Below are 121,896 nucleotides of genomic sequence, written 5' to 3' on the forward strand. Positions count from 1 at the left end.
GTTACTTCTATAGAAAATGTTGTTAAAATTTTATTTCTATAGAAAATTTTATCAAAATTTTATTTCTATAGAAAATTTTGTCAAAATTTTATTTCTATAGAAACTTTTGTCAAAATTTTTTTCTATTGAAAATTTTTTTAAAATTTTATTTCTATAGAAAATGAAGTCAAAATTTCATTTTTAAAGAAAATTTAGTCAAAATTTTATTTTTAAAGAAAATTATGTCCAAATTTTATTACTACAGAAAATTTAGTCAAAATTTTATTTCTATAGAAAATTTAGACAAATTTAGTCAAAATTTTATTATTAAAGAAAATGTTGTCCAAATTTTATTACTACTGAAAATTTAGTCAAAATTTTATTTCTATAGAAAATTTAGTCAAAATTTCATTTTTAAAGAAAATTAAGTCAAAATTTTATTTTTGAAAAAAATGTTGTCCAAATTTTATTTCTATAGAAAATTTTGTCAAAATTTTATTTCTATAGAAAATTTTGTCAAAATTTTATATCTGTAGAAATTTTTTTTTTTTATAAAAAATTTTGTCAAAATTTTATTTCCATAGAAAATTAAGTTAAATTTTATTTCTGTAGATTTTTTTTTCAAAAGTTTATTTCTATAGGAAATTTTGTCAAATTTTTATTGATTAAACATTTTATTGAAAGGAATAGTTTTAATTTTTTTTTAATTTTAATTGAAAAGGAATATTTAGCAAAATCTATCAAACACTAAAAAATCTACCATTTTTGGTAGATTTGTACCAATTGTGGCAATCGTGCCTTGTGTGTCTAAATGTAATTTGGCAATTTTCTAATGAAACATGTTGAAAATCTTAAAAAAATATTATTAATCAAAAATTACAAAAAATGTTATGTTTTAAATGGAGAGTTTTTGATATTTCTTCTTTTTGTAATTTAAATTATTTGTCTTTCTTGTTTTTCCCACGTCTGGCCACCTTTACAATTCAGCATACGCCCATGTGTGCCTACGTGTAATTTGGCATATTTGCCAATCATTAAGAATTCAGAACTTTCGAATATTAAAAACAAAAAATCTAAGAATTATTATTTACAACACAGTTCAAAGTCTGAAAAAAAAGAGGCCGCAGAAAAAGCTTTAAAGCATAAATGTGCAAAATATACAAAGAGAACAGAATTTTTTGGTAGCCCAAAAACAAAACAATAATGACTTAACACATTTTTTTCGATGAAAAACAAAAACATTAAGACCTTGTTGTAGGTTACATGTGTAACTTTGATCTTAACTCCCCAAGCCTCTCCCTTGCCATGGCACCATCTCATACCGGTCCCCACACCTTAATAATTAACTTAGTTACATTCAAGGTCATTGCTCGAGGGAATAATAAAAAATATGGCGAATATAGTTTTCTATACAAGCTCAACGAATAGCCAAAAATTGCGATATTTTCATGTGCTATAATATTCGGCTATTTTCGTATTTTTGTTTTTCGTTTTTTTACTCTTGTGAAATGATGTTGTTGATGTGTCGTCATCATCATTGCCTCATTGTTTTTGTTATTGTAAAGTTCTATACTCAATTATGTATGTTGTGTTTTTGTAATAGGGCCGCGATCTCTCTAGGTTCGTGTAAATGTAACAGACAAGCGAAAAAAGCTTAGAATTCTCATGAATATTCGAACGTGGGGTAGTCACATTAGAATTCCGATATTTTGGCTATCGAAGAGTACGAATTTGTAGTACATGCGAATGTATGAGTAAGAGAGTTTACGTCTACGTGATGCTTGTAAACGGTGATTGTTGTTGTAACCGGGTGTTTATACCAATTTGTTCGTTGTTTTTTTTTTTTTTTGGCTAGCATTTGTAATGAAGTAAATTCAGCGTTGTTGTTTTCCGGCTTATTTTGCGATCATGGCAAAATTCTGTAAGGGAAAACACCTACAACAACAACAAGGGAATCATTTAATATTCTATGGCGTTCTAACAAAAAAGTTGTGCAAAGTTAAAAAAAACCGCACAACCATGTGTTTTCTAGGAACTTTGTTTGATAAAGATTTGTTTTTGTGTTTTTTTTTTTGTAAAAATATTGTTTTTTTTTTTTGAGTGGGCCCTCAGTTGTACGGTTTTTTCGGTGATGTAAAGAAATGCTTACTAGCGGAAGAATTATTTAAACGAAATTTGCGCAAACGAGATTGTGAAAATTTTCAATAATGAAAAATAATAGAAAACGTAAAAAACATACAAAACGAAAAACATTTGTATAAAGACTTTGTTTTTTAATTAAAATAGATATTAAAATACGTCAAAAAATTACATTAAAAACAATTTTCCAAAGTTAATTTAAATCAAGAACGAACATACATACTACCATCTATATATGTGTCAAAGTGTTACAAATTATTATAAATTTTTCATAAAAGTGATTTTTTAAATATGGAAAACACGTGCTTGGTCTTTCATTTAAGACGTTAATAAATTTTGTGTGAGTTTATTACAAAAAAAAAATAATATTCTATTTTCAAAATTTAAAAATTAAATTAAAACAATTTCAAAAATTATTCTGTTTTCGAAAATATTAATAGAAAACGTAAAAAATATACAAATAAAAATAAACGAAAATTATTTGTTTAAAGAATTTAATTAAAAATTAAAATGGGTATAAAATACCCCAACGACTAGAAAATTAAATTAAAAACAACTGTTCAAATAAAGTTAATTTAAATCAAGAACAAAAATACTTACATCAATATTTATGTGTCAAGGTGCGAAAAATATTATAAATTTTTCATAAAAATTATTTTTTAAATATGGAAAACACATGCTTGGCCTTTAATTTAAGACGTAAATAAATTTGTGTCAGTTTATTATAAAAAAAATAATATTATATTTTCAAAATTTAAAATTAAAAATTAAATTAAAATATTTTCAAAAATTATTCTGTTTTCGAAAAAATTAATAGAAAACCTAAAAAATATACAAATAAAAATAACCGAAAAACATTTGTTTAAAGAATTTAATTAAAAATTAAAATGAATATTAAAATACGTCAACGACCAGAAAATTTAATTAAGAACAATTGTTCAAATAAAGTTAATTTAAATCAAGAACAAAAATACTAACATCAATATTTATGTGTCAAGGTGCGAAAAATATTATAAATTTTTCATAAAAATTATTTTTTAAATATGGAAAACACGTGTTTGAAAGCCTCAATTTATGAAGTAAATAAATGTGTGTGAGTTTATTATAAAAATAAATTAATAGTATATTTTATTAAAAATTTAAAAATTAAATTAAAACAATTTCAAAAATTATTCTGTTTTCAATAAAAAAAAATTAATAGAAAACGTAAAAAATATACAAATAAAAATATAAGAAAATTTTTTCGTGGAGAATGTAAATTAAAATTAAAATGGACAATAAATTATGGCAAGAATTAGAAAATTTAATTCAAATAAAATTTATTTGAATCAAGACAGAACATTTTCAAAAATTATTCTGTTTTCAATAAAAAAAAAAAACTTAATAGAAAATGTAAAAAATATACAAATAAAAATATAAGAAAATTATTTCGTAAAGAACTTAATTTAAAATTAAAATGGACATTAAATTATGACAAGAATTATAAAATGTAATTAAATAAAATTTATTTAAATCGAGAAGTAATAAATACATTGCAAAAAATCATTAAAAATATTAATATCACTTTTCATGTGCCAAAGTGCGAAAAATATTTAACTTTATACTCTTAAATATTTCGTAAAAATATTTTTTGTAAAAATATTAACATCACTAGTCATGTGTCATAGTGCGAAAAATATTTAACATTATATTCTTAAATACTTCACTAAAGTATTTTTTAATTGGGAAACCACGTGTTTTAAGTCCTTGTTGGTTAAAAAATATTTGACATATATTTTTATTAAATATTTAATAAAAAAAAATTTAAATATGGGAGCACGTGTTTTAAGCCCTGAATTTTTTAAGTAAATAAATTTGTGTGAGTTAATATAAAAAATAATATTCAATTTTCAAAATTTTAAAATTAAACTCAAACCATTGCAAAAATATTGTGGAGTTAAAAAATTCGTGTTCACGAAAATTTTATCTCATTTAAGTCTTTTCAAATTACATTACATCAAATAAAGCTTATAATAACACTCAAAAGATAAAGAGAAATATATTTAAATACAATTAATTGGTACAATTAATATTTGTGATTGATTTTTGTTCTAATTACAAAGAAATAGTTGAAGAAATTTCAAAAATTTGCAGTTAAAAAATGTAGAAAATTCAATATATATAAATAAATCTTGCCGATGGCAAGGTATCTTAAAACTTCTTAACACCGTCTTCTAAATTGTAAGTTAATCCATACGTGGTATATATTAGAAAAAAAGGTAAATATAGGTATATTATTAAACAAAAAAAGGACGATTAAATACGTATATAATTCAGTTTGACAAAAATTTCTATATAAATAAAATTTTGACAAAATTTTCTATAGAAATAAAATTTGGACAAAATTTTCTATAGAAATAAAATTTGGACACAATTTTCTATAGAAATAACAATTTTAACAACATTTTCTATAAAAATAAAATTTTGACAAAATTTTCTATAGAAATAAAATTTTGACAAATTTTCTATAAAAATAAAATTTTGACAAATTTTCTATAGAAACAAAATTTTGATAAAATCTTCTACAGAAATAAAATTTTGACAAAATTTTCTATAGAAATAAAATTTTGAAAAAAAAATTTATAGATATAAAATCTTCATAAAATTTTATATAGAAATAAAATTTTGACAAAAAAAATTTATAGAAATAAAATCTTCATAAAATTTTCTATAGAAATAAAATGTTGAAAAAAAAATTCTATAGAAATAAAATTTTGACAAAATTTTCAATAGAAATAAAATTTTGACAAAATTTTCTATAGAAATAAACATTTTAACAACATTTTCTTTAGAAATAAAATTTTGACAAAATTTTCTATAAAAATAAAATTTCGACAAAATTTTCTATAGATATAAAATTTTGACAAAATTTTCTATAGAAATAAAATTTTGACAAAATTTTCTATAGAAAAAAATATTTTAACAACATTTTCTTTAGAAATAAAATTTTGACAAAATTTTCTATAAAAATACAATTTCGACAAAATTTTCTATAGAAATAAAATTTTGACAAAATTTTCTATAGAAATAAAATTTTGACAAAATTTCCTATAGGAATAAAATTTTTGAAAAAAATGTATAGTAATAAAATTTTGACAAAATTTTCTATAGAAATAAAATTTTGACAAAATTTCGTATAGAAATAAAATTTTGAAAAAAAATGTATAGAAATAAAATTTTCATTCGTTTTGTTTTGTTATTGTTGGTTTTGTTCTTTAACCATTGTTGTTGTTTTTGATTTCAGCTTAAAACCCTACATTGAATAAACTACAAGTGTAGCTTAACCAACAGCGGAAAAGAATGTTTGTCAAATTTATTTGGGCAAAGCCCTATAGACTGCAAGATGGTTGGATGGACGCATATTTCGGAATTACCACATTCCTCATCAGCATCCTCTACTTGCAGCAAAATTATCAACCAATTATCAGAATAAATTCAGGCAGTTCATTAAAGCTAACAATGAACCACACTTGAACCTTCCGAAAAAATTTTGATAAAATTGTCCATAGAAATAAAATTTTGTCAAAATTTTCTATAGAAATAAAAATTTTGACAAAATTTTCTATAGAAATAAAATTTTGTTGTTGTTTTTTTATTTCAGCTTAAAACCATACATTGACTAAACTACAAGAGTAGCTTAACCAACAGAGGAAAAGAATGTTTGTCAAATTTATTTGGGCAAAGCCCTATAGACTGCAAGATGGTTGGATGGACGCACGTTTCGGAATTACCACATTCCTCATCAGCATCCTCTACTTGCAGCAAAACTATCAACCAATTATCAGAATAAATTCAGGCAGTTTATTAAACCCAACAAAAACCACACTTGAACCCTCCGAAAAAAGGTTTTACATTGATAGCCGGCTTACGCCGAAATAAATTCGAAACAAACATATCTCTTTTCCTATGCAAACCCAGCCATGTGAATTCAAATCGATGATTTGACAGTGGCATAGGAAAAGAGATATGTTTGTTTTGAATTTATTTCCGCATAAGCCTCAAAAACAGCTACCCAGCAAAAAAGCGTCGCCAAAAAAGTAATGAAAATGTTCTTTTTGGATCCGGAAATGGTGCAAAATTGACGCAGAAGCGATGAATTTAACATGGACTTGTCATAGGACGGAAGTTCTCCATTTCAACAGCCGTTGCACTGAATTTGCATCAATTCTTAAGGTGTGATGCGAATCCAGTGATTTGGATGTGAATAAAGAAATTTTGTGATATTTTGACGAATAAATAATTTTTAAAATTTTTTATGATTTTTAATGCATTATAACGCCTGTCTGGAACGTTTGGCATCAAATATTTTCAAAATTTCGCAATTTTTCTAGAAAAGATTTAGCATTTTTCGGCAAAATTTAAATAATTTGCACTATTTTATTAATTTTTAATCTGTTTTTAACCCATTTGAAACAATAAAATTTTAAATTTCCCATTAAAAATATGGAAAAATCGAGTTATAAAAAATGGACTCAAATTAACTTCGTGTGCAGTTAAAATAAAGAACATCTTTGGGAGGACATATTTGGAAGTGCTTTTAAAGTTGTGCCTTAAGAAGAACTTCCAAATTTATATGGGGGCTATACGTAAAAGTGGTCCAATATGGCCCATTTTCAATACCATTCGACCTATTTTACGTCAATAACAACTACTTATTTCAAGTTTCAAGTCGACAGCTTGTTTTGTTCGGAAGTTAGCGTGATTTCAACAGACGGACGGATATGCTTAGATCGACTCAGTTTTTCACCACGAGCCAGAATATATAAACTTTATGGGGCCTTAGAACAATATTTTGATGTGTTACAAACGGAATGGCAAAGTTAATATACCCCCATCCTATGGTGGAGGGTATAAAATGTAACTGAGAAACTCAAGTGATTTTCAATTCGACAAAATTTTACAAACCATTATAAAATTGAAATAAAATGAAAACATATTTAATGTCGCATTAATCAACCACAATTTGTGTTCTATCGAAATTTGGAAAATATAAACGAATGCCAAATTGCGTTTATAAGGCCACATGATTTTAAAGTAGAAATGATAGGCAACAGGATGATAAATGTGTCTTAGTAATCAAACCCAAACGTATTTTGGTGTTTTTTTTTTTAAATACCTCAGTATTCAAAATAACACAAACATTTCATTTATATTTAAATTTAATCAAATATTTCCAAAAAAAAGTCGCAAAGATTAATGGCTAGTAGAGACACAAAGGTGATGGAGATGTCGAGAATGATGTTTGCTGTCTAGCGTTGGGTAGTTTTTTTTTGGTAGAAACGATTGTGGTGAATGAGTATGAGGGTGAAAATACCAACAGTAGTTGAATAGCAATTTTTTTTCCTAAGAAAAGGAAAACCAAATCGATTTTTAAAGACGTCCGGAGAAATCACTCAAACATAGGGCATGCCAATACATTAACAATGCCAGACACATAAGGAAAAATAATTGCAACCCTTCTTTATGCTCTCATTAAAATTTTAGCGCACATATGCAATAACCCTTTGGAAAAACAACAATCACTACTGGTATTTTTGAATAATTTTAGCATAATATGCAGGCTCTATGCCACTACCTGACTGTGTCTTTAACTCCAAAGTATTCGATGTGAAATTGATTGACCACCATCAAATTTCGAGAAAAACCATTCGTCTTCGTTAGATAGGCAAATATTTTTCCATTTGAGATTTTTGTTTTTAATTAATGAACAACTACTTTGCATTATTTTTACAATGTTTGTATTTTTGTAACCCTTTTCCGATATCTAAATGCACGAAGATGGAGTATTAATTTTTCGAAGACAATGGCATAACTATTACTGACGGCAAAACAATCTACTTTCTGTAATAAAAAGTACACCCTCAAAAAACATCCCTTCTCCAACATATGTTCCAAACATATTTTGCAGGAAACACATATATTATTGAATATTGCCGAAACATTATTATATTTGTTTTATGTGAACATATTATATGTTTGGAAGCATTTTGAGCCCAAAAAAATTATATGCTTGGAAGAATTTTCTCCCCAAGAAGATTGTGCTCATTCCCTCACATAATTTTCACTTCCACGAAAGTTTTAGTTCTCGGCACCTTTTTCTGTAATACAAATAATGTTGAAGAATTTATTCAATTTTATAATTTTTTAAAATTTTACCTTTCGCCTGGACGGAGAATCGAACCGGGAACCATGCAATTTGTAAGCCAACACACTACCACTGGGCTACTTAGCTGTTATAGTCACCAATTATCGTTATAAGTTACATGTATATAGCATAGCTTGCAGCGCCCACGAGCCCATGCAAACATAACATTATTTAACAGAAACATACATTTGTTGGCCATGTGGAGCAGTGGTTAGCATACGTTCCGATTTATTTTAACGAACCAAGAAAAAAATTTTGCCCATAATGCCAAAATGATAAGCAAAACACATGTCCACACATACATAAAATGCTACTCTCAAGGCGAAAACACATGCAGTTTTTTTTTTCAAATGTCTATTCTCTTGGTTCCGAACGTCTATTCCCTTTACTCCGAATACTCATTCTAATATTCAAATTAAATAATATTTAGACTTAAGCATATCAAATTTTTGGCCTTATCATAAAACAGTTTTCCGAAACAACATACAAGCGGTTTCACAGAAATTGCTCTCTTTTCATTCTCTCGCTATGTTATGTTGATATCTTTCGTCAACCCTCCCGGTTTCCATCTCTATTTCTTTCTCTATACTCTCTCTCTCTCTCTCTCTTTGTCGCTCTCTGAATAAAATATCACAACATATATATGTTTACTCGAAAATTTTAAATGTTTACATGTTTACATTCACACACATTATTTTTATAAAACATTCATGTCCCAAACATAATATATTCTAACATATTAACATATGTGTCCCAAACATTTAGTGTTAGTTTAGGAACATTACATGTTTGCACTTAAATATATTGTGTTTAAAAATTGTGCCCGAAACACATTTTGTTTATATCGGAACATATGAAAAATATATTTTTTTAACAGTGTAGGAACTTTTATATTTATATTTTTATATTTATAGTAAATTTTCAACAACTACTTCGCATTATTTTTACAATGTTTGTACTTCGTAACTCTTTTACTATTTATAGTAAATTTTATTAGCAGTTTGCTATTTAAATTTAATAAATTGTCTAAATGTTTACTATTTACTAAAAATATACCATTTATAGTAAATTTTCTTATCAATTTACTATTTATAGTAAATTTTCTAAAAGTTTACTAGTTATAGTAAATTTTCTAAAAGTTTACTAGTTATAGTAAATTTTCTTAAAATGTTATATTTATAGTAAATTTTCTAAATGTTTGACACGCCAATTTCATGTAAATTTAAGTTTTTTACATAAAAAAGTCTGGCAGAAGCCTATGCACATATCATAAAATAATGTATCGAGTTCCCATTTACGGACAAACCTTTACTTTCAATTTTCAAAAAATCGGACAATAGGGAATCCTCTCCACGCCATCGCCCTACTCCAACCAGATATCGGAAAATCACGTACCCTATATTAAATTCACAAACTACACAACGGTCCCTATAAATGCAAAGTAAATCGGCAAAGTTTATTTCACGATTCCCCTTCCCCAACCAGATATCGAAAAATCATATACTAATTTAAAAATCATGTATTAATTTAATCACCTCTTCCCACAATCCCGGTAAATTTCAAGTAGATTCGGTGTTTGTCGATATTTTATCGGGGACATCACTTTCCCCGATAAAATATCGACAAACACCGAAGTGAATATTACTCTTAACCTTCCCTTAAAATTCCAAGAAAATCTAGAAACTTTCCTTCAAGTGTGGGACAAGGATAAAGTTCCCTCCCCTTCCAAATACCCAATGAACAGGAACACCATATTGATTTCATAACCTTCCCCCACGGCCTTTGTAAATTTCAAGAAAACTGGAGAATTTTAGTTTTTATACCCTCCACCATAGATAGGATGGGGGTATATTAACTTTGTCATTCCGTTTGTAACACATCGAACTATTGCTCTAAGACCCCACAAAGTATATATATTCTGGGTCGTGGTGAAATTCTGAGTCGATCTAAGCATGTCCGTCCGTCTGTCCGTCTGTCCGGCTGTCCGTCCGTCTGTGGAAATCACGCTAACTTCCGAACGAAACTAGCTATCGACTTGAAACTTGGCACAAGTAGTTGTTATTGATGTAGGTCGGATGGTATTGAAAATGGGCCATATCGGCCCACGTTTACGTATAGCCCCCATATAAACCGATCCCCAAATTTGGCTTGCGGAGCCTTCCGGAGCAGCAAAATTCATCCGATCCGGTTGAAATTTGGTACGTGGTCTAAGTATATGGTCTCTAACAACCATGCAAAAATTGGTCCATATCGGTCCATAATTATATATAGCCCCCATATAAACCGATCCCCAGATTTGACCTCCGGAGCCTCTTGGAGGGGCAAAATTCATCCGATCCGGTTGAAATTTGGTACCTGATGTTAGTATACGGTCTCTAATAACCATGCAAAAATTGGTCCATATCGGTCCATAAATATATATAGCTCCCATATAAACCGATCCCCAGATTTGACCTCCGGAGCCTCTTGGAGGAGCAAACTTCATCCTACCCGATTGAAATTTGGTACGTGGTGTTAGTATATGGTCTCTAACAACCATACAAAAACTGGTCCATATCGGTCCATAATTATATATAGCTCCCATATAAACCGATCCCCAGATTTGACCTCCAGAGCCTCTTGGAGGGGCAAAATTCATCCGATCCGTTTGAAATTGGGTACCTGATGTTAGTATACGGTCTCTAACAAGCATGCAAAAATTGGTCCATATCGGTCCATAATTATATATAGCTCCCATATAAACCGATCCCCAGATTTGAACTCTGGAGCCTCTTGGATGAGCAAAATTCTTCCGATCCAATTGAAATTTAGTGCGTGGTGTTAGTATATGGTCTCTAACAACCATGCAAAAATTGGTCCATATCGGTCCATAATTATATATAGCTCCCATATAAACCGATCCATAGATTTGACCTCCGGAGCCTCTTGGAGGAGCAAAAGTCATCCGATGCGGTTGAAATTTGGTACATTTCGTTAGTATATGGCCTCTAACAGCCATGTAAAAATTGTCAAATTTTATTACTATAGAAAGTTTTGTCAAAATTTCATTTCTATAGAAAGTTTTGTAAAAAGTTTATTTCTATAGCAATGTTTGTCAACATTTTATTTCCATAGAAAATTTTGTCAAAATTTTATTTCTATAGAAAATTTTGTAAAAAATTTATTTCTGTAGAAAATTTTGTCAACATTTTATTTCTATAGACAATTTTGTCAACATTTTATTTCTATAGAACATTTTGTCAACATTTTATTTCTATAGAAAATTTTGTCAACATTTTATTTCTATAGAAAGTTTTGTCAAAATTTTATTGCTATAGAAAATTTTGTCAACATTTTACTTCCATAGAAAATTTTGTCAACATTTTATTTCTATAGAAAATTTTGTCAAGTTTTTATTTCCATAGAAAATTTTGTCAAAATTTTATTTCTATAGAAAATTTTGTCAAACTGAATTATATACGTATTTAATCGGCCTTTTTTTTTTGTTTAATATATACCCCTTATGGACTAACTTACAATTTAGAAGACAGTGTTAAAAAGTTTTACGATACCTTGCCATCGGCAAGTGTTATCGCAACCCAAGTAATTCGATTGTGGATGACAGCCTTTAGTAGAAGTTCCTACGCAATCCATGGTGGAGGGTACATAAGATTCGGCCTGGCCGAACTTACGGCCGTATATACTTGTTTTTTTTTTTATTTCTATAGGAGGTTCCCTCCTATATATAATATTCAAGCAAATTATAAGCCCAATTTTCAAAAAGCACGACAAGGAGCGGCCCCTCTTGCCAACCAAATATCACAAAAACAGGTATCCAATATTAATTTCATAACCTCTCCCCACGTCCTCTGTAAATTTCAAGTAAATTGGAAAAGTTTGTTTCTCTATATATACCCGACCAAATATTAGAAAATCAGGCACCTGATATAAATTTCTCTGTAAATCTCAATTAAATCACAGAAGCTTAGTTTATTCACTGTACTTTACAAAAAGTCGCACAAAGGGGAGGTCCCCTCCGTGACCCAATATCGAAAAATAAAATAGCGGATCTTGGCCTAGATGCCAACCCCAACCTTCACTGACAATTTCAAGCAAATCGATTAACTTTGACCCAATTTTCAAAAAGTCGGACAAAGGAGAGGTTCCCCTTCGCGATCAGGTGTCAAAAAATGAGGTAAATGAATGTTTCAAGTAAATCGGTTCGGCCGTTTCCGGAACATACAAACAAACAAACATACTTTGAATTTTATATATAGATTTTCTAACACTTTACTATTTGTACCAAGCAAAAAAAATTGGAAGTTGTTCCACAAACATTTCTTTTAAAGCCCGTCCCAGGATCCCCCATCGAGTTTCTTCAACTTCCGATGCAGTCCTTTTGGACAAGTGCACAAACATTTCTTCTAAAGCGCATCTTGGGATGATTTGTTTCTACTTCCGATGCAGTCCTTTTGGACAAGTATTAGAAAGAACGCAATCAGGGTATTTTAAGTGCAAATTTTGGACAATTAAATTTAAAACAAGTAAGTAAAATCTAAAGTCGGGCGGGGCCGACTATATTATACCCTGTACCACTTTGTAGATCTAAATTTTCGATACCATATCACATCCGTCAAATGCGTACACCCTCAATAAAATCGTTTCTTTAACATATGTTCCAAACATATTTTGCAGGAAGCACATGTATTATTGGATACTGCCAAAGCATTAATATGTTTGTTTTATGTGAACATATTATATGTTTGGAAGCATTTGGAGCCCAAAAATATTATATGCTTGGAAGAATTTTTCCCAAAGACGATTTTGATCATTGCCTAACATACTCGTAATCTTCACTTCCACGAAATATTTTAGTTCTTGGCACCTTTTTCTGCAATACAAATAATGTTGAAGAAATTATTCACTTTTATAAATTTTTTAAATTTTACCTTTCGCCTGCACGGAGAATCGAACCGAGGACCATACAGTTTGTAAGCCAACACACTATCCACTGGACTACATAGCTGTTATAGTCACCAGTAGATAATTATCGTTATAAGTTACATTTATATAGCATAGTTTGCAGCGCCCACGAGCCCATGCAAACATAACATTATTTAACAGAAACATACATTTGTTTGCCACGTGGAGCAGTGGTTAGCATGTCTGCCTTGCATGCAAAGGGTCGTGGTTTCAATCCCTGCTCCGACCGAACACTTTTTTTTAATATACACATTTATATTTATACTATATTAAATTTCTATAATGAAACTTCGAAATGTGGGTTATTAAAAATTTATAGTCAGTAACAGTGCTTGATATAAACGAAATTGACTGATTTTTGGATAAAATATTATTTTTTTATTGCAAAATTAACAATTTTGTAATAAAAAACTGTTTTTGGTACAAAACTTTAAAATTTGGAAGGAAATCAAAAACTCTAACAAAAGAACGTGGAGTCGAGTATAAACATACATAAATAATTTTATAATATAAACATAAATTTATTTAGGCGTGACAAGTTTTTTACTAGCATTTAACACCATCGCTCTAGAATGCCTTTTATTTTTCTTTAATAATTCATTTTAAAGAAAATAAACTTTTTAAATTGTTTTAGCTGCAAAACTCGAACTTAATGCCCGCTTTTATATTTGAAGGTGTCCGTCAACTCTTCGTGGACTACTTATTAATAAAGAGGAACTAAACTTTGTTTTTATACATTTTACTGTGTAATTTTTCACTATTTCCTCCTTATTTAATTTTACTGTCCCAATTCTTAGGAATGTCCACAGTTTTCGGTTTTAGTCCCCACATTTTCCCTATTGTATTTTGCAAGAGTACCGTGGATTTTCTCAACCTTTCTTAGCTTTAAGTCTCCTGTCCAATATAACCCCAAGGTATTTTGCACACTCGCCAACGGGAATTTCGATACCACCTAAGAAAATAGGCTTGACCGTGGGAAAACTTTCACAAATTTCTGCAGAAACTCACAGCGAATGCTGTCAAACTAAATTAAAAAATGTTCAGGATTTCTTCTATTCAAAATTAGGTTTTATACAATAGGTTTACGACTTTTGCGACATACGTATTATACCGTCGCAAATGTATGTCGCAAAAGTCACAGTTTGTGACAGGCCAACCCTGCTCTTAAGGCGAAAACATATGCTGTTTGTTTTTCAAATGTCTATTCTCTTGGTTCCGAATGTCTATTCTCTTTATTCAAATTAAATAATATTTGGACTTAAGCATATCAAATTTTTGGCCTTATCATAAAACAGTTTTCCGAAACAACATACAAGCGGTTTCACAGAAATTGTTCTCTTTTGATTCTTTCGCTGTGTTATGTTGATATCTTTCGTCAACTCTCCCGGTTTCCATCTCTATTTCGCTTTGAATAAAATATCACAACATATGTATGATTAGTCGAAATTTGTAAATTTTTATATGTTTGCATGCACACATATGATTTTTATGAAACATTCATGCCCCAAACATAATATATTCTAACATATTAACATAGATGTCCCAAACATTTAGTGTTAGTTTAGGAACATTACATGTTTGCACTTAAATATATTGTGTTTTAAAATTGTGCCCGAAACACATTTTGTTTATATGGGAACATATGAAAAACATATTTTTCTAACAGTGTACTCATTTAATATTGGGGGTAAAAAATATACAGATATTAGACTTCAAATAAAAGCGTTATTTCATCATTTTCTTGCACACTTACAAGAGATGTTTATGATTCCTTTAAAACTCAAACAAAAATGGTTCTTATAAATCCAGTATCTGATATAGTCTTCATAGGTAAAATCTTTAAATTTATCTTCGGGAAGTGTGCTGTTTGAACTGCTCTGCTTGGGGGAATATCTATCATCAACCCTCCCCCCTGAAATTTCAAAGGAAACTATAATATTTGATTCATGATGGTGGGTATTTAAGATTCGGCCCGGCTGAACTTACTGCTGTATATACTTGTTTTTATTTATTTTTTATTTATTTATTTTCGAAATATTTATAGTGAATTTTAGAAATTAATAACCAACTCCTTTGCATTATTTTTACCATGTTTGTAGTTCGTAACTCTTATTATAAATTTTATTTATTTTAAATTTTATAAACATTTTGCTATTTATAATAAATTGTCTAAATTGTCTTAGCAATTTACTATTTATAGTAAATTTTCTTATCAATTTACTATGTATAGTAAATTTTCTAAAAATTTTCTATTTATAGTAAATTTTCTAAATGATCACAATGGAGTGAATAGTCTAAGTGAGCCTGAAAATAAATCAGACTGTCACTTTAACCTAAATGTTTTCAATACATAGTAAATTTTCAAAAATTTTTAAATATTTACCATTTACAGTAGATTTTCTTTACCACTTATATTAACTTTTCTGTAACGTTACTATTTATAGTAAAATTTCTAAAAATTTACCATTAATAGTAAATTTTCATATCAATTTACTATTTATAGTAAATTTTCATATCAATTTACTATTTATAGTAAATTTTCTAAAAATTTACTATTTATAGCAAATTTTCTAAAAATTTACTATCTATCTATCTTCTATATATAAAATTCAATCTATGTTTGTTTATTTGTTTGTTTGTTTGTATGTACCGAGTTGGCTCCGAAACGGCTGAACCGATTTACTTGAAACTTTCAGAGATCGTAGGGGGCGTTCATGTGGTGAAAATAGGGTACCTCATTTTTTGACACCTGGTCGCGGAGGGGGACCTCCCCTTTGTCGGACTTTTTGCAAATTGGACCAAAGTTGACCGATTTGGTTGAAATTTTCATTGAAGATTGGGGTTGGCATCTAGACAAAGATCCGCTACTTTTTATTTCGATATTTGGTGGCGGAGGGGGGCCTCTCCTTTGTTCGACTTTTTTCAAAGTACAGTGAAAAAACTAAAATTCTCTAAATTATCTGAGATTTACAGAGAACATGTGGTGAGGTTATGGAATTAATATGGGGTACCCGATGATTTCATATGTGGATGGGGAGGGGGACCTCCCCGATTTGCTTGAAATTTTCATTGAATGTTGGGGTTGGCATGTAGACAAAAATCCGCTACATTATTTTTCGATATTTGGTCGGGGAGGGGGACCACCCCTTTGCCCAATTTTGTTTTTTTTTACAGAAAACATGGGTTACGAAATTTATATCAGGTTCCTGATTTTTTTAATAAAAATAAAAGGGCATATGGAGACATCGGCTTCTCTTAAGTACATACAGAGAAACAATTAAACTTTACCGAGTTACTTGAAATTTACAGAGGACTGGGGACAGATCGTAACCTCTGTCAACCGTAATAGTTGATACCTGATTTTGTGATATTTGGACGGAAGAGAGGCCGCCCCTTTAGGCTTATAATTTGATTGACATTTTCTGGGACGTTTACAAAAGATACGCTTTTCGACATTTGGTCGGGGAGGAGGTCCTCCTCTAAAACTACAAAAAAAAATTTTCTTCAAAATTACAAAAGCAGTAGGGGAAGGTTATGAACGAAGAGGCAACCTTCCTTGCCCCACACTTGAAGGAAAGTTTCAAGAATTTTCAAGGAAGGTTAGGGGTGTCGATATTGTATCGGGGAAAGTGACGTCCCTTTAAAACAATAGAGCACAATTTAAACATCTCCGATCTACTTGAAATTTACAGGGACGTGGCAGGAGGTGATTAAATTTATACATAATTTTTAAATTAGTATATGATTTTTCGATATCTGGTTGGGGAAGGGGAAAATTGAAATAAACTTCATCGATTTACTTCGATAGAATTTATAGGGACCATTGAGTAGTTGCGAAATTAATATAGGGTACGTGATAGTCCGATATCAGGTCAGAGTGGAGCGAAGGTGGGGAGAGAGTTCCCTTTTGTCGGTTTTTTCTCTTAAATTAAAAGTGGAGGGTTGTCCGTAAATGGGAACTCGGTATATAATTTTATGATTTTTGCACAGGCTTCTTTCTTCCAGACTTCTTATTAGTAAAGAGAGGGTTCCCTTTTGCCCGTTTTTTTTTTTCTTAAGTTGAAAGTAGAGGGTTGTCCGTAAATGGGAACTCGGTACATAATTTTATGATTTATGCACAGGCTTCTGCCAGACTTCTTTTTAGTAAAGAACTTAAATTTACATGAAATTGGCAGCCAACGTAGAGGGTGCATCATTTTCCAACATTTTAGCAAATGTTAATGTGGTAAAATTTTTTACTACTTTTGCTTTTTCCGATTTATTGGATGGAAAACAGTAATTCTTTTTATGTTATTATAATATAGTGCTTAATTTTCAGATATGTTGAGGAGAAGGATACCCTTCCTTGACAAACCCCACTTAAAATTCACAAGAAATATAGAAGATTGTCCAACTACTTGAATACAGAACATTATTAAAAAAATTTGGTGGAAAGGGTACGCCCTGCCCTCTCCCGCCGTATTTGTACCTATAAACGAAAAATCAAGTAGTCCGATTTGTTTAAAAGAATTGAAATCTTTTCGAATTTGTTTTCAGCACGAAGGATATAGTTGACTAAGTTAATGCAAAATGTTCCTCCAAATACGCTTCGGAAGGCGCAGCGAAGCGGGCCGGGTTACGCTAGTTTAAAATAAATTTTCTATTTTTTTACTATTTATAGTAAACTATTTTAACTTAATAAAATTTCTAAATGTTTGCTATTATAGTAAATAGTACATTTTCTAAAAGTTTATTATTTAGAGTAAAATTTCTAAAAATTGACTATTTATAGTAAACATTCTTAGCTTAATAAACTTTCGAAATGTTTACTATTTATAGTAAATTTTTTAAATATTTAGGATTTATAGTAAATTTTCTTAAAAAATGTATTATCTATAGTAAGTTTTTTAAAATGTACTTTTATAACAAATTTACACAAATTAAATGTGCTATAAATTTACAATTTATACACAGAAAATAATTTCCGTAGTTAAACTAACGCTAAATTTAATTTATTTTTATTGGAAAAAATTTGATTTTCTTGTAGTTAAAATTTATTATTTTTATCGAAATTTTCCACAGCTTAATGAAATCTTACTTTTTTTAAGTATGTCTCAAAAATGTTATGAACTAAACGTGAGTATAAAGTTCAATGACCGTACACATAAGTTCAATATGAACTAAAGCAAAAGAAGATTTTCGTACGATTCCCAAAAATAGTAAGAATGAACTACTGTATGGTTAAAATGGTCATGATTTGGCGCCAATGATTTTCTTCTTTACTTTTAGTTAATTTTTTCTTCTATGAGATCATGTAATTTCGTGAACTGCAGTTAAAAAGTACAACAGGGCATTAAAATTTCCTGGTTAACGCTTTGTGGAAATCTCAAAATGTGGAGTAAAATTTAGTTCAATTTTCGTGGGAGGTAGTTCATTCTTCAAATAAAACAGTTCACTTTTTTTTCGGTGTAGTATTTACTAAAAATGTGTAATGTATAGTAAATTTTCTAAAAATTCACTATTTTTAGTTAATTTTCTACCAATTTACTATATATGCCAAATTTTCTTATAAATTTTCTATTTATAGTTAAGTTGCTAAAACTTAATATATGTAGTGAATTTGCTAAAAATATGCTATTTATAGTAAATTTTCCACAATTTTACTATTTATGGTAAGTTATCTAAAAAAAAAATCATTTCACAATTTTGTAGTAGATTTTCTAAATTTTCATTTCAGTTCATTGGTAAGCTATCACTAAAAGTATGACTGTTCAAAATTAACACCTTACAAAGGTGTCATGAAAAGAATATGCTTCCAATAGACAATATTCTATTTAATAACGATTGGTAAGGCTCTTGAAAATTGACAACAACAACAAATGCAGAACGTGTGCGGCCGACAATATGTGTAATAATCCTTTATCTTCTTTTACTACCAATGAATCCAGAGAAAATATTCCTAATGAGCAGTGTAATAAAAATAACAAAAACTCTTTTAAAGTAAGCCGTACATTTTTACCCAAACAAGTATCTCGGTAAGTGCAATGAGGCATAAAGGATAAAATTTCTTCATATTGAAACTGGACCTAGGGTTTTTGCATAAAAAAAAATGAACACATGCTAGAGTGTGTCCATTTTAGCAGGCATCGTCCCATATGGATCTTCTCCGTTTTATTGCTTCTGTATATTTAGGATCTTCATTAGAAACCGGTAGTCTTTGATGCTGTTTGTCCATTACCTGTTATAGCTGCTGATTTTTTTTTTTTGTTTTGGGTATTTTAGCCATTTAGACACGGTTTTCAGTTTGCTTCTCTCCGATGGCCGAAACAACTGCAATGTTTGCATGAGCTGTATGGATCTTTAGATGGATTGGAGTGTGGGTTTTTTTTTTCGTTCTCTCAGATTGTTTTTGGTTTTGATCTACTCAAGAATTGGTGAATTATTTTGTTTGGCACTTCGTATCACACTTGAGTGTTAATGAAAATGCTAAATCTGTTTTGTATTTGATTTAGTCGGCTTGGCCTGTAATGATCCTTAAACAATAGACAGCGGTTTCTTTGATGATTTGTCTAATTTTTTCTGCATTTTATTGTCCTTATGATCGATTTGCATTCAAAAAATTGGATTGATGTCTTTAAAATGCCGACCAATTTGTCGGTAGTGTTGTCAAATTATTATCCCAGGGAAAATAAAAGGCACCGAGGCAGTGAGTTTTACAAAAAAAAAATCGTTTGAGGAAAACAATTATTTCAATTCGCTCTTGAAGTTATTCATACGAAGGAAGACTCTAAATTGCCGTAGCTATCTCGACCATAGACCCTATATTATATAGATGGTTCATCCGTGTCAAACGATGTTTGACAGTTGCGAAGATTAAGAATAAACGAAGAAAATAAGAGCACGCTTACATTCTCTTTCGTTTTCCTTTTTGTAGTTTGCCAATTTTACACAAAATTAGAACCTTTATGATGCACCAGTGGATTTATAAATAAATTAATATATTAACAGTTCATATTTGAACAAAAACTTGTGACCAAAACCGCGAAAATACGAAATTTAATTTTGAGCAGCTTTGCTCTTGACGAACAACAGAAAAGTAAATGCACGAAAATTAATGTTTGAAACTGATTCTTTACGAAAAATCAAAACGAAATGTCAGAAAATTAATTTTTGGAACTGACACATTTTTTCCCCGAAGACAAGTGGATCATCTATATAACATAGGGTCTATGATCTCGACTAAAACTGGATCTCTCTCTCTCTCTCTCCCTCTCTGATAAAATTTTTACCAAAACACAACCAAACAAAAAATCTTATTTTGTAAAATTTTATTTCTATAGAAAATTTAGCCAGCATTTTATTTTCATAAAAAATTTTGCCTAATTTTTTTTGTCAAAATTTTGTCAAAATTTTATTTCTATAGAAAATTTTGTCAACATTTGATTTCTATAGAAAATTTTGTCAAAATTTCATTTCTATAGGAAATTCTGTCAAAATTTCATTTTTATAGGAAATTCTGTCAAAATTTCATTTTTATAGAAAATTTTGTCAAAATTTTGTTTCTATAGAAAATTTTATCAAAATTTTATTTCTATAAAAAATTTTGTCAAAATTTTATTTCTATATAAATTTTTGTCAAAATTTATTTCTACAGAAAATTTTGTCAAAATTTAATTCTATAGAAAATTTTGTCAACATTTTATTTCTATAGAAAATTTTGTCAAAATTTCATTTCTATAGGAAATTCTGTCAAAAATTCCATTTTTATAGGAAATTCTGTCAAAATTTCATTTTTATAGGAAATTTTGACAAACATTCATTTCTATAGAAAATTTTGTCAAAAATTTATTTCTATAGAAAATTTTGTCAAAAATTTATTTCTATAGAAAATTTTGTCAAAATTTTATTTCTATAGAAAATTTTGTCAAAATTTTATTTCTATAGAAAATTTTAAAATAATATCTCGACTAAAACTGGATCTCTATCTCTCTCCCTCGTTGAGCGAGGTAGAGCCACGGTCGTAATCGGCACATTAATTTTAAAAATCGTCAAAAAATCGAGAGTTTAAATAATATTATAAATATAGCTACAAATTCTGTATTTTTTTTAATTTGCTTAATGGTTATAAGATTGTAATGTCTGTATGTGTATTTTTTTACTGTATAATTCTATTATAATTAGTACATGTTTGTATTATGCATTCTCAGTATGTCATAACCGAAAAGTACTCGAGTGCCATACAGTAACTATATGAATATTCAAAATTTCGTCCGTCCCTTCGTCTGTCTATCCACCTGTGTTTTTTTACCGCTCAAAATCAATTCAGATATAGTTTCCATATATATGTATCGCCCGGCAATTTCTGTATCTGACAACTGTCAAATGTAGTCTCTATCCTTAACTATTTTGCTGGATTTTCGGGGTAAACAAATGAATTCCATTAAAAAAATGTTTAATGGAGCTAATGCCGATAAATCGGCCAAATTGGCAGCCCTACACGGATGAAAGAGACTGTTTTTCATATGTTTGGGTGTAAAAATTATATGTTTGAACTCAAATTTTTTAACACAATATTTTTAAGTTGTAAACTATTATGTTTGGGACATAAGCTGCTTGTAAATATAAAATGCTTGGATGCAAACATCTATTAATTTAGAAATAGCCTATAAACATATATGTGTTTAGAAAGAGAGTCCTAGAGTGTATGCTGCAAGTAAAATAATGGAAGTAACCAATTGGAGCCTTAAAAATATATCCACACAAAGTAAATTTCATTAAATTTTTTTCCACCAGTGTATGCCCTAAGGTGAAACATAATATGTTTGAACAATTCAAACAATATTTTGTTTGGAGCAATCCTGAAAATATATATCCTTGAAGCAAAATGTGTTTGGGGTATATGTTACAGAAGCCATTTTTTTTTAAGTTGTAGCCACGGTTGCCACTCGTGCTAAAAATACTCTACCAAAATTTTACCAAAAAACAACCAAACAACAAATTTTATTTTGCAGAATTTTATTTCAATAGAAAATTTTGTCAAAATTTCATTTCCATAGAAAATTTTTTCAATATTTTATTTCTATAGAAAATTTTGTCAAAATTTTATTTCTATAGAAAATTGTGTCAAAATTTATTTCTATAGAAAATTTTGTGAAAATTTTATTCCCATAGAAAATTTTCTAAGGATTTTGTTTCTATAGAAAATTTTATCAAAATTTTGTTTCAATAGAAAATCTTGGCAAAATTTTATTTCTATAGACAATTTTCTCAAAATTTAATTCCTATAAAAAAATTCTCCAAATTGTTTTTCTAACGAAAATCCTCCCACGTTTTATTTCTATAGAAAATTCTCAAAAATTTTTATTTCTATGGAAAATTTTCTCAAAATTTTATTCTATAGAAAATTTTAAATTATATTTTTATAGATTTTTTTCAAAATTTTATTTCCATAGAAAATTTTGTCAAAATTTTATTTCTAATTGAAAATTTTGTCAAAATTTTATTTCTATAGAAATAAAATGTTTGTAGAAGAATTTGTCAAAATTTTATTTCTATAGAAAATTTTGCCATATTTTATTTCTATAGACAATTTTGTCAAAATTCTATTTCTATAGAAAATTTTCTCAAATTGTATTTCTATAATTTTTCCAATTTTATATTTCTGTAGAAAATTTTGTCAAAATTTTATTTCTATAGAAAATTTAGTCAGATTTTTTTTTTTTCATAGAGAATTTTGCGAAAATTTTATTACTATAGAAAATTTTGTCGAAATTTTATTTCTATAGAAAATTTTGTCAAAAATTTATTTCTATAGAAAATTTTGTCAAAAATTTATTTCTATAGAAAATTTTGTCGAAACTTTATTTCTATAGAAAATTTTGTCAAAAATTTATTTCTATAGAAAATTTGGTCAAAATTTCATTTTTATAGGAAATTCTTTCAAAATTTCATTTTTTTCAAAATTTTATTTCTATAGACAATTTTGTCAAAATTTTATTTCTACTAAAAATTTTGTCAAAATATTATTTCTATAGAAATAAAATGTTCTGTAAAAGAATTTGTCAAAATTTTATTTCTATAGATAATTTCGTCAAATTTTTATTTTTATAGAAATAAAATTTTCTATAGAAAATTTTGTTAAAATATTATTTCTATAGAAATAAAATGTTTGTAGAAGAATTTTTCAAAATTTTATTTCTATAGAAAATTTTGCCAAATTTTATTTCTATAGACAATTTTGTTTTTTTTTTTTTTTATTTCTATAGAAAATTTTCTCAAATTGTATTTCTATAATTTTTCCAATTTTATATTTCTGTAGAAAATTTTGTCAAAATATTATTTCTATAGAAAATTTAGTCAGAATTTTATTTTCATAGAGAATTTTGCCAACATTTTATTACTATAGAAAATTTTGTCGAAATTTTAATTTCTTAGAAAATGTTGTCAAAAATTTATTTCTATAGAAAATTTTGTCAAAAATTTATTTCTATAGAAAATTTTGTCAAAATTTCATTTTTATAGGAAATTCTGTCAAAATTTCATTTTTTTTCAAATTTTTATTTCTATAGAAAATTTTGTCAAAACTTTATTTCTATAGAAAATGTTGTCAAAAATTTATTTCTATAGAAAATTTTGTCAAAAATTTATTTCTATAGAAAATTTCGTCAAAATTTCATTTTTATAGGAAATTCTGTCAAAATTTCATTTTTTTCAAAATTTTATTTCTATATATATATTTTTGTCAAAATTTTATTTCCATAGAAAATTTTGTCAAAATTTTATTTCTATAGGATTTTTTTCAAAATTTTACTTCTATAGAAAATTTTTTCAAAATTTTATTTCTATAGAAAATTTTGTCAAAATTTTATTTCTATAGAAAATTTTGTCAAAACTTCATTTCTATAAGAAATTCTGTCAAAATTTCATTTTTATAGGAAATTCTGTCAAAACTTCATTTTTATAGAAAATTTTGTCAAACTTTAATTTCTATAGGAAATTTTCGCAAGATTTCATTTCTATAGGAAATTTTGTAAAAATTTAATTTATTTTGTAAAAATTTCATTTCAAAATTTCATTTTTATATGAAATTCTGTCAAAATTTAATTTTTATGGGAAATTTTGTCAAAATTTTATTTCTATAGGAAATTTTCTAAAAATTTCATTTCTATAGGAAATTTTCTCAAATTTCATTTCTATAGGAAATTTTGTCAAAATTTCATTTCTATAGGAAATTTTGTCAAAATTTCATTTCTATAGAAAATTTGTGAAGTAGATATTCATTGGATAGGAATATTTTGCAAAATTTACCAAAATATATGCAATTTTACCAAACAGTAAAAAAATTTACTATTTTTGGTAGAATTCTACCAACGGTGGCACCCTTGCATAGGGCTCATCGTTCAAGATTAATCTGATTTTCTCATACGCGCAAAGGATTGAGGATTTTCCCCAAATTTTTCCATGAATGGGGACAACATTTGTGAATTGGGGAATTAGTGAGGAAATTCCCTAAGTCTCCCGAACTCTATCCTTCCACTGAAATTATGAGAACAATTAATGAAATTTTGAACATTTGTGAATTGGGGATTTAGTGAGGAATTTCCCTAAGTCTCACGAACTCTATCCTTCCACTGAAATTATGAAAACAATTAATGAAATTTTGAAGTTTTATTCGAATGTGGAGAAACTCTTTAAGTTATTCAAACGAAGAAATCCTCCCAATTACTGTGGCAAGATATTTCAACACTAATCCTGGTTCTCTCTCTCACTCTCTCTCCAAATATTTTGCAATGAATGGGACAACATTTTAGAGTTGCGGACTTGGGGAATTGGTGGAGAATTTCAAGAAAATTTGAGATTTTTCGAAATCTTTTTAGTATTACTAACAGCAAGTTTCTCAAATTCTCACGAACTCTAATTAAATTTTGAAGTTTTATTCAATTGATCTCCTACATCATCAATTAAGTGCTAATGGGAACATTTCTTTGGTCTTTTCATTTCTTCATATTCTTCATATATGCATGGTAACCATTATCGATATGTGTGAATTGTGCATAATGCCAACATTCAAATGCAAACATATGCGCCATTTAAAAAAACGAAATGAAAGGAAAACAAAATAAATTATCATCTTTTTCATATCTCCATGCTTTTTCTGGCACTCACTCACACAGCGCTACAATGCCATTGCAATGTTTGATTTGACGTTTTGGTGTTGCTGTTGTTGTTGTTGTTTCTCTTTCAGCGCATTATCGCCTCTTTGGCAATGACGTTTCTCTATGTGTGTGTGAGTGTTTGTGTGGAGCCAGTAGTCGTAATTCCACCAGCCGGTCGTCATTTTGGAAATTGTCCATATTTACAATTTGGGTGTGGGGGGGTACGAAAAACTAAAAATCAACTAAAAATGAAGCAAAATGTTCGACATCCATAAAACGCGCGTTGTCTACACATAGACGATTGCATGCACTATCATCGCATTGTCAGCAGAGCACATTATCACGCTGCTATTCATGCGTATTTGGTGTGTGCGTTTGTGTTTTTGTGAGTTCGCGCTTATGTGCCAGTATTGGTTGTGTGCTACTCACTCAAGCAACTTGCAGATATGCATTTCATTTAAAATAAAAGGCCCTATTGCAAAAAGGCCAACATTAAGGCCCTTTTCGTCATATGTTCCTAAAGCCAAATACATAAATAGAATATAGAGTATTCCGGACATTCACTAATTGGGTGAATGTCCGGGAACAAATCCTATAAAATACAAAGTTAATATCTATTTAAACCAGGGCTGTCACCCGGCACAAAAAATTAATCCCGAATCCCGGGATTTTTTATTTTGAATTTGATAGCAATTTGCAATTTCTTTTTAATTTACTCTTATGTTGGTTTGTTGTTGTTTTGTTAATAAAATTGAATTAAACTAAATTGGTTCAATATACAACAATTATTTGACGTTGTCGATTGTTATTACTTAAAATATTTAAATAATCTCGAAAATTTCGGGATCCCGAAAATAATCCCGGGATTGTATATTTTGAACTCCCGGGATTTATAAAAATCGATCCCGAATGACGAGCCCTAGTTTGGACAGATAAAATAAACAACGAGCAAAACGAATATGATCACCATGATATTACTTTTTCACGGAGAACATGGAACATTTTTATCGCAAAAAACAAATATTTTTTTCGCACAAAACATAAACATCCTTGCCAAAATCACATAAATAATTTCCTGAAAATAACATAGTTGTCATAAACATGGAAGATAATTGGAGAATATATTCCTTCTCTGGATTTTTTTGTCCCAAACATAAACATTGTTGACAACATCAGATACATAATTTCCGAGAAAATATAGTGGTTACTACAACCATTTCATATGTTCCCCGTGAAATAGTTATATTATGCTCTTAAATTACATTCATTCTCTTTGTACGGCTACAATTATTACAGAATTTATTATTTTCTTTTCATAAGGCCTTGATCGAAGGCCTCTTTCGATCGTCAACAACCTTCCATGCATAAATTGCATTCTAACGTTGTTGAGCTCATTTTTTTGGATCTTCGTTTTTCTACAGATTTTTTGGTTTTGTTTCCAACAAACATTTTCTGTATGCGTGTGTGGTGGACGGAGTGAGGACGGACGGCGGCGGCAGTATCTAATCATTAAATAAATTTAATCATAGTTTTGTAAATGCTTGTTGTTTTTGTATATTTGTTGCTTCTTTGGATTTTTTATGGTTGATTTTTCGTCTTCGCTCCATGCCATGCCATTGTTTTTGTTGTTGTTTTTTGTTAGTCGTTGTTGTCTTTTGTGCATTCGCTTGTGCAAAAGTGCAATGACCCGACACAATAAATTTACACAGTGTTGTATTTGTTACGAACACTTACACTCTACGTTTCGCTGCCACTATGATCGCATAGCCGTTCAAATTTTTTTTTTTTGCTTCGACTTTGCTTTCTTGATTTAGGTTGGGTCCGAACAATACTTCTCGTAGTTATACTGTTGTTTGTTTTTGTGGAAATGTGAAATGTTTATGGGCCTGTTGTTGTTTTTGTTAGTTTTTAGTGAAAAGGAGTGGGGGATAGCTTGTTGAGAGTGATATTGGCGTTTTTGCTTGACTATATTGTGACTTTCTTATAGATTCGTTACATTCATTGTAAATGTGCATTTTTTCCCCTCTCTCTCACTCTCTTTCTCGTCTTGAGAGTTTTTTATAATGGCTTTATTGTTTGATCATTATCAGACCGGGCAGCATCTTATCAAGTTTTGATTTCAAGTTGTTGTTGTTGTTGTTGTACCTGTTATTTTTTTGGGTCACTCATACACGAAAAACGCAACATTTTAACTATTCGAATTTCTAGGTCTATTGTTTGAAGGGAATTGATCCGTTTAGATATAGTGGACTCATATTACGCAGGCGATGTTATTATACTTTTGCAGGGGATGATTGTAACAGACCCTGTAGGAGGGCGGAAAGGGTCCTGAGGATGATATATGGCTGGGACCAGATTCGGAGAAGGCAGAATTATGCCAAATCACAAGATGGTCTCAAATTGGCCAATATATCGATCCAAGTTTTATGGGCAAAATTGCACCAGTGTCTAATAAAATAAAGTACTTAGAAGTAACCTTAGACAGTGCAGAAGATCGTTGGGCTCTCAATGGGGCTTAATCCAAAAGTGACGCACTGGATATATGTTATGAGAGCATAATAAGGCTAATCCTGAAATACGCTTCGATAGTCTGGTCCAATGGCATTGTTTTGGCATAACTGGGGCAGTGAAGAACGCGTCCATATTGGCCCTAATACCTATAGAGGTTTAGATCAAGAACGTAGCCAGGAGAATGGACGGACAGGAAACTTAATTGGAAGAGCCACATCAAAGAGAGGGCCGAAAAAGACTACAGATGTTGGTCACTGTGCAGAAGAGCGGTGGGCTCTAAATGAAGTATGTATCCAAAAGTGACGCAGGACTTAATTGGAAGATCCACATGAAATAGAGGGCTGAGAAAGACTACAGATGTTGATCACAGTGCAGAAGGTCTTAATCCAAAAGTGACGCACTGGATATATGAGAGGGTAGTAAGACCAATCCTGACATACGCTTCTATAGTCTGGTCCAACGGACTTGTTTTGGCATAACTGGGGCAGTGAAGAACGCTCCAACCACAGCCTTGGAGACCATATTGGACCTAATACCTATATAGGTTTAGATCAAGAACGTAGCCAGGAGAATGGACGGACAGGAAACTTAATTGGAATATCCACATCAAAGAGAGGGCTGAGAAAGATTACAGATGTTGGTCACTGTGCAGAAGAGCGATGGGCTCTAAATGGGGTCTGTATCCAAAAGTGACGTAGGAAACTTAATTGGAAGATCCACATCAAAGAGAGGACCGAAAAAGACTACAGATGTTGGTCACTGTGCAGAAGAGCGGTGGGCTCTCAATGGCGTCTTAATCCAAAAGTGACGCACTGGATATATGAGAGCGTAATAAGGACAATCCTGAAATACGTTTCGATAGTCTGGCCCAACGCACTTGTTTTGGCATAACTACGGCCATGAAGATCGCGTCAATCAGAGCTTTGGAGACTACACTGGACCTAAGACGTACAGAAGTTTAGATCAAAAGGACGGAAACACGAAACATTACGAACTACTGAAGGATAATAGGGGAGGCGTTGGGTGAAATTGCAGATGCCGCAACAATCCATGATCGTATAACTGAGATGGCCATAGCTGCCGAGTATGACATTCTGACGTCAGTAAGATGATCCTGGGAAAATGGGAGAACTTAACAGATACCAGAGGGAAATAACTGTTTCATCGATGGATCGAAAATGGGTGAAAGGACAGGCCTGGACGCATAGGACCCAGACACCAAGATCCTGTTCCGATTGCCGTTAGCTCAGCACAATCCTGCAAGCAACAGAGCGTGCCATAACGGATTATGTTAAATGGCTCGAAAATAATACGAGGCTACAAAAACTTTGAACGGCTTTAATGAGTTTCAATAAGATCGAACGTTGATTTTTAACCGAGGTGTCCTAAAAATGGCTAAGAAAGTGTTAAAAATTCAAGATCTCACCGATGGAAATTGGCGCTTTTTATATGAGATTCAATAGGAATTTTAAACGACCACAACTATGAAACCATTTCAGAGCAGTGATTTAGGAAATTCAAGTGTAACACGAGGGGTTTGTGCATTTCCTTGACAGTCGATGACCCAGCGATGCAATAGTCTGCATTGGATATCAACACCAAAAAATTATGAACGGTGTGCTCATTTCAAAACGATCCGTTCATGAAAGTAAATCAACACCCATGTGGTGTCAAACGGTGTCAATCTGACAACAACATGACATTGTCAAAACAACAACCAGCGTTCATGATCTGAAAACGCAATGGTTACGAATTTATAAAAAAAAGATAAAAAAAACCTCTACCATGACTCGAATCTGGATTGCCTGCACCAGTCGCCTTAGCGTATTGCACCGCCAACGGAGTTGCCATAGGTTCATCTAACCAATATTTTAAGACTTTACAAGACCAAAGGAAAACGAAAGCCGTTCATGAAATCATAAACGCCCGTAACATTCCGTTTTGATTTTTTGTGAACGATTCCGTTTCATTTTGTTACAACCCGTTCACGATTTTGGAACGTAATTTTTTTCTATTAGTGAAGGAACAGTAAACTGCATCTGGCTGAAGTGCTCCAAAAAAGGCGAAGACTTCCCCTCGGCCTGAAAGGTGATGATCACGATTTGCTGGCATTCACCGCTGATCGACTACCTAGAGAAGAGTAAAATGTTCACAGGACTATTGTATATTATTGAGCAGAATCGAAGTAGGATCGAAGAAAACGCCAATCGATTGCTGAAGTGTTAGCATCAGACCAAAACGATTGTCTCCGCCCCTTCTTAAATGTAGAGCTTACAAGCGTGCATTCTATCCAATATAATTCCAAAGTATTTTAGACTCATCATAGCGAATTTTAATGCCACGTTTGATGATGGACTTAAATGTGTGGAATCTTATGTTCCAGCAAACACTCTCATTAATATATAATCTTGGAAGCAAATTAGTAAGCAATCTTGCCTACTTTTATGTCCTTTGCATGTCCTTGTCCTATGGGGAAAGTTCTTCTCTACTACATTACCAAGAGCCAAATTGTAAGTATGGACAATATGCACGCTCACAAAAAATCGCTTCTGTAACATATACTCCCAAACATATTTTGCTTCAAGCATATACATTTTTGGGTATTGCCCAAACATTTATATGTTTGATCTCTTCCAATATATAATATGTTTGAAAGCATATTGGTATAAACAATATATGTTTGGGTAGTCTAAGTTCCAAACATTTTGTATTTTTGCATCCAAATTCAATAATGTTGTCTTCCAAAAAAACAATATGTTATTATGTGAACATATAATATGTTTGGAAGCATTTTGCACCCAAAAATATTATATGCTTAAAAAAAAATTCTCCCAAACAATATTGTGCTCAAAATTTTATTTATTTATTTATATATTTACAATCACAATGAATTATGAAAATAAACAGGTAATATAGGTGCTAACAACATAGGTTTTCGACCTGAATGCTCTGCTCAATTGTATATTCCCCCACATCTTTCTCACTTCCACGAGATTTTTTAGTTCTTAGCACCTTTTTCTGTAATACAAACATTGTAGAAGAAATTATTCAATTGTATGATTTTTTTTATTTTAATTTTACCTTTTGCCGGACGGGGATTCGAACAGCGGACCACACAGTTTGTAAGGATCAAAGAAGTAGCTGATCAATTGCCCAAGGAAAAATAAAATGTTAATTTTGTAATAACAAGCAACAACCACCAACTTAATTCAATATCGCTCCCTGTTAAATAGCGCTCCAAGCTACTAAACACATATATGTTTATAGGCTATTTCTAAATTAATATATGTTTGCATCCAAGCATATTATATTTACAAACATTTTATGTCCCAAACGTAATATGTTCTAACATATTAACATATATGTCCCAAACATGTTATGCTAGTTTATGAACATTATATGCTTGCACTCAAAAATATTGTGTTTAAAAATTTGTGTTCCAAACATATAATATTTATAGCCAAACATATGAAAAACAGTCTTTTTCATCCGTGTGTGACCAAACAGAGTAGTTTACTAAAAATAAAAAACAAATCTATTTGGTCGGCGGTAGTAGTGATAAGTTATTTTTCTTAATTCTCATACGGTATTGATGGGGGTATGTCATAAATGGTCTTGGTAAGCAATTTTTCCCATCAACTATTTACCCAGTTTTTGTTATTTCTCGCAAACTGCATGCTAAGGCACCTTCAAGATTAGTTTGCTAATGATAATTTTTGCTGGAATATTTTTCGTAAGCAAGGCTTTGAACATATTTTTTTATAGAGAGGCAAATTTTCGTAAATACCCTATCGTAAGACCTCCCTCACATTGTAACCATATGTCTTCGGGGGGGAAAAAGTTAAAATATCACGTGCCAATATAACAAAATCTGTTGCATTACAATCAACCACATGTGCTAAAATTCTAAATCTGGTTGCCAAATGTTTCCAAATTCCTTCGGAACAGGAAGGAAACAATCGACTTCATATTTCCAAATTTTCACTCCCGAAACAAAATTGCTACACATGAACGATTGTCGGAATAGTTGCTACCTGCTCATTCCATTCAAATATTGCCTCTTGACCAAAATGACCCTAACTTTCTTTCCCATTTTACTTTGGCATACGCAAAATCTTATTGTGGGCGATAATCTCGCATGTTAATCTCCCCCAAATAGATTTAGTGGTTGTGGTTGGCTTAAGATGATGACGTTTTCTTCTGGCATTTTGCAAAAAAAGAGATTTTAATCTGGGATTTTTTTCTTTCAAATGAGGACTTAACTTCAAACGCAAAGAGGATAATCATTAGTAGTTGCTTTGTAAGTAACTAATGAAGTTATTGTTCATATTTTCTATACACCAATGAAAATAATAATGACTTTATTAATGGCTCTGGGGGTTTTCATTATGGTTTTAGGGTCGTTATCTTAAGTCCAAATCCAAAAGTCAAAAAGTCAGGATTAGTTCGTGGATAATAATTTGTGTGCAAAAAGTTAAGCCAGTTGATTTTTAAGTACACCTAAGAGCTAAATCCAATTCAGAAAAACCAATTGACTTGAATTAAGGGAAATTCCCATTTCATACTAAGTAGGAAATGAGGAAGTACACGCAAAGTAAAAAAACGTTTGGAAAACGTGTACCGAAAACGTTTTTCTTTTGTTAGAGTTTTTTGAATTGCTTCGAAAATTTTAAACTTTTATCACCAAAAAAATTCGTTTGTTACAAAATTTTTATTTTTTCAATAAAAAAAGTTATTTTTGAAACAACAGCACAGTCCATTTCGTTTATATCAAACACTGTTCTTTTCTGACTTTAGGTCTTTAATAAGACACTTTTTACAGTTCAAAATTTAATATAGTACAATGTAATGTTGAACATTTTTTCGGAATCTTCTGAACATATCTGGAATATATGTAAAAAAAAAAAACAAAACAAAAAAAACTTTGGTCGAAGCAGGGATCGAACCCACGACCCTTGGCATGCAAGTCGGACGTAGCAACCACTGCTCCACGGTGCCAAACTAAATGTTTGTTTCTGTTAAATAAACTTTGTTTATTCGGCTCGTGGGCGCCGCAAGCTATGCTATATAAATATAACTTATATGGATAATTATCTATTGATGACCATAACAGGTACATAGCTCAGTGGTTAGTGTGTTGGCTTACAAAGTGCATGGTCCGCGGTTCGATTCTCCGTCCAGGCGAAAGGTAAAAAAATTTATAAAATCGTATAATTTCTTCTACATTGTTGGTATTACAGGAAAAGGTGTTAAGAACTAACAAACCTCGTGGATGTGAGAAAGATGTGAGGGAAAATGCAACTAGCAAGAAAACAAAATTTTTTTTGAGTTTGTCTTTATGAAATTGTTTTTACATCCTGGAAAAGAATAAACGTTTATCAAAAAAGTATATACTTTTCTTCCAAATACACTTCCTTACAGCGAAAAGCAAATGAGAAACGAACTTTGTTTGTCTAAAATTTCGTTTGGGAGGAAAGAATTATTTTTTTGCGTGTAATTTTCAATTTCCGGGCCCTATAGAACCAAATCGACGCTTTCGAAGTGAGCCCGTTATCAGTCTTATGAGATATGAGGCTCTATTCTATCTATTATCTACTTTCTAAGATGACCATGTATCATATTTTTTTACTTTAGCAAGACATAGCCTATTTCTGTCCATCTATTAAAAGTTAAACCCACCTTCAAACTTTAAATCATTTTTATTCTCCATTAACTGAACAACAAATCAGAAATCTTTTATCAATATCTAAAAATACTAAATTGCATTCTGTTCAATTAAAAAAAAAACATTTCTTATTTCAGATTTCATTCGTTGCATGTCGTCTCCTAATAAATGTTACACAATTCTACATAGATGAAGAGCATTGGCGATTTACACCCCTTTGAAGACAAGTAAGTGTGATTAGTTCTTTATTTAATTTAAACGAAAAACAAAAAAACAAAATGAAAACAATATTGTTTGTGCAATTGTAAACTTTTATTTGGATTTTAATGTTCTTCTAATATTTTTTTTCAACTGATTTGATAAGATTAGACTGGATGGGGACAGGGAGCTCATTATTTACATTGACTCAGTTTAATTTGGGACATTTTTGTACATTACGCGTATTGTAACATAATGAAAAGTGCATTTCATTATGTTACACACATCACTTGATGTAAAGACCACATGAAAGTGGGGTTGCCAGACTTGTCAAAATTTCCTATAGAAACAAATTTTTGACAACATTTTCTATAGATATAAAATTTGGGGAAAAAACTTGTAGAAATGGAGTTTTGATAAAATTTTCTATAGAAATAAAACTTTATTTATAAAATTTTTATATAGAGATGCAATATTTACAAAATAACATTTTTTGAAAATTTTCTATAGAAATGAAATTTTGACAAATTTATCTATTCCTATAGAAACGAAATTTTGACAAATTTTCCTATAGAAAAGCAATTTTGATAAAATTTCCTATAGAAATGAAATTTTGACAAAATTTCCTATAGAAACGAAATTTTGATAAAATTTCCTATAGAAACGAAATTTTGATAAACTTTCCTATAGAAATGACATTTTGACAAAATTTCCTATAGAAACGAAATTTTGACAAAAATTTCCTATAGAAATGAAATTTTGGTAAAACTTCCTATAGAAATGAAATTTTGGCAAAATTTCCTATAGAAATGAAATTTTGCGAAAATTCTTATCGAAATTAAATTTTGACAAAATTTCCTTTAGAAATGAAATTTAGACAAAAATTTTCTATAGAAATGAAATTTAGACAAAATTTTCTATAGGAATGAAATTTTGACATAAATTTCTATAGAAATGAATTTTTGACAAAACTTCCTATAAAAATGATTTTTTTTTTCGAAAATTTCCTACGAAATGAAATTTTGACAAAATTTCCTATAGACATGAAATTATGACAAAGTTTCCTACAAAAACGAAAATTTGGGAAAATTTCATACATAAATGAACTTTTAACAAAATTTTCGATAGAAATAAAATGTTTAGAAAATTTCGTATAGAAATGAAATTTTGAGAAAATTTCCTTTAGAAATGAAATTTTGACAAAATTTACTATAGAAATGAAACATTGACAAAATTTCTTATAGAAATGAAATTTTGGCAAAATTTCATATTGAAGTGAAATATTGACAACATTTCTAATTAAAATTGAATTTTTAAAAAATTCCTATACAAATGAAATTTTGAGAAAAGTTCCTACATAAATACAATTTTCTCAAAATTTCATACGAAATTTTAACAATATTTTCTATAGAAATTAAATTTTGACAAAATTTCTTATAGAAAGTGAAGTTTTGAAAAAAAAATCCTATAGAAATGAAGTTTTAACAAAAAATTCCTATACAAATGAACTTTTGACAAAATTTCCTATACAAATAAAGTTTTAACAAAATTTCCGATAAAAATGAAATTTTGACAAAATTCCCTATAGAGATTAAATTTGAACAAAATTGTCTATAGAAATGAATATTTGACAAAATTTCCTATAGAAGTGAGATTTTGACAATATTTTCTATAGACATGAAATTATGACAAAATTTCTTACAAAAACGAAAATTTGGGAAAATTTCATACATAAATGAAAGTTTAACAAAATTTTCGATAGAAATAAAATGTTTAGAAAATTTCCTATAGAAAGAAATTTTGAGAAAATTTCCTATAGAAATGAAATTTTGAGAACATTTCCTGTAGCAATGAATTTTTGTGAAAATTTCCTATAGAAATTAAATGTTGAGAAAATTTTCTATAGAAATGACATTTTGACAAAATTTCCTATAGGAACGAAATTTTGACAAAATTTCCTATAGGAACGAAATTTTGACAAAATTTCCTATAGGAACGAAATTTTGACATAAATTTCTATAGAAATGAATTTTTGACAAAACTTCCTATAAAAATGATTTTTTTTTTTCGAAAATTTCCTACGAAATGAAATTTTGACAAAATTTCCTATAGACATGAAATTATGACAAAGTTTCCTACAAAAACGAAAATTTGGGAAAATTTCATACATAAATGAACTTTTAACAAAATTTTCGATAGAAATAAAATGTTTAGAAAATTTCGTATAGAAATGAAATTTTGAGAAAATTTCCTTTAGAAATGAAATTTTGACAAAATTTACTATAGAAATGAAACATTGACAAAATTTCTTACAGAAATGAAATTTTGGAAAAATTTCATATTGAAGTGAAATATTGACAACATTTCTAATTAAAATTGAATTTTTAAAAAAATTCCTATACAAATGAAATTTTGAGAAAAGTTCCTACATAATGCAATTTTCTCAAAATTTCATACGAAATTTTAACAATATTTTCTATAGAAATTAAATTTTGACAAAATTTCTTATAGAAGTGAAGTTTTGAAAAAAAATCCTATAGAAATGAAGTTTTAACAAAAAATTCCTATACAAATGAACTTTTGACAAAATTTCCTATACAAATAAAGTTTTAACAAAATTTCCGATAAAAATGAAATTTTGACAAAATTCCCTATAGAGATTAAATTTGAACAAAATTGTCTATAGAAATGAATATTTGACAAAATTTCCTATAGAAGTGAGATTTTGACAATATTTTCTATAGACATGAAATAATGACAAAATTTCTTACAAAAACGAAAATTTGGGAAAATTTCATACATAAATGAAAGTTGAACAAAATTTTCGATAGAAATAAAATGTTTAGAAAATTTCCTATAGAAAGAAATTTTGAGAAAATTTCCTATAGAAATGAAATTTTGAGAACATTTCCTGTAGCAATGAATTTTTGTGAAAATTTCCTATAGAAATTAAATGTTGAAAAAATTTTCTATAGAAATGACATTTTGACAAAATTTCCTATAGGAACGAAATTTTGACAAAATTTCCTATAGGAACGAAATTTTGACAAAATTTCCTATAGAAATGAAATTTTGACAAACTTTCTTAAAGAAATGAAACTCGGACAAAATTCCCTACAGAAATGAAATTTTGCGAAAATTCTTATCGAAATTAAATTTTGACAAAATTTCCTTTAGAAATGAAATTTAGACAAAATTTTCTATAGAAATGAAATTTAGACAAAATTTTCTATAGGAATGAAATTTTGACATAAATTCCTATAGAAATGAATTTTTGACAAAACTTTTTATAAAAATGTTTTTTTTTTTATAAAATTTCCTACGAAATGAAATTTTGACAAATTTTCACATAGACATGAAATTATGACAAAAACGAAAATTTGGGAAAATTTCATACATAAATGAAATTTTAACAAAATTTTCGATAGAAATAAAATGTTTAGAAAATTTCGTATGGAAATGAAATTTTTAGAAAATTTTCTATAGAAATGTAATTTTGACAAAATTTACTATAGAAATGAAATATTGACAAAATTTCTTACAGAAATGAAATTTTGGCAAAATTCCACATTGAAGTGAAATATTGACAACATTTCTTATTAAAATTGAATTTTTAAAAAAATTTCTAAACAAATGAAATTTTGAGAAAAGTTCCTACATAAATGCAATTTTCTCAAAATTTCATATGAAATTTTAACAAAATTTTCTATAGAAATTAAATTTTGAAAAAATTTATTATAGAAGTGAAATTTTGAAAAAATTTCCTATAGAAAATAAGTTTCCACAAAATTTCCTATACAAATAAAGTTTTAACAAAATGTCCGATAAAAATGAAGGTTTGACAAAATTCCCTATAGAAATTAAATTTGAACAAAATTGTCTATAGAAATGAATATTTGACAAATTTTCATATAGACATGAAATTATGACAAAGTTTCCTACAAAAACGAAAATTTGGGAAAATTTCATACATAAATGAAAGTTTAACAAAATTTTCGATAGAAATAAAATGTTTAGAAAATTTTCTATGGAAATGAAATTTTGGGAAAATATAGAAATGAAATTTTGAGAAAATTTCCTATAGAAATAAAATTTTGAGAACATTTCCTGTAGAAATGAAATTTTCAGAAAATTTCCTATAGAAATTAAATGTTGAGAAAATTTTCTATTGAAATGTAATTTTGACAAAATTTACTATAGGAATGAAATATTGACAAAATTTCTTACAGAAATGAAATTTTGGCAAAATTTCATATTGAAGTGAAATATTATTGAATTTTTAAAAAATTTCCTATACAAATGAAATTCTGAGAAAAATTCCTACATAAATGTAATTTTCTCAAAATTTCATATGAAATTTTAACAAAATTTTCTATAGAAATGAAATTTTGGCAAAATTGAAGTTTTAAAAAATTTCCTATACAAATGAAATTTTGAGAAAAGTTCCTACATAAATGCAATATTCTCAAATTTTTATATGAAATTTTAACAAAATTTTCTATAAAAATTAAATTTCGACAAAATCTCTTATAGAAGTGAAATTTTGAAAAAATTTCCTATAGAAATGAAGTTTTAAAAAAAATTTCCTATACAAATGAACTTTTGACAAAATTTCCTACACTGTTAGAAAAATATGTTTTTCATATGTTCCGATATAAACAAAATGTGTTTCGGGCACAATTTTTAAACACAATATATTTAAGTGCAAACATGTAATGTTCCTAAACTAACACAAAATGTTTGGGACACATATGTTAATATGTTAGAATATATTATGTTTGGGGCATGAATGTTTCATAAAAGTAATATGCGTGAATGTAAACATATATAAATTTACAAATTTCGAGTAAACATATATATGTTGTGATACTTTATACAGAGAGCGACAGAGAGAGAGAGAGAGTTAGTATAGAGAAAGAAATAGAGATGGAAACCGGGAGGGTTGAATAAAAAGATATCAACATAACACAGCGAGAGAATGAAATGAGAACAATTTCTGTGAAACCGCTTGTATGTTGTTTCGGAAAACTGTTTTATAATATGGCCAAAAATTTGGTATGCTTAAGTCTAAATATTATTTAATTTGAATAGTAGATTGAGTATTCGGAATAAAGAGAATAGACATTCGGAACCAAGAAAATAGACATTTGAGAAAAAAACAGCATATTTGTATTACAGAAAAATATGCGAAGAACTCAAAAATTTCGTGGAAGTTAAAAATATGTGAGGGAATGAACACAATCTTCTTTGGGGAATTATTCCAAGCATATACTATTTTTGGACTCAAAATGCTTCCAAACATATAATATGCTCACATAAAACAAACATATTAATGTTTCGGCGGTATCCAATAATATATGTGCTTCCTGCAAAATATGTTTGGAACATATGTTAGAGAAGCGATTTTTTTTTGAGGGTGTATACAAATAAAGTTTTAACAAAATTTCCTATACAAATGAAATTTTGACAAAATTCTCTATAGAAATTAAATTTTAACAAAATTGTCTATAGAAATGAATATTTGACAAAATTTCCTATAGACATGAAATTATGACAAAATTTCCTACAAAAACCGAAAATTTGGGAAAATTCCATACATTAATGAAAGATTAACAAAATCTTCGATAGAAATAAAATGTTTAGAAATTTCCTATAGAAATGAAATTTTGGGAAAATTTCCTATAGAAATTAAATATTCCTATAGAAATGAAATTTTCAGAAAATTTCCTATAGGAATGAAATTTTCAGAAAATGTCCTATAGAAATTAAATGTTGAGAAATGTTTCTATAGAAATGTAATTTTGACAAAATTTACTATAGAAATTAAATATTGGCGAAATGTCTTATTGAAGTGAAATATTGACAACATTTCTCATAAAAATTGAATTTTTAAAAAATTTCCTATACAAATGAAATTTTGAGAAAAGTTCCTAAATAAATGTAATTTTCTCAAAATTACACGCTCACAAAAAATCGCTTCTGTAACATATACTCCCAAACATATTTTGCTTCAAGCATATACATTTTTGGGTATTGCCCAAACATTTATATGTTTGATCTCTTCCAATATATAATATGTTTGAAAGCATATTGGTATAAACAATATATGTTTGGGTAGTCTAAGTTCCAAACATTTTGTATTTTTGCATCCAAATTCAATAATGTTGTCTTCCAAAAAAACAATATGTTATTATGTGAACATATAATATGTTTGGAAGCATTTTGCACCCAAAAATATTATATGCTTAAAAAAAAATTCTCCCAAACAATATTGTGCTCAAAATTTTATTTATTTATTTATATATTTACAATCACAATGAATTATGAAAATAAACAGGTAATATAGGTGCTAACAACATAGGTTTTCGACCTGAATGCTCAAAATTTTGTTTCTGCCCAATTGTATATTCCCCCACATCTTCCTCACTTCCACGAGATTTTTTAGTTCTTAGCACCTTTTTCTGTAATACAAACATTGTAGAAGAAATTATTCAATTGTATGACGGGGATTCGAACAGCGGACCACACAGTTTGTAAGGATCAAAGAAGTAGCTGATCAATTGCCCAAGGAAAAATAAAATGTTAATTTTGTAATAACAAGCAACAACCACCAACTTAATTCAATATCGCTCCCTGTTAAATAGCGCTCCAAGCTACTAAACACATATATGTTTATAGGCTATTTCTAAATTAATATATGTTTGCATCCAAGCATATTATATTTACAAACATTTTATGTCCCAAACGTAATATGTTCTAACATATTAACATATATGTCCCAAACATGTTATGCTAGTTTATGAACATTATATGCTTGCACTCAAAAATATTGTGTTTAAAAATTTGTGTTCCAAACATATAATATTTATAGCCAAACATATGAAAAACAGTCTTTTTCATCCGTGTGTGACCAAACAGAGTAGTTTACTAAAAATAAAAAACAAATCTATTTGGTCGGCGGTAGTAGTGATAAGTTATTTTTCTTAATTCTCATACGGTATTGATGGGGGTATGTCATAAATGGTCTTGGTAAGCAATTTTTCCCATCAACTATTTACCCAGTTTTTGTTATTTCTCGCAAACTGCATGCTAAGGCACCTTCAAGATTAGTTTGCTAATGATAATTTTTGCTGGAATATTTTTCGTAAGCAAGGCTTTGAACATATTTTTTTTACAGAGAGGCAAATTTTCGTAAATACCATATCGTAAGATCTCTCTCAGATTGTAACCATATGTCTTCGGGGGAAAAAGTTAAAGTATCACGTGCCAATATAACAAAATCTGTTGCATTACTTTCAACCACATGTGCTAAAATTCTAAATCTGGTTGCCAAATGTTTCCAAATTCCTTCGGAACCGGAAGGAAACAATCGACTTCATATTTCCAAATTTTCACTCCCGAAACAAAATTGCTACAAATGAACGATTGTCGGAATAGTTGCTACCTGATCATTCCATTCAAATATTGCCTCTTGACCAAAATGACCCTAACTTTCTTTCCCATTTTACTTTGGCATACGCAAAATCTTATTGTGGGCGATAATCTCGCATGTTAATCTCCCCCAAATAGATTTAGTGGTTGTGGTTGGCTTAAGATGATGACGTTTTCTTCTGGCATTTTGCAAAAAAAGAGATTTTAATCTGGGATTTTTTTCTTTCAAATGAGGACTTAACTTCAAACGCAAAGAGGATAATCATTAGTAGTTGCTTTGTAAGTAACTAATGAAGTTATTGTTCATATTTTCTATACACCAATGAAAATAATAATGACTTTATTAATGGCTCTGGGGTTTTTCATTATGGTTTTAGGGTCGTTATCTTAAGTCCAAATCCAAAAGTCAAAAAGTCAGGATTAGTTCGTGGATAATAATTTGTGTGCAAAAAGTTAAGCCAGTTGATTTTTTAAGTACACCTAAGAGCTAAATCCAATTCAGAAAAACCAATTGACTTGAATTAAGGGAAATTCCCATTTCATACTAAGTAGGAAATGAGGAAGTAATTTTCAATTTCCGGGCCCTATAGAACCAAATCGATGCTTTCGAAGTGAGCCTGTTATCAGTCTTATGAGATATGAGGCTCTATTCTATCTATTATCTACTTTCTAAGATGACCATGTATCATATTTTTTTACTTTATCAAGACATAGCCTATTTCTACCCATCTATTAAAAGTTAAACCCACCTTGAAACTTTAAATCATTTTTATTCTCAATTAACTGAACAACAAATCAGAAATCTTTTATCAATATCTAAAAATACTAAATTGCATTCTGTTCAATTAAAAAAAAACATTTCTTATTTCAGATTTCATTCGTTGCATGTCGTCTCCTAATAAATGTGACACAATTCTACATAGATGAAGAGCATTGGCGATTTACACCCCTTTGAAGACAAGTAAGTGTGATTAGTTCTTTATTTAATTTAAACGAAAAACAAAAAAAAAAAAAACAAAATGAAAACAATATTGTTTGTGTAATTGTAAACTTTTATTTGGATTTTAATGTTCTTCTAATAATTTTTTTTTTTTCAACTGATTTGATAAGATTAGACTGGATGGGGACAGGGAGCTCATTATTTACATTGACTCAGTTTAATTTGGGACATTTTTGTACATTACGCGTATTGTAACATAATGAAAAGTGCATTTCATTATGTTACACACATCACTTGATGTAAAGTCCACATGAAAGTGGGGTTGCCAGACTTGTCAAAATTTCCTATAGAAATGAATTTTTGACAACATTTTCTATAGATATATAATTTGGGAAAAAAAACTTGTAGAAATGGAGTTTTGATAAAATTTTCTATAGAAATAAAACTTTATTTATAAAATTTTTATATAGAGATGCAATATTTACAAAATAACATTTTGAGAAAATTTTCTATAGAAATGAAATTTTGACAAATATATCTATAGAAATGGAATTTTGACAAAATTCCCTATAGAAACGAAATTTTGACAAATTTTCCAATAGAAAAGCAATTTTGATAAAATTTCCTATAGAAATGAAATTTTGACAAAAATTTCCTATAGAAACGAAATTTTGATAAAATTTCATATAGAAATGAAATTTTGACAAAATTTCCTATAGAAACGAAATTTTGACAAACTGTCCTATAGAAATGACATTTTGACAAAATTTCCTATAGAAACGAAATTTTGACAAAAATTTTCTATAGAAATGAAATTTTGGTAAAACTTCCTATAGAAATGAAATTTTGGCAAAATTTCCTATAGAAATGAAATTTTACGAAAATTCTTATCGAAATTAAATTTTGACAAAATTTCCTTTAGAAATGAAATTTAGACAAAAATTTTCTATAGGAATGAAATTTAGACAAAAATTTTCTATAGAAATGAAATTTAGACAAAATTTTCTATAGGAATGAAATTTTGACATAAATTTCTATAGAAAGGATTTTTTGACAAAACTTCCTATAAAAATGATTTTTTTTTTCGAAAATTTCCTACGAAATGAAATTTTGACAAAATTTCCTATAGACATGAAATTATGACAAAGTTTCCTACAAAAACGAAAATTTGGGAAAATTTCATACATAAATGAACTTTTAACAAAATTTTCGATAGAAATAAAATGTTTAGAAAATTTCGTATAGAAATTAAATTTTGAGAAAATTTCGTATAGAAATGAAATTTTGAGAAAATTTCCTTTAGAAATGAAATTTTGACAAAATTTACTATAGCAATGAAACATTGACAAAATTTCTTACAGAAATGAAATTTTGGCAAGATTTCATATTGAAGTGAAATATTGACAACATTTCTAATTAAAATTGAATTTTTAAAAAATTCCTATACAAATGAAATTTTGAGAAAAGTTCCTACATAAATGCAATTTTCTCAAAATTTCATACGAAATTTTAACAATATTTTCTATAGGAATTAAATTTTGACAAAATTTCTTATAGAAGTGAAGTTTTGAAAAAAAAAATCCTATAGAAATGAAGTTTTAACAAAAAATTCCTATACAAATGAACTTTTGACAAAATTTCCTATACAAATAAATTTTTAACAAAATTTCCGATAAAAATGAAATTTTGACAAAATTCCCTATAGAGATTAAATTTGAACAAAATTGTCTATAGAAATGAATATTTGACAAAATTTCCTATAGAAGTGAGATTTTGACAATATTTTCTATAGACATGAAATTATGACAAAATTTCTTACAAAAACGAAAATTTGGGAAAATTTCATACATAAATGAAAGTTTAACAAAATTTTCGATAGAAATAAAATGTTTAGAAAATTTCCTATAGAAAGAAATTTTGAGAAAATTTCCTATAGAAATGAAATTTTGAGAACATTTCCTGTAGCAATGAATTTTTGTGAAAATTTCCTATAGAAATTAAATGTTGAGAAAATTTTCTATAGAAATTAAATGTTGAGAAAATTTTTTATAGGAACGAAATTTTGACAAAATTTCCTATTGGAACGAAATTTTGACAAAATTTCCTATAGAAATGAAATTTTGAAAAACTTTCTTAAAGAAATGAAACTCGGACAAAATTCCCTACAGAAATGAAATTTTGCGAAAATTCTTATCGAAATTAAATTTTGACAAAATTTCCTTTAGAAATGAAATTTAGACAAAATTTTCTATAGAAATGAAATTTAGACAAAATTTTCTATAGGAATGAAATTTTGACATAAATTTCTATAGAAATGAATTTTTGACAAAACTTTTTATAAAAATGTTTTTTTTTTTTTAAGAAAATTTCCTACGAAATGAAATTTTGACAAATTTTCACATAGACATGAAATTATGAAATATGAAATTATGAAAATTTGGGAAAATTTCATATATAAATGAAATTTTAACAAAATTTTCGATAGAAATAAAATGTTTAGAAAATTTCGTATGGAAATGAAATTTTGAGAAAATTTCCTATAGAACTGAAATTTTGAGAAAATTTCCTATAGCAATGAAATTTTCAGAAAATTTCCTATAGAAATTAAATGAGAAAATTTTCTATAGAAATGTAATTTTGACAAAATTTACTATAGAAATGAAATATTGACAAAATTTCTTACAGAAATGAAATTTTGCAAAATTTCATATTGAAGTGAAATATTGACAACATTTCTTATAAAAATTGAATTTTTAAAAAAATCCTATACAAATGAAATTTTGAGAAAAGTTCCTACATAAATGCAATTTTCTCAAAATTTCATATGAAATTTTAACAAAATTTTCTATAGAAATTAAATTTTGACAAAATTTCTTATAGAAGTGAAGTTTTGAAAAAAATCCTATAGAAATGAAGTTTTAACAAAAAATTCCTATACAAATGAACTTTTGACAAAATTTCCTATACAAATAAATTTTTAACAAAATTTCCGATAAAAATGAAGTTTTGACAAAATTCCCTATAGAAATTAAATTTGAACAAAATTGTCTATAGAAATGAATATTTGACAAAATTTCCAATAAAAGTGAGATTTTGACAAAATTTCCTACAAAAACGAAAATTTGGGAAAATTTCATACATAATTAACAAAATTTTCGATAGAAATAAAATGTTTAGAAAATTTTCTATGGAAATGAAATTTTGGGAAAATTTCATATAGAAATTAAATTTTCTTATAGAAATGAAATTTTCAGAAAATTTCCTATAGAAATTAAATGTTGAGACATTTTTCTATAGAAATGTAATTTTGACAAAATTTACTATAGAAATTAAATATTGACAAAATTTCTTATTGAAGTGAAATATTGACAACATTTCTCATAAAAATCGAATTTTTAAAAAATTTCCTATACAAATGAAATTCTGAGAAAAATTCCTACATAAATGTAATTTTCTCAAAATTTCATATGAAATTTTAACAAAATTTTCTATAGAAATGAAATTTTGGCAAAATTTCATATTGAAGTGAAATATTGACAACATTTTTCATAAAAATTGAATTTTTAAAAAATTTCCTATACAAATGAAATTTTGAGAAAAGTTCCTACATAAATGCAATATTCTCAAATTTTTATATGAAATTTTAACAAAATTTTCTATAAAAATTAAATTTCGACAAAATCTCTTATGGAAGTGAAATTTTGAAAAAATTTTCTATAGAAATGAAGTTTAAAAAAAAAATTCCTATACAAATGAACTTTTGACAAAATTTCCTATACAAATAAAGTTTTAACAAAATTTCCTATAAAAATGAAATTTTGACAAAATTCCCTATAGAAATTAAATTTGAACAAAATTGTCTATAGAAATGAATATTTGACAAAATTTCCTATAAAAACGAAAATTTGGGAAAATTCCATACATAAATGAAAGTTTAACAAAATTTTCGATAGAAATAAAATGTTTAGAAAATTTCCTATAGAAATGAAATTTTGGGAAAATTTCCTATAGAAATTAAATTTTCCTATAGGAATGAAATTTTCAGAAAATATCCAATAGAAATTAAATGTTGAGAAAATTTTCTATAGAAATGTAATTTTGACAAAATTTACTATAGAAATTAAATATTGACAAAATTTCTTACTGAAGTGAAATATTGACAACATTTCTCATAAAAATTGAATTTTTAAAAAAATTCCTATACAAATGAAATTTTGAGAAAAGTTCCTAAATAAATGTAATTTTCTCAAAATTACATATGAAATTTTAACAAAATTTTTTTAAAATTTTACTAAATCTCCCATAAAAATTTCTTATCAAAATGAAATTTTGACAAAATTTCCTATATAAATAAAATTTTAACGAAATTTCCTATGGAAATGAAATTATGATAAAATTTCCTATGGAAAGGACATTTTGAGAAAAGTTCCTATAGAAATAAAATTTGGAGACAAATTTCCTATAGAAATGAAATTTTGACAAAAATTTCCAATAGAAATGAAATTCTGACAAAATTTGCTATAGAAATGAAACTCGAACAAAATTCCCTACAGAAATGAAATTTTGCGAAATTTCTTATCGAAATTAAATTTTGACAAAATTTCCTTTATAAATGAAATTTAGACAAAAATTTTCTATAGAAATGAAATTTTGAGAAAATTTCTTATAGAAATGAAATGTTGACAAAATTTCATATAGAAATGAAATTTAGATAAAATTTTCTATAGAAATGAAATATTGACAAAATTTCTTATAGAAATGAAATTTTGGCAAAATTTCATATTGAAGTGAAATATTGAGAAATGTTCTTAAAAAATTGAATTTTTAGAAAATTTCCTATAGAAATGAAATTTTGACAAAATTTCCTTCAGAAATGAAATGTTGAGAAAGTTTTTATAGAAATAAAATTTTGACAAAAATTCCTATAGGAATGTAATTTTGACAAAACTTCCTATAGAAATGCAATTTTGACAAAATTTCCTATGGAAATGAAACTCGGACAAAATTTCCTACTGAAATGAAATTTTGAGAAAATTTCCTATAGAAATGAAATTTTAAGAAAATTTCCTATAGAAATGAAATTTTAACAAAATTTCCTTTAGAAATGAAATTTTGGCAAAATTTCCTATAGAAATACAATTTTGACAGAATATTCTGTAAACCAGAAGACTTGGAACTACCCAAATTCCTTGATATCGAAATTTTCTGCCTGTGTCTCTGGCAAAGTGTAATCTCCTATTTCCCATCTTTCGAATATCTCCCACTTACAAAACTGGCCACCACTAGCAATTATTATCATTGGTTACATCCAACATTTATGGATTTATTGCCACCTTTTGCTTCACCATGGAAGACATACACATGAAATGAATGGCACAAAACGCACCGAAAATATGCGATGCACTCAATATGCTTTGCGATAAGCTATTCCAATGTTTATTTAAGACTTTATTCCACCTACCATAAGAGCACGAATGAGTGAGGAGCATGGAGTCGCACGTACCTATGTTATACCCAAAAACCGAACGCAATTTTTTTTAGCTGGGGAATTTGTTTTTCGGAAATTTATGGTGAAATGTTTGTGTAAAGATATGAAGTTCTGATTTTAGTTCTTCACGAGGAGAGAGGTTTGCATTTTTGGTGTATTTTGTTAATAACGATTCGTTACGAAAGAAAAGGTGAATGAACTGGCGATAAATGCATGTTTCGATGTTTTTTTCCTTTTTTTGGAATAACCGAATGGGCTCCAATGGCCATATTTTGACTAGGTGGCTTACGTGCCACCGCTTTCAGTGGGTGGGGGGAATGAGTTTTTTTCATTGCGTGTGCATTTTTGATTTTAATTTTTGGGATAATATCTTGAAGTTTTTCTGTTTTGTTGATTTAAATTTTTAGTACAACATTTGTTTACACAAAGAATTTTCACAAACAAATGGCAATTGGTAAAATATTTACAAATAAATTTCTTCATAGATTCAATAAGGTGAATAATACAGTTTCTATACTCACCTCTACACACTGAAAAAAAGTTGACCGAGTTCCAAAGGTAATGCCTTAAATTATTTTGCTATTGATTCCGCAAACATTTTACATTCGAATCTCCTAAACTCTAAGGACAAAACACCTTCAATAAAAAGTTTATAAACTTTTGGTCAAGTAAAAAATCTTCATATCAGAGAAATGCGCCTTTTATGCTACACAACAATCACATTCGAATTTTAAGGATATAAAGTCGTTGTACTTAAGACTATATTTTTTCTGTCTAGGGTGGTTTTATACTAATTTTGACATTCTGTTTGCAACGCATAGAAATATTGGTCTAAGACCCACATTTAGAATACTGTGTGGCTGGTATGTATTACAACCATCTTTTCTATAATTTCTAAACCGCTTGTCAGAGATCTGACAGATATATTCCAGTGACTCGTCATTTTATTGACTACAAGCTTTCAAAAGTATTCGTAATGGAACCACGGTTGCCACAGTTGTTGGAATTTTACCAAAAATGGTAGATTATTTGGTAGATTGGTAGAATTCCTGATGATTTGGTAGATTTTGCAAAATATCCCTTTCCAACTACAAGGTACTTCACAAATTTTTTATATCTTTATTTTTCTATAGAAATAAAGTTTTGAGAAAATTTTCTATAGAAATGAAATTTCGACAAAACTTTCTATAGAAATAAAATTTTTACAAAATGTTCTATAGAAATAAAATTTTGACAAAAAATTTCTATAGAAGTAAAATTTTGACAAAATTTTCAATAGAAGTAAAATTTTGAGAAAATTTTCCAAAGAAATAAAATTTTAACAAAATTTTCAAAAGAAATAAAACTTTGACAAAATTTTCTATAGAAGTAGGTTAGGTTAGGTGGCAGCCCGATGTATCAGGCTTACTTAGACTATTCAGTCCATTGTGATACCACATTGGTGAACTTATCTCTTATCACTGAGTGCTGCCCGATTCCATGTTAAGCTCAATGACAAGGGACCTACTTTTTATAGCCGAGTCCGAACGGCGTTCCACCTTGCAGTGAAACCACTTGGAGAAGCTTTGAAAAGGCGGGCATGCTAACCATAGCACCACGGTGGCTCCAACTAAAAGGTACTTCACAAATTTTTTATATCTTTATTTTCCTATAGAAATAAAATTTTGACAAAATTCTATAGAAAAAAAAAATTTTGACAAAATTTTCTATAGAAATGAAATTTTGACAAAATTTTCTATAGAAATAACATTTTGACAAAACTTTCTATAGAAGTAAAATTTTGACAAAGTTTTCTATAGCATTGAATTTTGACAAAATTTTCTATAGAAGTAGAATTTTGACAAAATTTTCTATAGAAACAAAATTTTGAGAAAATTTTCTATAGAAATAAAATTTTGAGGAAATTTTCTATAGAAATGAAATTTTGACAAAATTTTCTATAGAAATAAAATTTTGACAAAATTTTCTAAAGAAATAAAATGTTGACAAAATTTTCTATAATAATAGAATTTTGACAAAATTTTCTACAGAAATAAAATTTTGACAAAATTTTCTATAGAAGTAAAATTTTGACAAAATTTTCTATAAAAATACAATTTTGAGAAAATTTTCTAAAGAAATAAAATTTTGAGAAAAAAAATCTACAGAAATAAAATTTTGGCAAAATTTTCAATATAAATAAAATTTTGAGAAAGTTTTCAATAGAAATAAAATTTTGAGAAAATTTTCAATACAAAGAAAATTTTCTATAGAAATAAAATTTTGACAAAATTTTCTATAGAAGTAAAATTTTGACAAAGTTTTCTTTATAATTAAAATTATGACAAAGTTTCCTATAGAAATAAATTTTTTACAAAATTTTCTAAAGAAGTAAAATTTTGACAAAATTTTCTATAGAAATAAAATTTTGAGAAAATTTTCTATAGAACTAAATTTTTGAGAAAATTTTCTATAGAAATAAAATTTTGACAAAATTTTCTACAGAAATAAAATTTTGAAAAAATTTTCTATAGATATAAAATTTTGACAAATCATTCTATAAAACTAAAATTTTGACAAAACTTTCTATAGAACTAAAATTTTGACAAAATTTTCTATAGAAATAAAATTTTGACAAAATTTTCTACAGAAATAAAATTTTGACAAAATTTTCTATATAAATAAAATTTTGAGAAAGTTTTCAATAGAAATAAATTTTTGAGAAAATTTTCAATACAAATAAAATTTTGAGAAAATTTTCTATAAAAATACAATTTAAAAAAAAAATTCTATAGGAATAAAATGTTGACAAAATTTTTTATAGAAGTAAAATTTTGACAAAATTTTCTATATAAATAGAATTTTGACAAAATCTTCTATAGAAATAAAATGTTGATAAATTTTTCTGTAGAAATAAAATTTTGACAAAATTTTCAATAGAAATAAAATTTTGAGAAAATTTTCAATAGAAATAAAATTTTGACAAAATTTTGTACAGAAATAAAATTTTGACAAAATTTTCTATAGAAATAAAATTTTGACAAAATTTTCTATAGAAGTAGAACAATGACAAAATTTTCTATAGAAACAAAATTTAAGAAAATTTTCTATAGAAACATAATTGTGAGAAAATTTTCTATAGAAATACAATTTTGACAAAATTTTCTATACAAATAAAATTTTGACAAAAATTTCTATATAAATAAAATTTTGAGAAAGTTTTCAATAGAAATTAAATTTTGAAAAAATTTTCAATAGAAATAAAATTTTAAGAAAATTTTCTATAAAAATACAATTTTGACAAAATTTTCTATAGAAGTAAAATTTTGAGAAAATTCTCTATAAAAATAAAATTTTGACAAAGTTTTCTATAGAAATAAAATTTTGAAAAAATTCTCTATAGAAATAAAATTTTGACAACATTTTCTATAGAAATAGAATTTTGACAAAATTTTCTATAGAAATAGAATTTTGACAAAATCTTCTATAGAAATAAAATTTTGATAAAATTTTCTATAGAAATAAAATTTTGATAAAATTTTCAATATAAATAAAATTTTGAGAAAATTTTCAATAGAAATAAAATTTTGAGAAAATTTTCAAAATTTTCAGAAATAAAATTTTGAGAAAATTCTCTATAGAAATAAAATTTTGACAAAATTTTCTATAGAAATAGAATTTTGACAAAATTTTCTATAGAAATAGAATTTTGGCAAAATCTTCTATAGAAATAAAATTTTGATAAAATTTTCTATAGAAATAAAATGTTGATAAAATTTTCAATAGAAATAAAATTTTGAGAAAATTTTCAATAGAAATAAAATTTTGAGAAAATTTTCAATAGAAAAAAAATTGAGAAAATGTTCTATAGAAATAAAGTTTTGAGACATTTTTCTATAGAAGATTTTTTGTTTGGTAGGTTTTTGGTAGAATTTGCTCCAAATTTTGGAAGTTTATATTTGGCTCGAGTGGTAACCGTGTTTGTATGCACTAGAATTTTTTCTTTGCAACCATTCAGGAGATCCACATAGTTGTTTAAAAACAACTATAATATCAGAAGAATAAAGTGAGACTTGGGACCTTAATCCACAGCATAGAGGGTGTTACTAAAAAAAGGGGCGCAACATCATAAAAAGGTGTGACATAAATGTGAAAGTTAGCTTGTGATACCACAAGCGGCGAACTTCTCTCTTTTCAATAAGTGTTGCCCGATTCTACACCCAGAGAAGGAATATCATCATCATCTCCTACAGTAATATGTTATTTTTGGAGGGTGCAAATTTTGCCACTAAAGTTGTACAAGAGTTCCCACTATTACGGGTTTCGAAAGTATGCCACCTTTTATGAAAAACAATACGAGATAAATTAATTTTTAAGCAGTTTACGGGTTTCGAAAATATGCCACCTTTCATAAAAAAAAACAATACGAGCTAAATTAATTTTTAAGCAGTTTTTTCTAAAAAAATTGTGACATTTATTTTTCCAAATTAGATCTAAATTGACCTAACAACCATTTTATTTACACAGAAAAATAAGTAAATTATGTTATGGGAAAAATAAACTAAATTGTATTCCAAATTTTGAGATTAATTAAATTAAGGAAAATTTGTTTACATTTTTGGGTTTTTAACTACCATTTACGAGATGCATCCTTCTAGAAAAACAAAAATGAACTAAAAATAAAAAAAATCTTAGGTGCCAGATCATCGCCATTTTAAGCACGGTGCAGTTCATCCTTACTATTTTTGAGAATTGAACGAAAAGTTCTCCTGCTGCTGTTGGAATTGAACTTATTTGTATCTCATTAAAATTTTACTAGCATTTAATTCATAAAATTTCTGAGACATACTTGGAATAAAAAAAAATCGTTGGGCTGGGAAACATTTTTTACAAAATTTTAAAAATAAAATAATGCAAAAATATACTTTTTGCAATAAATATAAATTAATTTTAGCATAAGACTAACAACTGACTTTTTTCTGTGTACATTAGAGAATTTTCTAATTTATTAAAAATAGTGGCACAACATGATAAAAAGGTGGCAAAAAAGTGAAAAGCTTGAGAAAGTGGCAATTTCGCCACTACTATGGTCGGTTTTAACATTGAAAATAAGTTTGGAGAAAATAAAATTCGTCGATAATAAATGTTCTTCTATCTGATGTTTTCATTCGTCGATAATAAATGTTCTTCTATCTGATGTTTTCATTATGTCTAGTAATGGCTCATCCATTATGTGATTTTCCTTCATTTAGAAAAACTACAAACTATCGATAGTCCATTAAAGTTTGCCAAATCAATAGTATATATTTTCGATTGAATTAAGAACGCCAGTATAACAAAGGCACGTGTCCCTTATCATTAAGGTCAAGACAATAGTTTCGTCCGGTGAAAAGTTTAGTGACCTTATGATCATCTCACTCTGATCATACAAAGCAAATCCCAATTGTATACAATTGCAATTTATTTTTATCAAAATATTTGAATTGACATGCGTAAATGTAATTCTCAAACAACAACAACAACGAATAAAAGAAAACAAAAGAAATTTTCTGAAGCCAGAAGATTAGAAGCGCCAAATAAGAGATTAAATGATATTATGAGGGTCATAGGTTTCGATCACACAAGGGCAAATTATCACAAACAAAATTCTGCGGGGGTCAATCAACACCATGGGCAAATAACATCCAAGATAATTTAAAATGTGTGGAATTTTTCTTTTTTGCAATAAAACAAAAGATTTTTCCCCGAGACAAGCACACTTATTTTCGCCAAAAAAAAAGGAAACATTATTTAGGGTGGTTTTGTTTTTGGGAGAGAAAATAAAACTTAAGCATATGAGGGTACATTCTTAAAGTATTTTTGACACATAAATGCAATAGAAATACGTAAAATGTGTTTGGCATACTTTAAATCATTTCTGGGAAATTTTTTCATTCAAGGTCTTTGTTTGAAAATGATTTTATGATCATCATTTGTGAATATATTCAACCCTTTTTGGTTCAGTTTTTTGCATAGATTTTTCCCAATTTTTGCGCTTAAGTGCAAAAAACTGCACATACCTGTTTAACCCTTTGGACAACTATAAATATTTTTACCTGCTATTTTCATAACATTTAAATTTCCTTGGCATTCATAAAATTTTGAATTTCTTGGGATTTTGTTTAATAATGAGTTTTATACCTGATTCAAAAATAGAAAATTAGGAAATGGTTTTTGTAAATAACACTATATCAACATTGGCAAACTAACAATTTATCGTAATTTTCAAAAATTTTAGAACCAAAGCAGTGAAAGCAATCTAAATGGAAACAGAATCGAAGTCCCTGAATGAAGCCCTATGATTCATTAAATTACTACAATTTCCTATAGAAATAAAATTCTGACAAATTTTCTATAGAAATAAAATTTTGACAAAATTTTCTATAAAATTAAAATTTTGACAAAATTTTCTATAAAATTAAAATTCTGACAAAATTTTCTATAGAAATAAAATTTTGACAAAATTTTCTATAAAATTAAAATTTTGATAAAATTTTCTACAGTAATATAAAATTGGAAAATTTATAGAAATAAAATTTTGACAAAATTTTCTATAAAATTAAAATTTTGATAAAATTTTCTACAGTAATATAAAATTGGAAAATTTATAGAAATAAAATTTGAGAAAATTTTCTATAGAAATACAATTTTGACAAAATTTTCTATAGAAATACAATTTTGACAAAATTTTCTATAGAAATAAAATTTTGACAAAATTTTCTATGGAAGAATTTAGACAAAATCTATATATATAAAATTCAATCAATGTTTGTTTATTTGTTTGTTTGATTATTTGTTTGTATGTTCCGAGTTGGCTCCGAAACGGCTGAACCGATTTACTTGAAACTTTCAGAGATCGTAGGGGGCGTTCATGTGGTGAAAATAGGGTATCTCATTTTTTGACACCTGATCGCGGAGGGGAACTTCCCCTTTGTCGGTCTTTTTGAAAATTGGACCAAAGTTGACCTATTTGCTTGAAATTTTCATTGAAGGTTGAGGTTGGCATCTAGACAAAGATCCGCTACTTTATATTTCGATATTTGATGGCGGAGGGGGACCTCCTCTTGTTCGATTTTTTTTAAAGTACAGTGAAAAAACTAAACGTCTGTAAATTATCTGAGATTTACAAAGAACGTGCGATGAGGTTATGGAAATCATCAGGTAATTTCATGTGGACGGGGAGGGGGACCTCCCCCTTGCCCTACTTTTTGAAACTTGGAACAAAATTATGCGATTTGCTTGAAATTTTCAGTGAATGTTGGGGTTGGCATCTAGACAAAAATCCACTTCATTATTTTTCGATATTTGGTCGGGGAGGGGGACCACCCCTTTGGCCGACTTTTTTTTTTAAGTACAGTGAAAACAAAACTAATGAGGTTATGAAATTTATATCAGATGAGGTTATGAAATTTATATCAGGTTCCTGATTTTTTTAATATAAATAAAAGGGCATAGGGAGACATCCGCTTCTCTTGAGTACATACGGAGAAACAATTAAACTTTACCGAGTTACTTGAAATTTACAGAGGACTGGGGAGAGGTTACAATATTAATAGTTGATACCTGATTTTGTGATATTTGGACGGAAGAGAGGCCGCCCCTTTGGGCTTATAATTTGCTTGACATTTTCTGGGACGGTTACAACAGATACGCTACATCACTTTTCGATATTTGGTCGGGGAGGAGGTCCTCCTCTAAAACTGCAAAAAAAAAACAAAAATTCTTAAGTTTTCTTGAAATTTACAAAGGCAGTGGGGGAAGGTTATGAACGAAGAGGCAACCTTCCTTGCCCCACACTTGAAGGAAAGTTTCAAGAATTAGGTTAGGGATGCTATTCACTACGGTGTTTGTCGGTATTGTATCGGGGAAAGTGACGTCCCTTTAAAACAATAGAGCAAAATTTGAACATCTCTGATCTACTTGAAATTGACAGGGAACGTGGGAGGAGGTGATTAAATTTATACATGATTTTTAAATTAGTATATGATTTTTCGATATCTGGTTGGGGAAGGGGAAAACTGAAATAAGCTTTGTCGATTTACTTCGATAGAATTTATGGGAACCATTGAGTAGTTGTGAAATTAATATAGGGTACGCGATAGTCCGATATCAGGTCGGAGTGGAGCGAAGGTGGATTCCCTTTTGTCCGTTTTTATACCCTCCACCATAGGATGGGGGGTATATTAACTTTGTCATTCCGTTTGTAACACATCGAAATATTGCTCTAAGAACCCATAAAGTATATATATTCTGGGTCGTGGTGAAATTCTGAGTCGATCTGAGCATGTCCGTCCGTCCGTCCGTCCGTCTGTTGAAATCACGCTAACTTCCGAACGAAACAAGCTATCGACTTGAAACTTGGCACAAGTAGTTGTTATTGATGTAGGTCGGATGGTATTGCAAATGGGCCATATCGGTCCACTTTTACGTATAGCCCCCATATAAACGGACCCCCAAATTTGGCTTGCGAGGCCTCTAAGAGAAGCAAATTCCATCCGATCCGGCTGAAATTTGGTACATGGTGTTAGTATATGGTCTCTAAAAACCATGCAAAAATTGGTTCACATCGGTCCATAATTATATATAGCCCCCATATAAACCGATCCCCCGATTTGGCTTGCGAGGCCTCTAAGAGAAGCAAATTTCATCCGATCCGGCTGAAATTTGGTACATGGTGTTAGTCTATGGTCTCTAACAACCATGCAAAAATTGGTCCACATCGGTCCATAATTATATATAGCCCCCATATAAACCGATCCCCCGATTTGGCTTGCGAGGCCTCTAAGTGAAGCAAATTTCATCCGATCCGGCTGAAATTTGGTACATGGTGTTAGTATATGGTCTCTAACAACTATGCAAAAAGTGGTCCACATCGGTCAATAATTATATATAGCCTTCATATAAACCGATCCCCCGATTTGGCTTGCGAGGCCTCTAAGTGAAGCAAATTTCATCCGATCCGACTGGAATTTGGTACATGGTGTTAGTATATGGTCTCTAACAACCATGCAAAAATTAGTCCACATCGGTCCATAATTATATATAGCCCCCATATAAACCGATCCCCAGATTTGACCTCCGGAGCCCCTTGGAAGAGAAAAATTCATCCGATTCGGTTGAAATTTGGTATGTGATGTTAGTATATGGTATCCAACAACCATGCAGGAATTGGTTCATATCAGTCCATAATTATATATAGCACCCATATAAACCGATCCCCAGATTTGACCTCCGGTGCCTTTTGGAGAAGCAAAATTTATCCGATCTGGTTGAAATTTTGTACGTGTATAGTATATGATATTTAACAACCATGCCAAAAGTGGTCCATATCAGTCCATAATCACATATAGCCCCCATATAAACCGATCCCGAGATTTTGTTTTGGAGCCTCTTGGAGGAGCAAATTTCATCCGAGTCAGTTGAAATTTGGTACATTGTGCTAGTATATGGCCGTTAACAACCATGCCTAGCTAGGTCCATATCGGTTTATAGTTATATATAGCCCTCAGATCCATATCACTAATTGTATATAGCCCCCATATAAGCGACCCCCATATGTCAATTCTGGCTCCCTACGTACCGTGCAAAAGTCCATATCGATCCGTAATTATTTGAAGACTTACCTACACATTTTTTTTTGTCTAATGTATACCACGTATGGACTAACTCACAATTTAGAAAACGATTTAAGATACCACAACCCAAGTAATTCGATTGTGGATGACAGTCTTTCGTAGACGTTTCTACGCAATCCATGGTGGAGGGTACATAAGATTCGGCCTGGCCGAACTTACGGCCGTTTATACTTGTTTTAAATTGAAAGTAAAGGGTTGTCCGTAAGTGGGAAATCGATACATAATGTTATGATTTTTGCACAGGCTTCTGCCAGACTTCTTTTTAGTAAAGAACTTTAAATTACATGAAATTGGCAGCCAACGTAGAGGGTGCATCATTTTCCAACATTTTAGCAAATGTTAATGTGGTAAAATTTTTTAGTACTTTTGCTTTTTCCGATTTATTGGATGGTAAACAGTAATTCTTTGTATGTTATTATAATATAGTGCTTAATTTTCAGATATGTTGAGGAGAAGGATACCTTTCCTTCACAAAACACACTTAAAATTCACAAGAAATATAGAAGATTGTCGAACTACTTGAATACAGAACATTATTTTGGAGGCATTTTTTAAGACGAACCGTTTTACATATGCATATCCGCAGTATTTGTACCTATAAACGAAAAAGCAAGTAGTCCGACTTGTTTGAAAGAATTCAAATCTTTTCGAATTTAACTTTGTCAGCACGAAGGATATGGTTGACTAAGTTAACGCAAAATATTCCTATAAATACGCTTCGGAAGGCGCAACGAAGCGGGCCGGGTTACGCTAGTTTTCTATAGAAATAAAATTTTGACAAAATTTTCTATAGAAATAAAATTTTGACAAAATTTTCTAAAGAAATAACATTTTGACAAAATTTTCTATAAAAATAACATTTTGACAAAATTTTCCATAGAAATACAATTTTGACAAAATATTTCTATAGAAATAAAATTTTGAAATTTTCTACAGAAATGTAAAATTGGAAAAATTATAGAAATAAAATTTGAGAAAATTTTCTATAGAAATAAAATTTTGACAAAATTTTCTATAGAAATAAAAATTTGCAAAAATTTTCTATAAAAATATGCTATAGAAATAAAATTTTGACAAAATTTTCTATAGAAATAAAATTTTGACAAAATTTTCTATAGAAATAAAGATTTGACAAAATTTTCTAAAGAAATATAATTTAGCAAAAATTTTCTATAGAAATAAAATTTTGTCAAAATTTTCTATACAAATAAAATTTTGACAAATATTCTATAGAAATAAAATTTTGACAAACAAAATTTATTATCAAAATTAGCTTTTGACAAAATTTTCTATAGGTATAAAATTTTAACGAAATATTCTATAGAAATTAGAAGGTTTTTGGCAAATTATTCTTCAAATTTGGGTACATTTTTTTGGTTCGAGTGGCAACCGTGCACCATGCCCGACTAGCATATAAATCCATGCCAAATTTGTTGCAAATTTTCAGGGAAAAAAAACCAACTTGTAATTGGCCAATATTGTAAAAGCGAAGCTACTTGTTGGCTCATTCCACTCAAAATTTCTTTTGTGGATCGGAGAGCTCTTGCACTTTTTAGAACTTGAAATGAGTTTTGGTCCAAGCATCCGTTTTCGCGATATGCTTCCGCTCAAATTTTCTACCACTGCAGCGTGGATTTTGGTCAAATATGGTCTCTCTTTTCATATCATTTCTGGTGTTTCGTGTGTGAGTTTCGAGAGCCAGTCGCTTTGGTTGAGTTTACGTACTATAATTAATCACTCAACAAATTTAAAAAAAATCCTATGAAAATCAATAAAAATTCGCATCTACCATTTAACTGAAATTTAGTCTCCTCAAAAAACGCAATATTCTTTAGTTTCCGCGTATAGGTATAAATACGCTAAATTATTTTCAATTTGTTATTTTTGAATATACAACCCCTTACATTAAATTAAAATCACATACCTACCAACCATTTCCAACATCTGCTTCTTAGATTTTCTCCTTTTGTAATCTTAATTTTTATGTAAATTTTTCTTTAAGTAGAAAATTTATCGATTTCTTATGTTTTTGCATCCTTAGGATTAACCTCGGTATCAACATATTTGCATAATAATGCTAAATCTTGACATATCTCAGAATATTTGCATAAATTAAATGTACAGAGAATTTTTGCCTACAACCCTTTGCATGCATTTTGTATAATGTCCGGTTGTTAGAGAATCTTAGAATTCAATAGCAATTTTAAGGGTTGACAACTTTTGACATACATTTACATACCTGTTTACAATTTGTAGTTTTGTTAAAACAAAAAAGCACTAACAGGTTCATGTCATTATGTCATTACGATGGGGGAGAGAATGGTGATCGCAGACACCGAGATTTTATTTCATTTGCCGGACTATAATACAAAAAAATTAATAACGTTGATACTAGCATACGAGATGCCTTTCTCTGCACAGAAAAAAGTCTGTTGTAAAACTGAAGCTAAAATGAACTAATATTTATGCAAAAATTTTATTTTGTTTTAGTTTATTTTTAAAATTTTGTAAGAAATTTTCTCCAGCCCAACGATTTTTTTTTATTCCAAGTATGTCTCAAAAATTTTATGAACTAAATGGCAGTAAAATTTCAATGACATGCAAATTAGTTCAATTCTAACTAAAACAGAAGAAGTTTTTCATACACTTCTCAAAAATAGTAAGAATGAACTACAGCGTGGTTAAAAAGAGGAATTATCTGGCGCCTAAGATTTTTTCTTTATTTTTAGATCATTTTTGCTTTTCGAGAAAGAATCATTTCGAAAATTGGTAGATAAAAATCCAAAAATGTCGTAAATTTTTCGTTAACTTAAAGTACCTCAAAATTTGGAATACAATTTAGTTCAGATTTCGCACGAGATAGTTCATTTTTCCCATAATGTAGTTTACTTTTTTTCTGTGTGATACAAAGATTTTTTACTTGAGCAGAAGTCGATAAAAGAAAATATTTCATTCATAAAATTTAATTCCGTATGAAAGTATGTTTACTCTTCTACATTCAAAAAACTGTGAACCCACCACGAAAAAGATTTTGATTTTGAATTTGATTGATTTGATCAAGATGAGCGTCTTATTGATAAAATTTAGAAATTTTAAGAAATTCTGAACTATTTTGTGGTAGACACGAATTTAGTAAATCTTTATACTTCATTTGCGTCTAGTTTTTTTTTCCCCTTTTTAGTTCATTTAACTATCATACGCCAAAAATTATTAAAGTCCAGGAAACTTTCTCAAAACATAAAAATTCCATGAACTAAAATTGGCTTTACTTTACCATATAGGGTTCATCATTGAGTGTAGACACTTAATTTTCATATTTTAAAAAATTTCTTGTGGGGTGAAAATCCTTCGTTATATGCACTTTTGGCAACAAATTTAAAATGACATAAATTTTTCTGAGTTAAAACACAATAAAAACAAATAAAATAATAGGGATTCCAGGAAATATAAAATAATAAAAATTTTAAAAAATAGTTAAAAGTGTACCGGTCCATTTCTCGACTGACGTGGAATTTCTCATAAAATTTACGCTAGTTCCTTCGAAAAAGTAAAGAAAAAGTTTATTTTTTTAAATGTTTTTTTTTTTTTTTTTTTTTTAATTTTTCAACTGAAATAGCATTATGTTACATCTGAAAAATTAAAGCGAATTCAATGCATTAAATTCCTAAAAATACGACTTCCACCCTACGACAAGCACATGTAAAATTCATTGCTTCTTATCCAATTTTGCATCACTTCCGCTTCCATGAAGAGAGAACATTTTCATTGCATTTTGGGCTATATTCGGATATTTATCAAAGACTTTGATATTACTCGATAAAAAAATATGAAAAAAATTAATGAATAAAAAGTCGCAAAATGTAAACAAGCCAGGCCGAATCTTATGTACCCTCCACCATGGATTGCGTAGAAACTTCTACGAAAGACTGTCATCCACAATCGAATGACTTGGGTTGTGGTACCTTAAAACTTCTTAACATCGTTTTCTAAATTGTGAGTTAGTCCATACGTGGTAGAGAGCCAGAATTGAAATATGGGGGTCGCTTATATGGGGGCTATATACAATTATGAACTTTATATGGATCAATTTTTGTGTGATTGGGGATCGATTTATCTGAGGGCTATATATAACTATAGACCGTTATGGACCTAGTTAGGCATGGTTGTTAACGACCATATACTAGCACAATGTACCAAATTTCAACTCACTCGTATGAAATTTGCTCCTCCAAGAGGCTCCAAAACCAAATCTCGGGATCGGTTTATATGGGGCTATATATGATTATGGACTGATATGGATCACTTTTGGCATGGCTGTTAAATATCATATACTACCATCACGTACCAAATTTCAACCAGATCGGATAAATTTTGCTTCTCCAAAAGGCACCGGAGGTCACATCTGGGGATCGGTTTATATGGGGGCTATACATAATTATCGACCGATTTCGACCAATTTTTGCATGGGTGTTAGAGACGTATACTAACACCACGTTCCACATTTGAACCGGATCGGATAAATTTTGCTTCTCCAAAAGGCACTGGAGGTCACATCTGGGGATCGGTTTATATGGGGACTATATATAATTCTGGACCGATATCGACCAATTTTTGAATGGGTGTTTGAGGCCATATATTAACATCACATACCAAGTTTCAACTGAATCAGATGAATTTTGGTCTTCCAAGAAGCTCCGGAGGTCAAATCTGGTGATGGGTTTATATGGGGGTTATATATAATTATGGACCGATATGGACCATTTTTTGCATGGTTATTAGAGACCATATGCAAACACCACGCACCAAATTTCAACCGGATCGGATGAATTTTGCTCCTTCAAGAGGCTCCGGAGGTCAAATCTGGGGATCGGCTTATATGGGGGCTATATATAATTATGAACCGATATGGACCAGTTTTTGCACGGTTGTTAGAGACCATATACTAACACCACGTACCAAATTTCAACCGAATCGGATGAATTTTGCTCCTTCAAGAGGTTCCGGAGGTCAAATCTGGGGATCGGTTTATATGGGGGCTATATATAATTATGGACTGATATGGACGTATTTTTTCGTGGTTGTTAGAGACCATATACTATCTCCACGTACCAAATTTTGCATGGCCATTAGAGACCATATACTAACATCATGTACCAAATTTCAGCCGGATCGGATGAAATTTGTTTCTCTTAGAGGCTCTGCAAGCCAAATCGGGGGATCGGTTTATATGGGGGCTATATATAATTATGGACCGATGTGGACCATTTTTTGCATGGATGTTAGAGACCATATACTAACACCACGTTCCACATTTGAACAGGATCGGATGAATTTTGCTCCTCCAAGAGGCTATATATAATTATGGACCGATTTCGACCAATTTTTGCATGCGTGTTTGAGGCCATATAATAACACCACGTACCGAATCGGATGAATTTTGGTCGTCCAAGAGGCTCCGGAGGTCAAATCTGGTGATCGGTTTATATGGGGGCTATATATAATTATGGACCGATGTGGACCATTTTTTGCATGGTCAGTAGAGACCATATACTAACACCATGTACCAAATTTCAGCCGGATCGGATGAAATTTGCTTCTCTTAGAGGCTCCGCAAGCCAAATCGGGGGATCAGTTTATATGGGGGCTATATATAATTATGGACCGATGTGGACCATTTTTTGCATGGTTGTTAGAGATCATATACTGACACCATGTACCAAATTTCAGCAGAATCGGATGGAATTTGCTTCTCTTAGAGTCCCTGCAAACCAAATTTGGGGGTCCGTTTATATGGGGGTGTAGAAATCAATGCGTCGTGATGATTAAAAATCCCAACAAAATCGAGGATTTTGTCGCCAGAATGGTGCAACCTTTACCGCAACACGGGATATTTCGAAATGGTTGTTGTCGCCAGGTATTTTGCAAATTTAAATTGATATAACAACGGTTTTCGTCGGGGTCACCAATGTAGAAATCAATGCGTCGGGATGATTAAAAATCCCAAAAAGCAATAATTTTATTTTTTACCAATTATGAAAATCAATTGTCTTGAGAAAATCGTACATAAGTCTAAGGCTACTTAGTTAATCCTAAATGTATATAAAGTACAAACATATATCACTTGAAATGAAAAATAATCTATGACTACTAGATAATTTAAAACAAAACACAAAAGTAGGATTTGAAATAGTGTCGCCACAGGGGCTATACGTAAAAGTGGACCGATATGGCCCATTTGCAATACCATCTGACCTACATCAATAACAACTACTTGTGCCAAGTTTCGAAGTCGATAGCTTGTTTCGTTCGGAAGTTAGCGTGATTTCAACAGACGGACGGACGGACATTCTCAGATTGACTCAGAATTTCACCACGACCCAGAATATATATATACTTCATGGGGTCTTAGAGCAATATTTCCACGTGTTACAAACGGAATGACAAAGTTAATATACCCCCATCCTATGGTGGAGGGTATAATGAGAAAAGAGTATAAAGTACACCATTTTACTAAATTCAAAATTAGCATTAAAAAATTAAAATTTTTTTAAAAAATGGTAAATTTTACTTTAATTGTGTTCCAAATTACCTAAAATGAGTACATTTTAAAATTGTGACTTTCTTGAATTTCGTTTAGCGCTAACGTAATTTTAGCTATTTTTAATTTCAATTTCTTCTTTCAAAATATGAAATTTTCTAAAACAAGCAAAATATTGTTTTTTTTTTATTAAATTTCTTCCAATTTGACAATAACTATTTAGTTGTTTGAATCATGTTGAAATTATTAAAATATTTTAATTGAAATTGTTTAATATGAACCTGCAATTTCTTTCATGATGGGTTCCTTTTGTACACCATGCTAAAGAATTTCATGAATCAATGGAATTTTGCCGCTATATTAAAACCTGCAACGACCAATGCCAATAAAATCTACCTGCCTAAGATGTATATTCAAATCTGAGTCGAACTAACCATTTTTATTCAACTTAAGAATGAATAAAAATATGTTAATTAGATATAGGACTATTATCACGAAAAAAAACTACACGAGAAGAGATTTTAAAAACACACACATACCCAAAAGGCTAATAGAGAAAAACTATATAAATTGGTTAAGATTTTTTTTCCTTTTACCATTAAATAAAACCCAAATTCTATAGAGTCTAATCGAAAGTCTTTAAAATAAATCCTATACTAACCAAATACATGGGAGTAAAAGAGATAGAGCGCTATCAAGAACTACAAAAACTAATAGGCAACAAGGCTTAATAACCACGCATGTATGTTGTAAGAATTACGTACTTGCGTGTGTGTGTTTATTCTCATATGGTCACATATAAGCCTATGATGCTGAGGGTTCAATGCAATAGATGCATATAACCTGGCCTTAGAGAAAGAGAACGCAAAAGAGCAAGCGAATCTGTGTGATTCGTATTTCAGCAAAGAGGACATTTAGGAGATGCAAGCAAAGAGAGCATCATAAACTGTTATAAAAAGAATAGAAATCAATGAAAACTATCGATGAAAATCAATTGAATGTGATTGGATGGAATTTTCACAAGAGCGTTATCCTAAAGAAGAACAAGGATGCAATGTACTGTTGGAAAAGGAAAGAAATACAATTATTTGCAAATATTAAAAGAAATTGATTTTTAAACTAAAATTATTAAAAAATAATAATAATATAAAAATGAGATGATAGAAAAGGAAAAAAAATAAAATAGAAATAAAATATTAAAAATGATTTTATATAATTTTTTAAAATTAAAATAAATTTTAAACTTTAGTTATTTTAGTTTAAAATTTGTAAACTAAAATATCTTTAGCCTCTTCTTAATCTTTTCTTAGATAAACATTTTTTTATGTCATCCCTTCCAAAAAAAACCGTTACATATATTGTCATTTTACAAAATCGATCAATTTCTCGTAATTTACATAATTTTCTCCTGTTTGCCTTAAGACGATTCCTTTTGCAGGACCTGAAGGTCACGTCGTTTGGTTTTTGTGCAAATGCATTAAACGTTTATCCTTCTTATTTTGCTAAATTATGCAAATTAGATTTCAACTCATCATCAAAGTCGCCCTCTCTGTGGTCTTTGTAACCCCTTGCCAATCATTTCTTGCTCAGCTGCCTTATCAATTCTTAAGCTCGACGTTTTGTTTTTTATGCAAATTTTGTTTTTGTTTGTGTGAGGAAATTTATTGATTTTTCATTTCTTGTCTTAAAGATTTTTGCCTTAACACATTAAAATAATTTGCATAATAATGCAAATTCTTGACATATTTCCTCAATGCTATGCATAAATTAAAATTTATGTGGAAAATGAAATCGAATGTCAACCCTTTGCTTCAGCCGTTGGGCGCCAAATGTGTATGCAGTCCACCCTTCTCCTCGCAAAAGGTCATTTAGTTCGATCGTTGCAAATGATTGAAAAGGGAGCAGTTAATGATTATGCATAAATTTGCATAATAAACTATTTTCGGAATTTTTCTTGTGAACAGGTAGTAAGAGAGAAATTGAAAGGGTCTCTTGGAGTCGAAAACTTAAGGGAAGATCATGGAGCATAACTCTGATTTTCGTATGATATTTGAAATTAAAATTTTAAAGTCAAATACTGTTGTAAATGAACTTGAGCTAAATTATATCTAAATGAATTAGATAAAAATAAATTATGTTAAATTAAATTTCTTTAAGTTAAATTATTTTCTATTGATTAAACTTTAACTAAAACTGACATTTAATATGAATATGTATTAAAGTTTTTGAAATATTTTAATTTTATTAGATTTAAAGTAATTTAATATAATTTACAGGGTGGCTGATATGTAATGCAACAAAGTGAAGCTCAATAATTTTTTTTTTTAATTTTATTTTTTAATAGCAAAAATATAGGAAATATCTTGCCTATGATTATTTGACTCCCTAGACAATAGACCACCCCAGACAAATATCCCGAAAATAATTTATTTGATTTACTATCCCACAAACAATATCCACTTACTTTTCACTATTATTTCCTGGCAGGACTCCATTATAATTTTTTAAGTGAAGCATGAATGATTTTTAATTAATTTAATCTAAATGGAAGTAACTGAAATTTAATTTGAATATGTATCAAAATTTTTGAAATATTTTAATTTAATTAGATTTAAAGTAATTTAATATAACTTACAGGGTGGCTGATATGCAATGCAATTTTTATTATAATATTTTTTTTCTTAATTTTTCAAAAGCAAAACTGTCGGAATTATCTTGGCTGTGATTATTTGACTCCCTAAAAAATAATTTATCCCGAAATAATTTATTTAAACCCTTTGATTTACTATCCCACAAAGAATATCCACTTTTCACTATTATTTCCTGGCAAGACTCCATTATACTTTTTTTAAATGAAGCATGAATGATTTGAATTAATTTAATCTAAATGGAAGTAACTGAAATTCAATTTGAATATTTATCAAAATTTTTGAAATATTTTAATTTAATTAGATTTAAAGTAATTTAATATAACTTACGGTGTGGCTGATATGTAATGCAAGCGCAATATGTTTTTTTATTTATTTTTTTTTTTCAAAAGCAAAACTGTCGGATATACCTTGCCTATGATTATTTGACTCCCTATATAATAAAATACACCAGACAAATATCCCGAAAATAATTTATTTAAACCCTTTGATTTACTCTCCCACAAAGAATATCCACTTACTTTTCACTTTTATTTCCTGGCAGGACTCCATTACAATTTTTTTTTAAGTGAAGCATGAATGATTTTTAATTACGAAATTTCCAATTACATTTTCGAATTGTTCATTTACCAGGGCAATACAATTATAATACATACATCAGCCACCACCACCATACGACCATACACCACTTGCTGGCAAAAGAGACGCCACCACGGAAGCCATATTCCATAAGCCTACCATCCGCCCCAGTCAGGGCTAAAATAATGCCGCCAGAGACTAGTTCAATCCGTGGTTCTTTTTGGGTTGTGGTTTTTAATTATTAGTGTGAAATATAAGCGAACGCCTACTTTCCCAAAAAAATACATTCAATATTGGACAACAACCCGTTTGGTCCGGCATTGGTCATAGATGTTGATGCAGAAACCTTTTTTCTACCAATTTACCGACGAAATCCCACAAATAAAAAAATGGAAAAACACCAACAATGACTGACCAATTTCCTATAACAACAATAATTCGTTAGTTGTAGTTGTTATTGTTATTACTGCTGCTGTTTTTTTTTCTCCTTTTTTTGGTAATTTAACTAAAGCACCAACCAACACACAGCAACTATAGACACCAATTTCAATTGCATTTTTTCGCTTATCCTCCAGTTGGTTAGTGGCCTCTTGGTCTCATGCAGTGAACAAACAATACGGCCCAAAAACCACATTCAAATCGCCGTGTACCCTGCCATACCATAGCACTGCATTCAATCCATCGTTTGGCACAACTGGCCAACAATTAATCATGCGTACAAATTAAGGTCAAAATACCCACTCGTATCTAATACCCGAATATGAAAGAAGAAAAACTGGAAATATGTTGGAGAAAAGTGGTAGAAATCTTTCATTTTTTTTTTGTCTGATATACCAATATGGAACGATGGAAAGAGTTTGGCAAATCAAACGAAAACATATGGCTGATGCGAGAGAAAAATGTTAATGACCAATAACTACAAAGTTGGCGCCCAACGTGTGGTCAATGCCTTACGTTGGACATGTGTTGCTATAACTACCAAGTGGTTAAGATCTATCCATCATTAATATTCTATGGAAAAATAGAGAAATATATCAAACATTTTAATTTCGCCAAAATTTTGAGGGAGAGGACCTCCTCCGACTTTGCTTTGCTAAAAATTATAATTTCTCCAATTTATTGGAAATGTACAAATAAATTAAGAGTGACCACTCGTGCCAAGAATGATCTATCAAAATTTTAAGAAAAATTTACCAACATCTACCGAATTACAATTCATGCAAATTTTTATTTTGGTAGAAAAAGTTTATTTTTGTACAACATTTTTTTGCAAAATTTTAGTTTTATAGAAAATTTTTGCAACATTTTCTTTTTTTATGTAAAATGTTTTCAAAATATTTGAAAATTTGTATTTTAATAAAAAAATTTATTTCTATAGAAAATTTTTGAAAAATTTTAGTTTTATAGAAAAATTTTGCAAAATTTTCTTTTTTTATATAAAATGTTTTCAAAATATTTGAAAATTTGTATTTTAATAAAAAAAATTATTTTGCAAAATTTTATTTTTATAGAATTTTTGCAAAATTTTATTTCTATAAAAAATATTTGCACAACTTTATTGCTATAAAAAAAGATTTAGCAAAATTTTATTTTGGTAAAAAATGTTGTCAAAATTAATTCTATAGAAGATTTTGAGAAATTTGGTAAGCATTTAATTTCTAAAAAAAATGAAAATCTACCAAAATATCAAAAACTCTACCAATCTACCAAATAGTAAAAAATCTACCATTTTTGGTAGAATTCTACCAATTGTAGTAAAATTTAAAAAATTTTATTTTTATAAAAAAAAAATTATTTCTACATAAAATTTTTGTAAAATTTTATGTCTATAGAAAAATTTTACAAATTTTTGTTTCTATAGAAAATTTTTGTACAATTTTGTTACTATAGACAAATTTTGCAAAATTTTATTTGTAAAGAAAATTTTTTTCATATAGAAAATACCAAATAGTAAAAAATCTACCATTTTTGGTTGAATTCTACCAATTGTGGTAAAATTTGAAAAATTTTATTTTTATTAAAAAAATTATTTCTATAGAAAATTTTTGTAAAATTTTATGTCTATAGAAAATTTTTACACATTTTTGTTTCTATAGAAAATTTTTGTACAATTTTATTACTATAGACAAATTTTGCAAAATTTTATTTTTAAAGAAAATTTTATTTATATAGAAAATTTGTGGAAAATTTTATTTATATAGAAAATTTGTGGAAATTTTTATTTATATATAAAATTTGTGGAAATTTTTACTTGTTCACAAATTTTTTGCAAAATTTTATTTCTATAAAAAATATTTGCAAAACTTTATTTCTATAAAATAGTTTTAGCAAAATTTTATTTTGGTAAAAAATTTTGTCAAAATTATTTCTATAGAAGATTTTGACAAATTGTGTTTCTATAGGAAATTTGGTAAACATTTAATTTCTATAAAAAAAATTGAAAATCTAGCAAAATATCAAAAACTTTACCAATCTACCAAACAGTAAAAAATCTACCATTTTTGGTAGAATTCTACCAATTGTGGTAAAATTTGAAAAATTTTATTTTTATAAAAAAAAATTATTTCTATAGAAAATTTTTGTAAAATTTTATGTCTATAGAAAATTGTTACACATTTTTGTTTCTATAGACAAATTTTGCAAAATTTTATTTGTAATGAAAATTTGTGGAAAATTTTATTTATATAGAAAATTTGTGGAAAATTTTATTTATATAGAAAATTTGTGGAAATTTTTATTTGTTCAAAATTTTTTTTGCAAAATTTTATTTCTTTATTTTATTTATAAAAAAAAATATTTCTATAGAAAATTTTTGTAAAATTTTATATCTATAGAAAAATTTTACAAATTTTTGTTTCTATAGAAAATTTTTGTACAATTTTGTTACTATAGACAAATTTTGCAAAATTTTATTTGTAAAGAAAATTTTTGAAAAATTTTATTTATATAGAAAATACCAAACAGTAAAAAATCTACCATTTTTGGTAGAATTCTACGAATTGTTGTAAAATTTGAAAAAATTTATTTTTATAAAAAAAAAAATATTTCTATAGAAAATTTTTGTAAAATTTTATGTCTACAGAAAATTTTTCACACTTTTGTTTCTATAGAAAATTTTTGTACAATTTTATTACTATAGACAAATTTTGCAAAATTTTATTTCTAAAGAAAATTTTATTTATATAGAATATTTGTGGAAAATTTTATTTATATATAAAATTTGTGGAAATTTTTACTTGTTCACAAATTTTTTGCAAAATTTTATTTCTATAAAAAATATTTGCAAAACTTTATTTCTATAAAATAGTTTTAGCAAAATTTTATTTTGGTAACAAATTTTGTCAAAATTATTTCTATAGAAGATTTTGACAAATTGTGTTTCTATAGGAAATTTGGTAAACATTTAATTTCTATAAAAAAATTGAAAATCTAGCAAAATATCAAAAACTTTACCAATCTACCAAACAGTAAAAAATTTACCATTTTTGGTAGAACTCTACCAATTGTGGTAAAATTTGAAAAATTTTATTAAAAAAAAATTATTTCTATAGAAAATTTTTGTAAAATTTTATGTCTATAGAAAAATTTTACACATTTTTGTTTTTATAGAAAATTTTTGTACAATTTTGCAAAATTTTATTTGTAAAGAAAATTTGTGGAAAATTTTATTTATATAGAAAATTTGTGGAAAATTTTGTATATAGAAAATTTGTGGAAATTTTTATTTGTTCAGAAAATTTTTGCAAAATTTTATTTCTATAAAAAATATTTGTAATATTTTATTTTGGTAAAGAATGTTGTCAAAATTTTATTTCAATAGAAGATTTTGACAAATTGTGTTTCTATAGGAAATTTCGTAAACATTTAATTTCTATTAAAAAATTTAAATCTAGCAAAATATCAAAAAAATCTACCATTTTTGGTAGAATTCTACCAATTGTGGTAAAATTTTTAAAGTTTTATTTTTATAAAAAACAATTTATATCTATAGAAAATTTTTGTAAAATTTTATGTCTATAGAAAATTTTTACACATTTTTGCTTCTATAGAATATATTTGTTAAATTTTATTACTAATATACTATATATTACTATTTGCAAAATTTTATTTTAAAGAAAATTTTATTTATATAGAAAATTTGTGGAAATTTTTATTTGTTCAGAAAATGTTTGCAAAATTTTATTTCTATAAAAAATATTTGTAATATTTTATTTTGGTAAAATTATTTCTATAGAAGAATTTGACAAATTGTGTTTCTATAGGAAATTTGGTAAGCATTTAATTTCTAAAAAAAATATACAAATCTACCAAAATATCAAGAACTCTACCTAAAATCTACAGTAAAAAATCGACCATTTTTGGTAGAATTCTACCAATTGTGAAAAAAATGTAAAAAATTTAATTTTTTAAAAAAAAATTATTTCTATAGAAAATTTTTGTAAAATTTTATGTCTATAGAAAATTTTTACACATTTTTGTTTCTATAGAAAATTTTTGTACAATTTTATTACTATAGACAAATTTAGCAAAATTTTATTTATATAGAAAATTTTTGGAACATTTTATTTATATAGAAAATTTGTGGAAATGTTATTTCTATAAAAAATATTTGTAATATTTCTATAGAAAATTTTGTACTTCTATAGGAAATTTGATAAAAATTTAATTTCTATAAAAAAATTCAAAACCTACCAAAATATCAAGAACTCTACCAATCTACCAAACAGTAAAAAGTCTAACATTTTTGGTAGAATTCTACCAATTGTGGTAACCGTAGGAGTGACTGTATTTGACAAAAAACTGTATTTGAAAAAATTTCCTTAAATTAATTTTTTTTTTGTGTACCGCAGTTAAATAAACTAAAAAAGGCAAAAAAATTATACACTAATAAAGCACAACGATTTACTAAATTTCCCACAAAATAGTTCAGAATTTCCTAAAATTTTTACATTTTACCCATTTTGAACTTCATATGGCGATAAAGACAATTTTGCAATTTTGAACTCCAAATTTTTCCTTCAATCTACAAATTTTTTTTTAACAAAAAATATACAGTAGAATTCATTTATGGCGACCTCGGTTATAACGACCATCCGTATATAACGACGGATTTTCAAAGCAAGTTTGGTTATTAATAGTTTGTACATGCGCAAGCATTTGCTTAGAACGACTCCGGTTGTTGCGGCCATCTGCTTTTAACGACCAATTTGTACGTCTGCTTTGGAATGGACATTCGGTTATAACGACGATGTAAGTTCTGTGTACTAATTTTTATTTTTTTCATTCCATTTTTTTTCGTCAGCCAATACTAAATAAACATATACTGCGGGGAATCACAGAATTTCTTTTCGACTATCCCAAACGCAAATGACAAAGAAGAAATATTCAAACCAGTTTGGGATGAGTTCGAGTTCAAACCAGGACTGGGATGACTTCGTAAATGTCGATGACAACGTCGTGACATCAGAAGAGCCTTCATTGAGAGAAATAGTGGAGAACACAAAAGAAAATGATGAAACTCACAGCGATAATGATCCAGATGACGAAGATGAGCCAATCGAAATTCCAACTAGGACAAAAACTTTGAGTGCGGTGCACACATTAAAACAGTATTTACGATTTAGGGGGTTCTGATATATCAGAGAGTTTATATAGTTCAGCTGAAATTATTGAAAGTAAATTATTAAAAGAAATTCTTGTAAATAGAAAACAAACCGCAATTCTTAAAAAAAAAAAAAAAAAACTTTAAAATATTGTGTACACTTATTTGGATACAACGACGTTCGGTTATAACGACTTCTAATTTCGGTCCCTTGGTGGTCGCTATAACCGAATTCTACTCTATATCTAATAAATTTTCATAAACTTGTCGAAAAATATATACTTATTGAAGTGATATCGCCGTTTGTAATAAACTTTAGTTAAAATTTTTGTGAAGAAATTTATTGATTTTTCATTTCTTGTCTTAAAGATTTTTGCCTTAACACATTAAAATAATTTGCATAACAATGCAAATTCTTTACCTATTTCCTCAATGCTATGCATAAATTAAAAATTATGTCCAAAAAGAAATCGAATGTCAGCCCTTTACTTCAGCCGTTGGGCGCCAAATGTGTATGCAGTTCACCATTCTCTTCGCAAAAGGTCATTTAGTTCGATCGTTGCAAATGATTGAGAAGGGAGCAGTTAATGACTATGCATAAATTAATATAATAAAAATTGGTGGTTTATCGAAACTATTTTCGGAATTTCTTGTGAACAGGTAGCAAGGGAGAAAATTAAAGGGTATTTTGGAAACCCTAAAGGAAGATCGTGGAACAACTAAATTATATTAAATTAATTAAAATAAATTAAATTGAAATGACTGAAATTTACTTTGAACTTGTATTAATATTGTTTAAACATTTTAGATTAATTTAATTTAAAGTAATTTAATATAAATTACAGGGTGGCTGATTTGTAATATAACAAAATGAAGGGCATTTTTTTTCGTTTGTTTTAAATTTTATTATCCAAAGCAAAAATATCGGAATGAACATAACATTTTAGAATCATTCTAGATTAGTTGTAATTATGACCTTCAAAGGGCAGATAACATGCTGCACGAAAGTGGCTCTGCGGTAATTTGGCTCACTCTCGGTGATACCCCGTCTTGAGATAATCGACACTTTGATATGTTTTAGTGCTAACTTTATTCTCCAAAATGGCCCATGGGCAAAATTCCAATGTACTGCTGCCACTCATGCCAAAAATAATCTACCAACATTTGAAGAAAATTTTACCAAAAATCTACCAAATCAATAAGATCTTATTTTGAAGTTGTTGATCCAATTTATAGAAAATATTGTTAAAATTTTGTCAAAATTTGATTTCTATAGAAATTTTTTTCAAAAATTTTATTTCTATAGAAAATTTTGTCAAAATTTGATTTCTAGAGAAAATATTGTTAAATTTTATTTCTGTAGAAAATGTTGTCAAAATTTTATTTTTATAGCAAATTTTGTCAAAATCTGATATCTATAGAAAATGTTGTCAACATTTTATTTCTATAGAAAATGTTGCCAAAAATTTTTGTCAACATTTTATTTCTATAGAAAATATTTGTCAAAATTTTATTTCTATAGAAAATTTTGTCAAAATTATTTCTATATAGAAAATGTTGTCAAAATTTTATTTATGTAGAAAATTTTTGTCAAAAATTTTTTTTCTGTAGAAAATTTTGTCAAAATTTGATTTCTATAGAACATTTTTGGCAAAATTTATTTCTATTATAAATTCTTGCAAAATTTTATTTTTATAGAAAATTTTAGCAAAATTTATTTTTATAGAAAATTTTACCGAAATTTATTTATATAGAAAATTTTTGCAAAATTTATTTTTATAGAATTTTTTTGCATTTCTATAGAAAATTTAACCTCTTAATTGGAGAGGAACATTTTGCAAAATCTACCAAAAAATTTAGAATTCTACCAATCTACGAACCAGTAAAAAATCTACTATTTTTGGTAGAATTCTACCAACGTGATTGAGATCCGAAGATTTTGGTAGCCCTTGTGAGCTAGAGAAAAACGAAAAGACATTATCGATTTACTAAATTTCCCACAAAAGAATTCAAAATTTCCTAAAATGTGTAAAGTTTGCCACAAAATGCACCCATTTCGAACTTCGTGAGGCAATAGACATTTTTGCGATTTCAAACTCCAATTTTTTCCTTCAAACTACGAAATTTTCTTTAACAAGTGAAAAAAAAACAATTATGTCCAACAAATTTTCATAAATTTGTCGAAATTTGACGTGATAGGGCAATTTGTAATAAACTTTAGTTAAGATTTTCTAATATTACCTACATTAGGGGTCACTTTTTTTTAGTGTTGACCTTATACCACTTGAAGTATCGCAATGGTCTAAATGAGCCATAAAATAACATAACGGTATGTCTCTATACCTAAAAAATATTTTTCGTCTTCAATAACGAAATTAATCGATGCAATTAATTTTTAATTGAAATGTCTTCAATCACACAAATTATGGTATCAATCACCAGATTCGATTAAAAAAATTAGCTTATACAATTAATTTTGTGAATTTTGATTGAATATTTTTCTAAAATTCAGTTAAAATTACTTAAAAGAAAAACCCTACTCCTTTTTTTTTGGCAAAGGATGATAACTTAAAAAAATTCCAAGATAATTCAATTTGCCATCTAACCATCAAATGCATGGCATAAATTAAATATTCATCAAAATAGAGATTAAAGCCTAAAGGGAATTTCTAATAAAAAATACTGCCATGAATTTTAAAAACAACTGCAAACATCAAATGAAAAATAACCACCATAAACAATGGTAGATTAGGGAAGAGCAAGAGAGCGCTAGAGAATGAATACCAAACAACAAAAACTATCAACCATGAATAAATTATAATTTGCCTAATGAATCGACAATAACAATAAAAAAACAGCTATTATTACAGAATATAGTAATAAAACCATTTTGCACTTATAGAGCATTGGGGAAAACGCCATTCCATGAAATTTATTTCGGAAAACCATACAAAAAATATACGAAAAATATGGTCATACTCGTTTATGTATGACGGTCAGCATATACGCACACATGGATAAAGGGCGAAAAAACGCAATGAAAAATCACAGATACAAATTAACGAAGAAGCCGATTAAAAACGAAGAAGAAGAAACCCAATATACACTATAGTCGCCATCAGCTATACGACGACGGAAACCCTTTTTTAGCGTTACAATAAAAAAACCTGCATAAACCGGCTTTATGCTGAAAAAAAAATGATAGAAAAATGACTGTACAATAGGAAAAAAACTAACCAAAAAACAGCAACTACAAAATACATAGTGATAATAGACTCGCACACACACACACACCCAAACAGCTCACAAGCATTTCTAGCATTATTTTGAAGTATGCAGTGTTGCTTTTTTGTTTTTCTTGTTCATGTGATATAAATGTGTGTATAGAAAAAAACGCAATCGACAAATGCACAATGTGAACGCACTCTACGCAAATGTGGGTGCCCCCTTAGACGCAATAGCAAACAAAAACAACAACACCAACAATCATCATAATATCCAACAACGTTTTTTTTTAACATTCATACGCAATATGTGTCTATATTGTCTCTCTGGCTAAAGTGCACATTTCTTTCCTATCTCCTTCTCTCACTTATTTTCCAATAGGCTTTCTTTTTTCCTCTTTCTCTGTCACAATGGTTTGGCTAAAATCCTAAATAAAAAATCTTCATAAAAAAACAACACCACTCAACCCATCACAGCAAAAAAAAAAGACACGAGAAAGTATGAAGTAAAAAACTGCATCTTTATACGAATAAAACAATGCTCGATCATTGGCCCCTTAGGAGAGAAAGAGCACGTATTCACAAAACCTATCTCTGAATTTAGCATTGCATATTCCCCTCTATTAGCCATGGCGGCATATCTGTTATACTTAAGTATCACAGTTTATGGCAAATTGAGAGAGCTACCAGCCACAGAGAGTAGTAGATTGTGTTGGATTTTTTTAAAATTTTGCCTAATAATGAGAGCGTGTGTGCGTGTGTATATTGTTATTGTTGTAATGGGCATGCGTTTGCTGTGCAGTTTGAAACTCATACAGGCATATAACTTCCCCTAATTTTCCAATGTGGATTTTCTTCTTTGACGATAAAATAGAAATATGCGTTCTCACTAGACTTCGATGAGTTGGCTAGTGGTGTGTGCGTATTTTTTCTTCTTCTTCTTCTTCAACTGTGTGATAACCTTAGGGTTATTTGCTATTACTAATGTTCTTGGCAGATATTTCCCCTATTTTCTTGAGAGATGATTTTCCAAATCTATTTTTATGTGTGTGTGTGAGTGCCCACGAGAGTATCTCTCTATATGCTAAGAGTTTTTTTTGCTGCGTTTTCATGTTTATGATAGAGTTGGGCGCTGCGTAAATGAATGACTTTATGCATGCATTGGCAGTCAACATTTATTCCACTTCGAGCTCTCGAATCTGCAACAACGTTACGGTGTCGCAGTTTTTCACATACAACAAAAAAAAATTCACAATTTATCACAAACTTCTTGAAAAACTTAATATAAAAAATTTTGAAAATTCAAAGAAGTTAAAAAAAAAATTTTTGCAAAAGAACACAAAAACTAATCACAGTGATAAGTGCGATACTGGACTTCTACAAATCTACAACGTATAAAATTGGATTACCTGTTTACCCCCAAAAGAGGATTACCAAGTTAAAAACTAATACAAAAAAACAAGTGTTTTAAAAACAAACAAAACGAGAAGTGCAATATTTTGAAAAAAAAAAAAAAAACTAAAATCAAATAAGAAAAAAAACTACAAAATTATTTAAATAATTTCAAAACATTCCACACTCAGTTCCTAAATCCACAAACAATAATTTGGCTATTTCTCAATATTTTTTTTCGTATTATTTCGGCTAAACTGAGTTGTGTGTACAAAATTGTAATAAAATAGAAAAAGCTCAAAGAAATTTTTTTTATTGAAATCTCTAACAAAAAATAAAAGTTTGTTATGAGATTAAAAAATTAAAATAAAATAACTAAAAACAGGTAAGTTGAAAAAAATTAAAGATTTTTTTCATAATATGTTTTAAATTTTACAAAATAGGAAAATTTTTAAAATTTCAATTCTTCATTAGTAATTAATTGCTTTGTGTTAAGTTGACAGAGATTTTTTTAAATAGAAAAACACATTTTGTTATTATATTTTTTTATTTATTTAATTCAAGGTTTTTTATTATATATTTTTTCTTTGTTTTTGATTTAAATATCTGCGAAATTTATTTATTTTTTTTTTTTAATCTAATTTATATCTTTAATATAATATTTCAATTATCATTTAAAACCACTTCTAATAGTTGGCCCGTCTCCCCCGTTCCAACTCACGAATTTCTTGTTTATAACCTTCATTTAATTTTCAACACTTCATATATAAATATTCAATTCAATTTGTTTTTCTGCCTTGATTGGCCCTTTTTCGAGTCCAATAACAAAAACATCGACAAAAAAATATACATTAAAAACCTTGAAGTTCTCTTTGCATTTACATTGTAAATACATAAATTTACAACAGTTCACTACTATAGAGTATTGTAAAATTTCGCCACTTCCAAAATAAACCACAAAAAAAACTGGCACAACCGGTTTCTGGTGTGCCGTCACAACAGAAGCAGCAGCCAAAAAAATCATTAAAACTTTTTGACACGTAGTTTTCGATAAGTTTGTGAATATATTTTTGTGTATTTTTTTCGTACTCAAAAAAACGCCCTTCAAGGCATAAGGTCTCCCCATACTTGTCTAACCTCTCCGCTATAATAAGCAAATCATGTTTTGCATTGAAAATACTAGAAGCTTTAGTGATAAAACTGCATTTACACAAAGCTTTGCGGCAAACATATTTCGCACTCAGTTTTTTTATTACTAAGAGTCAAAGCTTTTAATATGAAAAGAGAAAAAAAGAGAGAGAGAGACGGAGGGAGAATAACTGATCTATATCTCTAAAGTTTTTTTTTTAACCTCAAACACTCATATATGCATATATGCCAACAGAGAAGAGCTTAGAGAGTTTATACTCTCTAGTATGCTATGAATAGGGTTGCCAATATTTTGTTTTCTTTTATAAAGATCACTGTTAGCGTTTTTGCCTTCTCAAACCTTTACAAGGCAAGGTGTTAACATTTCTTTTATAATACTTTAATTTTTTGACTACTTTTCTTAATTTCTATACAAAAGAAAACCTTGCAGATACACTTTATTTTAATCCCCTTTAGAAATCAAACAATAAGCCAAAATTATTGACTTTGTATAGATTTTGTCATCCTTTCTCTTTTTGATTTTTGTACACGACAATTTTGTAGCAACCATAACCAATTGTTGCATCAACATCTCTCTACGTTTACCTGATATTTCCCACATTTCGTATATATTCCAATTGCCCAACCTGTTCTTATCTTAACTATTATTCGAACTACCAACTGTGCACCATAGGGGTTGGTATTTTCTTTAGTGGCGTCATATATTTCATGAAATCGTTTTTCTCTTTGTTATCTGTTGACAAAAGAATAATGGCATATATTTCCTTTTCAATTTTTTTTTTTTTTTGAAAATTGCACAATGCAGTTTTGGCAGGTTTCTTATCTAAGGCCAGCCATTAGGATGGTGGAACATTTTTCTTTCTTTTCAAAATTTTGAAAAAAAAAACAAAGGCCAGATCATTTATCATGCTTGGGTCGATATCCTTAATTTTTGTTGTTCTTTTTTTTGCAGAAAGTGAAAATTCTTAGCTGATCGTGTAATTTACTTGTTCGTATAGTGATGGTGGTAGAAAGGGATCTTTTTTATTTTTTTTTTGCATTTTCTAGGGGGAGTTTCTTTTGTGGCTATATCAATTTCTTATGAGTGGGGAAACCAATAAACCAATTTGTTTTTCTTTGAAAGAAATTTGATATTTTGCAATAAAATCAAATAGACAAAAAATGCAAAAAAAATGGAGATATTTTCACAGTCTTGCTTTTAAAGGAAAACTCATAATGATTTTAAAAGAAATTTGATATATGACAAATATCATTTGTAAAACAAAACCTGAAAAGTTGTTTAAGGGCAATACATATATTTGGGCTAAAATAAAATTGTTAATGATAGTTTGCAAATAAAAAAAAAATAAATAATTCATAAAATTGTGGATTTTTCCTAAGAATCTACAAATTTATTATTAAGATCATCGGTTAAAAAAAAACCTGAAAAGTTTTTAAATGTCAATGCAAGCTTAATAAATTTTTCTCTATTTGATACAAAAAAAGATCGAATAAACCCAAATTATTGAAGTTTTGGGTTAAAATAAAATTGTTAGTGATATTTTGCAAACAAAAAAATCAATAGTTCCATAATTTGTAAATTTTTCTATAGAAATCAATGAATTCTAGGAGCATATAAAAAAATGTACGTCTATTGATTTGTTTCTGATATCGTTTGTATTTTTGAAAATCAGAAAATATTCAAGTTATTTTCTCATTAGAGGCGAATAAAGTATATTTTCTACTTTTTAAGGTATCATGATAAAAAAATTTTCAATTTACAAAATTAAAAAAAAAAAACTATTATATAAAAAACAACAAATCAACATTTATCCCAAAATAAAAATATTTACGTTCTAACTCTGATAGGTTTTGGAGAAATACTTGTGTTTTGAGAAATGTATCATTTTAAAATGCTTGTAAATTATTTGGATATAACTTTTGGATATGGATATAACACCAATCAAAAACTTATGTTTTGGGGTTCCCCAGTATATCTATGTTTTTTTCTATGCCTCATTTCAATTTAATTATTTTACTATAAATTTAAGCATTGCATTTTTAAAAAAAAATCAAGTTTTATAAATTAAAAATATATAGTTTTTAATTTAATATGGTTAAAATAATATTTTCTATATTTTCCTCTAACAAATTTACATAAATTAACTTGGGTCACAAAATATTATTTTCTATTTTACCTTAAATATTTACAATTTTTTTTACTTTTCTTGAAACCGCAAAAATTTCCCTCTCTCTCTATAATGCCTTAGGAATTTGTTAAGCATGTGTTGTCCAATCTCCTCCAAAAATACCATAACATAAAGGAAAGATCAATAAAAGAAGCCATATTTTTGATGGTCTGTTCAAAGGAAGAACCAAAAAAATTTGCCACTTACTACCGATGCAACGCCCCTGCTGGGTTTGCATGTGTGTTAATTTTAGACATAATCTTCATTACATTTCTTCATCTGGCACTCGTATGTCACATTTGGCCTTCGTCAATGTAGTTTATAGTTAGCATATGGCAACAATATTTCTCACATAGCATGTACTTGAGAGGCTTACAAGTAATGCATTCACATGCACACACACATAAGCTGGTATACAATATAAGAGTGCATATCGTTAGCAATGCAATTGAGTACTCATGTTTTGTTGTTCACACATAGGGTGGCCATAGTTTAGAAAATTGAAACTTGAAGAACTATAATGCAAATATATTTTATTTTTATAAATTGTAATTTTTGTACAACATATGGCCTTGCCTCAAGCAAATAACACTTGAAAAATATTATTAAAAAAAAAAAACATAAATAAAAAAATTCTTTGAAAGGACATCCTCATTAGGCATATGTACCCATATATGTGATATATACACACTCTATAGATTTAGCAAAACTAATACCATTTTTATGGTACCCCAAACTCTCTCCATCCCTTCGGCTTGGTATTTAAGTAGCCAAATTTTGGCCTGCAAGCATAACTTAACCTGCTTTAAAGAAACAAAAAACAGCAAAACGAAACTCACCCCAATAAAGGACAAAATTCTAAAGAAATCTACCCCCACTCAAATGTGCCGTTTTCTCTCCCAAAACAAAATTCTTGCCATAAAAAACGTGCTTATTTTGCCCAAAAAAATTATTTTGAGGCGAATATAAAAAACAAAACAAAGCGGCAAAAAATTCGTGTATATTGCAAAGTTTTTCAATGAGAATAGGCTTAGAGGTTTGGGGGATGTTTGAAAACGGGCGCATATACACACAAACTCATCACCATCCAAGGGCTGAAGGCAGCGGCAGCAGCACAAGCATTAAAATACAAATTTGAAACCAGTCATATGCAAATTCCTCATCTTAAATAGGCTGTAATTGAAAAACAGGAAACTACCCCAAAATTTATTAGAATTTCCACATTTTTTTTTTGCACTTGCCTTAAAATTTGAAAATGTTTAATATTGAAAACTATACATCATTGAAAATATTTGCAAACAAAAAATTCATATCTTAAAAAGTAAAGTTTTTTCAAACATTTTTTTATTTACTTATCATTATTTTTTTCTTTTTCTCTTTTCAGAACCTCACTCTTTTACTATCGAATTCCATTTAATCTTCTAAACTGGCTCTCAAAATTCGCAAACAATTTGCTCATCAAATTTTTGGTAATTTCCCTCCAGAGGATTTTCCCAGCGAAACCCCCCGTCAGAGATCCTCCAGTCCCGCCGCACACGACAACATGGGTGGCCCACCCAATAGTAGTAATACAGCCACCTCCTCCTCAAATGGGGGCCCTGCACAACCTCCACCACCCCCACCAGAAGGTCAAACCTATTGTTTGCGTTGGAATAATCACAAATCAAATTTGGTGGAGATTTTAGATTCACTCGCTAAAGTCGAGAGTTATGTTGATTGCACCATTGTGGTCGATGATCAGGTACAGTTCAAAGCCCACCGTGTGGTCTTGGCTGCCAATTCTCCATACTTCCAGTCCATATTGCAAGATGTACCCATGGATCATTGTAGCATTATATTCCCCGGTGTAAAGGCTTTCGAAATGCGTGCCCTACTCGAGTATATGTATACGGGTGAGGTAAATGTGACACAAAGTCAAATCCCTAAAATCATGCGCATTGCCGAAGAGCTGGAGGTTAAGGGTCTTTTCGATATGGCCGATTTGAAGGAGAAATTCCACAAACTTAGCGAGCAACATGCCGAGAGAAGTGCAAATAATCCCTATGCCAGTACAACGGCTCCAGTTAACCCTTATTCATCGGTAAGCACCTCATCCAATGCCACCAACTCAACGCCTCAAAATGGTTCATCGAGTAAACACAATGATGGCGATAACTATCACAACTCCTCTTCAGTGATCTCTACCTCCTCCAATATATCACCTTCAGCAGCCCCCTCAAGTAGTTCCTCACCGCCATATAGCAACTATAAATCTCCTTATCCCAGTATATATAACAAATCGCCCGGTCCCAATTCCAATCAATCGAATGCCAATAGTTCAGCACCTCAATCCAGCCAACAATTATCGTCCACACCAACACCGCCCCACAATGTTTCAGCAGCTAATGAACGTTCCGGGCAATGGCGTATGTCACCATCTGCTGCTGCTGCCGCTGCCATGTTAAGTTCGGTCTATGAATCTGCTCCCGACATGAATCCTCTGAAACGTAAGAAACTCTCATCGATCTCCAGTATGCTTATGAACCGTGATACACCCATTTTGCGTAATGTTTTGGCTCAAGCAAATCCAGCCGATTCTTCACAACCCATGCCATTGATGATGCCTTCAGCTGGATTGAAGGGTGACAAAATCACTTCGACTCCCATTAATATGGAGAAAGGTGGCCATAATAACAATCACATTTTCAACGGTTCCGATTATGGTGATAAGGTAAATATTTCAGTGAGAAATTTTCTTTTAAATTTTCATATTGTTTAAATTTTTATTTTTAATTTTTCTTTAAATTTAAAATGAAAAAAAATCTTAAAGAAATTAAAAAAATATTTAAAATTTTTTTAACCTGAACAAAATTTTTGAATTTCATTTTTAAAAGTAATAATTTTTTTTAGCTTTTGATATACCGTTTTTTTTTTTTAAGTAAAAAAATTTTTCTTATGATCTGATATACTCTTTTTAATTTTGAAATTATTTTCCACAAAAATATATTTTTATACCACCATTAAATTTAGTTTTTCTCTCTTAAAAAAAAATATTTTTTTTTTTAAATTTTTAAAATTCAATTTTTAAAGTTTTTTTTGTAATAATTTCTTTTTTATGCTTTTAAATTATTTTCTACAAAAATATCTATTTATCCCTCCATTAAATTTTGTTTTTCTCTCTTTTCTTAAAAAAAAATATTTTTTTTTTTAATTTTTAAAATTCAATTTTTAAAGTTTTTTAGTAAAAATGTCTTTTTTATGCTTTTAAATTATTTTCTATTTATCCCAGCATTAAATTTTGTTTTTCTCTCTTTTCTTAAAAAAAAAAATATTTAAAAATTAAAAAAAAACATATTATTTTATTAAATTTTTTTGAAATTTTTTAAGTAAATTTTCTTATTTCATATATTTTTTTAAGCTTTTAAATTATTTTCTAAAAAATATCTATTTATCCCTCCATTAAATTTTGTTTTTCTCTCTCGTCTATAGAAAAAAAAATAATATTTTTTTTTAATTTTTAAATATTGTTTTTAATTTTTTGATATTTTTTAAAGTAATTTTTGTTTTATTTGATATATTTTTTATTTTTAAATTATTTTCTACAGAAAAATTTCTATTCTTCCCTCTATTAAATTTCGTTTTTTTTCTATCTCCTTTTTCTTTTAGCAAAAATATCAAGAAGATCCTCATTCCCCCTTCACCGATCGTTCCTTCGATGACGATAGCTTTGATGGCAAAGGCAATTTCAATGTAAACTTTGCCAATAATCCCAATTCCAATCAAAAACCCGAATGGAAGCGTTACAAGCAATATACACGCAATGACATTTTGTCAGCCATTCAATGTGTTCGTGATGGCATGAGTGCTTTGCAAGCTTCCCGTAAATTCGGAGTTCCCTCACGTACTCTCTACGATAAGGTAAAGAAGTTGGGTATTACCACTGGACGTCCCATGAATCGTAGTATCAAACGTAGCCCCAGTACTGTTGAATCTTCGGCTGCATTCCCCTTTGCCCATGGCTATGGTCAGGCCGCTTCGGCCGCCATGCACGAGGCAGTGGCCCGTGAGGAACGTGAAATGAAAGAGCATCATCGCAATGCCGAACATCATCATATGGCTCCAACGATTCCTCATCCGGCTGCAGCTCTACTAGATCCTGCCTTCTTGCAACAGGCTTTGGAGAATCGTGGAGGTGATATTGCTGGACGTGAGGCCTTACATGCCATGGCCTTGGCCGCTGCTGCTCATGCTGCAGCCAATAGTATGTCGGCCTCTCCAGGACCCAATGGCAATGCTGTGCGTTCGCCAAGTCCCAGTAATTTCTCCATGAAATATGGCAATATGCGGGGTAATGCAGCTGCCGAACAGGCCTTCTTGGAACGTCATGAAATGGAACGAGAAAGGGAACGTGAATTTGCCGAAAGAGAACGAGAAAGGGAGAGAGAACGCGATGAACGCGACCTCGATCATGATGACCATGATATGGATCGCGAAGAAAGGGATCGTGATCATAGTAACATAATTGAGGATCGTGATATGGAAGAAGATGATGAGGTTGAAGATTTATCAGTGGCCCGCAAAGATACACATTCACCGGTAGGCACAGCGCAGCCCATAAACGAATCACCTTACTCACCCCCCGTTGCAGCAAATCCAGAAGCTGAAAAATCTGTCATAATGACCACAAAATTACCCGTCAGCAGTAATAATGACGACTTCATTCATGAAATGAAAATGAAACGTGAAATTATCACAGACGATATAAGAGCCGACTGATTGATGCTGACAATGGCTTGGCAATATGCGGCCGATACATGTTATGATGCATTATTCTCTTCTCGTTAGTATAGAGATGGCAACACTGCTAACAAGAGGTGAATTAGGTGGTTTCGAAAGTTGTCATACACACCACTCTGAATGATTTATAACAGTTAAGTGGTAAATCAATGGCAAAAAAGGTGCCATGTGAAAAACTAGGCTAGTTTGATTTAGGACCACTTTAGGTTTTTTTTTAAATATTTTTTTTAACAATGAGTGCAATAGGATTGTTTTATCTAGTATGGAAAACTCATAAAGAATTTTAGTTATTTTTTTATTCACTTTTATTCGAGGTTGTTAAAACTTAGTTTTTGGTTCAATTAAAAAAAATGTTTTTGATTTCCTTTTTAAAAAACAAATATAGGGCTTTTGTTTCTCCCCCTTTGGCAGAGAAGCAAAAGCAGCATTATATGGCGGTATATTAGCTTTACTACAAAAAAAAAACAAAATGTATATTCCTAGAAGTCTATATGGATAATCATCAATAGGCTTGTGTAAAGGTTTTAGGGGGGAAATACTTTGTTTAAATTTTCTAAGAAAAAAAAATTCCACACTTGAAATACTGCACAATCAAAAAAAAAAAACAGAAAAAAACTTTAAAATTAAGAATCTACTGCACTTAAATTATTGAACAAAAAAGGAAAGTAGTGATTCGATGAAGAAAGAAAATCCGTTCATAAGATTTAAAAAATATATATAAATGTGTTGTTACTATTAATAGAAAATCACCGTGTGCCTAAAAAAAACAAGAAATTTTCATTTAAATCAAGAAATCCTGTAAAGGTTTTTTTTTATAGAATTAGTTTAGGTTAAATTTGCTTTGATTAAACAAAACAGAAGAAACGGAAAACCATGCCATAACCTCAAAAATCCTTCTAAGCCCGTCTTAATAACACAAAATAGACATTTTTCACACACAACAAAAAAAAACAAAAACAAGACTGACTTATATGAAAAACCAGGGCTCAAGATGCTAACACTTAACTTTGAAACGAAAGAGGCTCAATATTCATAATAAATTTCAATAATAAGAATTATAATTAAAAACCATGAAATTACTTATTAGCTGATAATCAATGAAGGAAGACATAAGAAATTCAATATTTTTACTTATAAGCAATTTTATTGAAATTTAGATATCTTTTGTTATTGAACAGAAAAAAAAAACGCCAGTGATTTGTTTTAAAAATCTTAGTTTATTTTACTTTATGTCCAACAAATTTTTAATAGTTCAATTCATTGTAACTAAGTTTTTGTTTTAGAAAACTCTTTAATTTTTAACAAAAGCTCATTAAGTGAGGACAAGAGAAATCCAACTACCTCAAAAATTATTGAAAGAATATAGGAAAAAAATCAAAACGAATATATCTATAAAAAAAAATGTACAAATTAGATTTTAGTTTTTTTTCACATTTTATTTAGTTGATTTTCCCATTATCTGTGTTCTATAATTTAATTTTCTTTGATTATTCATAAGACTGACACAAAATATAGAAATTAAAAAAAAATACAAAAAAAAACTATTCAACAATGCACTATCAATGCACCTATAAATGTACAAAATTTCCTCAAAAACAAAAGAAATATAAAAATTGCATATATCACAATAATTACAATAATTTATATTCTAAGTTAATCTATAAAGAAAATAAGATAAAAAATAATTTTACGAAAAAATTCGTTTTGAAGCAAAATTCACTTTATTTGTCCGGGTTTTAAAATTGGATTGAACTCATAACTACAAACTAGCCTTCAAACATTATGCGTTGAAAGATATTTGAAATCAAACTTATTTCAAATATTTCCATAAAGGCATTTGTTTTGGCCTAGAAACCTACGATAAAATTGTGTTAATTTTTGTTCTCTTAACAAGGAATTTATTTATGCGCTGGGGGCATTGCAATAGGATTTCGTATTTAGTTTTTTTTCTTTAATTATTTTAATTTGTCATATTTAGTTTTATTTAGTTGAATATTTTATTTTATTTATGTAGCCTATATTTCATTTTTTGTTGTATATAGATTTATGACTTATTTCTCTTAATTTTTGTTGTATATAGCTTTATTTTTTTACTAATTTGTTAATTTGTATTTTACATTTATTTTTTTGAAAAATCATAAGAAAAAAACAAATCAAAATTATTTCCTCTAATTGTTAGTTAAGTTTCTTTTAATCGAATTATTACTTTTTAGCTCAATTTTGACTGAAACAAACAGTAAACTTGTAAAAAGTAAAATTATTTTGTTTTGCAAAACAAAGAAAAGCAAAAAAATATAAGAAAAAAAAAACAAACAATAAAAACATTCACAAAATTATATTTGAAAAAAAATATGAGTATTATTTTTCCCAAAAATTTTCGTAGTTTGACTAGCACGTTTCACATGTGTTTACATCCTAACGAAATTTTGTATATCAAAGACCGATAAACCGAATTTCAGATGTCACTGGAAGACCTATCATCCAAGAAATCAGCCATGGATATATGAATCTATACGAATATATAATATTCACTGGTGAAAGTTGAGGCAAGTATTTTCCTAAAGTCATATTAATATTTTGTTTTTAAGTGAACAGGGTGGAATGGCCATTATTAAAAAATATTTTCTTTAATAGAGAATCTGGAATTTAACGTTTTGTTTTAGTAATTGTTTTTTTTTTTTTTTAATAAAAAAAGTTCTCCAAAATTTTCTGGTGATTATTTAGTCTTAAATAAATTAAAAAAAAAAAATAAAGTAAAACAAACGTATTCATGATAAACACTGGATGAAAAAGACCGTATTAATAAAATGAGTGAATCTATCTATTTCTTTGTTTAGCCTATCTATCTTTATTTTACTTCATGGAAAATAATTGATTTTTATTACATTTTTCCAAAAGTGATATAAACTAACTTTAATGATATACTTTAATGATATAAACTAAAAAAATAAGAAAACAAGTTTATACAAATGAATTACACAGTTTTACTAAAATCGAAAATCTCACAAAATAGATCTTAGTTCTTTTTGTTTAGTGAGTGAGTGAGTGAAATTGTGCTCAATCTTTTTCAATGTGAGTACACCCAGAAAAAAGTGCCTTCGAAACTAAAGGAAAAAATTTTCATCAATATAGTTTATCCATTTTATTTCCATTAAGGTAAATTTTTGTGAAAAATAATAAAATTTACTCGTTTCAGTAAAAAAATCCTAAGCTGTAAGCAGTTAGGAATAGTTCATTAACTAGAATAAGGCATGGAATTTTACTCATACTATTTTCTTCGCTGGGTATAAGAATTTACTACTGAAAAAGAAAATTTTATTCACCGATAACAAAGCATTCGTAAAAATAAACAAAAACCGAACTAAAACCAAGTTTCCTCAAAATTAGTAAAATTTCTTATAAAATGATAATTGCGACTTCCTTTATAATAGAAAGTTTTTCATACATACGAACAACACTTGGCATAGAAAAATATTTTAGTTCATTCGTACTAAGAAGTATACAATCCTTTCAAAACTTAAGGAAACACACTTGTTAGAATATAGGAAATTTTCCTAAATTTCTATTGTCTACCTGTAATCGATACCTGTCATCGTAATCGATGTGTTTGCGCGTGGGTGTAATCGATATATTTGCGCGTCGGTTGTTTTTTTAGTTGGAATCGCGTTGTTTTGGTATACGGAGAGATTGTTAAAAAATAATATGGTAAAATAATATAATAAATAACAAATAAAATATATAAAATATTTGTTATTTTAAATTAGTGAGAAAAATTTTCGTTTTTTTAAATAAATCTATCAATGTTCGTGATAGTGTATAAAGAAAGAAAACACCAGCAGAATAACAACCCTTTCATTTGTCTTCATTTTGGAATCTTCAATTATCAGGTAATATTCAGTGACGCTAACCTTTTGCAACAAAAATGTTTTATGATTTTTTATATTTGTAGGTATTGAAATTGTAAAAGGAGGACAAAATCGTTAGGCAGCAACTTACTAAAAGTGAAAAGTACAAGAAGAAGAAAAAGTGCGTTTTACAGTTGATAATATCACACGGAAATTGGAAATAGTGGATTAATAAACTAATATTTCAAAGAGATTCGATGCTGTTGATTCTTAATAAATATATTCAATATATTAATAAAACATGTCTTTTATTGAAGATAAAATTGCTTATAGAAATAAATAAAATTGTATTTAAAAACGAAGGTAAGCAGTTCTAATTATGAAGTAAAAGTTTTACCACAAATGTGTAAGATTTGTCGAAATGAATGAAAAATTTTCAATAAAATCATTCCATATATGAATTCAAATTAGTTAAATTTTTTCATTCTGTAGTATAGTGGTATATAAATATAGGAAAATGTTAACTAATATATGGAATGCATTATTCCTAATTTCTACGAAAATCACATCGTTCAAACAAATAAAAATGTCTTTGGCGCTATACGAAGTTCAACTTTCTTCACAATGAGTTCATTTTAACTTAAAGAAGGGGTCACTTTTTTCTGGGTGTAGATTTTATTTAAATTGTGTCTGGCTTGGACTTCATACAGCTTGAAAACAAGGAGTTTTTTTTAAGCAACAGAAAAATATATTATTTGTAATAAATTTTATTCAAGAAAAAGTATTAATTTATTTACATGAAAGCTACTGACAGTGGCTATGGATGTCTCCATAATCTTATTCTACAAATATTCCTCTTGTCTAAATAGCTCAAAAGATAATGGATCGCGTTGCCAACCTGCCCGCTGATTATAATTTTTTATCCAACCAATATATATGCAATTTATACCGACAAAATTCCACTAAAACCGATTTAAGTTTTTATACCCTTTACCACTACTGTGGTATAGGGTATAATAAGTTTGTGCATTTGTATGTAACGCCAAGAAGGAAAACGTTTAGTATACCGATCGTCTTAGAATTAAATTCTGAGTCGATTTAGAGATGTCCGTCTGTCTGTCTGTCTGTCCGTCTGTCTGTCTGTCTGTCTGTTCATGTATTTTTGTGCGCAAAGTACAGGTCGCAGTTTAAGTCCGATCGTCCTCAAATTTGGCATAAGGTCGTTTTTTGGAACAAAGACAATCGCTATTGATTTTGGAAAAAATCGGTTCAGATTTAGATATAGCTGCTATATATATTTATCCCCGATCTGGTCATAATTGGCGTGTTTATCAACCGATGTTCTTCAAAATCAGTACATCCGAATATTTTATGAGTCTCGAAAAACTTGCAAAATATCAGATAAATCGGTTTAGATTTAGATATAGCTTCCATATATATCTTTCGTCCGATTTACACTCACATGACCACATAGGCCAATTTTTTGCTCCGATTTAATTGAAATTTTGCACAGGGAGTAGAATTAGCATTGTAGCTATGCGTGCCAAATTTAGTTGAAATCGGTTCAGATTTAGATATAGCTCCCATATATAGCTTTCGCCCGATTTACACTCATATGACCACATAGGCCAATTTTTTGCTCCGATTTAGTTGAAATTTTGCACAGGGAGTAGAATTAGCATTGTAGCTATGCGTGCCAAATTTAGTTGAAAACGGTTCAGATTTAGATATGACTCCCATATATAGCTTTCGCCCGATTTACACTCATATGACCACATAGCCAATTTTTTTGGTCCGATTTAATTGAAATTTTGCACAGGGAGTAGAATTAGCATTGTAGCTATGCGTGCCAAATTTGGTTGAAATCGGTTCAGATTTAGATATGGCTCCCATATATAGCTTTCGCCCGATTTACACTCATATGACCACATAGCCAATTTTTTGCTCCGATTTCATTGACATTTTGCACAGGAAGTAGAATTAGCATTGTAGCTATACGTGCCAATTTTGGTTGAAATCGGTTCAAATTTAGATATAGCTCCCATATATATATGTTTTTCTGATTTCGACAAAAATGGTCAAAATACCAACATTTTCCTTGTAAAATCGCCACTGCTTAGTCGAAAAGTTGTAAAAATGACTCTAATTTTCCTAAACTTCTAATACATATATATCGAGCGATAAATCATAAATTAACTTTTGCGAAGTTTCCTTAAAATTGCTTCAGATTTAAATGTTTCCCATATTTTTTTGTACTAACATTGTGTTCCACCCTAGTGCAATAGCCAACTTAAATTTTGAGTCTATAGATTTTGTAAAAGTCTATCAAATTCTGTCCAAATCCAGTGATATTTAAATGTATGTATTTATTTGGGACAAACCTTTATATATAGCACCCAACACATTTGACGGATATGATATGGTATCGAAAATTTAGATCTACAAAGTGGTGCAGGGTATAATATAGTCGGCCCCGCCCGACTTTAGACTTTCCTTACTTGTTTTATTTATCATTTGCAATTATTTTGTATCATATTGCAATTAGTAAAATATTTTAGTTAAGACTTTCTAAAATAAATTTACATTTTCTTTGATGGTGGGTTCACGCTTATGCGCTTTACAGACTATCAGTTATTCCGGACGACAGTGCTCGTGTCGAACATATCCCATATATTGTGCACATTATAAGTTAAGTCCGAAGGCATAATCGATACTGTTGCATGTTTATGGGATCGATAACACAATTACCGATTATTTAGTCATTGCCGACAAGTCGTATCGATCCGACACATTGTAAGATTCTTTACAAACACCTACATTCCGTCCGGAATAACTGATAATCTGTAAAGCGCATTATTGTTCTTGTCTATATATCCCATAAGAGACAGGAACGCGTTGCCAACGTAACCGCTCTGACATTGGCATTGCTGGTTTGTATACGTGTAATTTATATAGCATACTTTAGGGATTCTAAAAATTTTAAAGTAGGTATTAAACTCGAGTTTGGACGCTAAAATCGAAAATAAATCTGTAAAAAGTAGAATAAGATTATACATTTTGGTATATGTTATTAAAACCTGGTGGGGAATCCAAAGCAGCAATTGAAAAAGTTTATTTCTTTTAAAACGAAATAGGCGCTGGCGTTACCTATCTTTACGTTTACTACCTAATACAAAACCGTTCCGAAAATCATATTACTATACACAAAGATGTTCATTATAAAGATGAGGCAAATTCATTTTTCCAGTAGGGATAATTTTTGCCTTATAACTGTCACTTTTTGTTGTAACGCGAAGTTCATTTTATTCTAGAAGAGATGGTTGAGTGAAACGAAGTTATAGAGTCGCTTTTTTCGCTATGCTATTTTCGAAAAAACTTGGCACATTAAAAATATTCGAAAAGAGACCGTTGAGGAAAAAAGCAACTTAGAGTTGCATTCTAAGCTATAGTCGAAGAAATGTTGCACAAAATATGAAAGACACAATTTTTTAAACCGTAATTAATTTGTGCCCCAAATATGTTAAAATTGAACACTCATAGTCGCCTAAATTTTGGTGGTGTCTTCTTACGAGAGGTTAATTTTAATGTGTGACAAATAATTAATAAAAAAAATATTATAAAATTCCTTACTTATGGCTTTTTAGGAAATGGCCGTTTGAATCGAATATCACAACCAAACACAACACTTAAGAAGTACACATATCGAAGACACACTCCATTACAAATTGAGTTAAAATAAGCGCCAGAACCCATGCTACAAAATGCAATAATATTATTACAATCAATCTGTGTTAATACCAAAGATTATCTGAAATAACAAGATGTCTATATGCTTCCTCTTTTTCCAATAGGCTCATGAGTTTAGGTCCATACATGTATGAGAGAGTTGGAAAAAAATGGGTATGATGTTACGAATCTAAAAAAGAAAAGAAAATGAAGAATTTTCAATTTGCCCTGCCAGCATTTCAAAGTTCCATTTCATCCTCATCGCTACCACAGACTCGTAAATGTCACCACAACCATCGCGAACTGTGATGGGGGAAGCATATCAAAAAGTACAAAATGTACATGAAAGTATTTTTCCATCACTACTGTTAGAATAGCCATTTTATTTTTTGTGAAACGCCAAGCGCAACCAGCTTGTTATATTTTATTTAAATAAAAACGAAAATAAAGTTCTGAAAACATAGATATTACGCTTAAAATTGTGAAAGGTATATGGTGAACAATTTTCGACTTTCCAAATAGAATAAAGTGATCGTTTTTCAAATATTTTTCCAGGCACGCTGTCTCCATCGAAAATAAACAAACTGGCTGATAGACTCTGCAATATGTAACTTGCTACTTAAAACTCAACATCATTCTTTTATTAATGCAAAAACATATGTTAGATGTGGTGAGATAAACCGAAAAATGTTATATTTATAAGAAATTATAAATGTTTAATCAAATCAATAAACATCTACACAATCGTGTTTTACTTGACCACAATGATTCTTCTACAATTACCTTAAAATGCACTTTTTCTGATAGTTTGCAGGGGTTCTTATTGGCGTCCTTCGAAATTGATCTAAATAGGCACCTAATAATTGCACTGATGAGAAACTTTTTCGTAGTAACTTGGCGTGGTACAACTTCTCAATAGTGACGGCGCTTTTCCGACGAGTTTTTGATGTCGTATATGATTGTTTTCGACGTAGTGGGGATTCTCAGAAGCGCCCCCAAATTCAAAAAATGTTGGCAGGGTTTTACAACTATCTTAAAATTCACTTTTTCTGATTGTTTGAAGGGGCTCTTATTGGCGTCGTTCTAAATTTATTAAAAAAGGCACCTAATAATTGCACTCATGCGATACTTTTTTGTAGTAACTTGGCGTGGTACAACTTCTCAATAGTGACGGCGCTTTTCCGAGGAGTTTTGGATATCGTATACGACTGTTTTCGACGTAGTGGGGATTCTCAGAAGCGCCCCCAAATTCAAAAAATGTTGGCAGGGACTATTCGACGTTGTCTCCAAATCGAAATCAAGTGTGATGATTGTTTAAATTCGCAACGCTCATACCAAGTGACAAATGCAAACCGGTATTATGTTCGATTTACGACTTGAAAATATTTTTATTTTCGCGATTACTTTTGCTAAAAACATTCAAAATTATAAATGGAAACAAATATATTCCTGATAAATCTTGTCCAAATCTAGATGAAAAAGACAATGCGTATCAATGGAGTTCAATTATCTGCTTTAATCGCGCTATTTCAAAAAAGTAACCGCGGAAATTTCAACGCGAAAAGCGAATATAGTACCACCCTTTACATTACATTTACATTTTCTTTTCAATTAACACCTTCTTTGAGATGAAGTCATAGTTTGCTTCTTTGTCGTGCCATTTTAACAGATATAGGCCGGTATGCACCTCTAGCGAAAAATTTCATTCCCATAAGAAATGCATTACTATTTATGCTAACGAAATTTTCGGTAGCGTTCAATTTCGTAAGCTGGTACGCACCTCTAATGAAAATAACAGGGTTGGCAAAAGCATATTTAGGCAGCAAACATTTAATTTATTACAATCATTGTGTGCGTAAAAGTTTTAAATGGTCTGTAAATAATAAACAATTTATTTGAGGAATATTTGGAACATATATTAACAATTTTTAAAAGCGATTAGCTGGTTTAAAATTTGTGTACACAGCCCTGTTTTTTTGTTGTAGACTTAAATAAATTTTTGCTACCGAAAATTTCGCTAGAGAAAACAAGAAATTTGCTTCCAATCCAGCAAATAGCTTATTGCCAGAGGAATAATAAATGGCATTGAAGATATTGAGTACTCATTTAATAGTAACGAGTAACCAAAAAATTAATCAGTAACGAGTACTCGTAATCAAATACTCGTTACTTTCCCAACACTACCGATTAATTTTGCTGCACTGGTCAAATATGACGTCTAATATGATGAATACCAAATACATGGCGACGCAAGCGGTTACTTCGCAGAGAAAAACAAGGTTATCACGTGAACGAACGGCGTCAATTTTTGTTTGACCGCCTTTTGCAGAACCGATTTTTTTTATTTGATAGTATTTGTTTGTTTACTTTCATGTATAGTGTGTATGTGTATCATTTTCTATGTAGTAGTAGTATTGTTACGTTTTTATATTTAGGCGTTTTCAATTACCCGACAATTAAAACACAGTTCTTTTAAATAACGACAATCTACAATTTATTTACTATGACTTCACACTTTACAATTCGTTCACACTGAAGTTATTCGTTGGACGCTTTAATTAAGACTGACTCGTTAGCAGCATGCGAGCGCTTTTATATATGACGGTGTGGCAATACGAGAACATTCTGGTATCACTACAATATTCTGGCAACGCCAGAACCTTCTTAGACAATGCTAGAAGGATCTACGACCATTAAGTAATTCGTCTGGTGGCTGCCAAACACATACACACTCACATAGATATATGCTCGCATTACTACAACAACAATGACAATAGACAATGAGATGAAATGAGAAAGCAAAATAACAAAGCAAAGGGGTTGTTATTCTATGAGAGAGTAAGAACTAACATTTCGGTAAGCAAACAAAAGAACATAAAAGAAATTCAGGAAAATACTAGAAAATGAATAGATGATTCCAACAAGTGATAGCGAAATTTTATCGTTACAATTTTAAATTTTAAATTAACGGAAACTAATTTAAATAAACTTATATCTATAATTATCAAATTCGTAACACTGCCTCCCGCTTAAGCCTGTTCGTCCCGAACAGGCACAGAACCTGTTCCGTAAGGAGCCAATCGTTCCAGATGTACAACTTTCATCTTTGATCTAGGGCTGTCGTCCTTCTGAATCCGGTATACAACATCATTGATCTTCTTGATGATTTTGTATGGGCCTTCCCACTGTGTTTGCAGTTTAGGACACAATCCTTTCTTTCGTTGCGGGTTAAATAGCAGAACCAATTCTTCTTCTTGGAAGCCCTCAGTATTTACAGCACGATCGTATCTCGCCTTCATTCTGTTGCTGACCATTTTTATTTTGTTGCGCACTGATTCGTGAACTTCACCGAAAATGTTTGGGATGTCGTTTCTGTTTTCTTCCATGGCGAGCTCATTAGGTTTAGCGCCGAATATCAGATCTCCAGGCAACTTCAACTCAGTTCCGAATAGAACATTGGCCGGTGTTCGAGAGGTGGAATCATGAATGGCAGATCTATACGACAGCAAAAACTTTGGTATATGCTCGTCCCAGTCCCTCTGGCCGTTGTCCACTACTTTTCGAAGATGTTCCTCCAGAGTGCGATTAAATCTTTCTACCATGCCATCGGATTGTGGATGTAATGGTGTAGTCCTCGTTTTCTTGATACCAAGGGATTCACACATCTCTTTGAATATGGCCGATTCAAAATTTCTTCCCTGGTCTGAGTGAATCTCGGACGGCACACCGTAGCGACATATCCAGTTTTTGTTGACCACATCCACAATCGTTTTTGCCTCTTGGTTTGGAATTGCATACACCTCCGGCCATTTGCTGAAGTAATCCATGACCACAAGGACATAACGGTTTCCAGAATCACTTACTGGGAAAGGGCCTGCCACGTCCATTGCTATTCTTTCAAACGGGGCTCCTGGTCTATACTCTTGCATAGGACCTCGACTTTTCCTTGTTGGACCTTTCGCCTTCATGCACTTCTCGCAATTGGCTACCCATTCAGCAATTGATTTCTGGCATCCAACCCAGTAGAATCGTTGCTTCACTTTCTCGGCTGTTTTGGTTATTCCCAGATGACCTCCACTGGGACCATTATGGAACTCCGCCAAAACGTCTCTTATTTTGGAACGATGATCAAATTTCGGCTGCTCTTGCCATCTTCGCTTTCCCATTTACGTTGTAGGGATCCATTGACTAGAACTAAACTATCCCATTGAGCCCAGTATGATTTCAAAAGTGGACTTTCGGCTGCGATGTCTTTCTTACTGGGCTTCTTGTTCTCTTCCTTTGCCGAAATAATTTTGTCCAAAATGGGATCTTTACGCTGTTCTGTTGGCCAGTCCACTCCAGATTCGATGTGTAACAGCCGAATATCAACAATCTCCTCCTTGTGTTCAGCTTTCGAGCAGTGCTTGCATTCTATACTGCAAGGTCGACGTGACAAAGCGTCAGCGTTACCGTGTTTTCCACCTTTTCTATGCTCGACACTGAAATCATAGCTTTGGAGCCTCTCGATCCAACGTGCCAGTTGAGCTTCCGGATTCTTGAATTGGAGCAACCATCGTAGAGCAGAGTGATCAGTCCTGAGCAAGAAGTGTTGTCCATACAAATATTTATGATAATGTTTTACACTCTCTATGACGGCTAGCAGCTCTCGTCGCGTTACACAGTAGTTCTTTTCGGGCTTGGACAACGTTCGGCTGAAATATCCGATGACCTTCTCCTTGCCGTCTATCTGTTGGGATAGCACACCTCCAATACCATGCGCGCTAGCATCTGTATCCAAAACAAATTCTTCGCCCGGAATAGGGTACGCCAGAACAGGAGCTGAACATAAAAGTTCTTTTAAATGTTGGAATGAATCCTCCTGTTCGTCGCTCCACTGGAACTTCTGACCTTTTTGCGTCAATTTATGGAGACTAGCGGCGATGTTGGCGAAGTTTGGGACGAATCGTCGGTAATATGTACATAACCCAAGGAAACTTCTTAATTCGTGGAGATTTCGGGGTCGTGGCCAATCTCTGACAGCTTGGATTTTGTCTTCATCGGTGGATATGCCCTCTGCAGTCACATGATGACCCAGGTATTTAACTTCCCGCTGAAAAAGGGAGCATTTCTTTGCGTTAAGGCGTAGACCAGCGGCTGACAATTGCTGGATAACGTCTTTCAAGTTCTTAAGGTGCTCGTCAAATGTTTTGCCCATCACTATGATGTCATCCAAGTATATCAAGCACGATTTCCAGTGCAACCCCTTCAGTACCCGCTCCATCAATCTTTCGAAGGTAGCCGGAGCGTTGCAGAGCCCGAACGGCATTACATTGAATTGCCAGAGACCGCCATTAACGCCAAAAGCCGTCTTTTCCTTGTCTTTCTCGGCGATCTCTACTTGCCAATATCCACTCTGCAAATCGAGCGTAGAAAACCATGTTGTTCCGGCTAGTGTGTCCAACGTGTCATCAATGCGTGGAAGCGGATAACTGTCCTTTTTGGTGACATCATTCAGTTTTCTGTAGTCCACGCAGAATCGGGTACTTCCATCTTTCTTTTTGACCAGCACAACTGGGGAACACCAAGGACTTGATGACGGCTCGATCACACCACTCTCCGCCATTTCCTTTATGAGCTTTTGAACTTCGTCTCTTTTTGCCAGGGGAACACTTCGTGGTGCCTGTTTTATGGGCCTTTCTTCTGCGGTTTTAATTTCATGTTTCACTACAGATGTTCTTCCTTGATTTCCCTTTTCAGAAGCAAAAGCAGAGGCGTTTTTCCACAACAATTGCTTGGCTTTATTTCTCTCTGACGGCGATAGATGACGTGTCCAAGCCTCGACATACGCTTCTAGATGTTTTCTCACTGCTCCATGTGTCTTTGATGAGTTGCCTTCCAAATTGACTATTGCCTCGGCTGGTGTACATTTGCCAATGTCAGAAAATTTTACAATTTGCTCGTGATTGTCAGACAAGTTCAAGACACGAACTGGTATTAGTCTCTCTTCGTTCGTTGTTACCAGGGCATTTGCTATCAAGATGTTGTTGCTTTTGTTTTCTGCTGGTTCAACAACCCACAATTGGCCGACTTCACAATCTCCATCCATAGAAACCCATATAATTGCTTCGGCATTCGGTGGTATAGACTCTGACTGGCTCGTTGTCAAACGTCTGACAGGTGTATTCCCGTCGTATCCCACGTTTACCGTTATTTCGGCATCGCACCATGTCATTACACGACGCTTCATATCCAAATTGAGACCAAAAGCAATCATGAAATCCGCTCCAATTATAACTTCGTCTACTATATCGGCCACAATGAAATCATAAGTAACGGATATGTTAGCAATAGTTAATTTTACGGTGACCTTTCCATATACGGTTGCGGGTTCCCCTGTAGCCGTGCGTAGCTTGACTCCAATCAGTGGTGTAACTTTTCCTTTTACTAAATCAGATCTAATGATAGACTTTGATGCACCAGTATCCAACGTCAAAGTACGCTTGTCGCCATTAATAACACCCGCAATAGTTAAATTGTTATTTTTCTGTTGAACTATTGCTATGGAGATGGTGGGGCCATCGTCTGTGGGAGCCAGCTCTTGCCCCGCTGAACTAGCTCGATTTAGTTTAAAGGTGACTCACTTGACTGTGGGGTCACCTTCTTATGGCTATTGTTTAATGGAGATGGTGATGTGGACCTTGACCGTTTGCGTCGTGCTTTGCATTCTCGAGCTAGATGTCCCGGCTTATCACAGTTATAGCATTTGATCCGGGATTTATTTGCCTCTTGCTTCATTTCTTGCATTGCCTGCTTCATGGCCTCTTTCATCGACTCAATAACGGACTTTGATTCATCACACTCTGTCTCTACTTTACGTACCTTGTGAATTTGAGGCCGCGCTAGCAATCTCGCAGTCTCCTGTGCAAGTGCGAATGTTACTGTTTCAGCGAATGTAGCCTTTTGTGACGCATATGTTGCACATTTTATATCTGGGTCTCGAATTCCATTGACGAAGGTTTCAATCTTGATGCGGTCCACAAGAGGATGACTCTCACCTGGGTATGTCAAAAGCACTAGCCGCTCAACTTCTGTTGCGAAATCTTGTAGGGTTTCATTCGATTTCTGGATTCTTCCTCTCAATTCCATTCTGAAGATGTCCTGCTTGTGCTCTCCACCATACTTGCGTTGAAGTGCCGCTATTACTTCATTATAGTTATTTCTAGAAGCAGCGGGAATGCTTTGTATCACATCAGCAGCATTGCCCTTTAATGCCAATAGAAGTTCAATTGCTTTATCATCGTCATTCCACAAATTTCTACAAGCAACCATTTCGAATTGGAATTTGAAGACATCAAATGACGTTGAGCCATCGAAAACAGGAGTTTTGATTTTTGAGCCCTCGATGACGCGCACTGGACCACCTTTAATTTCCAGCTCTGACATTTTTTTCTCGATGTGCAGAAACTTCTCATCATGAACCATAATTTTCTCATCCACGGAAAGAACTTTCTTATCCAATTCCACAATTTGATTTTCTATATGGTCCACACGTTTCTCCATGCCTTCAGAAATTTGTTGTAATTTTTCGTTGACCATTCTAGAATTTTCGTCGAATTTTTCTTCCAATTTTCTAGAATTTTCTTCCATTTTTCTAGAATTTGCTTCCATTTGTAGGGCATTTTCTTTCAGCAATTTTCTAGAATTTTCTTCCATTTTTCTAGAATTTTCTTCCATTTTTCTAGAATTTTCTTCCATAATTTTGCTCAAAGCATTGAGCATTGATGTGTAATCCACAACATTCGAAGCCACAGATGGAGTTTCTACAGTGCTTGTATTGACGAGTATTGATTCATCAATGTCTTCCTTATAATCAAACTCATGCGTCGCAATGTCCATATTACGCCGTTCAAACTCTTCCAGTAGACGCTTTTGAAGCTGGGCCTTATTGCCTGTTGTCGGCAGCTCCAGTTTGCTCAATTCCTTTTTTAAGTTTTCCACTCGAAGCTCATTAAACTTCATTGTAGATTTTTTTTTCGTTATTTCACTTCCGACACCAATTGTTACGTTTTTATATTTAGGCGTTTTTAATTACCCGACAATTAAAACACAGTTCTTTTAAATAACGACAATCTACAATTTATTTACAATGACTTCACACTTTACAATTCGTTCACACTGAAGTTATTCGTTTGACGCTTTAATTAAGACTGATTCGTTAGCAGCATGCGAGCGCTTTTATATATGACGGTGTGGCAATACGAGAACATTCTGGTAGCACTACAATATTCTGGCAACGCCAGAACATTCTTAGACAATGCTAGAAGGATCTACGACCATTAAGTCATTCATCTGGTGGCTGCTAAACACATACACACTCACATAGATATACACTCGCATTACTACAAGAACAAAAACAATGACAATATACAATGAGATGAAATGAGAATGCAAAATAACAAAGCAAAGGGGTTGTTATCAAAGAGAGTGAGAACTTACATGAAAATAAGCAAACAAAAGAACATAAAAGAAATTCAGGAAAGTGCTAGAAAATGAATAGATGAATCCAACAAGTTATAACGAAATTTTATCGTTACAATTTGAAATTTAAATTAACGGAAACTAATTTAAATAAACTTAAATCTATAATTATCAAATTCGTAACAATACTTCGATTGAAGTAGTAGCGGCAGCACTGCCTCCATCTTAAATCCGCAAATATTTTCTCCAAATTACAGACTAGCAGTTTTGTTGTTACAAAAATACAGATATATTGGTTTTGCAGTAATAAAAAAATGGTTAAAATAGTAGTAGCTCATGAGCTATCATTGTACATAAATATGGATAGGCATCGGATTATTGAAGCACACTCACGAGAGATATTGCACATCTTATTTTGAGGTGTTAGCCGTATTTCTTAAATAAAAATTCCATCTTAAATTGTCCATTACCTGCCTTATATACATAAATGGGTATTTCTTGGTATGCTTTTGTTGTTTATCAACCCCTAAACATCATCAGTGTTTTTCTGATCTTCCTTGAACATGTAACGGCATTGCCAGATAAAACAAAAATAGATTACAAATTTCCCGCCTTTTATTATATATGAATCCACAATTGATTGTTTACTACCCCCTTTTATTTACATAACACATAATAGATATTTTGTCAAATACGTTTATTTTTAAAATGTTTGCTTAACAACTAAACATGAGGATTAATTAATAGAAATACTTTTTGTATAATAGGGATAATTTAATTGCATATTAACAAAACGGTTAAAATCGAAAGGTGACATAAATGAAAAAGGGATAAAAACAGACTTTAAAAGAAACAAGCACAAATGTGACAATATAAAATATTAAAATCGTAAATGGATTTTTTTTATGCTTAACATACCCGACTATATAGATTATATACAAACCCAATGCTTCGTGGCGTGACGAGTTACAAAGATTCTTAAAGAATGTCGGTGGCAATGAATTGTCGAAATTACCCAAGTTTATAATTTCCGACGTATATATATATTTTACTTACTCTTCTTTCAATTCGACCTTCGGCTCAGTTTTTTTGTGAATTTTATCCATTAGGGCAAATAACTTCCATGCAGATGATTCTTTAACCTTTTCTTGGTCATACTTTTTTTGTAAAACTTTAAAAATCGATCGGGATTCATGGACTAAATACAAGAAAACAGCATTTAACTCAATTGAAATATTGACATTCTTTTACCCGACAAATTGCTATTCTTTCCCACTTTGGACCAAGCATCATCGATTTCTTTCTTTGTAGCGTCCTGATTATTAGGATGCAAAGCAACTTCGTTCGCAATATCAGCTAGAATTTTGTCTAATTGTATGGGCATTTTTTCACGAAACACAATTTAGTTTATTTCAAATTATATTTAATATGCAAGAGAATGCAAGAGAATGAAACGAAATAACGAAATGAAAAATACTGTTACGAATTTGATAATTATAGATATAAGTTTATTTAAATTAGTTTCCGTTAATTTAAAATTTAAAATTGTAACGACAAAATTTCGCTATCACTTGTTGGAATCATCTATTCATTTTCTAGTATTTTCCTGAATTTCTTTTATGTTCTTTTGTTTGCTTACCGAAATGTTAGTTCTTACTCTCTCATAGAATAACAACCCCTTTGCTTTGTTATTTTGCTTTCTCATTTCATCTCATTGTCTATTGTCATTGTTGTTGTAGTAATGCGAGCATATATCTATGTGAGTGTGTATGTGTTTGGCAGCCACCAGACGAATTACTTAATGGTCGTAGATCCTTCTAGCATTGTCTAAGAAGGTTCTGGCGTTGCCAGAATATTGTAGTGATACCAGAATGTTCTCGTATTGCCACACCGTCATATATAAAAGCGCTCGCATGCTGCTAACGAGTCAGTCTTAATTAAAGCGTCCAACGAATAACTTCAGTGTGAACGAATTGTAAAGTGTGAAGTCATAGTAAATAAATTGTAGATTGTCGTTATTTAAAAGAACTGTGTTTTAATTGTCGGGTAATTGAAAACGCCTAAATATAAAAACGTAACAACTGGTGTCGGAAGTGAAATAACGAACAAAAATCTACAATGAAGTTTAATGAGCTTCGTGTGGAAGACTTAAAAAAGGAATTGAGCAAACTGGAGCTGCCGACAACAGGCAATAAGGCCCAGCTTCAAAAGCGTCTACTGGAAGAGTTTGAACGGCGTAATATGGACATTGCGACGCACGAATTTGATTATAAGGAAGACATTGATGAGTCAATACTCGTCAATACCAGCAGTGTAGAAACTCCGTCAGTGGCTTCGAGTGTTGTGGATTACACATCAATGCTCAATGTTCTGAGCAAAATGATGGAAGAAAATGCTCTAAAAATGCAAGAGAATTCTAGAAAAATGATGGAAGCTAATTCTAGAAAATTGGAAGAAAAATTCGACGAAAATTCAAAAAAGATGGACGAAAATTCTAGAATTCTAAATGAGAATCTTCAACAAATTGCTGAAGGCATGGAAAAACGTGTGGACCATATCGAAAGCCAAATTGGGGAGCTGGATAAGAAGATCATTTCTGTGGATGAGAAAATTATGGTTCATGATGAGAAGTTTTTACACATTGAAAGAAAAATGTCAGAGCTGGAAATTAAAGGTGGACCAGTGCGCGTCATCGAGGGCTCAAAAACCAAACCTCCTGTTTTCGATGGCTCAACTTCATTTGATGTATTCAAATTCCAATTTGAAATGGTTGCTTCTAGAAATTTATGGAACGACAATGACAAAGCAATTGAACTTCTATTGGCATTAAAGGGCAACGCCGCTGATGTGATACAAAGCATTCCCGCTGCCTCTAGAAATAATTATAATGAAGTAATAGCGGCACTTCAACGTAAGTACGGCGGAGAACATAAGCAAGACATCTTCAGAATGGAATTAAGAGGAAGAGTCCAGAAGTCAAATGAGACTCTACAAGACTTTACAACAGAGGTTGAGCGGTTGGTGCTTTTGGCATACCCAGGAGAGAGTCACCCACTTGTGGACCGCATCAAAATTGAGACCTTTGTGAATGGCATTCGAGACCCAGACATAAAATGTGCAACATATGCGTCACAAAAAGCTACATTTGTGGAAACTGTAACATTTGCCCTTGCACAAGAGACAGCGAGAGTACTAGCACGTCCTCAAGTTCACAAAGTACGTAAGGTGGAGACTGAGAATGACGAATCAAATTCCGTGATTGATTCAGTGAAAGAGGCCGTTAAGCAGGCAATGCAAGAAATGAAGCAGGAAACAACAAAATCCAGAATGAAGTGCTATAACTGTGATAAGCCTGGACATCTAGCTCGAGAATGCAAAGCACGACGCAAACGGTCAAGGTCCACATCACCATCTCCATTAAACAATAGCCATAAGAAGGTGACGCCACAGTCAAGTGAGTCACCTTTAAACTAAATCGAGCTAGTTCAGCGGGGCAAGAGCTGGCTCCCACAGACGATGGCCCCACCATCTCCATAGCAATAGTTCAACAGAAAAATAACAATTTAACTATTGCGGGTGTTATTAATGGCGACAAGCGTACTTTGACGTTGGATACTGGTGCATCAAAGTCTATCATTAGATCTGATTTAGTAAAAGGAAAAGTTACACCACTGATTGGAGTCAAGCTACGCACGGCTACAGGGGAACCCGCAACCGTATATGGAAAGGTCACCGTAAAATTAACTATTGCTAACAAATCCGTTACTTATGATTTCATTGTGGCCGATATAGTAGACGAAGTTATAATTGGAGCGGATTTCATGATTGCTTTTGGTCTCAATTTGGATATGAAGCGTCGTGTAATGACATGGTGCGATGCCGAAATAACGGTAAACGTGGGATACGACGAGAATACACCTGTCAGACGTTTGACAACGAGCCAGTCAGAGTCTATACCACCGAATGCCGAAGCAATTATATGGGTTTCTATGGATGGAGATTGTGAAGTCGGCCAATTGTGGGTTGTTGAACCAGCAGAAAACAAAAGCAACAACATCTTGATAGCAAATGCCCTGGTAACAACGAACGAAGAGAGACTAATACCAGTTCGTGTCTTGAACTTGTCTGACAATCATGAGCAAATTGTAAAATTTTCTGATATTGGCAAATGTACACCAGCCGAGGCAATAGTCAATTTGGAAGGCAACTCATCAAAGACACATGTAGCAGTGAGAAAACATCTAGAAGGGTATTTCGAGGCTTGGACACGTCATCTATCGCCGTCAGAGAGAAATAAAGCCAAGCAATTGTTGTGGAAAAACGCCTCTGCTTTTGCTTCTGAAAAGGGAAATCAAGGAAGAACATCTGTAGTGAAACATGAAATTAAAACCGCAGAAGAAAGGCCCATAAAACAGGCACCACGAAGTGTTCCCCTGGCAAAAAGAGACGAAGTTCAAAAGCTCATAAAGGAAATGGCGGAGAGTGGTGTGATCGAGCCGTCATCAAGTCCTTGGTGTTCCCCAGTTGTGCTGGTCAAAAAGAAAGATGGAAGTACCCGATTCTGCGTGGACTACAGAAAACTGAATGATGTCACCAAAAAGGACAGTTATCCGCTTCCACGCATTGATGACACGTTGGACACACTAGCCGGAACAACATGGTTTTCTACGCTCGATTTGCAGAGTGGATATTGGCAAGTAGAGATCGCCGAGAAAGACAAGGAAAAGACGGCTTTTGGCGTTAATGGCGGTCTCTGGCAATTCAATGTAATGCCGTTCGGGCTCTGCAACGCTCCGGCTACCTTCGAAAGATTGATGGAGCGGGTACTGAAGGGGTTGCACTGGAAATCGTGCTTGATATACTTGGATGACATCATAGTGATGGGCAAAACATTTGACGAGCACCTTAAGAACTTGAAAGACGTTATCCAGCAATTGTCAGCCGCTGGTCTACGCCTTAACGCAAAGAAATGCTCCCTTTTTCAGCGGGAAGTTAAATACCTGGGTCATCATGTGACTGCAGAGGGCATATCCACCGATGAAGACAAAATCCAAGCTGTCAGAGATTGGCCACGACCCCGAAATCTCCACGAATTAAGAAGTTTCCTTGGGTTATGTACATATTACCGACGATTCGTCCCAAACTTCGCCAACATCGCCGCTAGTCTCCATAAATTGACGCAAAAAGGTCAGAAGTTCCAGTGGAGCGACGAACAGGAGGATTCATTCCAACATTTAAAAGAACTTTTATGTTCAGCTCCTGTTCTGGCGTACCCTATTCCGGGCGAAGAATTTGTTTTGGATACAGATGCTAGCGCGCATGGTATTGGAGGTGTGCTATCCCAACAGATAGACGGCAAGGAGAAGGTCATCGGATATTTCAGCCGAACGTTGTCCAAGCCCGAAAAGAACTACTGTGTAACGCGACGAGAGCTGCTAGCCGTCATAGAGAGTGTAAAACATTATCATAAATATTTGTATGGACAACACTTCTTGCTCAGGACTGATCACTCTGCTCTACGATGGTTGCTCCAATTCAAGAATCCGGAAGCTCAACTGGCACGTTGGATCGAGAGGCTCCAAAGCTATGATTTCAGTGTCGAGCATAGAAAAGGTGGAAAACACGGTAACGCTGACGCTTTGTCACGTCGACCTTGCAGTATAGAATGCAAGCACTGCTCGAAAGCTGAACACAAGGAGGAGATTGTTGATATTCGGCTGTTACACATCGAATCTGGAGTGGACTGGCCAACAGAACAGCGTAAAGATCCCATTTTGGACAAAATTATTTCGGCAAAGGAAGAGAACAAGAAGCCCAGTAAGAAAGACATCGCAGCCGAAAGTCCACTTTTGAAATCATACTGGGCTCAATGGGATAGTTTAGTTCTAGTCAATGGATCCCTACAACGTAAATGGGAAAGCGAAGATGGCAAGAGCAGCCGAAATTTGATCATCGTTCCAAAATAAGAGACGTTTTGGCGGAGTTCCATAATGGTCCCAGTGGAGGTCATCTGGGAATAACCAAAACCGCCGAGAAAGTGAAGCAACGACTCTACTGGGTTGGATGCCAGAAATCAATTGCTGAATGGGTAGCCAATTGCGAGAAGTGCATGAAGGCGAAAGGTCCAACAAGGAAAAGTCGAGGTCCTATGCAAGAGTATAGACCTGGAGCCCCGTTTGAAAGAATAGCAATGGACGTGGCAGGCCCTTTCCCAGTAAGTGATTCTGGAAACCGTTATGTCCTTGTGGTCATGGATTACTTCAGCAAATGGCCGGAGGTGTATGCAATTCCAAACCAAGAGGCAAAAACGATTGTGGATGTGGTCAACAAAAACTGGATATGTCGCTACGGTGTGCCGTCCGAGATTCACTCAGACCAGGGAAGAAATTTTGAATCGGCCATATTCAAAGAGATGTGTGAATCCCTTGGTATCAAGAAAACGAGGACTACGCCATTACATCCACAATCCGATGGCATGGTAGAAAGGTTTAATCGCACCCTGGAGGAACATCTTCGAAAAGTGGTGGACAACGGCCAGAGGGACTGGGACGAGCATATACCAAAGTTTTTGCTGTCCTATAGATCTGCCATTCATGATTCCACCTCTCGAACACCGGCCAATGTTCTATTCGGAACTGAGTTGAAGTTGCCTGGAGATCTGATATTCGGCGCTAAACCTTATGAGCTCGCCATGGAAGAAAACAGAAACGACATCCCAAACACTTTCGGAGAAGTTCACGAATCAGTGCGCAACAAAATAAAAATGGTCAGCAACAGAATGAAGGCGAGATACGATCGTGCTGTAAATACTGAGGGCTTCCAAGAAGAAGAATTGGTTCTGCTATTTAACCCGCAACGAAAGAAAGGACTGTGTCCCAAACTGCAAACACAGTGGGAAGGCCCATACAAAGTCATCAAGAAGATCAATGATGTTGTATACCGGATTCAGAAGGACGACAGCCCTAGATCAAAGATGAAAGTTGTACATCTGGAACGATTGGCTCCTTACGGAACAGGTTCTGTGCCTGTTCGGGACGAACAGGCTTAAGCGGGAGGCAGTGTTACGAATTTGATAATTATAGATTTAAGTTTATTTAAATTAGTTTCCGTTAATTTAAATTTCAAATTGTAACGATAAAATTTCGCTATCACTTGTTGGATTCATCTATTCATTTTCTAGCACTTTCCTGAATTTCTTTTATGTTCTTTTGTTTGCTTATTTTCATGTAAGTTCTCACTCTCTTTGATAACAACCCCTTTGCTTTGTTATTTTGCATTCTCATTTCATCTCATTGTATATTGTCATTGTTTTTGTTCTTGTAGTAATGCGAGTGTATATCTATGTGAGTGTGTATGTGTTTAGCAGCCACCAGATGAATGACTTAATGGTCGTAGATCCTTCTAGCATTGTCTAAGAATGTTCTGGCGTTGCCAGAATATTGTAGTGCTACCAGAATGTTCTCGTATTGCCACACCGTCATATATAAAAGCGCTCGCATGCTGCTAACGAATCAGTCTTAATTAAAGCGTCAAACGAATAACTTCAGTGTGAACGAATTGTAAAGTGTGAAGTCATAGTAAATAAATTGTAGATTGTCGTTATTTAAAAGAACTGTGTTTTAATTGTCGGGTAATTAAAAACGCCTAAATATAAAAACGTAACAGTATTTTGCTTCATTTTCACAAAATTTACTTCGTCACTCCTTCTTCCAAAAATCTGCTTCACTTTTTGTTCTGCTTCAAATTTTAAAATTTTTCCCCATATTACCCAATTGTTTTTCCTATTCCTTTAATTACGATGAACATAGTAGTTTTAATCATTGAACATATGAACATATGCAAACCCTATTTTTCATCGCTGGAATGGCAACCCTTTATTTTTGCTTTGTACAAGTGTCAATACGTGAACTGTCAATAATTTCCATGAAAAATATAAATATATTATTAATTATAAATTCTTTAATATCTTTAGCAAAGGAATACGCTCACCGACGCTATTGTTTTGCTTTCAAAAATGTATGTTACTTCAATTTTATTCAATATACTCCACTTTTTTCCAAAATCTACTTCACTCAATTTTTTACTAGCGGCAGCACTGGATGGAGGTATAACAATTTCGTAATCAGCGTTGCCATTTTGGTCCGATCGGACCAAAATTGGTCCAAAAGATTTCTAATTTTTAATTTTGGTCCGATGGTCGGACCAAAAGGAATTTGGTCCATTTTCATAAATTTATAATTTTTTTTCTAGTATTTAAAATTTTTATCACATATTCAATAGTATCTATGCACTGACAAAAATATTGTCGTGAGACCGAATATTTCGTGTTATTAAATACGAATGCGAATTTTGCTTAGCATAGGAGACTCATTTCTCTGTTATAAAGTTGTTTCCTTGTCCAAAAGTCGCTAAACTTTTCAATGAAGTCGTTTTGTCTTTATAGTTAAATGATTCGACTTAAAATTAGGTATCCTAACATGAACGAAAGTTTCGTTTTATTTAAGTAAACTTGGCTTTAATACTTCTATTAATACTTCTAAAAATCTGCAAAATTAATGAAATTGTCTATAGTATTGTTGGCTTTTTGCATCTTGAGTACAAAACTAAAAAGCGTTTAAAAATATATATATTTTAACATTTTATTTTAAAGTCGTTGTTTATTTGAAACATAAAATAATTTTCCCTTGTAGTCGACAAGGACAAAGACAAAATCTTTGGAACCGTGAATGCTTTTTTTCAGTGTGGGATTAGATACCATTTCAATCACAGAAAATCGAATGAAAATTTCTCGTTTTAGGTCTTGGGTCAGGTTTTATATTTTTTTACCCCCAATTTTAACCCCAATACTCGAATGTGCACAAGAAGTGGAATATTAGGATTGAGCTACGAGTATATAAGAATATGGACTGATATGGACTTCATGAGGCAAAAGCAATATAAACCAAATGCGTGACTGTCGTGGTCTTTAACTTCATCTAAGTCGGAAGTTTAAATCAATTTTTTGTAATATTGAATTTCGACTTTTGATGTCAACTAAAATTGACTTTAAAATTCGACCTTTTCAAAAAGTCTATTTTCCCAAATTTTAAAAACGTTAAAAAGTCGACGTTTTGATTACTATGTCAACCGCTAAATTATACCCTTTCTGGTTTACTTTACTTTTTTAATAAAAGCACTATTTATAACAATAAAATACGTTTTAAGGCATTTTTATCCGAAATTGGAAATTTGGTCCGCTGCAGGGAATTTTGGTCCGATTTTGGAAAAAATTTGGTCATAAATAAAATTTCGTTATGGCAACGCTGTTCGTAATCAAATACTCGTAATCAAATACTCGTTACTTTCCCAACACTACAGGGATACCTACCGATTAATTTTGCTTGCACGCGAAAAAAGACCGAGTTCTAGTTTCGACAAAGTTTTTGTTTCGTTTTATCGTTTTTTGCAAAAATTTGAAACTAAAATGGGTGTAGAAATTGTGCCAATTTCTCCTGGAGACGGTAGGTGCTAAATTGCAGTACAAATAAAGTGTACTTGCAAAAATATTTGTATGTGAAATGTGCATTCAAACTAACCTATATTTTTTCTTTCTTTTGCTATGTATGTGTGATTTTATTCGATGGCTTGTTCTTTGTACAATGTGTGTGTGCGTTCGTTCGTTCGCGTGTGTGTGTATATTGGGTGCACTTTTCTTCAAAACTAAAGGTAGCACTTTTCCCAAGAGCGGTCACACAGTGTCCGTTCATTATACCGGCACCTTAGATGATGGAACCAAATTCGACTCTTCCCGGGACCGTAACAAGCCCTTCAAATTCACCATTGGCAAGGGTGAAGTTATCAGGGGATGGGATGAGGGTGTGGCTCAGTTGTCCGTTGGACAACGTGCAAAATTGATTTGCTCTCCTGACTACGCATATGGTTCTCGTGGCCACCCTGGCGTCATCCCACCGAATGCCACTCTCACCTTTGACGTAGAATTGCTTAAGATCGAGTAAATTCTACAAAGGCAACAAAAAACCAACAGAGGGTGGCAGCATAATACAACTCAAAATCCCACAACTTGGAATGATTGCATTTACAAAAAATCAAATAGTCGCTCTACCCCAAGTAAAATAACCCACAAGATTAAGAATATACAAGTAATTTATACAAACATCTATTACATTTTTTCTTATACTCTACCAATATTAATTACTCTCTTCATATATGAAAAACAAAAAAACTATTGATGATGCATGCATTAAATAATAAACATAATAATCCATAAAAGAAAAATACTTTATCACAAACTTTACAAAGTAAAACTACTCATATATAATTATTAAATGTACCAACTTTTATACAATCTTACTACCATTAATGTATACAACACGAAAGGAGGTTTGTCCGGCCTCCCTTTTGTGTTCCTTATTGATATATAATTTCTTTAATAGTGATGATGAAATATTTTGGTAAGGGGTCACAATGACATCTTAGCAGTAGATCTCTATACCTTTGTTACCGTGTACCATTCGTAACAAACAAATATGGGCTTTAAGAAGTGAAGAATAATGCTCTTCTTAAGCCTAAAACTATAAAACATACTTTATCTCTTAAGTCTAAGCTTATTCTAATGAACAAGAAACAAAAGACATGTTTCATTTTCAAAAACGCTCTTGTTGAAATCAACAAAGTAATTCCAAATATGAATTAATAAACATCAATAACATCTTAGAAAATCGTCAGAAGTTATAACAAAAATGTCTTGAGTTTTATTTAAATATGGGAAAAGGATTTTTTCCTTGTTTTTAAGGTAAGTTGTAAAATGTCATCTGTTGGCTAGAAGGGGTCAAGATGACATTGAGATAACCTTGTAAGATGACATCCCTATGTTCTGGATCATGCAATTATTATTGTGGCTCAAGTGTTAGTTCAGCCATCCTTGAGAAAACCAGGTAAACTAAAATCAAAGTGAAGTCACGAACATACCCGATAGTTCTATTCAATAGGATAGTAATGGAAAGCTTATAGGCGGGAGGTTTTCAACACTGCGGGACGTGGATATGAGTAGAATCTGTGCTATTGGGGTCAAATCCACAATCTGGTATAAGAATGAGGGCAACGGCACAATCCAGAGGGCATATTTAAAAGAGGAAAAACTACAGGAAATGTAGTTTTGCTAAAAATTTGTTTAAAATTCATTTCATCCAAATCGCAGAAACCCCGAATGGGACCAATATATAAAAAGTATTCTAACGATGTGTAGCCTAAGGATGTACGCGGCCTTAACGGTGGTCTATATCAACTTTTAGTATTACATTTTATTTTTTAACTATCAAATATATTGTGAGAGGAAATTCGAGGAATATTTGGATATACATTTTTATGGAAATCAGCTAATAATAACACCATAAGCATGAATAGAAATCATTGAGGTTATGTTTGATGATTGTCTATTGTTACAGACAAAAATAGGCCAAAAAGCCCATTGTTAAATTGAGTTTTGATCGATTCCATGTAAAAGTCAATGATAAGAACCTCCTTTTAAAGAGTTTTCCAGCATTCCCGAGTTCGGCCGAAGTAGTGACATCAAAGCCCATTGTATGAAAAGCGAGCCACACATAACATTATTAACAAATTTGGAAATCCAACACGAAACCAAATTCAAAGAATTTTGTACCGTTTATATCCCAAAGAAAGACAAAAACTTATAAAACAGTCACCGTCGTATAATGGTTCGCTGGTCATTCACATAAATGGCCATGGTTATTTCTTTAAGGCCGGATCGCATTATCGCGCGGAAACTAATTTTTTCACGGTTACTTTTCTATAATGATCATTCCCCATCAAGTTAAAATAAAATTTGCCAAAAAAAAAGTTATGAGTATATTTTGCTTTTAATTATTCTCGCTTTTAGCGGCTAAAATCGAATTTAATATCCAGTGGAGAACAGCTATAAGATTATTTCGAAAATGTATGATCAATCTGACCAAAGTTTTAAAAATCAGAATCAATTGGAAAGTTGATTTTGGTGTCCCCCAATTTGTTGTTTATCCCCTCTCAGTAATGCTGGTGATATTTCTGAGTGTATTAAAAGCCACAGTAATGTGAAACCCCTTCGGACTCGTCTATAGAAAGGAGATGCGTTGTCATTTATCTAAACATAAAATCGGGCAGCACTCAGTGATAAAAGAGAAGTTCACTCCTACTGCATCGAGTAGTATAAGTGAGTCTGAAATACGGGCTGTCATTCAACCTAACCTAACTTAACCTACATGACAGAGAGAAGGACATTGCTAAATTAACTGAAGGATTTGATCGATGATGATATTCTGAATGCTCCAAATGCTAGCATCCACCTCTTAAAGGTGAGTAACTACTCGATTCAAACGTAACTGTTATGTTTTTATAGTGATCCCAGCAAGCATATAGGCAAGCGTTTTGTAAATTAAGATTTCAGCAAGCTTGCATAAATGAGAGTTTAGAACGTCGTTGACAATTTGCTTGCAAATGTAAGTGTTCTGGGAACGTCGTTTACAGTTTGCTTGCAAATGTAAGTGTTTTGGGAACGTCGTTTACAGTTTGCTTGTAAATGCAATTGTTTTATAAATTTAAAACAAAACTTGTCATTCTTGGCGTTGAAAATTGTGCCAAAAAGTTATTGTTTTTATTTTTAGAAGACAGATCTAAACGAAAATTTGTTGACCATGACTGACGAAGTTACAGAAACCTTTTAAGTACTGCAGATAACAAGTGCATTATGCGCTTTATGAGCTTTACAGACTATCAGTTATTCCGGACGACAGTGCACGTGTCGAACATATAAAGATTGGACCTTTTCGATTATAAAACACTTACTTTGACGTCTTTTGTAAATGTCACCGCAAACATTTTATAAGTGTTTCACTTACATTGAACGCTTACAAAAAGCTTATAATCATATGTAAATATGCTTGCCTAGATGCGATGTATTAATTTATTTATTAGTGTTATCGGGAGATTTAAACCATAAATTCGATTTCTAGATTGTGGTGCCAAAGATCCATTGCATAATGTTTTGTTTTTAAGTTTTTTTTTTAATATTAGCACCAATAATATGATAAAACGAAAGATTTTTTGTTACGATCTTTATTCGTCGAATGCTCACAACCGCCTGACGCAATTATTGTGTTAGTTGACGCCAATTATCTAGTGTAAACGTCCCACTTGAATAATAAATCTCATCACCAAACGTCAAATATACAACATAGTCCACTCTATAAGCAGCAGCATACTCCAATGTAAATTACAACTTCGTTACAATTAACAAAAAAATGTAATTGTAGATATCTATGAGTAGTGTAGTAAACAAATTAAGTAACAAAAAGTGTATGCAAAGACAGTGTGCATTTGTAAATACCGGGATTCGATTGTAGCGGGGTAACAAACAAAGACCAACTGCGGCCACAAAAATATACCCTATACAGCAAAAAAGGAAAAGGCAGAAAACGATAGAGGGGTACCCGTGACTACATAGGACAACAGAAACGTTAACCAGCAACCTCACAGCAAGGTTATTTTAAGACAATGGATGTAACGAAGGTTAAGGATCAATGCCAAGAGGTAACCTGCCAACAAAATGACAATGAGACGACTCGAAAACATCACGGCATCAATGAAAGGGATGATGTTGGAGAAAAGTGTAAAGATTTGGCCGCAGACGTAGTTAATAGTGGGTCTGAGTATCATGTAAATATGTTGCCCGATGAAATGTTGGAATTTATTTTGACATACCTTCCGCCATATAAGGATTTGGAAAATTGTAGTTTAGTGTGTAAACGGTGGAATAGTATTGTGAAAAGTAAGTGATCCAAGTGTTAGCTATAAAGAACATATTCACCATATTTTGTTTTCTTCCTTTTAGACCTCATTAGGAGATCGAAAATTAATCTGCACAAGGGTCTAGTGGACTATCGTTTAAGTTGGCAAGCATACACACAACAATCGGCGACTACTTCTACCGAGGGAAAAAATAATACTACAACTTGTGCTAGCCCTACGGCACCCATTATAGCAGGCCGTTTTTCACATTCTGCGGTGCGCCATGGTAATTCAATGTACGTCTTTGGAGGTGGTAGCTCCTCGGACACTACCTTTAACGATTTGTGGCGATTTGATCTATCAGAAATGCGTTGGGAGAGACCATTATCTATGGGATCATATCCTTCGCCTAAGGGCAGTGCATCTATGGTGTATTGGCGCGAGCAATTGATTTTATTCGGTGGATGGAGATATCCCTCTTTGCATCCTCCCTACCAGCAATGGTGCTTATTTGATGAACTGCACTACTATGATTTGGTATCGAATCGTTGGTCGGTGGCGTTGACAATGTCTAGTCCTCCTCCTTTAGCGGGTCACTCTGCAAGTGTACATGGCGATATTATGGTTATATTTGGGGGCTATCAAATTATCGATGGAGTAAATTCAAATTCCAACGAGACATGGTGCCTGGATTTGCATGAACATCGCTGGTGGCAACCCTCGTTTTTAGGCACTCTACGACCTCCGGCCCGCTACGGACAATTTCAGTTGGTTTTGGATGAACATAATTTGCTTATTGTAGGAGGTTGCGGTGGTCCCAATAGTGTATATTCGGATGCCTGGCTTTTGGATATGTCTCGTGATTTGTGGCAATGGAAATCCATACCAGTGCGTAATAAAAAATTCGCTGCATCCCATATGTGGTGTAATCCACATGCAAAAGTTGACTCTAAATTGGTAGTATTGGGTCCAACACCAAATATGCCACAAGATTTCCAATTGATGAGACAAGCCCGAGTACCAGTAGGTGGAGGACATGCTGGTCCACGCCCTGGAGGATTAGGACATAATAACCACAATGATCCTTTGGAAAGGCATCGACCAAGGGCTATGGTTGGTGGTGGTGTGGTCGAAGGAAATGCGGGGAATATTAATGCTGCCATAAGAATACCTGCACTAAATCACAACCGATTGGAGGATAATCATAGGCGACATGGTAATGGAGGCGATCGCGCCCATGTCCCACGTGATGGACCCGACGATCACTATTTTGCCCAAAGAAGAGCTATATTGAATCAACATCAACAGAATGCAAATAACAACAATTTCATCAACAATCAAAATTTCTTGAACAATATGCAACAGCAGCCTCGATATGGAAGTTTAAGAGATTTGCATACACCGTCTACACAGGAGGAAAGAAATCAGAATCGCCCATCAACATCAGGGGGTTCATCGCCACGCTTGAATGGTACCGCGGCTCATGACAATGAAGCAGCAAGCCGTTTGCAACGCAATCTGGCACTAAGATGTAGGGAAAATGAGCCTTTACTGCCTAAACGATTCGACGAACTATACGAAGATCCATTCCGTATGGCTGCCTTTAATGTACAAAACCGTCCAAGATCACTTTCAAAGGATCACAACGAACGCATACGACGCATGGAAGAGAAAATGAACGCTCTTCGCAACTCAAGACGTAGTGCCATGGTAGAGCAAAAATCCGTCAAGGAGCCTTCCCCAAAACGAGTTAAACGCAATGTTCTATCACTGTTTGTGTGTGATCTATCGAATGCCTTATCAGAAACGGAACCATATTTAGAGTGGCTAGAATATAAGAATTATGGTATTATACCGGGAGCTCCCGAACGTCTAATATTATCCACAATGGTGCCGGGTCACGGAGAACTGATATTATTCGGCGGTGTACACAAAGAAACGTTGAGTGAAATAACACATCAAGTTTCAAATACTGTACATTTTTTAAGTGCTCCCCGGGATATAGTATAACTGATTTTGGTCAATTTCGTCGTTGTCTATTTTGTATGACATTTTGTGTATTTAAAGAAAAAATTGATCTCCGTTGAGTTTCTTTTCGTCTGTGGAGAGTGGTGTGGGAGGGGGGATTAGCCATAAACGCGCTGTCATGACGCGTTAATAAATTCAAAATGCTTATTAATGCACACACACACACACATACGCGCGCTTAAATTTTGCTAAATTGAGCTGTATATTTAAATTATTATATTATTTTACATTTTACTTATTTGTAAGGCCGTCACACAAGAATTTCCTTTAACAAAATACAGAGTATTTGTTAGAAACTTTAACCCAAATTGTATCTGCTCTTATCTTAATCTTACAATGTTATAAATACTAGCAATAAAGGAAGCTGCCATGTAGCGCTCGCTAATATAAGTTCAAACAAGTGCCATGTTATTATTTGGAATTGTTTGGGATAGAAGACTAAGACAAAACTAAAACGCTTAGCTAAAATTATATCTTGTCCGAAACACAGGGGAATTCTTCACCCACCATCTTTGCGAAAAAGCTTGGTTCTATGATTAGCATACTAAAATAGTTGGGGATCTATCAGTTTATAGTCGTAAAATATAACCACAGATGAAATGGCAAATGTCAGGCATATTAAAGAAAAATCGGCCAATTGATCAACATGGAGCCTATAACAAATATAACTAATTTAACGAATCATTTATGGGGGTTCAAAACGCACCAATTTCTAAATTTCTGCGATAAAAAAAATCGAATTCCAGTAGCATGTTTTCGTTTTGAGGGATCGTTCTCTTACATTAAGAAATGAAAGAAATTATATCCGTTTCCAAATTTCAAGCAAATACACTCATAGAGAAAAGACTGCTGTTAATAGCAAATGCTGACTGCTGTTTTTCAGCAGATAAAATACTGTTGTGTTTGTAGTTTTTCTGCTAAAACAGCAAGCAATCTGCAATAGCAATTGTAAATAAGTCGATACGATGATCGTAATTTATATTTTATAAATTAAAAAGTTTATCATTCCGTTCGTAACACACCGAAATATCAATTTTCGACTATACAAATTATATACATAGTATATTTTTGATCAGCAGGGAGAAATTCTGAGACGATATAACGATTTCCTTCTGTGTGTGTGTCACGCTACAGCATTCAATAATGAACCAATTGTTCTGAAATTTAGCTTAGACTCATATTTTGTGTGCAGGCAGGTTAAGTTCGAAGATGGGCTATATCAGTCCAGGTTTTGATATAGCGCCCATAAAATCCAAACTCCCGATTTGAGGTGTTGAGCTTCTAGACAAAGGGATTTTTATCCGATTTGCATGAAATTTAAAGTTTAGTGGCAATTTAGATCAATAAATATGTGTTTCGAATATGGTGTGAATCGTTCCATGTTTTGGTACAATCACCAATCTCCCGTTTTTCTTCCTGGGCTTTTAGCTACCGTTATTTTTATCCGATATGCCTGTATTTGGAAATTCAACGGTATTTTAGGTCCATATATAGCCGTCCCGAATATGGTGTGTATCGGTCCAGTTTTTGGTATAGGCCCCATATAGACCGATCTCCCGATTTGATTTCTGGGGCTTCTAGAAATCGCAATTCTTAGACGATTTCCTTGAAATTGGTACTTTAGACCTATTTTTGGTCCGCAATGCTTTGAGATTATGTCCTGATTTCGACAAATGGATGCAATAGAGTTAAAATAGAAAAAAACTAACAAAAGTTTGCCAGTTTTGATAAGATAAATATAAACCTTCATACCTAAGCTGCTGTGTTAAAATTGGCAAAGCCAATTTTCAATTTTGTTGGAAATTTTTGCACTAAAACACCATATTACTTTGAAATTGACATTTTTGAAAAGAAGGCCAATTATTCCTTGAGCTGAGCACTTTAAATGTCGGAAACCTATACAAACTGTCTGATTGAACTTATTGAATCTCCCTTCCAAATAAGTTCTGTTTTATAAAGACGCATATTACGCAACTAATGGATACTTATATCCATGATTTTGGCACTTAATTAAGAGTTTTGTTAAAAAACGTGTAGAATCTGCCTTAAGGGCTAATCGTATATGTGGATTTCTTGAGACGACTTCTTTAAAACGAATTTTAAAGAGAATTCCAAGTACCTCCCATAATAATCATCTTTTTAAAATGTAGGAAAGAATGTCTTGCTCGTCCATATATAATAACTGGAATTTGAAGATTTTAAAGAGTTGATTAATTTTTTTTTTATAAAACCATTTATTCAAGGTTGGAATAGCTCTTGTAGAATAACAAAATTTACATCATATCTGCGCTGATACCGCTTGGTGTGTTTTTGCCAACCACTTTTAATGTGTTTCCATTTGCTTATGTGTTGTTTCAATAATTTCTCCTTGCTAGCATTTTGCAAAGGATCATCAGATGCTATCAACTCATCGGTTGATGTGTATCTATTTGGCTCCACCTGTGGTGCTACCCTTGGCATATCAGCTTCCTTCGGTTTTGGCATTCTTGTTATACTTCGCAGTTTACCTCTCTTAAGTTGGGTAAGTAATTCCAATCCATCATTTTCTCTGTGGACAGGAGACGGAGATCGAGTTTCTCGATAGCTACGTATGCTGGGATTTCGTGGTTGGTTTGCCATCCAAGCTCTACATATTGGATATAACTCTGTAAATTCTGTGTACTTTGAGAGATCCAATGTGCGGTCGAAAAGCTTCATAACAAAACTTTCTGCTTGTATTTTATTGTGGCCAGCAGATGATAACTCTCGTTCTTTTTTGCGTCTTTTATATGGTGTCATTATGCCCATTTGTGATGCATTAGTTTTCTCAGGTTGTGGGACTGGCGCCGGTGTCTTCCTTGGTCGCCCTCTTGTGGGACGGGTTACCGGTGGTGGTGGAGGAGGTTCTTCAGGTTCGTCCTCTTCTTCTTCATAGTCTTCATCTATGTCATCAACTTCTTCTTTATGAATGGATTCATCGTCGCTAAATGCAGCTTTAGATTTTCCACGATCAGGAAGTAGTTTTCGTTTTTGAGGAGGAGTTTTCATGATTTTCTAAAAATTTCCTATTTGAATGCTTAAAAATCAAGCCGAATAAACGCAAATAACCGATTCTATTTAAGGCGCATAACGTCGTGTACACACCAAAATTACACTAGGTAGTGTATAGCACACAGCTGATTAGTTTCATAAAAAAATGATATATCCCAACAAACACAAGGATGAGCATTTTTCATAGGTAACGCCATATCAATTTGATAGTGAATCCCATATTCAACATTTATTCAAAAAGCCTTGCAAATTGCTTGCTTTCAACAAATTTTCCAATAGCTTTGAAGCGTTAAAATGAAATTTAGTTTGAAAAGTTGTTGCTAATATGTTGAGAAATCGTTGCTAACGTGTTGAATTCTACTGTTGAGGGTAATGTCTGTTTTTTGTTGAGAACGCGATTGTCACAACAATTTCTCAAATTGAATATTACCCTAATCCTTTGAAAAAATGTTTGAAAAATTGTTAAAATTTAGTATTTTTCAAACGTTTGTGTTTATTGGGATGTGAAAAACAGCAAAATTCGATGTTGAAAAAGATTTTCATCTTATACTTTGCACGATTTGGATCATTTGCGTATTTATCAAGTGTTTTACTTATTTATAGTACTTCCTTATGTTCCTTATGTGTTTTACTTGACCACAATGATTCTTCTACAATTACCTTAAAATGCACTTTTTCTGATAGTTTACCGGGGCTCTTATTGGCGTCCTTCTAAATTGATCTAAATAGGCACCTAATAATTGCACTGATGAGAAACTTTTTTGTAGTAACTTGGCGTGGTACAACTTCTCAATAGTGACGGCGCTTTTCCGACGAGTTTTTGATGTCGTATATAATTGTTTTCGACGTAATGGGGATTCTCAGAAGCGCCCCCAAATTCAAAAAATGTTGGCAGGGATCATACTACGTTCACTTTATTTTTATTTATTCATTCAGAGCATGTAATTCTAAGCCTATTTGGCCATAATAAAATAATTACAATGGACTACTCTCTAGAGTTTCATACAATATTCATACATAGTAATACCCCTGCCAGCATTTCAAAGTTCCATTTCATCCTCATCGCTACCACAGACTCGTAAATGTCACCACAACCATCGCGAACTGTGATGGGGGAAGCATATCAAAAAGTACAAAATGTACATGAAAGTATTTTGTCATCACTACTTTTAGAAGAGCCATTTTATTTTTTGTGAAACGCCAAGCGCAATGATTACTTGACCACAATGATTCTTCTACAATTACCTTAAAATGCACTTTTTCTGATAGTTTATTATTTGGCGTCCTTCTAAATTGATCTAAATAGGCACCTAATAATTGCACTGATGAGAAACTTGTTTGTAGTAACTTGGCGTGGTACAACTTCTCAATAGTGACGGCGTTTTTACGACGAGTTTTTGATGTCGTATATAATTGTTTTCGACGTAATGGTGATTCTCAGAAGCGCCCCCAAATTCAAAAAATGTTGGCAGGGATAATACTACGTTCACTTTATGCTAGAATTTTCCTTTTTGATATTTGAAAACTCGCTTTTTGTATGGGAGGCGATTTTTCAAGATTTCTAGCATAGTGTGAATGTAGTATAATTTTGAAAAATTTATAAAAATCTAATAGCAATACTTTTGTATGATTGATTGTGCTAAGGATCGTCACGAAACCTGTAATGTC

The 121,896-nt window shown here is 30.9% G+C and overlaps 5 protein-coding genes across 5 annotated transcripts; 3 read left to right on the top strand and 2 right to left on the bottom strand.

Moving 5' to 3' along the window:
- The first annotated feature begins 48,180 nt into the window (after nt 1–48,180).
- Fkbp12 (peptidyl-prolyl cis-trans isomerase Fkbp12) lies at nt 48,181–112,131 on the top strand. The gene is made up of 3 exons (XM_075310169.1): nt 48,181–48,184; nt 110,794–110,891; nt 111,097–112,131. The coding sequence occupies exons 2-3, from the start codon at nt 110,855–110,857 to the stop codon at nt 111,384–111,386; spliced, it is 327 nt and encodes a 108-aa protein (XP_075166284.1). The 5' UTR covers nt 48,181–48,184; nt 110,794–110,854; the 3' UTR covers nt 111,387–112,131.
- Nucleotides 77,074–86,530, top strand: rib (BTB/POZ domain-containing protein ribbon). The gene is made up of 3 exons (XM_075312121.1): nt 77,074–77,652; nt 81,969–83,294; nt 84,230–86,530. The coding sequence occupies exons 2-3, from the start codon at nt 82,128–82,130 to the stop codon at nt 85,337–85,339; spliced, it is 2,277 nt and encodes a 758-aa protein (XP_075168236.1). The 5' UTR covers nt 77,074–77,652; nt 81,969–82,127; the 3' UTR covers nt 85,340–86,530.
- On the bottom strand, nt 92,441–102,849 carry LOC142239633 (uncharacterized). Its single transcript, XM_075311426.1, has 4 exons — nt 102,643–102,849; nt 102,448–102,589; nt 102,335–102,368; nt 92,441–92,512 (listed from the first exon to the last, which is right to left on the bottom strand). Exons 1-4 carry the CDS (start codon nt 102,773–102,775, stop codon nt 92,441–92,443), a joined length of 381 nt encoding a protein of 126 aa, XP_075167541.1. The 5' UTR covers nt 102,776–102,849.
- A 2,469-nt stretch (nt 112,132–114,600) lies between the features above and the next one.
- On the top strand, nt 114,601–117,598 carry Fbxo42 (F-box protein 42). The gene is made up of 2 exons (XM_075310174.1): nt 114,601–115,210; nt 115,274–117,598. The coding sequence occupies exons 1-2, from the start codon at nt 114,937–114,939 to the stop codon at nt 117,178–117,180; spliced, it is 2,181 nt and encodes a 726-aa protein (XP_075166289.1). The 5' UTR covers nt 114,601–114,936; the 3' UTR covers nt 117,181–117,598.
- Nucleotides 117,599–119,408: 1,810 nt separating this feature from the next.
- Nucleotides 119,409–120,324, bottom strand: mip40 (Myb-interacting protein 40). Its single transcript, XM_075312539.1, has one exon. It carries the CDS (start codon nt 120,223–120,225, stop codon nt 119,437–119,439), a length of 789 nt encoding a protein of 262 aa, XP_075168654.1. The 5' UTR covers nt 120,226–120,324; the 3' UTR covers nt 119,409–119,436.
- Nucleotides 120,325–121,896: the final 1,572 nt, after the last annotated feature.

Source organism: Haematobia irritans, chromosome 5 (assembly GCF_050003625.1).
Source record: "Haematobia irritans isolate KBUSLIRL chromosome 5, ASM5000362v1, whole genome shotgun sequence".
Classification (NCBI taxonomy): Eukaryota; Metazoa; Arthropoda; class Insecta; order Diptera; family Muscidae; genus Haematobia; species Haematobia irritans.

What these genes read in the sequence shown, in the direction of transcription:
- Fbxo42 (XM_075310174.1), top strand. Translation starts at nt 114,937, where the DNA reads ATGGATGTAACGAAGGTTAAGGATCAATGCCAAGAGGTAACCTGCCAA. An exon ending in GTGGAATAGTATTGTGAAAA is followed by an intron (nt 115,211 to 115,273) that starts GTAAGTGATCCA and finishes TCTTCCTTTTAG; the next exon opens with ACCTCATTAGGAGATCGAAA.
- Fkbp12 (XM_075310169.1), top strand. Translation starts at nt 110,855, where the DNA reads ATGGGTGTAGAAATTGTGCCAATTTCTCCTGGAGACG. An exon ending in GCCAATTTCTCCTGGAGACG is followed by an intron (nt 110,892 to 111,096) that starts GTAGGTGCTAAA and finishes TCAAAACTAAAG; the next exon opens with GTAGCACTTTTCCCAAGAGC.
- rib (XM_075312121.1), top strand. Translation starts at nt 82,128, where the DNA reads ATGGGTGGCCCACCCAATAGTAGTAATACAGCCACCTCCTCCTCAAAT. An exon ending in GTTCCGATTATGGTGATAAG is followed by an intron (nt 83,295 to 84,229) that starts GTAAATATTTCA and finishes TTTTTCTTTTAG; the next exon opens with CAAAAATATCAAGAAGATCC.
- LOC142239633 (XM_075311426.1), bottom strand. Translation starts at nt 102,775, where the DNA reads ATGCCCATACAATTAGACAAAATTCTAGCTGATATTGCGAACGAAGTT. An exon ending in AAAGAATAGCAATTTGTCGG is followed by an intron (nt 102,590 to 102,642) that starts GTAAAAGAATGT and finishes TCTTGTATTTAG; the next exon opens with TCCATGAATCCCGATCGATT. An exon ending in GTCACGCCACGAAGCATTGG is followed by an intron (nt 92,513 to 102,334) that starts GTTTGTATATAA and finishes CATCTCTTCTAG; the next exon opens with AATAAAATGAACTTCGCGTT.
- mip40 (XM_075312539.1), bottom strand. Translation starts at nt 120,225, where the DNA reads ATGAAAACTCCTCCTCAAAAACGAAAACTACTTCCTGATCGTGGAAAA.